The sequence below is a fragment of the Meriones unguiculatus genome, chromosome 3, assembly GCF_030254825.1.
Source record: "Meriones unguiculatus strain TT.TT164.6M chromosome 3, Bangor_MerUng_6.1, whole genome shotgun sequence".
In the NCBI taxonomy this organism is placed as follows: Eukaryota; Metazoa; Chordata; class Mammalia; order Rodentia; family Muridae; genus Meriones; species Meriones unguiculatus.
The window spans coordinates 130,421,704-130,565,882 of NC_083351.1; the positions used below are offsets into that span (position 1 = coordinate 130,421,704).

Genomic DNA, 144,179 nt, shown 5'->3' on the forward strand with positions numbered 1-144,179 from the left:
GTTTGAGGATTTAATCACAGCAGCAGAGAAACTCAGTAAGTAGTTTCAAATGGCAGTCAACTGCTGAAACAGTGGCACGAATTGAAATTCGAGGCTCTTTGCTCTGGATTGAAAGCCAGAGATGGCACCCAAGGGCAACATACTCCCTCCTGCTAAGCCTTCAACTAATGGAAAGAGTAGGCAAAGTGATTCCTAGTCCTAGGAAGCAAGTTCACACAAAAGTTGCTGCAACTGTGGTCCAAGCATTGTCAGGTCCTTCCTAATTTAGAAGCCACATTTGGCATGATCACACATGTAATGTTGGTTCTGGAAACAAGAAAGATTCAAAATTTAAAGTCATGGACTTTTGGTGTGTCATTTTAGTTTGGCACTGTTCCATCCATCTGTGTTAGGCAGAGTCCAAGTCCCAATGAGAGACTGAGACTTCATTGCATGGAGTTATGAGGATGAAGCTTCAGTTGCATTCTGAGACTACAAGATGCTGAGATACACAAGCTATGAGACATCTGACATGGAGAGCTGCATATAGGGAGTGGAAGTGAGTAAATGAAGAGATGTATGAGAACTTGCATAGACAGGGCCATCTAAGTGCTGTCGATATAAACATGTTTTTGTTTTGGATCCAAGTGTGGGATGTGGGACTGATTCAAATGGTACACAACAGCAGACTATTTGCCTTATTCCGGCTCTAAGAGGAGCTCTTTGCCACATGTAGATAGTTTGAATCTGAGGACTCTTGAGGGGGAATAAATGCCAGAGCCCAGAGAGTGCAGCACAGAGAAAGAACAAAGCTGTTCCTGCTTCCCCCTCACGTTTCTGGGTGCTCTTGTGAGGTAAGAAGATGGAGATCTCCTGAAACAAGAATGGGTTAGCTTCAGCAACCCACTTCAAGAAGCTGCTAAGAACTGTGCCCCCTCTCCCACTAAACCTTTCTTTTCTCCTAGCTGGTGTTGGGGTATTGGAAAGGATTGGGGTGAAGCAGGGAGAAAAAGATATAAGAAATGTAAATAAAAGAGCTTTTTAAAAGTGTGCCAACAATCTAATACCTCTGAAACTGAAGCCTCCTGTTTCTAAGACAAAGCTACAGGATTTGGTGTTTGCACTGCTGGTTGTCTTGCCTTGGCCCAATCTTTTCTCACTATGTACCTATTCCTCTATATTAGAATAGGAAGAGGTATTCTGTGCCATTATATGTTGGATAGATGTAACTTGTTTTTTGACTTTACAGTTTGTGGAAGTCCAGAGATGGGCCTGAGTGTCAAAAGAGACTGTGGACATTTGGACAGTGTATGGGCTGTTGTAGACTTTGAGGGTCATTGGAGTTAGACTAAATGCATTTTCATAATGGGATGACCATGAGATTATAGTAACCAGGGTCAGATTGTAGTTAGTTGAATCAAAAAGCTTCCAGATAAGATGATGTCTCAGAACACTCATCTCTTCTTGGTGGCTTTCTTTGGGGAGGGGGCTTATGAAAGCTTTTGTGAAAGAAGTCTTTCTAAATGAAACTCCTTATTGGGGATGGAATTTGACTGTCTATAGACTCAACCCATTTTCTGTTTTTTGTGTCTAGTGTGTTGTGGTTGGAACTGATCATTCAGTTTCTTTCTCCTGCTGTATTGCCTTCATCATTATAAACTCTATCCATAAATCTAAGAGAGACGATTAGCAATTGCTATTCAATGTGAAGCTGTTTTGCCAGTCTCATGTTTTTATATTTTTAGTTTTGTTTTTCATTTGAAGACAGAGTATCTCTGTGTAGACCTGGCTGCTCTCAAAGTAGGCATGTAAACCAAACAGCCTCAGACTTAGAGATCCACCTAACTCTGGCTCTCGATTCCTGGGATTAAATGTTGTCTTACATGCCTGGCTTTCTTTTCTGTTTTTATATTATTGACTGATGGTTCTATAATATTGTTTTTTTTGTACATGTCAGGTATATGCTGTTGTGCTGCCAACATCTTGAATTTTGAAATTTGGCAGAGAATATCATTCTGTTTCCTAGGATGGCACACATTCATGACATTAATGCTACCTGAGCCTCCTAAGTCGTTGGATTGCAGGTGTGAAACATTCTTCCTACCTGTTGTAATTGTTTTGAATATATATTGGATTGAGGATGAATATTTTTGCCTGTATGCATGAATATACACTTCATGTGTGCCTGGTCAGAAGATGGACTCAGAATTCCTGAGAAATTGTATGAATGGATAGGTTTGAGTCCCCATGTAAGTATTGGTAATTGAGGCCACTTATGTACAGGATTAGCAAGAGCTCTTCCGTGGAAAGCCGTCTCTCCTGCTCTATGTTGTTTATTTTGCTAATACTTTCATCTTCGCATTTGTAATGTTTAAACATACATTCTCTTTTAGTAAGATCTTATTAATATTATTGTTTAAACTGGGGCACCACGACTTCTGGAAGATGAATACAGAACTGGAGTGAATGTATAATTCTTTTTGGGAACTTAAGGAAAACCCCGAGTTCTTTCTATCTTTGTGGTTTGTTTGGTTGATTTTTGCAGGGGACACGGAGTTTTAATATGTACCTCTGCTGTCTATCATTGCATAGACCAGGCTGGTATTCAACCCAATGACATATATCTGCCTCTGGCTTCTATGTGCAATGGTATCAGCTAGTAAAAAGAGCATGCTCATTTGCTACACCCACTCCAGTATCTCCAGTGTAGCATATCAATAGATTGTGCTGCTGGGCGGGAGATTCGCTTTCGGAAATATGCTCCCTGGAGGTCAAGAGCAGGTCCCCCCGACCACCTAAGTTAAAAAGACGTATTCTAGGGTCTCTACGCTTTTTCAGTTACGGTCGTGGGCCTGGATTAATGAGGTTTTTTTTTTTTTATCTTTTTCTATGATTCTTGGAATAGCACAATTAACTATTCAAGGAAATATATTCTTGATAGATTACTAAAAGATTTAACAAGAATAGAATGGAAGAAAAGTAATTTTAAGAGAAGTAATAAATTAGATTTAGTATTAAAAGCATTATAAGAATAGTGAAAAAATAATGGGTTCCTTCTTGGGAAAAAATAGCATGAGAAGTACAGCTGGCTTGAGCTTGCCCCCCTTTAGCGTCTTGTTTCTAGGGAAGTTCGTAAATCTTTAGCAAGACATATGGGAGGATGGTTAACAAAGTGTATTTAGATTTTGTATAGAGAAAAATTTTGGCAGGCATCTGACTTAGCTCCTGACTTTCCTCTTCATTGGTTAGCAATAATGAAACTGCAGTTTGAGGTTTCTTTTCCTTTGTTTGCTTTGATCAAAAAGATCTCAGGCAAGATTTCTTGTGGGCCCTGCTTTATGGTTTTTTTTTGAGTTAAAATGTAAACTTTGTATTCTTGGTAAAAATCTAAGTGTTCTGGATAGTATGCCAACTTTAAGGTGTTTCCCTATGTAATTACTATAAAATTATTAGCCTGACTTCAGTAAAATCGCAGCAGAATCACTCTCCAGTGTGGTCTCTAACTGTCATTCGCCTGAAACTGTGCCTGCCTGATATCCAAACCTCTGATTCTCCCGCGGATGCAGGGAACCCAACTGGGCTGGTCCGTGGCACTCATTGTTTTGTAGTTAGTAGCTGTTCATTAAATTTCTTTGAGGTGTGTTCAGTATGATTGATATGTTGCTTGTCTCTTTCTCGTTAGGTTTGTAAATTAGCATTTCTCTCACAAGGCTAGATCTTAAACAAAGGGCAAAGAAATGACAAGAGTGAACCTCATTATTGTTTCCTTCTAAAATGAGTTGGTGATTATATTAGAACTGTGTCAGGAAATAAGTGGGGGAAGCATCAGTATTATGTGACCTTATTGTCAATGAAGTATTTATGTCCAATGTTGTACCTATCATGCTTTCTGTTTTGTACATGTTTGTGATAATTTAGGATGCAGTGACCTATGATGATGTGCATGTGAATTTCACTCCGGAAGAGTGGGTTTTGCTAGATCCTTCCCAGAAGACTCTCTACAAAGATGTGATGCTGGAGACCTACAGGAACCTCATTGCTATAGGCAAGACTGTGAATTTTCTTTCCTATTTTAAAGTAAGGGATAACTGTTATTTGTTATTGATACTCTTCTGTAATTTCAACTGAGGAGGAGGAAGAAGGAGGTGCATAAATCAGGCATGGTTTTAAGGTTCACTGAAGCTGGTAACTTAAGCTTTCCATAAATTGCAATAATATATCATACATTTTCTGGTACTATATTTTAGGGTATAATTGGAAAGACAACAATATTGAAGAAAATTGTCAAAGTTCTGGAAGACATGGAAGGTAATTTTCATGGGCAAGCTGATACAACAAATATGCCTCTGAAGAAATTTAGGGTATTCTGGAAGTTTTAAGGAAAAGCAACAGTGTAAATAAGCACGGGTAAGTGTATTGGTGATTATTGAGTTCTCACAAAACCATGCACCTCAGTGTCAGGTATCTGATTTGTGTTTGCAAAGCATTCCTTTAAGAAAGAAGACATGGAAACAGTGTCTTAACTGATATCACTGTTTGAATTACACTTTAGAACTGCCAATCCTTTTAGTCTTGCACCACTCAGATATTGCAAAAGGTGTACACATTGAATAGGTGACACGTATATGTCTGAAATCTTTTAATACGCTAATAGTTCTTAGTAAAGCTGGTGTTACTTGTGAAGACATTGGTAAGTTTAGTAAGAGGAGCAGTTTATGAGAAGTAAGAAGTTGTTTCAGAGAAACCTTAATCCCTATACCACATGATTATGAGGAACAAAAAGTCAAACTCTGTGTAAGCAGTGTGGAAACCTCTTATTTTTTTCCCTTTCATAGGTATATAATATGTCCCCATGGATACAAGCCATGTAGTTGTCCCCAGTCAGAGTAGCCTTGTTGATTGTGACAGAAGTTTACAATTAATTCATTTTCCAACTTTATTGTGACTACATCAATAAGCTCTCACTGCAGAAAATCTCTGCAAGGTCTAAGAATGTGGAAATTCTTTTGTTTTTCCTGGTTCACTTTGCAAATGTAGTATGATCCACACTAGAGAAAAATTTCTGAATGTAATCACGATCATAAAGTTCTGATTTCTTGTAGTTCTCTTTAACTATTTAAAAAAAACTCATAAAGAATGCTATAAATGTGAGCCATGTAATCAATGCTCTTACCATTACACGTATCTTCAAAAATGAAAAACAACTCATAATGAAGGGGAATACCATGAATGTAAACAAAGTGATAAAACCTTAAGATCTAATTCCTCTATACAATTAGACCAAATTGTAAAATTAATTCATGCAGACAAACAATTCATCAATGTAATGAATGTGTTAAAGCTTTCACATGTACCAATTATCTTCATAGGCATAAAAGAAGTCATACTGAAGAGAAACCGTGTGAATATACTCAATGTGGTAAAGCCTTTGCATATCGCAGTCATCCTAAAAGGCCTGAAAGAATTCATACTGAAGAGAAACCCTATGAGGGTATTCAATATGATGAAGTCTTTGCACATCACAGTCAACTCCTAATACATAAAAGATCACATACTAGAGAGAAACCCTATAAATGTAATGAATGTGGGAAAGCCTTTGCAAGTCACAGTTATCTCTTACTACATAAAAGAACACATACTGGAGAGAAACCTTACAAATGTAATCAATGTGGTAAAGCCTTTGCAGACTGCAGTAGTCTCCTAATACATAAAAGAACTTATACTGGAGAGAAACCGTATGAATGTAACTATTGTAGTAAAGCCTTTGCAGATCCCAGAGGTCTCCGAAAACATAAAAGAACTCATACTGGAGAGAAACCCTATGAATGTAATCAGTGTGGGAAAGCCTTTGCACATCTCAGTCATCTTCAAAGGCATGAAAAAAATCATTCTGGTCAGAAACCCTACATATACAATCAATGTGATAAAGCTTTTCTACATCATAGTCATTTTCAAAGGTATAAGAGAATTTATACTGGAAAGAAACCCTATGAATGTACCCAATGTAGAAAAGTCTTTGTAAGTCCCCATGATCTACGAATACATAAAAGAACACATACTGGAGAAAAACCTTTCAAATGTAATCAGTGTGATAAAGCCTTTACACAACTCAATAGTCTCCTGATACATAAAAGAAGACATACAGGAGAAAAACCCTATGAATGTAACCAATGTGGGAAAGCCTTCGCAGATCCCAGTGGTCTCCGTTCACATAATAGAACACATACTGGAGAGAAACCTTATGAATGTAATATATGTGGTAAAGCCTTTGCACGTCACAGTCATCTTCAAAGTCATGAAAGGATTCATACTGGAGAGAAACTGTGCAAGCATAATCAATGTGATAAAGACTTTTCACAACATAGTAGTCTCCCAAAATATAAAAAAACACATACTGGAGAAAAACCTTACGAATGTAATCAATGTGATAAATCCTTTAAACAACGCAGTAGTCTCCTAATACATAGAAGAATTCATACTGGAGAGAAACCCTGTAAATGTAACCAGTGTGGTAAAGCCTTTTCAGATCCCAGTGGTCTCCGATCGCATAAAAGAACACATACTGGAGAGAAACCTTACAAATGTAATCAATGTGCTAAAGTCTTTGCACAACACAGCAGTCTCTGAATACATAAAAGAACACACACTGGAGAGAAGAAACCCTACGAATGTAATCAGTGTGGGAAAGCCTTTTCATGGCACTGTGATCTCCACACACATAAAAGAACTCATACTGGAGAGAAACCCTATAAATGTGATCAATGTAGTAAAGCCTTTGCATGTCACAGTTGTCTCTTACTACATAAAAGAACACATACTGGAGAGAAACCCTGTGAATGTAAGCAGTGTGGGAAAGCCTATGCATGTGGCAGTAGTCTCCGAAATCATGAGAAAAAGCAATACTGCAGAGAAACCCTAAAAATGTAATCACTGGGGTAGATGTTTGCACTTTAAGTTATCTTTATACCAGAGTAAAACCTTCAGTGTATAATCAATCTGTTAAAGCCTTTGCACATTACAGATATTTTTGCTGCCTGACAGAATTGATACTAAAGGCAATAAAGACTATAAAGGATTTGGTAAGATCTTTAGCCAACCTACTTACATTAAGTTATACAAGATTATTTCTTCTGGAGAAAAACTCTGGCAAGTTTCAACAATTTATTCAAGTATAATGATGTCATGCTTTATTTGTGCATGCAAACTCATGGACAAAGCTCCATGAATGTAAGCAATAAGGTAACGTGTAGATTTTACAATTTCCTTCAATTAAATAAATAACTCTTTGGAGTATAAAACTGTATGGGTGTGTATTAGTTCTCTTTTTTGTTTACATGATAGAACAGAATCTAAGGTAATTTATAAAAAACATTTAATTTGGCTTATGCTTCCAGAAAGATATGGGATCACCATGAAAGTGTCATAGCAACAAGTGTCAGAAATGGCAGCTGAGAGAGGAAGTTCAGAGGTCACATCCACAGCTTGTAGCATTAAAGAGTGTGAGAACTGGAAATGGTATGCAGATATAAACTCAAAGACCACCCCCAGTGATATATTTCCTCCAGCCGGGCAGTGTGTCCTAAATCTTCCCAAATGATACCACCAACTAAGAAGAATTGATTTCTCTGACTTCAAGCCTATATGCTTCCTTTCTGTTACATGAACTCATTCATAATGAAGAAAACTCTGTAGTAAGCCTTTAGATACCTCAATACCTGGGTTACAGGAGTGAATATTTATACAGGATAAACATGAATAAAATTTTATTTGTTTTAATTATGTGATGTCAGTGTGTCTTTGTGTGGTATGTACATGTGCATACTGGTTCCAAAGAACATTAGATCCTTGGACCTTCTTAGAGCATGAATTACAGGAAGTTGTCAAAAATCTAGCCTTGGTCTTGTGAATGAACTTGTTTTAGCTGCTTGGCCATTTTTGTAAATACAATTGTCTTTTTGTATCATTTTGATGTCAGGAAATAGTAAAAAAAACACACACAAAAAAAACCCCAAAAAACTAAAGAGAAAAACCCTATCCATGTAAATGAGTTGATAAAGACTGTATACATCACAATTGTCTTCAGTTTCAAGAGAAAAGAATCTTGCTTCATCTCTTCTTCATCATAGCCTTGAAGGAAGTAAATCAGTTACCATGTTCACTCAAGTGTAATGGTGGAGACCACCTATTCTGGTTATGGTTTCTATTTTGAAGCATTTGGAGTAGGCGTTGAAATTTGTTGTGTGTGTGGCAAATCCATTTTTAGATGTTTATTAGGTTGTTGTTATATTGCGTCTGTGGCATCTTCTGTTTGGACTTTTACTTGGTGGTAGGCAGTTTTCTGTGCAGTGTATAGGGTGACCATTGTCTCAGTGGCCCACTGTTTACTTAGCTGTCAGGCTGTGTGTGATCACACTTTTCAAGTGTGAGCGCCTGTGAAAAAGTGGTGAGTTTTTGTTCCTGGTTTTGTTTTTCATATTTTCACAAATTCTTTTGAGATGTTGTTATCCCACCCGAAGTGGATGTCAGTCTTTAGTCAAGGCTATGTTTTAATTCTCAATTGCCATGTGTCAGCCTCCTGAATACAGTACCATGGGTAGAAGATATACCCCCAAATATGTCCTGTTTTGTCAGCACATTTTAACAATGTTGATGTTAAAATGATTACTGGAAGGGAATACAAAAAGCATTAAATACCTCATGTGTGTATCCAAAACATCATGTTCATCTATCTTGTAGGGCTGTAGTGAAATAATCAGCAACTGTGTATCTCATAGCACACATTGATGTGCTATGGATATGTATATATTATTTGATATTCCATGCTTTTTCATGTCCCCATTAGTTTCCATTTGGCAGTTTATCTCGAAGTACTGCCTTCTAAGGGAATTATCTAGAGATGTTAGATAATCTAACAGCAATAAGATTTATTTTAATAGTTTATCTATTGTGTGTGTGTTTAATGTAATTACGAGCTTTTAGCCTACTACAGATACATAGAGACTGAGACAGCTTTGTGAAGTCTACTTTTGGCCATCTTTTAATATTTATTTTATTTATTTATTTTTATTATTAGTTACATTTTATTAACTGTATCACAGCTGTATCCCACTCCCTCATTCCCTCCCAATCCCACTCTCCCTCCCTCATCTCCTCCCTGCCCCTTTCCAAGTCCATTGATAGGGAAGGACCTCCTGCCCTTTCATCTGACCCTGTTTTACCAGTTATCTTCAGGACTAGCTGCAAAGTCCTCCTCTGTGGCCTAGCAGGACTACTGCTCCCTTGGGGAGTAGGGAGTTCAAAGAGCCCGTCGTTGAGTTCATGTCAAAAATGGTCCCTGTTCCCCTTACTAGAGTAACCTACTTGGTTACTGAGCTACCACCGGCTATATCCGAGCAGAGGTTTCAGGTTATATCTATACATGGTCCTTGGTTGGAGTATTAGTCTCATGTAAGACCCCTGGGCCCAGATATATTTGGTCCTTGTGGAGCTCCTGTCCTCTCTAGGTCATATTAACTCCCCCTTCTTTCATATGACTCCCTGCAGTCTACTGAAGGTTTGGTTATGAGTCTCAGTATCTGCTTTGATACACTGCTAGGTAGAGTCTTTTAGAGGCCCTCTGTGGTAGGCTCCTGTCCTGTTCCTTGTTTTCTCCTACATCCAATGTCCATCCCACTATTTGTCTTTCTAAGTGAGGATTGATCACCTTAACCTGGGTCTTCTTTCTTGTTTATCTTTAGGTGTATAGATTTCATTATGTGTATATATATATATATATATGTATATATATATTATATTTATCATATCTTATAAGTCTAAATAAGTGAGTATATACCATGTGTGTCTTTCTACTTCTGGGATATCTCACTCAGAATGATCTTTTCTAGATCCCACCATTTGCCTGCAAATTTCATGATTTCCTCATTTTTATTTGCTGAGCAGTATTCCATCAAGTAAAAACACCACAATTTCTGTATTCATTCCTCCATAGAGGGACATTCGGGTTGTTTCCAGCTTCTGGCTGTTACAAATAAAGCTGCTACATACGTGGTTGAGCAAATATCCTTGCTGTGGATTTGAGCAAATTTTGGGTATATGCCTAGGAGTGGTATAGCTGGGTCTTGAGGAAGCACTATTCCTAATTGTCTGAGTAAATATTTATTTATTTATTATGCATACAATGTTCTGTCTGCATGTACACCTGTGTTCCAGAAGAGGGCACCAGATCTAGATGGTTGTGAACCACCATGTGGTTGCTGGGAATTGAACTCAGGACCTCTGGGAGAGCATCCAGTGCTCTTAATCTCTGAGCCATCTCTCCAGCACAGTTTTGGCCATCTTTATCTGGTGATTAGGTTTGGGTTGCCAGTCTTATACACCATAAACATTTCATACTGAGCCAACTCACTGGTGTTCAAATGAGGTTAGGAGAAACATTACATTAGCAAAAAAAAAAAAAAAAAAAAAAAAAAAAACCAAACCAAACCAAACCAAAACTGTCTTTTCAGATTGTAAACACGTTGTCTTTAAAGGATAGAGGAAAACAGGACAATTTGAATAATTCTATTTCTAAATTAAAATGAAGTACTGCTATCTCTTTTGTGTGTGGGGAGGGGATCTTTATTCTTAGGAGTAAAGACTTCATTATACTTTCCTCAGAACCACAAATGACTGCAAGAGAATGTTTAGCCCAGTGACCTGAGTTCAGTCTTGTGGAGATCCATATTATTCCTACAAATTTTTCTCTTTTTTTTCTATGCATGGGCTCTGGCAGATGCATGCTCACACACCAGCACATACATACATAAGGTTTTAAACCCAAATAAGGACCAGTAGGTCATTTGCAGCCAAACAACTACTTGAGTTTTATCTCTAGAACTAATATAGGGGAAGTAGAAAATAGACACCTGTAAGTTGTTCTCTCATTGCCACGTGAATACCATGGCACAGGTGTATACACATATGAACAATTCAAACAGTTCTTAAGTGGATGAAATTAACAAAGCAAAGAAAATAAGCCAATTATTAAGAACATATGAAATAGTTTGCCAGTTTAAAGTAATATAAAATTTTAATAAATATTACTATTCATCAAAACCATGGTGGTTTTTCTTTTTAAATCTTATTTTATCCTTTCTTTCTCTGATTCAAAGATAAGCCACTTTAAAAACATCTCACCTGGGCTTAGAGGTGAATTCCTGTAGTCCCAGCTCATTGGAGACAGTGGCAAGCCAGTCTCTCTGAGTTTGAGGCCAGCTTGGTCCACATAGTGAGTTCCTGGACAGACATGACTATGTAGAGATATCTGACTCAGAATAAAAATAGAGCATTTCTCAGATTATGGAAAATTTCCTAATATAATGTGACTGGACTCAGCAACAATGGGAGCCCACAAGGACACAGGACATGTGTGCCCCAGCTGTACTTTCTGCTACCTGTGAGGAGAGAAAAGAAACTTGACGGCACGAAAATATGTGTCTGAATGGGTTCGTATTCTGCCTCACTGATGCCTGCTTAACATTCAGTTAGGAGCCCTGAGTGGTGGTGACACTAGATTATATTGAGGTTGTCAGGGGAACCTGAGCCTCAAACCAGTCACTCTAAGACTAGGAAAATCAGGCATTTACAAAGAACCATGGAGTACAGATGAAGTATTAGGGAGGGAGTTTTGGATGTGAAAGGAGGGGCTGAGTAAGCCAGAGTGCAATGCTTGGAGTGTAGCTGAGGTCAAGCTGGCTGCTATTATATTCTTTGTATCCACTCAGCTGTGGTGGGTCAGCTACTCCATCATTTTCTTGGCAACTACATGTTGCCAAGAGATGTTGTCTACATGTTGTATCTACATGTTGTCAGAGATACAGCCTTGCAGGCCCCACTTTGTTGTCTGTAATGGTGGATATAATGCACCTTAGTCTCCACTCTCATCCCTGTAACTTGCCTGCTTGGTAGAAATAATACTATTCCAAAGAGATATGTCTCTCTGTTTGGCTTGTATCTAGTGAAACAGTCAACCCCGTGGAATTTGAATTTCCCCTGGAATCTCATTCTAGAAAAAGACCTATTCCTCCAGGTAAGAACTCTGCTGAATAAACCTTTAATCATTATCTGAATCCCTTGCAGGAGAGAAAGTTGCTGAAAATTGTGAAGTGTTTACAGATGGGAGAAAGTTCGTTATATGGCTTGGCTAGATTACTTAGCTGGGCATATCTCTTGCCTTCTATGTAAACATGTTAGGACTCCAAGGATGGGTTAGTTACCTTGTATGTTTGTCACTGTCCCAAGTTAGTCACACTGAATAAATATGTTAATATGTTTTAAATTTTTATTAATAATTTGCTACTGTCTTTTCTGTTTTTTTTTATTATTTTATTTTAAAGAATACTCTCACTATGAATCTATTGCTAACCTGGACTTACCTATGCTAGGACATCACAGAAATCTGCCTACTTTGCCTCCAGAGTACCCGTATCAAAGATGGACATGTCACAGGTAGATAACTCTTTTAATTAGCTTAATAAGGATGAGTGGCTGAACCTGACTGGTTAGGGTAGCCAGGACACAGGTTCTGGTCCTAACTCTTATTATCAGAAGATGGCTCCCATCAAATGAAGCCATTCTGCCTCAAAGTCCACTGTCTTCCAACTATGAGCAATATTGTTTATCACTGAGTTTGTTATAACTCATCCAAGGACTAGGGCAGAGGTCTGTCCCTACTCTACAGATGATGAAACCCAGGATCACAGAGAAGTCATTTCTGAATATACTTAGCATAACTGCTCATCTTACTCATCCTGTAATTCTAATGACTCACTAAATGAAGTGGAAACCACCTAAGCCAGGTATGGTGGCACAGGCCTGTAGTCATTGTGCTTAGAATATGGAGACAGGAGTTTAAGGACTCCAAAGTCATCCTGGGCGAGAATGGTCAATGTGGCATGATGGAAGGCCCAGGGACCCAAGGGAGACCGTGATTGCCTCAGGCCAATATCCATAGCCTTCTCTGTAGCTCCAGAATTTCAGGGCCATGACACAAGCAAATGTTTACCTCCCAAGTTTTCTATTGATAATATCTTCTGTCCACGACAGCCTAGGTAATTGCAGAGTCAGATTCCTGTTGCTCATTAAAAAGTGGGGCTCTCAGGTGGATGTTGTGGTGTATGTCTATAATCCCAGCACTCAGGGAGGCAGAGGCAGGGAAATCTCTGAGTTTGAGGCCAGCCAAGTGAGTAGAAGACAGCCAAGACTACACAGAGAAACCCTGTCTTGGAAAAAAGCAGTTAAGAGAACTAGGCTTTATTATAGACAACACAGGTCCCAGTCCAAAAGACCAACTGGTTGTTAACCAGTCCAGAGGAATCTCATGTCCCCTTCTTGTCTCTGCAGGCACTGTGGAGACACATGCAGGCAAAAAACACTCACATAAAATTTTTAAAAAAAATGCTTAAAAAAAAAGAATTCTCTACAGTGATGTCAGGACCTTGTGACACAGCATTCAGTGCTAGTTAAAATGAACTCCTTTCTGGTCCTGCATGGAAGCAGCTGTGGCCTTTCTCTGAACCAGCTTGCTCAGAAGGAAAAGCAGCCTTATTTTGAGGTAAGAATAGCTAAGCAGAGCTGTTCATGTAAGAGCAGTAACCACAGTGCCCCTGGGTGATGTTCCCTGATGATTTCTGTGTCTGTGTTCTCTGTCCTTGTTATATGTGAGAATTATGGCATTGACACATCTTTTAGATCATACATTATGATTGAAAAGGTAGATTTGCTCTGTTAATTTCTGTCTGCCTCAGTTGGCTAGACTTGCAGTCTCATGACCCTATTTAAATTGTTCAAGGTATAACCTGGGCCTGAACCTAAAAGAGACAATTGTGACAGCATATGTGAAATGAAAAGTCTGTCCTAGGCTGGCACTCTTTGAGCATTAGCCAGAGCTGGTTGAATGCTATCATTAAAGAGATTTTTCTTTATTAATCTTTGAAATGTGTGGAGTGATTTCTCCCTGAAAAGGCATATTAATTCTAGAATAGCTGTACTTCCAGCCTAGACAAATATTTCTGAGACAAGCTCTCCTGTGTTGACTCAAATGGCCTTGTTCTCATGCTGTTACTCTCCAGGGCAGCAAACTGTTGTCCTCTTGATTACGCTAACTGAAATATTAAATTAAAAGGCTATACCACCACTCAACATTAAAATTACCAATTTGAGTCATGTAGTCAATTATCCATTGCCTAACAGGAAAAAAGGGTTTTCAATGGGATTACAGCTTCTACCTTCAGAACAGAATGGAAGGACTAGCTTATTGTGTCATTCACAGGGAGAAATAAGGTAAGCAATCAGTTGCTGGAGTTGCCATTATAAAAAAGTAATGGTGAGTGCTTTTCTAATTTTCCAGCATGTATAACTCATGTCAAGTGAATAAATGCAGACCAGATTGGTGGGGGTGCAATTTAGCCTGATTTAATGAATATTGAATTCTCAACTGGGGACACACGTTTGCAGATATGTTCAATTCACTCTCACAGTTCCATCTGCTCAGGGTGTTGAGAAACAGGTCATTGGTTTTCGCTGTGTGTGTTAGGTTGCGGATCTCAGCAGCTATGATTGTACATAGGGGCAAGGTCGGACAGTATCTTATTAATGCCATTCCTTTTGCCAGGGAATGGCCTCTTTTGTAAAGTCAGTATACCTATGTAGGTTTTTTTTTTCAGTTATATTTACCTTTTTAAAGAATAAATAATTGATTTAACCTTTTAAATTTGATTTTCTTTAAATGTATCATTGCTCTCATCTCTTAATTGCTTTTTTATTTTCCAGTGTTTACCAGTCATTTTTCACAAATGCTTTTGCTTATTCATTTCTGTTTAGAGCAATGCCTCCTGTGGCACAGGCTGGCTCATGCTATGTAATTTCTTTGTAAACTCAATCCTGTCTCTGCTGCTATATTCTGGGAAGACAGGGTTACTACTTTTCCATGATGGGCCTTGACAGGTCAGTGAAAGGAAAAATAGACCAGGGAATGAGTATCCTTCAACCTCACTGGTTTGGAGGATTTACAAATGGAGATGGACCTGTTCAAGACTTGAGTTCTACAACCAACTTTGTAACTGGTAAAAGAGCATTGTCTACTTTTCTGCAGTTCCTGAGTTCAATTCCCAGGTAGTACATGTTGGCTCACAATCATCTATACTGGTGTCTGATGTCCTCTCCTGGCATACAGATGTACATGCAGTCAGAGGACTCCTATAATAAATAAATAAACCTTGAAAAAAATCTCGAGTGTGCATGGAATCTTATTTAAGAAGTGGGAAATAGTAATATCTGGAGAGGACAGGAACTCCACAAGGAGAGCAACAGAACCAGAAATTTGAACACAGGGGTCTTCCCAGAGACTCATACTCCAACCAAATACCATGCATGGAGATAACCTAGAACCCCTACACAGATGTAGCCCAAGGCAGTTTAGTACCCAAGTGGGTTACATAGTAATGGGAAGAGGGACTGCCTCTGGTATAATCTGATTGGCCTGCTCCTTGATCACCTCCCCCTGAGGGGGGAGCAGCCTTACCAGGCCACAGAAGATGACAATGCAGCCCCTCCTGATGAGATCTGATAGACTTAAATCAGAAGGAAGGAGAGGAGGACCTCCCCTATCAGTGGACTTGAGGAGGGGTATTCGTGAAGAAGGGGGTGGGACAGTGGGATCGGGAGGGGAGGAGGGAGGGCTTATAGGGGGGATACAAAGTGAATAAAGTGTAATTAATAAAAATAAAAAAAGTCTCGAAAAGAAAAACACTAACTGAATTACTATAGTTACAATCTAGTTCAAAAGAAATGGTGTGGCCGTACCTAACAGGACTGTTTTTTTTTTCCAAGTTTAAGATATTCATCCCAAGAGAAAAGGTGTAATACTTGCTTACTTTAATATACATCTTTAGTATCTAGAGCACGTGGAAATAAAACTTGGTTCAAGTTTCACAAATAATTTTTTTTTATATTATAATCACATCATTTCTACAATCTCTTTCCTGTTTCTAAGCCTTTCCATAAACTCCATTAAAAAAAAAATTCATGGCCTCTAATTGCCTTAATGTCAGTTACTGTTTGAAAGTCACCTATGTTTGGGCTGTAGAAATTCCCAGCTCTGAATCAAAGGGAGAGCTACACTAGACATTGAGTGTATGATGGAATGTACACACAAAAGACTCCTCTTTGCCTTCAGAGAGGAAGAAGTGCTCTGGGAGACTGGAATTATTTTTATAAAACTACAAATTTTCTAGACTAGGGCCCTGTCTGCACATAAAATGAAAGTGCAGAGCTGGGTAGGCATGTGCTGTGTGAGGCATTTGATCTCTGATCACCCATTAGGGGAGCTGCTCCTATCCTGAGGTCCAGCTGGGTAACTCTAGCTAATGATGGACTCTGGGAAGACACAGCAATCAGGAGCACGAGTAAGAGGTATCTTGTGGGTTCTTTCCATGATTCTCCTGTGATGCAGCTCTAGGGAGCTGTGAGGTAGACCACAAGCCATACCATGGTAAATGTGGGGTCCACTTTTCCCAGACCAGACAGAGCAGATTGGCTGAGCTATCAGATATGATTTTCTGGGACTGGGATGGACTGTGAGCCAGACTATGGTTGTGTTGGTCCATGTGGTGACCTGGGCAGAGGCCCTTAGCTTCTGAGCCTCCCTGAGTTTTGATTCCCTCTGGATTGGGAAGCTCTGCAGCCCTGGCCATGGGAAGCTGTGCTGCATACAATATCACTATCTAGTATACACATATATAGGCATTGCTTTTGGTATACAGTAAAAAGACTGTTTCAAAACATGAAGGTCTGGTATCTAGGAGTTCTGAACATTGCATTTCACATTCAGTTTTATTTTACAAATAGTTTAGAAACTGGTAGAAAGGAGGTGATGGGGGTCATCCTTCAGCAATATTTGATTATAATCCTTTTATTAACTTTTTACTACCACCAGCTACAGTGCCATAATTCAGGAAATTTCAATTCAGGGCACACAGATTCTTGAGATGTAGAGGTGTCTCAAGTGTGCATGGTGTTCTTCAGGCGGATAGGGCAGATTCCATATCTTGTGACATAATCCATGTAGCAAGAAACAGACATTAAGTTATTCAACATTGTTTTTTTGTGTAGGCATCAGCTGGGCTGGGTTTGCCTGAAACCACAGGGGGCATGAGGGCCTACAGAGCCAAAGTCCACCTTTCTGATAACCTCCATTTCTGGAGAGAGCTTTATGGGTTCTCTCTGGAAAAAAGATCAGTAGTAGTTGAAGGGTCAGAGATACAACAGATTATGGGTCAGTTTGAGTTGTTTTGTGGGGATTGTGAAATACGTTTATTTAGTTTCTGTGTACATAGAACCATAGACACATTATGCCTTGCAGAGTTTCCTTAGGTCCTTTGATGACAGCTTGACTATGCTTTTGTCCTTTTGCTTTTTGGCTTTTTTGCTCTATTTTGTTCTTTCACAAATTGGACACACTCTTGATTGTTGTAGTTTTGTGTCATATTGAGTCAATGTGTTTACTGTTTCTTTATAATTCTGTTGAGGATGCAGTTTGTTCACATGGTACACAGCTTTGTAATCAGTTTTCCTGTTAGAAATTGTTAAACATTTTATTTGGATCATTTTGAATTTATTGAACACAACCAACATCTTTTTTCTGTTTTTGAAAATACATCATTTTAGTATTGGTGTTTATAGTTAAATAGAAAGGTAAAGTTTGTATTCTACATAATATTACACTTTGCAATCTACAATAATTGTATGAAACTAAAGCTGATGTGAAGTAATATACAAAGCCATAGAAAGTGGACGGAGTACAGAGTTTAGTGACAAGAAATATATTGTTATGGGAACATGACAGCTTTTCCATGATTTAACTGAGAAAAAAAGTAAAATAAAATGCACTACAGTTTCAACAATGAACATGAATGTGACACAGGGTTGAGTATTACCATGCAAAATCAACTCTGATAGCAATAGGTTGGGATTTTATACAGATATCATTTAGATAAAATCATGTGGCGTTGTTATAGTTGATATATTCCTCTAGAACTATAAGCTACAATATACCTTTGATTCTTTACATCACATATTGTTAGTTACTATCAGGAAAAGCAACTCAACTTTCTCATGTTTCCCTGTAGATCAGAATTATATTTTTATATCACTAATTGTTGAACCTGTATGTCAGAAAACCTCTCATTTACTTATCACCCAAGCCAATGCCAGGTACCAGCTTATACCCAACAATTTAGATCTTTGGTTCCCATGGAACTCTCATAATAAACAGTTGTCAGTTTCTACATGAGTGCTAGGTTCTACAGCCAGTGCACTTAACAACTGAATTATCTGTCCAGCCCTACAAACCCAATTTCAATAAAGTACAATAAAATACCATACAGAAGAGATTCAGGATACGAGGACCAGCTCTGAGGAAAGCTGCAGGCATGAGTTGGCCTAAAAGAGAGGCTCTGTGTGCTTCAGATGATAGAGTTGGAATAGTGAGAATACCTAAATCCTTTGTAGGCTACACAATTTCATCAAAATCTCAAGTAGCTGAGCAAAGAGCTCCATGATTTGATGTTTTTTTTTTTTCCCTGCTGGATTTTGGTCTTGCTTTGATCTGTTCATTCTTTGCTATGTTCTGATTCTTTGTGGAATAGGATTGTTTACCCTCTGGCATTGATATGGTAGTGTAGTAGGATAAAAAGCCATTTTCTAAGAGCTGAAGAAATATGTGATAGTTAAATGAGAATGCTCATTTAATTCAAATGCTCATTTGAATACTTATTTTCTAGTTGATGCAACTGTTTGGAAAGGAATACAGGTGTGGCCTTTTTGAAAGGGTTGTGTCATATGGGTACACTAGGAGCCTTTAAAAGTCTAATGTGTTGTCCACCTGTCTGAGATTGAAAATGTGTTCTCAGCTATTCTTGCTGACATGTGTTTATGCTGCCGTTATGAACTCTAAAGCTTTGGAATTGTAAGCCCAATGTAATACTTTCAATTATAATTTGCCTTGGCCATGGTGTCTTTCGTGACAGCACTGAGAGGTAATGAAACAGAAGTGTGATGTAGAACATCAGAACACAGAAAAATCTCCCCTTCTAATTACAGAAACCAGAAAGGATTTTTGTTTTTTTAAATCTATCTCTATCAGTTAGCCTCAGTTCCATGCCTTTGAGGGTAGGAGTGATCCCAGATTTACAAGTCTAGGCTGCCATAAAGAAGCAATCCTGTCAAGAACATTCTCCTTTACTCCTAACCAGTCCAATATCAAGTGACTTCTCAGCCCCCTCTTCTATAGAAGACTATCATGTTAGGAATGGTGGTCCAAAGGCACAGGATTAAACACATTACTGCTACTTATTACAGATTCAACATGTATTGTACATTATAGTGTACTTATTGAATCACGGTCACTGGGGTTCTAAATGAGACTGTCTCAAACAAAGAAAATAATCAAAATTATATTTGTGACAGGCCAACTGACTCCATTTTTTTCTTCCTTTTACTGATTAATCATAATGTTAAAATTTGAATCCAAGTTAAAGCCAATTTTTTGACTTGTTCTTCCTCTATAATCTTGTGATTTCCCATCCTAAATCATTATAGTTGTTCATGGTATGTTCTGAGAACTGTTTGATAGTTAACCAAATTAATAACTAAAAAAACCAAAACAGTCTGCTCTTCTGCTATGTACCTTAGCCTTGAGCTAGACATATGAAAAAGCTGGCCTGTTTTTAATCTCTTCTACTTCAGAGGAAAATGCAAATTTGGCCCAGCTGTAAAATAAATTTTTACTTTACAACATTTCAGTGGTTGGTTCTGCTTTTTGACCAGAACAATATTGACTATTTTAAGTTTTTTTTTTTAAGGTAATTTGAGATAGATTATATTGTGGAAGTATTTATGTGGATCAGCGTGTCCTCAAATTCATTGATATGAATTTACCTCCAATTGAGAGACCAAAGGATTAAAAATCAGTGGCTATTATTTTAAAGTTTAAAAGCCTGAACTAAGGCCAGCGAAATGGAGATTATGTCTAGCACCTGGGAAAAGAAACTAGCTTGGCCACAAGGTTAAGCCTGACCTAGTCTTCTCTGGAAACTGGTTGCCTGCCAGGAACTGAGGATGGAAATCACCTGGATCCATAAAGATATCCCACCACAGGTGAAAGTTCCTGAAGAACTGAAAGATCCACAAGTGTTACAAGTGCAGTCGCTGGTGCTAAAGTATCTTTTCGGCCCACGGGGATCTCGAATCCCTCACATCGAGCAGGTGAGCCAGGCCATGTTCGAGCTGAAGACTCTGGAATCTTCTGAACTCAACGGAGATCTTAGTTTATGGCTCTCAGAACAACAAGCTTCGGGGTAAATATATTCTTCAGTCTGTGACTGAGAGGTGCTACCTGCGTCTGGAGAGAGGAATGCTCAACCTGGAGGAAGCCATGAAGAGCCTGGAACTAGGGTTCTTGGAGTGAAACCAGTTTCTGGTCACTATGACTCGTCCTGGACGGAGAGTAGGCTGTGTCCTGGTGGATTGCGTCTGGCCTGCTTTTTTACTTTGTTTTATGTCTTTTGTATTCTAGCATGATATCTCTGGACCACTCTGCTTTGTGGTGAGCTCTGATGTGAATGTCCCTTTCCAAGGTTGCTAAGTAAATAATAAAATTTAAGTAAATAAAAAAAAAAAAAAAGAAACTAGCTTAATGCAATCTTTCCCTCCCCACTAATCACACAGTTGCTAGGAAGCCAGTCCATATGCGCAGGCCAGAACTGTTCGTAGTCTTGGCGCCTAAAGTGTACCAAGCATTTAAAAAGTCAATTTCCCTTACCCAATCATGTAACGCCAAGCATGTAAGTTCCTGCTTGCAGTTTTGCCCCATAAAAACCTTGCTTCCCTAGACCATGGGGCCGTATTCCTCTCCTGTTTCCACAGGAAGTTTTTGTGTAGTGTTCGAATGTGTGTACAATTAAGAAAACCTCATGTATTTACAGAGGAGTCTATTCCTGGTCTTTTGGGATTCATGAACTGGGCATAACACAACCTGCTGGGATTAATAGTAAGTGCTTAACAATGTTCATTTTTGAAAATGATAGTTTGAACACTGGCGGCAAGCACTGGAAATGACTTTAAAAGGTATGGTATTGTCCCAATTCTCTAATGCTTCTTTTTATCTATGTTTATCTATCTTTTTATCTATTTAGCTTTCTTGTACTTTTTCAATCTCTTTTTTTTCAATCTTTCTTTCTTTCTTTCTTTCTTTCTTTCTTTCTCTCTCTCTCTCTCTCTCTCTCTCTCTCTCTCTGTGTGTGTGTGTGTGTGTGTTGAGAGAATGAGGCCTGAGTCCACCCCCCTCCCAAGAAAAAGTCATCAGGAAGTAGGCCATAGGTCACCAATTCCAGGAACAAGACCATAAAATCCCCTATCCAAGGAGATAACTACAAAAATGGGAAAGTATCTTATCTCAGGGTGGGGCAGACCACCAGGATGCAAGCCAGTCATGAATTGACCCTTGTAACTTCTATGACATCCACCAGTTTTGGTGGGTTTGAACCAGTTTAGAGATCCCCCAACCCCTAATAAAGCCCTAGCCTGTCATCAATGCACTCTTACCTTTGCTTTTCACCTGCACCAGTCACAGTAAAGATGACCCACCTGTCTCTGAAATTCCTCTAGTTTCCTATAAAAAGGCCAGTGTGCCTTTGTCTAGTGTCAGGTTGCCATTTTGTCAGGATGGTGGCCCCAGCATGCTGGTCTTCTGAAGAATAAATGCCTTTTTTTTTTTTTTTTTTTTTTTTTTTTTTTTTTTTGCTTGCATGCTACTTGAGTCAGGGGTAGGGTAGTTCTTCTTTCAGCATCTTGTGGACCCTAACAGTGTGTGTGAGTGTGTTGACTGTGTAACACGGGCATTCCTCAAACTCATAGTGACCTTCCTGCTTCTGAGATTAAAGAAATGCACTACCACACTTAGCCTGACCAATATGTTTTATTGTGCAAGTTCTCTCTCTCAAAAAGAGAATTTTAGTTGATTTTTTTTTTTGTGTGTATGAGTGCTATTTTTTTTTTCCTTGTAGGTGTCTTTTTGCCCTACTCATGCCTGTGGTTAGGGAGGCCAGGGTATGTTATCAGAATCCCTGAAGTGGACTTACAGATTGTAGTGAGCTGCTTTATGTACTGGGAATGAGCCTTGGATGCTCTGAAGAAAGCTCAGTGCTCTTAGCTACTGAGTGAATTTCTGTCCCAAGTTTTCTATTCTTGATAATGTTTCTTGTCCAAGGCCTTCTAGGTCAGTTAATTGTCAGACTTATGTTGTGTGTATCAGAGGGGGAAGTGAACCACACTAAGAGATGAGAATGAAAACCTCATGCAGATTTGCATTGTCAACCTGGATCAGACTTCTGGGAATCTAATACCAATCATATTGTTGCCAGCATGTTTAAACAAAGTACAACTTGAGAAAACATTTCCAGACAACAATCAGTCCAATTGAAGGAACTGAGAATGGCAGGAGTGGCTCCATTTTCTTTCTCAGACTCTTTCTTAAGTTGACTGACCTTGGAGGTACTTGACCACACCTTTGGGTTCCAAGAAGCCACATGGCCCTCCACCCTGCAGGTTGTTGAGGATACCACAGAATGTGTAAATAGATAACTATTATTAGGCCTCTACTCCACAGGTTGTCATAAATGCCACAGAATGGGTTAGTGGGTCCTCCACTTCACCCAGCAGGCTATTGTACACATATCTTGGATATCTGTCAGTTTGGCCAGGTGGCTTGGAACAATTAGCCTAAAGGTCATCTTAGTTGGCAAAACTTAGCCTTTTCTGTGAATTCAAGGCTTGGAATTCCTCACTTGCCATTTTTTCCCTTTAAAAACTCTGCCTCCCTGAGACTCGGGGCCTCACTTTCTAACCTGCTATGTCAGGGAAGATTGGTGGCCTGTGCTTAAGCTTGAATAAAGATCCTCATGTGATTTGCAACAGACTCTACTCCTAGTGGTCTTTTGTGGTCTTTTGAATCGGGCACAACACAATCAGTTCAATTGTAGGTGCACAATAAAGTTTAAGGTGTGACTACAAAGAAATACTTTTACAAACCATGAGAATTGGTTCTGTAGCTGAAATGCCTAAAAGTTAATGTGGTCTCTGTTCAATAATAGAGGTCAGCAGGCCATAAAGTACATGTGACATTTCCCCTAAGGATGGGAGGAAAGAGTCTGGGATAATCATTCTGGGGAATTTGGGTGAGATCTGCCTCACCCAGAAGTAGGAGAGGCCTGCCTCAGCAAATAGCAAAAAGGTCACCAGGTCAATAACAAAATATACTCCCAGCCTTTTGCATTAAATGCAGGTACTTTACCTCCTTCATTGAGACAATCCCTTATGAGTTTAACATTCCTTCTTTTCCTAGAGATCAATGGGTTTGGTTGTGCCTCCGAAAGCATCAATAGATAAGAATTTGAAAGAGTGAAAGTCCCTGCTTATTTTAAGGCAGATTCAGAGAGGTCTTGTGGTCTTTGCTTAATGATCCCAGACAATGTCACCTGGATGGCCTTGTGTTGCCCCAAGGGAAACAAAATGTTTCTGGGCCCCTATGACTTGGCTTGGAACCCCCCATCCCCCATGATAGTGACATGGTTCAGCCTGCCAATAGTGTAGGGGAGGAACTAGAGATTTCTTTAAAGCACTTGGACCTCTTGGTGGATGCTCTGTTTGGGCACTCCATTCCCCCCCCCTCTTCTTCCCTCCTCTCTCCTCTTTTCTCTCTGGGAGGGAATAGCATCATAGAAGAAGTTCCAGGTAAGAGATAGGGATTTTTTCCCCCCTGGCCTTGCAGGAAACACAGAGAATCAGCTGGCAGGACACAGGTGAAAAAAGATTTGAGGACAGAGAGCTAAGGAGCCCTCATGGGTTTGGAGGAGCTCAAGAGAAAGTTGAGTAAAAGGACATGCTGAGATACTAGGTCTCTGCCCCACATGTCTTTATTAGGAATAAACATTAGAGAAATGAAGAGAATTCTTACAGGAAGAGATGTAATACATTTTAATTCAAATGTATAAAAATAAAATTTAAATTAAAAAATAGCAGCTAGAGAGATGGCTTATCAGTTGTTACAGAGGACACAGGTTCCATACATACACAGAAACCATTTGTAGTTAACCAGCTCTGTAACTCCAATCCCAAGGGATCTATTGCCCTCTTCTGGCCTCTCCAAGTACTACACACACACAGTTCAGGCAAAACACATACGTAAAATAAAAATAAAGCTTAAAAGAAAAGAATTCTCTACAGTAATGTCACAGTTTTGAGAGAGACAGCAGTCAGGGCTAGTTAAAATGAACTCCTCTGGTCCTTTGTGAAAGCAGCTGTGGCCTTCCCCTGAACCAGCTTGCTCAGAAGGAAAAGCAGCTTTATTCTGATTTTAGAATAGTTCAGCAGAACTGTTTATGAAAGAACAGCAACCATGGTACTGTTAGATGATGTTCCTTGATATTTTCTGTATTTGTTCTCTCTGACCTTTGTGTGAGAATTTTGGCATTGATACATCTTTTGAATCTATCTTTTAGATCATGTTAGATGATACATTATGATCTAAAAGCTAGTTTTGCTATATAAAGCTCTATCTTCCTCAGTGCCTAGATTTTCAGTGTTCCTGTCACAATGTAAGTTTTTCAAAGTATACTCTAGGGCCTGAACCTACAAGAGACTTAAGGATGACAGCCTATGTGGAACACTGAATCTGTTCTAAGCTGGGCCCTCTTTGGGCACTCACTAGTTCTACATTCAGGCAGTTATTAAAGTGATTTGTTTAAATTAATCTTTTAATCTTTTAATTTGTTTCAGTTAATCTTTTAAATCAATCCTTCTCCCTGGAAAGGCATATTAATTCTAGGACAGAGGTACATCCAGCCTTTCAGAAAATTTTTTCTGAGAGAAGTTCTCCTGTGTTGACTCAGGCAGTCTTGATTCCATCCTGTAGTTCCCTAGGGCAATGACATTGCTGTCCTCTTGATTAAACCAACTAAATTCCTAAGGTAAAGGTCTGTGCCACCCCTGAGTTTTGAAATTACTTATTTGAGTAATGGAGTCAACTATTCATTGTAGTAAGGTGTAAAAGATTTACATGAAGAGCATAGTTTCTGCCTTCAGACCAGAAGAGGGGGAATAGTTTATTGTGTACCTGGCTGGCAGAAACAGGGTAGGCAATCAGCTGTTGCAGTCGCCAGTATGAAAAAGACCCCGATTACTGGAGAGGATGGTGATTTTGTACTTTTGCAACATGTATTAATTAATGTCATGTGAATGAAGACAGACCAAATTGTTGTGTGTATAAATTGGGGAGGTTAGCTTCAGCCAATAAATACTAAATATACAATTGGGACACTTTCTTATGGAGATATGTGCAATTCTCATTGACATAATTAAGTCAGCTCAGTAAGTTAAGACAATGGCTTTTGACTGTAACTTTGTGTCAGGTTACAGATCTCAGCAGCTGACATTGCATATTAAGGCAAGGTCAAACAGTATCTTATTAATGCCGTTTCCTCTTCCAGGGAATGGCTTGTTCTTTTTCAAAGTCAGCATAACTATGTGCTTTTATAATTACATTTATCTTTTTTAAAAGTCAATTATTAGCTTCATTTCTTTTTTTTAGCTTCATTTCTTTAACTTTAATTTTCTTTAAATGCATCACTGCTCTCATCTTTCTTTTTTTAATCATTTATTTTTTTTTCACAATTTATTCATTATCTCTATTGCAGCCCTCTCCCTCAACTCCACCCAATCCAACCCTCCCTCCTTCTTCCCTATTCTTACCTACCCCCAGTCCACTGAAAGGGGGAGTTCTCCACTATTGCCATCTGCCCATAGCTTGTTAAGTCTCATCAGGACTGCCTGGATTCTCTTCCTCAGTGGCCTGGAAAGGCTGCATCAACAGAGGGGAGTGATCAAAGAGCAGTCAACTGAGTTCATGATGGAGGCAGCCCCTGCTCTCTTCACTCAGAGATCCATAAGGAGACTGAGCTGCCAGTTGGCCACATCTGAGCAAGGGATCTAGGTCTTCTCCATGCATGGTCCTGTTGGTGCATCAGTCTGCAGGACCCTCTGGGCTGCTCTCACCTCTAATTTGTTTCTATTCTTCAATGTTTCCCAGGGATTAAGGATTTCTTTCCATTTTCACAAGTGCTGTTGATCATTTATTTGTCTTTAGAACAATGTCTCCAGAAGCCCAGGCTTGCCTCATGCTGTGTAATTGGGAATTGTTTTGAACACCCAAACTGCTACACAGTGCCAGGTAGACAGTCCTGTAACACCTTCCAGGCTGGGCCTTGATTGGTCAGGGAAAAGGAAAAAAGACCAGTGAATGAGTGCCCTCTAACCTCTCTGGCTTTTATTGGAGACTTACAACTGAGGTGGGACCTGTGTAAGAATTGAGTTCACTGGCCAACATTAAAGCAGGTGTCGTCACAGCACTAACGGGAGCAGTAAGAAGGAGGGTGAAAGCATTCTGCTTTGGCTATAGTTGAAGTTAGCAGTGAGTAATGAGGTCACCAATATTAGATGATTCATAATTGCCTGGACTGGCCATTTCTAAGGTCCACAGACCAGGCAAACAAGAATCTGAATAAAGAACTGAATTTATTGTGAAACCAAATCACTGGAGTTACATTAGTTCAACTAACTAAAACCCAAATAGTTGGGTCTTGTGTGGGATTTTTATTTTCTTTTTTTTTTTTTTTTTTTTGTTGTGTGTGTGTGTGTGATTTTTCTTAATTATAGGTTTTGAAGTGGGAAAACCCTTCTTTAAACTGGATCTTTTGAGGTGATAAGATTCATCTTTATGCCATAGCTTCTGGTGGCAGCCTACATATATAAAGGACATTGAAGATGGTAGTTCTTTCTCTTTTCCTGCTTGCCCTACTTTGGCTAGCAAGATCATACCCCCTCCTCCACTTTCCACCGCACCCCCTCTACTGCACCTCACTCGGGCATTAGAATCCTTCTTCAGAATTCTACTGTATAGTGAAGAGCAACTGAGAAGCTACATGGACTAAACCTATCTTGTAGTCTTCAACTTTGTATTGATAAATAGCCATTGTTTGACTAGTTGGACCACAGCCTTTGGACCATTCTAATACATCCACTTTCTACATTCATGCTACCAGTTCTGTTCATCTAGAGAACCTTTACTAATACAGCTGTTTGGTTTGTTTGTTTGTTTGCTTGCTTGCTTGCTTTTTCACCTTCCGACTGAGAAAGATGTGCTGGCTAACAACAGTGCTCCACAATGTTTGTCATCTCTTTCCTGCTTTTCTCTCAGGGCTATCTGGAGTCTCATAAGTACCAGGTGAAAAGTATCTCCAGTTTATCTGACCCCAGCATGAAGTCACAGAACAAAAATCTTACTTTGTTTCCTAAAATCTCTCTTTAATTGTTAATATTCGTGACACCCTTTACACCTGTGGCACAGATTGTTCACTCCGCTGCAAGCTGCTTAATAATCTGTGCAAGCTATCCTCCTTGGGTTCCAGGAGTTAGAAGGGAATTGTCTAAGGAGTGCTGTGATAGGAGTTGTGGGAAGCTCTGGAGTCGCTATAGGGGCGGGGTCACTGCCCACGAAGGGGAGGAGCAGGTGGCTGAGCATCGGGAGCTGGAGTAGTTTATCTTCCCAGGGGCAGAGTGCTGAAACAGAAAAGTCTGCTCTTAGCGGTCAGACACAGTGCTACGGAAATGTAAATCCCTGCTGAAACGGAAAAGGTTTGGCTCTGGACTAGAAGGCTGGGCCAGGAACAACTAAGCTGAGCCCCTTCGGCACACCCTACCCCTAAGGGAGGTGCTCATGTCACTCAAGGCTCACTGTCCAATCAGGACCTCCACGCGGCCAGTCCCGTCAGAAGTGGAGGAGGGTTCTTCCGGGTTCGCTGCTGCGGTTTCAGCCCCATTGCTCAGCAGGCTGGCGAGGTTGCTGTGGTGTGCTCTGAGCTCCGCCTCTGGGTGTTGTGAGGGGAGCTCACATGAGCTCCGAAGTCGCGATATGGTGAGTTTGTGATCATTGCCCCTAAGGGGGTGAAGCAGGCTTTTCAGAGCCAGTTACAGCCTGGAGCCCAGGCCCTGAAGTATAAATTAGAAAATGCAGAGTTCCTTCTGTAAAACTAGAATATGCTTGGGAGAGCTGGTAATGGTCTGGGGCCCGGGGCCACTGGGGTGGCTCAGATTTTGAGAACTCAGCTCTTCCTACCACATGGGGCTGTGGGTTATCAGTCCCAGGCCACTGTGGGCTTGGTCAGTGATGCCCTTGAAATACGCTGGGTTCCTCTTGTGCAGCGTTGTTTTGTTAGACTCCTCCTGAGTTTGTCCCATTGTAGGATAGTTTCTGCTGACTTCTTAGAAGTCTCCCTTGTTCTTTCATTTCTCCCCTGTAACTAGTGGACAAGCTGCTGTTCTTAAGAAGCCTACCTGGCATAAAACAGAGCTTGTTGTAACATCTCCCCAGCCCAGCCTTTACATTTCCAAACGTCTACTTTTCTTGTCTTTTTCGTCCTCTGGGACCTTCCACTTAGGACCCCGTCACTGAAGAATGGCCTGCTCTTTCAGGGCACTGGTGTACTTAAGAGTTAATTCTGGGAAAATCTTTGCTGTGTAAATGTCCCATCTGCCCAAGTGGCTAGGTTGCAGTCTTCAGTCAGTATTAAATTGTTCAACATATAACCTGGGGCATGAACATAAAAGAAACCTAAGGATGACAGCATGTATGGAATGCAAAATCTTCTTTAGGCTGGTTCTTACTTTAGCATTAACCTGAGCTGGATGCATGCTATTTGTACAGAGATTTTTCTTAATTAATCTTTTAATTGTGTGTGGAGTGATTTATCCCAGGGAAGGCACATTAATTCTAGAACAGCTGCAACTTCAGCCTTTTACAAAAATATTTCTGAGAGAAGCTATGCTGACTTAAATGGCCTCGATCCCAGTTTGTTGCTTCCCTGGGGAATGACCTTACTTTCTTTTTGATCAAACTCTCTAAATTTTAAGTTGAAGGCTGGCTGTACCACAATAGAATTTTAAAATTACCCAATTCTGTCAGGTAATGAAATGTCCTTTGCAGTAGCAGGAAAAAGATTTGCATGTGGAGCATGCCTTCTGCCCTCAGAGCAGAACAGGAGGAGCAGTTTACTGTGAACAGTTGAGGGTGAAACAGGGTAAGCAATAGCTAGATCACAGACTAACTTGTAAGACAGTCAGCTTGCAGGGTTCACCATTATGAAAAAGGATCTGATTGAGGCAACATGAGTGATTTTGTAATTTCCCAGCATGTATTCATGCATGTGAATGAAAACAGATCTTATTGGTGGATTTACAGTTTGGGGCAGTTAGCTAGAGCCAATGATTATTGAAGTTCCATTAGGGGTGAGTCCTGTGGAGATATGTGCAATTCTCTTTGACATAGTTAAGTCAGCTCATAAATTTTAGACACAGGCCATTGGCTGTAGCCTTTTGCTTCAGGTTACAGGTCTGAACAGCTGACATTATGCACAGGGCAAGGTCAAACAGTATCTGCTCTTTCAAAGTCAGCATAGTGATACATTTTTTCTTATTATATTTATCTTTTCAAAAGTCAATTCTTGATTTTACTTTTTAAATTTCTTTTTCTGTAATGTATCACCTCTTCAATGTCTTCTTTCTATTCTCCAATGTTTCCTGGTCATTAAGAATTACATTTCTTTTTCTCAAGTGCTTTGATTCTGTGTTTCTGTTTAGAGCAATATCTCCTTGTAGCTCAGGCTTGTCTTATCCTATGTAATTGAGAATTGCCCAATCGTGCCTCAGCTACCCAGTGCTGGGAAGGCAGTCCTGCAACTCTTCCAGGCTGGGCCCTGACTGGTAAGTGAGAAGGAAAAAAGACCAGTGAATGAGTGTCCTTTGGCCTTCCTGACTTTTGGGGGGAAATTACAAATAAAGAGGGACCTGTACAAATTTGAGTTCACTGACCAGCTTTGAAGCTGGTGTAGTCACAGCACATGGGAGGGGGAGGAGGGAAGGTAAGAACTTTTCTGATTTGAAAGTATTTGGCATTAGCAGCAAGTAGTCAGGTAATCAATTTTAGATATTGGCCACGTGGGGGCGGGGGCTCAAAGACCAGGGCAATCAAGAATCTGGTTAAGGAACTGAACTTATTTCTACAAACCAAATTTTTATAGTTACACTAATTTAACCAACACAGAAGATCTTGACAAACTGGTGTCGCTGTACCTAAAAGGTTGTTATTTTAACTCTGAAAATGTACAACCTGAGAGAAAAAGGAACGAGTAACACTTGGTGTGCTCTTGTACACGTGTTTAGTCCCTGGAGAATATTGGGCCCGAAAGCCTGTTTGAGCTTTTTAAAGTAATCTTTGAGATTAGAATAAAATCATTTCAATCTTCTCTTCATTACTTCTACTGTTACGTCTCAAACCCTGGAACAAAGGACAGAAATGCCTATTTAACAAATCAAAGCAGACCTGGCTGCCAGGTTCTCCCAGCATCCCTCAGTTCCTATCTGTTAGAGGGTATGCCTATACACCACCCTCTAGTCCAGGATTGGCTAGCCCTTCTCCCAGCTGCTCTTCCACCTGCAATCCAACCATTTTGGTTACTTGGTCTTTGTCATCTATCCTTTAGCCTTCTGTCCTATTGATCTGAAGTTTGGCTGCAGAACTTCCCAATATGAGGTTGGATGGCTGTTTTGTGTGTAGTGGAATGTGCACACAAAGGACCCTGTGACTTGGAAGATGAACAGGGGCTCTAGGATTCTACTAACATACAAATTAACCAGACTAGGGCTCTGTCTGATCCTAGGGTGGAAGGGCAAAGCTGGGAAGGCCTGTGCTGTTTGAGTCATTTGCTCTCTAATCCTCCAGCAGGAGAGCTGCTACTGTCCAGAGACCCAGCTGGCTGCTCAGAGCTAATGAGAGACTCTGGGAAGGCCTGGAGCTCACAAGCACCAGCAGGAGATAGCTTGCAGGTCCTTTCCAGGATTCTCCTCTGAATCAGCAGTAAGGAGGAGTGAGGAAGACCATAAGTCATACCATGATTAAGTGTGGGGTCCACAGACCCCAGACCAGGAAGAACAGGTTGGATAAGTTATCAGAGTCCAATCTGTTGGGATGAACTGTGAGCTGGACTGTTCTGTTGGTACATGTGGTTACATGGGCAGAAGTCCTGGGCCTCTGAGCCTCCCTGAGTGTGGATTCCTTGGGGAGAGGGAGGCTCTGTAGCTCTGGCCATAGTAAGCTGTGGTGCTCATAATACCACTATACGGTACACACACTTAGCATTGCTTTTGGTGTACAGTGGGAAGACAGTTCAGAAAAGTTAAGGTCTGGGGTCTAGAAGCCCTGAATGCTACATTCCACATTCAGTTTTGTGTGATAAAATGATCCTTCAGTAATACTTGATTAGAATCCTTTTAACTTTCTGCTACCACCAGTCACACTGGCGTGATTCAGGGAAATTCAGTGCCAGCATACAAAAGCATTGTCTAGGCTGCAGAGTTCTTTCATGTGTGCATGGCATTGTGCAGGTGAATAATGCTCTTCTACATCTTGTGATATAATCTATGTGGCAGGAAGTGGATATTCAATTATCCTTCAATATTGTTTCCTATGTGGACATCAGAGGGGTTCCCTTTGCCTGAGACCACAGTGGGCTTGAGGGGCTACAGAGCCATACCCCACCTTTCTGATCACCTCTGTTTCCAGAGAGAGCTCTAGAGCATGGGGGCCTCTCGGTTTGGAAGAGAGATCAGAAGTAGCTGGAGGGTCAGAAATGTAACAGCTTAGGGGTCCCATCGTGTTGTTTTTGTGGGAGTTGTGAAGTCTGTGTTTATTTAGTTTTTAAACACATACAATCAAAGGTAACACTGGTGAAGTTCACTTGTTTTGTTTTGTTTTGTTTTGTTTTCTGGCTGAGTTTCCTTAGGTCTTTTAATGAAAACATGAATATATTATGGGGCTTATGTTTTTGGCTTTTTCTCTGCATCTCCTGTACTTATACAAATATTGTACACATTCTTGATTTTTGTAGTTATGTGATACAGAAGTCACATCGTGCCAAGTACATACTGTTTCTTCATAATCTCATTGAGAACTCTGAGATTTATCACATGGCATGTAGCTTTGGAATCAGCTTTCCTGTTAGATATTGTAAAAAAAAAATTCTTTGGATTGTATTGAATTTATGCTGCAAATTGAACATAACCAACGTCTTCCTTTCTTTTTTTTTAATAATTTATTTAATTTTATTTTATGTGCATTAGTGTGAAGGTGTCAGATCCCTTGAATTGGAGTTACAGACAGTTGTGAGCTGCCATGTGGGTGCTGGGAATTGAATCTAGGTCCTTTGGAAGATCAAACAGTGCTCTTAACCACTGAGCCATCTCTCTAGCCCCCTTTCTTTTCTTTTTTTTTTTTTGAATCATCATTTAATGGTGTTGTTTACAGTTGTATAAAAGCATGAAAGGTATTCTACATAAGCATTTAGTAGACTTTCGTAAGCACATGAAACTGAAACTGTTATGAAATAATATCCAAAGTCATAGAAAGAGGACATCACTATAGAGTTAGTGACACAGAATACATTTTTATGACCACATAAAAACTCTCTCACTAAGTATGCTTTAGTTAAGAAAACCAAAAGTGTGAAAGTAAAACATACTCCAGAATTGACAGTAAATCTGAATGTGACATGGGTTGTGTATTAGCATGCTAAAAGAACTCTGAGAACAGTGGGATTTTTCATAGATATAAACTAAAATTAGCTGAAACTATGTTGTGTTGTTATAGTTGATGTAAAATTGCACATATTTAGGGTATGAATTCTAATGCATTTGGACATATTACCTGCACCCAACAACCCCGTTACCACAAACAACACAGTAGACCTTGTTCTCCACATGACCTCATTCTGTCCACGTATATGTGTGTCTATACTATACAGAGTTCTCATAAAGTGACAGGATTGCTGTGGATCCCAGCAATCTTCTCAGTATATTTCCCATGCACTTAACATTAGCTTTAGAATTATTAGAATCCTCACTGTAGTTATATTCACAGTGGCTTAAATTTAAAAATACCCTCAGTACTCATTTGTTTAGGACAAGCTGAGTGCCTCAGGAGGATATTGTGCTAAGTGAATGAAGATAATAGCAATAGTTAAAGGATCATACACTTATAAGGATTCCCACAGTCAGTGCTGTGTTGGTCATTGAACAGCATGTAATTACAGCTTGGGCAATGCCAACATGCTTTTATCTCCTATCTGATTTTAATCTTTAATGAACTCTCATTTGCAGATGGGTGGGAAAGCTTTAGCCATCTTGTCAAGCTACAGGTAACAATAGAAAATGAAGGGAAAAAAAACACACAGAATCTAGCTGAAACAATCACCTTCAAAGGGTTTTTCTAATGTTCTTTTAGTTGGTATGTGGAGAAGAAAAATTAAATATCAGTATTTTTGTAACGAGTTGTTAAGGAGATGATAAGCAAACATGCTATTATAGCATGCTGTAAAAATGCAGAAAGTCACTTTATTTGTAGAGCTTTTTTTCCAATGAGGCGTACTGCATGGAAAACTAATAATGGAGTTAAGAAACATATTGACTTGTTTTGTTTACATTTAAATAATGACAATAAATTATAGTTTAACAAAAAAGTAATAGTATTAGACAAGTGATGCATTTCTTTGTATTCTTCTGATCAAATAACCTGCCTTAGATGGTAGCACTTTAATTTTGCTTTGGAGACTATGTTTAAACCTTTAAAACTTTAATGTATCAATTTGTATTTGTTTAATTTATTATATAATTAATGTAACATTACTATCTAACATTACATATAATTTCTGTTATTTGAGTAGTTATTCAAACATTAGTTTTCTTAAAGAGAACAAAGAGTATTTTTTTGGAACTAAATGAGCAGGTACCTCCATAATTCCATAATCTTAACTAGTGAAAGACAACCCAAGAGAATGGCTCATGTTTGTTTCCTGCATGATAATATTTAACAGTGCTGGGAGCAAAACTTCTTTTCACAGAACTAGACAGGGCTCAAGAAAGCTTCTTACAAACTCGTTTGATGCTCACTCTCTAGGCATGCAGAATTAAATCTGTATCTGTGAAAATTATGATTTTTTTCTGTCGTAACTATTTCAATTCTCTTGTTCTTTATTGCTTCCCTTCTTTGCCTTTTCTTTTATGAAAAAAATATGAATTAATGTTTTTACTTGAAAACAGAATCTTCTCCCATACAATATATACTGATGACTGTTTCTCTTCCTCCATTTCTCCCAGCTTCCCCCCACCTCTCCTTTCCTCCTCTCTCCCAGATCCACTCCCTCTCCTCTGTTTTCTTTGCAGAAAAGAGCAGGTCTCCAAGAGAGGACAGCCAAACAGGACAAAACAAGATGAAAAACAAAACAAAACAAAAACAAGTCGAAATACCTCATATTGAGGCTGGACAATAACAGGGAAAGAGTCTCAAGGGCAGGTGAGAGTCAGAGCTATAACCACTCCCACTGCTAGGAATCCCACAAAAACACCAAGGTAACAGCCATAAGATAAAAGCAAAGGAACAGGTGTAGACCCATGTAGGCTCCATGCTTGTTATGTAAGTTGCTGTTAGGTTCCTGGCCATGCAGGTACTATAAAGCTTGTGTTCTCTCTCATATCCCTGGACTCAAGTTAAACCAAACATTGTTTGGCTACTCAAATAAGTTCGGTGCCACCATACACCTGCACATTTGCAGGAAGGATAGATTATAGCTGGCTTGGTGTCCAGGTTTCTCTTTCTGTAGCCTGTAAAGTATGTGTTTACACCGAAGAGAATAGAACAGAGGATTAAAGACTCCAAGCCTGCATCTGCTAGGCCTGTCTGTGAGCTTTGTGAGCTTTGTGGAAATTGTCCTCAGCAACCGGGCCCTGTTGTCAGCTTTCAAAGAATAAAATTCTGTCCTAGTATCCTCATGGGTTGTTTAGGGATATCTGTGTGACCTCTCTGGCCAACAACTCAATGTAATATAACTCAGTGAAGCCCTGCTTGGCTACAAAGGATGGCTAGTTCAGACTTCTTATCCTCTATTACTACGAGTCCCCACTAGGGTTACCCTAGTGGAGCCCAGAAAGTTATCCGTGCACAAGGTTTCTACCCTCAAATATGCCCTAATTCCAGCTGTTTCTCCCTTCACTGAAATCTTTTCTTCCATTCCTACCCCAACTGATTCCTCCCACTCCTGTCTACATTCACCCTAAGGGCACCTTCAGAATCTATTCTTTTTCCCCTTTCCAAGGAGATCCATGCTTCCTCCTTTACTTTCTCTTTATCTAACCTCTCTGGGTCTCTTGACTATAGCTTGACTGTCATTTACCTAATAGATAATATCAACTTATAAGTGAATTTCTTACTATATTTGTCATTCTGTGTCTGGGTTACCTCACTTAGGGCGATTTTTCTAGTTCCAACCATTCGCCTATAAGTTTTATGATGTCATTTTTAACAGCTGAGCAATACTTCATTGTGTAAAAATATCACATTTTTTTAAAATTCATTCTTCAGTTGAGGGTCATCTAGGTTGTTACCAGTTTCAGACTAGTATAAATAAAATCACTATGAACATAGATAAGCAAGTGTCCTTATGGAAGGATGGAGCACCTTTTGGATATTAGCCCAAGAGTAGTATTGCTGGGTCTTGATGTAGATGGAGTCCCAGTTTTCTGAGGAAATGCAATATTGATTTCCATAATGGTCCAATTAGTTTGCACTCCCATGTGCAATGGAGGAGCATTCCACTTGTTCCACATCCTTGCCAGCATAAGCTGACTTTTGTATTATTATTATTATTATTATTATTAATTATTAACTTTACATCATGGTCATAGCTCCCACTCTCCTCTCCTCCTTATCCCACACTCTCTCCCTGTTTTCCTTATCTTCCCACTCCTACTCTTCAGAGAAGGGGAGCCCCCTGACCTGCTCACCCAAGCATATCTAGTCATATCAGGACTGAGCACATATTCTTCCCTTGTGGCCTGCCTAGGTAGCCCTGCCAGGAGAAAGTGATCAAAAAGCAGGCAACAGAGTCCATGTCAGGGTTAGCCCCCTTTCTCCTTACTAGGGAACCCATATAAAGACTGAGCTGCCCATCAGTTACATCTGTGAGAGGGTCTAGATCCAGTGCATGCATGGTCCTTGGTCGAAGGCTCAGTCTTCACAGTACCCTGCCCCCTCCTCCCCACAGCTCCTGGTTAGTTGGCTGTGTTGGTCCTATTCCCTCTTAGTCTTTCTATCCTTCCACCACTCTTCCACAAAACTCCCTGTGTTCCACCCAATGTTTGGCTGTGAGTCTCTGCATCTGTTTCTGACAGCTATACTAGGCTCCCACCTGCAAGCATAGCAGAGTATTGTTAATAGTGTGAGGAGTTACCTGTCTCCCATAGGGTGAATTTAAGGTTGGGCCAGGGATTGTTTGAATGTTTCCTCTGCTTTGCTTTATTTTTGTCCCTGCACATTTTGTAGGCATGGTCAGTTTTAGGTTGAAGTTTTTGTATGTGGGTTGGTGTTCCCATCCTTCCACTTGGAGTCCTGTCTAGTTAGAGGGTGGCCACTTCAGTCTCCATTACCCCTCCTACTAGGAGTTTCAGCTAGAGTCACCACCATATCCTCTCAGGAGCCTAACATGCCATATCTCCAGATTGTCAAAGAGAACCCCCCCACCCAAAATTTCTCTTCTCTCTGCAAGCCCTCTGTCCTCCCTCCCCTACTTCTCCATGTCTAATATCAATCCTCACTTCTCTCCTCCTGCTCATTCTCTTATCCTGTTCCCTCTCTTTAACCACTTCTCTGTCTATTCTATTGCTACTTCTGAGTGAGATTTAAGCAGCCTCCCTTGGGTCATCCTTATTATTTATTTTCTTTGGGTCTGTGAATTGGATTTTCTGTAGTATATGGCTAAAATTCACTTACAAATGAGTACATACCATGTGTGTCTTTCTGGGTCTGGGTTTCCTTGCTCAGGATGATCTTTTCTAGTTTTATCCATTTGCCTGCAAATTGCATGATTTCTTTGTTTTTAATAACTTAGTAATATTCCATTGTGTAAATGTATCACAGGTTTTTTACCCGTTCTTCAGGCGAGGGACATCTAGGTTGTTTCCAGTTTCTGGCTGCTATGAATAAAGCTACTATGAACATAGTTGAGCACATGTCTTTGTATAGTAAAGCATCCTCTGGGTATATGTGCATGGGGAGGTATAGCTGGGTCTTGAGGTAGAACTATTCTCAGTTTCATGAGAAGGCACCAGATTGATTTTCAGATTGATTGTCAAAGTTTGCACTCACACCAACAATGTAGGAATGTTCCTGTTTCTCCACAGTTTCACCAGCATGTTCTGTCACTTGAGTTTTTGATCATAGCTATTTTGATGGGTGTAAGATGACATCTCAATAATTTTGATTTGCATTTCCCTAATGACTAAGGACATTAAGCATTTTTTTTCTGACATTAAGCATTTTTAAAGTGCTTCTCAGCCGTTAGATACTCCTCTCTTGAGTATTCTCTGTTTTCCTTCATACCCCCCTTTTTAATTGATCATTTGGTTTGTTGGTGTTTAGTTTCTTGAGTTCTTTATATATTGTAGATATTAGCCCTTTGTCAAATGTAGGATTGGTGGAGATCCTTTCCCACTCTGTAGGCTGCTGTTTGGTTCTATTGATAGTGTCCTTTGCCTTATAGAAACTGTTCACTTTCATGAGGTGCCATTTATTAATTGTTGATCATAGAGCCTGTGCTGTTGGTGTTCTGTTCAGAAAGTTGTCTCCTGTGCCAATGAAGTCAAGGCTATTCCCCATTTTTTCTTCTAACAGATTTAGTGTGCCTGGTTTTATGTTTTGGTCTTTGATCCACTTGTACTTGAGTTTAGTGAAGGGTGATAGATTTGGATCTATTTGCATTTTTGTACATGTAGACATCCAGTTAAAGCAGCACCATTTGTTGAGAATACTTTTTCTTTTCCATTGTATGGTTTTGGCTTCCTTGTCAAAAATCAAGTGTCTTAGGTTTCTAGGTTTATTTATAGATTTTCTTTCTCTTTTCTTTTTTTGATAATTATTTTTTTATAAATTACAATTTATTCATTTTGTATTCCAGCTGTAGCCCCCTCCCTCCACCTCTCACAATCTCACCCTTTCTCCTTCTTCTCCTCTCATTCCCCTCCCCAAGTCCACTGATAAGGGTGGTCCTCCTCCCCTTCCATCTGACCCTTGCCTATCAGGTCTCATCAGAACTGGCTGCATTGTCTACCTGTGTGGCCTGGTAAGGCTGCTCCCCACTCAGGGAGAGCTGATCAAAGAGCCAGCCACTGAGTTCATGTCAGAGACAGGCCCTGTTCCTCTTTCTAGGGAACCCACTTGGACATTCAGTTGCCGTGAGCTACATCTGTGAAGGGGTTCTAGGTTATCTCCATGCTTGGTCCTTGGTTGGAGTATCAGTCTCAAAAAAGACTCCATGCCCAGGTTTTTTGGTCCTGTAGTTCCTGTTGTGGAGCTCCTGTCCTCTCTAGGTCTTTCTATTGCCTCCTTCTTTCCTAAGATTCCCTGCACCCTGCCCAAAGTTTGGCAATGAGTTTCAGCATGTATTTTGATACTCTGCTGGGCAGTGTCTTTCAGAACATTCTGTGGTAGGCTCCTGTCCTGTTCCCTGTTTTCTCCCTCTTCCAATGTCCATCCCATTTGCCTTTCTGAGTGAAGATTGATTCATCTTACCCAGGGTCCTCCTCCTTGCTTAGTTTCTTTAGGTGTACAGATTTTAGAATGTTTATCCTATATTATATGCTTAATATCTACTAAAAAGTGAATATATATCATGGATGTTTTTCTGCTTCTGGGATACCTCACTAAGGATGATCTTTTCTAGTTCCCACCATTTGCCTGCAATTTTCATGATATCCTTGTTTTTAATTGCTGATTAGTATTTCATTGTGTAAATATACCACAATTTTTGCATCCATTCCTCCATTGAGGAACATGTGGGTTGTTTTCAGATTCTGGCTATTACGAATAAATCTGCTATGATCATGGTTGAGTAATTGTCCTTGTTGTACACTTAAGCATATTTTGGATATATGCCTAGGAGTGGTATAGGTGGATCTTGAGGAAGTGCTATTCCTAATTTTCTGAGAAAGTACCAGATTGATTTCCAAAGTAGTTGTACAAGTTTACATTCCCACCAGCAATGGAGGAGGGCTCCTTTTTCTCCACATCCTCCCCAGCATGTCTTATCACTTGAGTTTTTGGTCTTAGCCATTCTGATGAGTGTAAGGTGGAATCTCAGTGTTGTTGAATATTAATGTTTAATATTGATTTGTTGTGGTTTATTAATATTTACTATTGATTTTTCATTTAGTTATGTAGCAGTTATTTCTAAACCAGCTGTATACCCAAATCACCACAGAGACTAAGATTTATGTAATTAACCTAGAGCACAATTCTGGGCAATAATTACTCCATCCTAATCCTCCAAACCTGCATAGTTTTCTACCATTCAGATTTTACCCATTATACTTGCTTTTAGTCATATCTTACTTAGTTCTGGTTCATCTCTCCATGTTCCAAGTTCCTCCAGGCGACCTCTGCTCCTCCCTTCTGCTTCCTCTCTTTCCCCTCTGGACCAGGATGTCCCACCCTATCCTCTCCATTGCTCAGCATTGGTGCTGGTTGTTTAATTGACAATATAGAGAACAAATGGTAGCATGTTTACACAAACTTGAGACAGGTGATGCTTAGAATAAACATCATAATGCAGTGTCCAGATTGAAACCAGATAGTGGACTAGAGCAATCAGCATTTGAATGAACAAGGGTAAATTGTATACATTCCATCAGAATATTATACCAACATTTCCTCTTTTAAGTCCAGTAAAAGACTCCTTTTCTTCTAATACAATAATAATTATAAAATAGTTATGAAAACTATTAGGTAAGATTTTACATGTGCAATGTCCAGTCCATGTGCAACTTAGGAGAAAGTATTTGATTATCTATCCTATCTTGACAAGTTTAGAGTTCTATACCTAAATTACTTTTTATCCTTATTAGTATTACCTGTATGAAAGCATTTCCTTAAATTCTAAACATCTTAAGCTTAATTGTGGATCTATAGCTATTTGGTCTTCAAGCCAACCACAGACTTGAGAAGGAATAAAATTAGTTATTGGAAGAAATAGGAAATGCATGTCAGCAGCTTCCAAAAAGGGGGGGGGGGAGCAGAGACAGTTTACTGCCTGAACAGTCACCTATAACTCTCTGTAACATTGGAGCATCATCTTCAGTCTTCGGGCTTAGAATATTTGACAGACATATATGTGAAGCAGGAACTATTTAGGACTTGCTTACCCTGTCTTGGCAGAGTTCGGCAGTCGATTTGTCCTGCATTTAAGCTTGTCCATTTTTGGCAGAATTTGTCGTGAAGCAAGGTTATTTTCTTTACCCAAGTGGCTCATTTGCCACATTTTAAGCCATCTCCATAAGGAGGTTCTTCGATGCTCATTATCTTCTTTGAGGTAGGTGGGATGCTGCCAGGAGATGACCTGTCTCAATGTCAAAAAAAACTTTAAAATAATAAAGACATTTTTAATTGCCATATTTTGTAGGTCTCTGAAGTTTTTGAAGACTTACCTATCTTTATGTAATCTACCTGTCTACAAAAATCATATCTATCTGTTAAACCTAGGATGTATACTTTTGTGATAAATTTGACTAGTGTCTGACATAACTATTAATTGATTAACTAGCAATTAACTTGTACCTAATACCCTAACCAGTTTTTAATAGCAGTTTAAAAGTATTGGAAGTAACCTTGAATTTGTATCACTATACTAAAATTTACCAATGTATTAAAAATACACTTACTTTCGCATCAATATACAAAGTCTTATACCAGAGTTAAAAATGACCTTATTTGAGAATAACAAAACCTTAAGTTGATTCAATAATCTACCTTTTGCCTTATTATTCCTATAAGATATCCTTAAGGAAAATTGGACGTTGTTCTCATTGATTTCTTTTAGCTGACATTTTGTACATAAATCCTGTTAGGGAGCCCAAAGGAAATTGGGTAAAATGGTTAATTGAGCAAGATCAACATTTGTCGTCCAATCTTTGAATGTTGAGAAATTTCAAAGTTAATAGAAGTCCTGTTTGGAACAGTTTAAAATGCTGAACCAATTGAAATTAGTAGTTTTCTTCAAAGCTCTCTTGGGAGGAGGCTTTCATGACAAATAGCAACTGAAGTAGTTGAGGCAGAAACAAGCAGAATGCTGAAACATGGAATATGCTGAAACAAATGTGTCAGTGTCTAAGCATGCTGGAAAGATGAATTCTGTCAGGTTTGATGCAAAAGGACTGGTGTCCAGTCCTTTTGTTCTGCAAACATATAATTTTCCCAAGCATTATACAGTCCTAAAATTATAAATGTATAAGATGTGCAGGATGAAACCAACCTGTAAACCAATTTTATATATGCCATTTAAAAGAATGACCTAATAAAATTTGAGGATATAGTAGTCAAGGATTTATTGGCCATCTATTGTTGAAGTTCTGGGTAGAGACATTTTTATGTCTCAATTTCAGAGTTGCTCACATGTGAAGGGATCAGCACTTTATGTTACCTGTTTTGTTTGGTATTCTTGGTTTCTCTCTCCTTGTGTGTGGACAAGATCTTCAGGTGGGCTTCTGTCATATTTGTTTTTTATTAATTTTGATGGAACCCATCATTTTTCTTCTGTTTGTACATATGTAAAACCTCTTCCCCATCGTAACATATTTCCTATTCTCTTATTTGGAATCAGCATCTTTATATTCTTCTCTAATTCAGCAGTCCTTTCAAAATTTCATTATGTCTTTGCAGGTGTGCTACTTATCACATTTAAACATTTTAAAATTGATAAGTCCTTATTTAATCTGTTTTGGGGAGGTGTTTTATTTCTCTTTTCATAACTGTATTTTTTAAAAATCACTTTTGATATTTTCTTAATTGTTTGACCTGTAGGGTTATAACTTAAATCTGTAACAGGGTTCATGTCATAATGTCTAAAATTCCAGTATATATACATTCAAAGCACCATCAGCCCCAATTTGTAAGGACATCTCCAAAAAATTCACCATCTCTAACAAATGTATAACCTTAGATCATGCTCTCCAGAATTTAAGGGAAAAGGCTGTTAGAATTCTGAATATGAATCTATGGCATGGTGCATGGAGTTTGGTTCTCCAAACTCCATAAAATGGAGCACACCAGCTGTTGTATGACCTTGTTCCAAGACAACATTGAACGGGATCTGCATTTCTACTTTAGCATATAAACCTTCATCTAGTAATTGAATCTTAACAATACACCCATAACATTTAGTCTGACCATCTTAGCCTGTATCTGAAGACTTTCATTCCAGCATCTTAGTATGCTGCCACTTTGTTATATTTTAAAACCTCTGTGGAGTTTTCTCATCTGGAACCACCTCTTTTTGTGTTATTTTGAGTACCAGATTGGATTGCCCTAAGAGCTCTCTATTTTGATTCAAAGATTTCTCCAACCTCTGTTCTATGGCCTTTAATTTATCATCTGTTTTCTCTATCTTTTCTTTCTCCAACAAAGTCTTATCCTGATCTTTCCCAAAGAGGATATACAAAACCGAAATCTTCAGTTAAAAAAGTTAGTTTTATGCAAAGAGAAACAAACTCAAATGGTATTCAGAAGCCCTTTGTCATTGTGTCTTCCTCCATTTTCAACATAAAAAAATTATCGTTTTTAATCTCAAAATCTTTTCCTAAGGACTTTACTTTCTTAGACCCAGCTTCCCTTCTAGACCTTACTAGTTCAGATGTTTTAGGCTTCTCAGTCTGTCTTTGGCTCCTGCTTCCAGGGAGAGGTATTTTTTTCTGCCTCCCTCACTGGATCCTGACCCCTTCTCCCCTCTGGGAAGTTACTGGGTCCACGAATGTTTTCTCCTCATACCAGTAAGAACCCCTTTCAAAGGGATTTTTCTTTATGCCTTGTCTAGCAAACTCTGGCTTTGAGAAGCTTCCTTTTTAAAGAGCCCCCCCCCTTTAAACCTATATCAATTTTTGTTTTTCTATAGCCTACTGGAGGCCTGCTGTTCTGCAGGGGTCAGTCTAATCAGGAAACTGTGAGCTCTGAGTTTATGAAGTGACTTTGCTTTGATTTTAAGGAGCAGAACTAAAAAACTGCTCTAAGTTTTACTTTCTATGTAAGTTCTTGCTAGATTATTGTAAATTCTGCTCCATGTTGGTATGCCATTTGTTGTTGATTATTAATATTTAATATTGATTTATGTTTTAGTTAAACAGCAGTTACTTCTAAACCAGCTGTATACCCAAATCACCACACAGAGTCTAGGATATATTTAGTTAACCTAGAACACAATTCTGAGCAATAATTACTCCATCCTAAACCTCCAAGCTTGTATAGTTTCCTCCCATTCAGATTTCTTCCATTATACTTTCTTTTTGTCATATCTTAGGTCCAGTTCATCTCTCTTGGAGGTTCCAAGTCCTGTCCTCCAGATCTCTCCTCTTAGACTCCCTCCCACTTGCTTCTTTTTCCTCCCCTCTGGACCAGGATGTCCCACCCTAGTCTCTCCATTACTCAGTACTGGCTGGATGTTTAATTGACAATACAGAGAACAAATGGTGGCACATTTACACAAACTTGAGACAGGTGATGCTTGGAATAAGCATCACAGTGCAAAGTCCAGGTTGAAAAAAAATAGTGGAGTAGAGAAATCAGCATTTGAATGTATAAGGGTAAAGTGTATACATTCCACAAGAACATTATACCACCAAAAATATTTTCTGTACCTTGGAGCCTGGAATCTTCTTTTTTTGTCCATTCCTGTTATTCTTAGATTTCATCTTTTCATGGCATCCTTGATTTCTTGGATGTTTTGTGTTTGAGACTTTTCTGACTTTACTTTTTCTTTGAGAGAAGTATCAATTTCTGCAATTGTGTCTTCAGCACCTCAGATTCTCTCTTCCATATCTTGCATTCTGTTGTTGATGCTTACCTTTGTTGTTCCTAAGTTTTCTCTTAAGTTTTCCAGCTCCAGCGTTTTCTCTATTTGTGTTTTCCTTATTGATTCTAATTCTGTTTTTGTGTCTTACACCATTTCTTTCATCTGTTTGAATGTGGATTCCTGACTTTCTGTGATGGCTTCTATTTTTTTTTTTTTTTTCATTTCTTCTCTATATGCCACTACTTGTGCCTCTACTTGTACCTATATTTGTTTTGGTGTATTTGCCTGTATTTGTTTGAGGGCTTTGTTTGTTTCCTCTTTATGTGCCTCTAATAAGTGGATAAGCGTAAATTTAAGAACATTTTCCTGTGTTTCTGATAAATTAGCATATCCCTTGAGTTTTGGGGGTTGCTGGTGAAGCCATGATATCTTGATTTTTGTTGTATGTGTTCTTATGCCAACCTCTAGCCATCTGTTTATCCTTAACCTTTTCTTTTTGTTCCTGGAGTCTCTGGTGTCTGGAGTAGTCTTCAGGCAGATGAGAGAGGTCCATCGGTTTTTAGAGTAGGTGTTTGGCTTTCAGCTGTAGCTAAGGGAGGAAGGTTGCCAGTTCATGTGTGCAAGCACAGGCATGTTTGTAAAGGTGTGCCTGAAGGACAGGGTGCTAGAGCATGTAGATGCCTGGAAGGGTGGAGCTTAAGTGCAGGAGGGGCTGCTAGCACTGTTCACTAGCACAGGTGCCCTGAATACCTCAGTATCCTACAGGCCTCTTTTCCTGTCCTCCTGCTATTCAGATCTGTCTGGGCTCCAGGAATTGTTTACCTGGAATCCCCTGGTAGATCCACAGAACAGAGACTTCAGTATTGATATCACTGTTCCAAGGATCCCTATGTTGCCCACAGTGGTGGTGTGGGTGGGAGGGATCCAATGTCTAGCTGCTAGAATAGAGGGACCCTGGATCTGGAGCTCTGCACGCACTCACTTGAAGGTGTACTCACTTGTTTGCAGGCCCAATTGGAAAGCAGAGGGGTTCCCTCTGTTCTCTACTCTCAGATTTGGGCTCGCAGGAGCAAATGAAAGTAGAGGAAATTCATCAGCTCAGTAGTGTCTACTGTTTGTCTGCCAGCTGGGAGAGCCTGACTTGGGGTAGCCATCTCTGCTGTCTCAGTCACTAAATGTGGAGGCTCATGCTTGGGGCAACATTGCCGCCGAGCAGGGAGGCCTTTGCTCGGGCCAATGGCCACTGCAGGCTGCCTCAGCTGCCTGTGCTTGGGCTAGGGGAAGTGCAGGGGGATCGAATATTTGCCACTCTCAGTTCCCAGAGATGTCCACGGGTGACCTGGATCCAAACTGTCCCAGCTCATGGGTTGTTCGTTCTCACCCAGGAAGCCTCAATGTCGATGTTCTAGCTTCAGCTGCCCCTCTACTCACCGATTTTAGAGTTTTGGATACTGTGCCCCTCTGATACAGTGTGCGCTAGTTGCTGCCATCTTCTACTCCCTTTGGATTCTCTGAGTTGGAGTTTTCCTTCTAATATCTTCTATAGGGCTGGATTTGTGGATAGATATTGTTTAACTTTGTTTCTGTCAAGGAATATCTTGTGTCCTCCATCTATAGTAATTAAACAGTTTGTTGGGAACAGTAGTTGGGGCTGCTATCTGTGATCTTGTAGTGTTTTTGTAAGATATCTGCCCAGGCCCTTCTGGCTTTTAGAGTTCGGTTCAGAAATCAGATGTAATTCTGATTTGTCTGCCTTTATATGTGACTTGGCCTTTTTCCTTGCAGCTTTTAATATTCTTTCTTTGTTCTGTACATTTAGTGTTGATTATTATGTGATGGGAATACTTTCTTTTTTTGGTCCAATCTATTTAGTGTTCTGTAAGCTTCTTCTGTGTTTATAGGCATATCTCTCTATAGGTTAGGGAGGTTTTCTTATTTGTTGAAAATATTTTCTGGGCTTTCGAGCTGGGAGTCTTCTCCTTCTATTCCTATTATTCTTAGGTTTGGTCTTTTTATACTGTCCTAGATTTCTTGGATGTTTTACATCAGGAACTTTTTAGATATAACATTTTCTATGTTTGATGTATCGATTTCTTCAATCATATCAACTACACCTGAAAATCTGTTTTCATCTTTTGTATTCTGTTGGTGATGCTTGTGCCTGTAGTGCCTTTTCTCTTCCCTAAATTTTCTATCTCCAAGTTTGTCTCTTTATTGCTTTTGTTTTCATTTTCAGGTCTTGAAGTGTTTTATTCATTCTTTCACCTATTTGACTGTATTTTTTCTGTATTTCTTTGAGGAATTTATTTTCCTCTTTCAAGGCCTCTATCTTTGTCATACCATCCCTCAGATTTAAGATTTTTTTTTTTTTTTTGCTTCAGGTATGTTAGGTATTTAGGGCTTTCGGAAGTAGGATCCGTGGGTTGTGGATGTGTCATAATGCCCCAGATTTTGTTGCTTTTGTTCTTATGCTGACCTGTAGCCATCTGGTTCACCCTGGTGTTAAAGTCTGGTAGTGCCTGATGGCTGTAGGTCTCTAAGATTGTAGGTAGAGCTGGTGGTCCTGGATGTTAACAATCTTCTGGTTTTCCCGGGTGGTAGCAGGCATGAGGAGATACAGGGAGAACACATAGTCTCTGATGGGTACCAGTCTCAAGGATTGCAAGTAGAAATGGGGTCCAGGAAATGAGGCATGTTGGGAGCTGTTGCTTTCTGAGGTTTGTAAGTCTGTGGCTCCCTGATGGCTTCTGGTCTCTGGGATTGCAGGTGGATATGGGGCCCAGGAAATGGTGTGCTTCCTAAAGGTGGAGCTGGGAAGATGGAGCTGTGGGGGGCCCTTCCCTTTGCAGCTGGGCTCTAGTAGGCTAGGATTCAGGGGAGGGTTCTTACCCTGATGGTTGCCTGTTTCCTGGATTACAGAGAGAGATGGATGGAACTCAGCAAATGGAGCTTGCCTGGGAGATGGAGAGTGGAGCATGCTGGTGGGGGGTTGGGGGGAAGTGAGGAATGATGTTGTATGGATGGCCCAGGGCAGACTGTGCCTTTGTTGTCAGGCTGCACTCTTCCCTGATGGCTACAGTCTTTGGGACTGCAGGTGGGGATTCTGCCCCAGAAGATGTAATGTGCCTGGGGATTAGAGTGTGGAGCACACTTTGGGGATGGAACTCAGAGGTCCCACGGTAGACCTTGCCTCTGCAGCTTTGCTCTAGCAGGCCAGGAGTTTAGGGGAGGTGGTCTCACCTATTATTTCCTTGTGGTTGCCTGGACTACAGATGGAAACTGGACTCAGGAAATGGAGCATGCCTGCGAGATGGAGATAAAGCATATTGTTTTTCCCTGATGGTTGCCTGTCTCTGGGACTGCAGATGGAGATGGAGCCCAGGAAATGAAGCATGCCCAGGAGATCTTGCATTATTGATCATAGCCATTTTGATATTCTTTAAAAGCTAGAATCTCAAAGTAGTTTTGATTTGTATTTCCATTATGGCAGAAGATGTTGAACTTTTCTTTAAGGGTCTTTCAGCCATATTGGATTTTTTGTTGTTGCTGAACAATTTCTGTTTGGTTCTGTACCCCATTTTTAAATTGAATTTAATGTTTTCTGAACATCTACTTTCTAGGTATATAGTATGTATATTCGACCTCTATCAGTTATGGAGTTGATAAAAGTCTTTTCGTATTCCTTAGGCTGTCTCTTTTTCTAATTGACTGTGTTTTTTGCTTTACAGAGGGATTTCAGTTTCATGAGGTCCCATTTATTAACTGTTAGTGTCTGCATTATTAGCATTTTGTTCAGAAGGTTGTCTTCTGTGCCAGTGCTTTCAGGGCTGTTTCCCACTTTCTCTTCTGTCAGTTTCAGTGTCTGGTTTTAATTTGAGGATTTTAATGTAGTTGGACTTGAGTTTTGTGCAGTCTGATGAGTATGGATCTATTTGGATTCTTTTATAGGCAGGGATACAGTTTAACCAGCACCATTTGTTGAAGCTTTTGTCTTTTTTCCATTGTGTCCTTCTGGATTCCTTATTAAAAATCAGGTGTGCCTGTGTAGTTGGAATGTCTGAGTCTTCAATTAGATTCCATTTATCAGTATGTCTGTTTTATGCCAAAACCAAGCAGTTCTTTTGTTATTCAGTTTTAGGTATCGTAGGTTTTTTTTATTCCATATTGAGCTGGGAGTTGTCCTTTCAAAATCTGTAAACTTGTCTTTTTGGAATATTGATGGGAATTGTGTGTGCTTTTTGTAGGATGGCCATTTTTACCATGTTAATCCTACTGATCCATGAATATGAGAGATCTTTCCTTCTTCTGATATATTCTTCAATTACTTTCTTTAAAGACTTCTAGTTTTAATCATACAAGCCGCTCACTTCCTCTTTTAGAATTACTCTAACATTTTATATTATTTGAGGCTACTGGTAAGGGTGTTGTTTCCAGGATTTCTTTCTCAATCTGTCATTTTTATATAGCCGATATATAAGAGAGCTACTGATTTTGTTTTAGTTAATCCTGTATCCAGCCACTTTCTTGAAAGTGTTTATCAAAACACTTTATCAAAAAGTATATGTAGGAGTTTGTTAGTAGAATTTTGGTGGTCACTCATATATATTCTTATATATCTGCCATTTAGGATACTTTGACTTCTTTTCTATATTATATCCCCTTGATCTCCTTCAGTTGTTTTATTGCTCTAGCTAGAACTTGAAGTACTATATTGGCTATGAGTCTCAGTTTCTTTGATATCCTGATGGGTGGAGACTTTCAGTGGAGAGAGTGGACAGCCTTGTCTTGTTCCTGATTGTAGTGGAATTTCTTTGAGTTTTTCTGCATTTAATTTGTTGTTTGGTTTAGAACTGCTGTTAATTTCCTTTATTATGTTTAGATATCTTGTATCTCTAACCTCTCCAAGATTTTTATTGTGATCTTGGATTTTGATGAAGGCATATTTAGTGTCTAATGAGATGATGCTGTGGCTTTCTGTCTATTTATATGGTGGAGTACATTTACTTATTTTAGTATGTTGAACCATCCATGCATCTCTGGGATGAAGCCTGTTTGATCCTTGAGGGTAATCTTTTTGATGTTTTCTTTCTCAGTTTGCAATAATATTATTGGGTAGTTTGGCATCTATGTTCATGAAAGAAATTGGTCTTTGTTAAGCTTTGGGATTCAGAGTAACTGTTGCTTCCTAAAATGAATTGGGTAATGTTCCTTCTGTTTTTGTTTTGTGGAATACTTGGAGTAGTATTGGTGTTAAGTCTTCTTTGAAAGCCTGGTTGAATTCTGCACTAAAACCATCCAGCCAGGCCTTTTTTTTTTTTTTTTTTTTTTTTTTTTTTTTGTCTCAGAACTTGTAATAATTTCTTCTATTTCACGAGGGGTTATAATTGTATTTAAATTGTCTATATTATCTTGATTTATCATTGGTAAGTGGTACATATTAAGAAAACTATATGTTTGTGTTTCACACAGGAAAACATTCTCAAATACACATAAAAATGGGGATAGACTTGTTTACTTTTTTGTGATTAGAGATTTTTTTGTGATTAGAGATTTTTTAAATTTATTTTTTTACTAATTACAGGTTATTCACTTTTTATCCCAGCTGTAGCACCCTCCCTCCTCCCCTCCCAATCCCACCTTTCCTCATCTCTTTCCATGCACCTCCCCAAGTCCACTGATAGGGGAGGTCCTCCTTCCCTTCTACCTGACCCTAGCCTATCAGGTCTCACCAGGACTGTCTGCATTATCTTCTTCTGTGGCCAGGTAAGGCTGCTCCCCACTCAAGGTGAGGTGATCAAAGAACCAGCCACTGAGTTCATGTCAGAGACAGTCCATGTTCCTAGTACTAGAGAACCCACATGGAGATTGAGCTGCCATGGGCTACAGTTCTAGGTTATCCCCAGGCATGGTCCTTGGTTGGAGTCTCAGTCTCAGAAAAGACCCCTGGGCCCAGATTTCTTAATTCTTTTCCTTCCTTTGTGGAGTTCCCCTCCAGGTTTTTCTATTTCTCCCTTCTTTCATAAGATTCCCTGCACTCTACCCAAAATTTGGCTATGAGTCTCAGCAACTGCTTTGATACCCTGCTGGGTAGAGTCTTTCAGAGGCCCTCTGTGTTAGGCTCCTGTTCTGTTCCCAGTTTTCTCCCTCTTCTGATGTCTTTCCTATTTGCCTTTCTGAGTAAGGATTGATTAATTTTACCCGGGGTCTTCCTTCTTGATTAGTTTCTTTAGGTGTACAGATTTTAGGATGTTTATCCTATATTATGTGTCTAATATTCACTTAAAAGTGAATATATGCCATGTGTGTGTTTCTACTTCTGGGATAACTCACTCAGGATGATCTTTTCTAGTTCCCAGGTAGACTTGTTTTCAAAAGTGCTTATGACTTTTAAAATAATTAGAGCAAAACAAGGTATAGTATATGACTCACTCATACACTTTTAAAAAAATCTGTTATCTTGCATTTGGTTTTTAAAAGTTTGTGTTTCCTTAATTTCATCCAGACTTATATCCAGTCATCAATTATATGAAACAAAATAACACCTAAGTGATTCTAACAGATATCTTTTTCTTTATCATAAGAGAGTGAAATACTTTTAGTAGTCAAAATAATTTTCTCCAGTGTTGAAACATTGAAATGTTTAATCTCTCCAATTTTGCTGTTGTATCTTCATTTTCATTAAATTCTAGAAAGTCTTTACTTTCTTTTCTTCTTTCCTCCCTGACCCAGTGGTCATTGAGTAGAGAGTTGTTCTGTTTTCATGAGCATAGTGTTTCCATTGTTTCTGTTGTTGAAGTCTTGCTTTAATCTTTGGTGATCAGATAAGATATACCGGTTATTTCATTTTTCTTCTATTGGTCGGGGCTTGCTTTACGACTATATATGGTCAGTTTTCAAGAACAATCCATGGGGTGCTTAAAGGGATTTTCTTTTGTTTTAGTGTGAAAAGTTTTATAGATATTTGTTTGGTCCATTTGATTCATGACATCTGTTAGTTTCATTATTTCTCTGTTTAGTTTCTGTCTTGATGACCAGTTCATTCATCAGAGTGGGGTTTTGAAGTTTCCTACGTGTGTGTGTGTGTGTGTGTGTGTGTGTGGTTTGTTATGCAATTTATGCTCTGGCAATGTTTTTTGTTTTGTTTTGTTTTTAAACAAATGTTGGTGCCCTTGTATTTGGTGCATAGATGATCAGTACTGAAATATCCTCTTGGTGGATTTTTCCTTCCACATCTCTCTTGATTAATTTTGGTTGGAAATCTCTTTTATTAGATATTGGAATGGCTACTCCAGCTTGCTTCTTTGGATCACTTGCTTTAAAGACATTTTTCCAGATATTTATTTTGAGGTTATGTTTTTGTTTTTGTGGCTGAGGTGTGTTTCTTGTATGCAGCTAAGTAATGTGTCCTGTTTTCATATCTATTCTGTTAGCCTATGTCCTTTCTTTGTAATTAAATTTTAATTTTTATATTAATTACAATTTATTCACTTTGTATTCCAGCTGTAGCCCCTTCCTTCTCTCCTCCCTCATCTCCTACTATGCTCCTCTCCAAGTCCATGGATAGGGGAGGTCCTAGTCCCCTTCCATCTGACCCTACTTATCCAGTCTCATCCAAACTGGCTGTATTTTCCTCCTCTCTGGCTTTGCAAGGCTGTTCCCCCATCTAGGGGAGGTAGTCAAAGAGCTAGCCACTGAGTTCATGTCAGAGACAGTTCCTATTCCATTAGTAGGGATCCTACTTGGGTACTGAACTGCCATGGGCTACATCTGAGAAGGGGTTCTAGGCTGTATCCATGAATTGTCCTTGGTTGGAGTTTTAATCTCAGAAAAGACCCCTGTGCTCAGATTTTTTGATTCTCTTACTATGCTTGTGGAGCTCCTATCCTCTCCAGGTCTTACTATCTCCCCTTTCTTTCCTAAGATTTCCTGCACTCTGCCCAAAGTTTGTTTAGGAGTCTTATAATCTGCTTTTATACAATACTTGGTAGAGTCTTTCAGAGGCCCTCCATGATAGGCTTCTGCCCTATTTCCTGTTTTTCTTCTTCTGTGTTCATCTCATTTGCCTTTCTGAGTGATGATTGAACATTTTACCCAGTGTCCTTCTAGCTCACCTTCTTTAGTTTTTTTGTAGGTTTTCCTATATTATATGCCTAATATCCACTTAGAAGTGAGTACATACTGTGTGTCTTTCTGTTTCTGGGATACCTCACTCAGGGTGATCTTTTATAGTTCCCAACATTTGCTGGAAATTTCATGATTTCCTTGTTTGTAATTGCTAAGTAGTATTCCATTGTGTAAATGTACCACAGTTTCTGTATCCATTCTTCTGTTGAGGGACATCTTTGCTGTTTCCAGATTCTGGCTATTATGAATAAAGCTGCTGTGAACATGGTTGAGCAAATGTCCTTGAGCATATTTTGGATATATGCCTAGGAGTGGTATAGGTGGATCTTGAGGAAGCGCTATTCCTAATTATCTGAGAAAGTGCCAGATTGATTTCCAAAGTGGTTGTACAAGTTTACATTCCCACCAGCAATGGAGGATGGTTCCCCTTTCTCCACATCGTCTTCAGCATGTATTGTCCCTTGAGTTTTTTTATCTTAGCCATTCTGATGGGTGTAAGGTGAAATATCACCTTAGTTTTGATTTGCATTTCCTTGATGACTAAGGACACTGAGCATTTCTTTAACTGTTTCTCTGCCATTCTATATTTCTCTACAGAAATATAGCTCTGAACCTCATTTTTAAATTGGATTAATTGATTTGTTGCTTTTTAACTTCTTGAGTTCTTTATATATTCTGGATATTAGCCCTCTGTCAGATATAGGGTTGGTGAAGATTCTTTCCCAGTCTGTAGGCTGTCGTTTTTTTCTGACGACAGTGTCCTTTGCTTTACAGAAGCTTTTCAGTTTCATGAGATCCCATTTATTGATTGTTGCTCTTAGAGCCTGTGCTGTTGGTGTTCTGTTCAGGAAGTTGTCTCCTGTGCCAATGAGTTCTAGGCTCTTCCCCACTTTTTCTTCTAACAGGTTTAGTGTGTCTGTTTTTATGTTGAGGTCTTTGATCTACTTGGACTGTAGTTTTGTGCTGGATGACAAATATGGATCTATTTGTACTTTTCTACATGTAGATATCCAGTTAGACCAGCACCATCTGTTGAAGATGCTATCTTTTTTCCATTGTATGGTTTTGGCATCTTTGTCAAAAATCAGGTGTCCATAACTGTATGTGTTCATTTATGGGTCTTCTCTTCGATTCCAATGGTCCACTATTTTGTTTCTATGCCAGTACCATGTGGTTTTTATTACTGTTGCTCTGTAGTACAGCTTGAGATCAGGGATGGTAGTAGCTCCAGATGATCGGTTGTTGTACAAGTTCATTTTGGCAATTCTGGGTCTTTTGTTTTTCCATATGAAGTTGAGAATTTTTCTTTCAAGTTCTGTAAAGAATTGTGTTGGTATTTTGATGGTAGATTGCTTTTGGTAAGATGGCCATTTTTACTATGTTAATCCTGCCAAGCCATGAGCATGGGAGATCTTTCCATCTTCTGATATCTTCTTTAATTTCTTTCTTCAGAGACTTGAAGTTTTTATCAAACAGGTCTTTCACTTGCTTGGTTAGAGTCACATGAAGATACTTTATGTTACTAGTGGCTATTGTGAAGGATGTTGTTTCCCTTATTTGTTTCTTGGCCCTTTTGTCTTTGGTATACAGGAGGGCTTCTGATTTTTTTTTTTTGAGTTAATTTTTGTAGCCAGCCATTTTGCTGAAGGTGTTCAGCTGTAGGCGTTCATTGGATACATTTTTGAAGTCACACATGTAGACTATCATATCATCTGCAAATAGTGATACTTTGACTTCTTCCTTTCCAATTTGTAGCTCCTTAATCTCCTTTAGTTGTCTTATTGCTTCAGCTAAGAGTTCAAGTACTATGTTCAAGACATATGGAGAGATGGGCAGCCTTGCCTTGTCTCTGATTTCAGTGAGATTGATTTAAGTTTCTCTCCATTTATATTTGATGTTAGCTATAGGCTTGCTGTATATTGTCTTTACTGTGTTTAAGTATGTGCCTTGTATACCTGATCTCTGTAAGACTTTAAACATGAATGGGTGTTGGATTTTGTCAAATGCTGTTTTGGCATCTAAGGAGATGATCATGTGGTTTTTCTCCTTCAGTTTGTTTATGTGGTGGATTACAGTAATGGATTTCTATATATTGAAACACCTCTGCACGCCTGGGATGAAGCCTACTTGATCATGGTGGATGATATCTTTTATGTGTTCTTGGATTCGGTTTGCCAATATTTTATTGAGTATTTTTGCATCAGTGTTCATAATAGAGATAAGTCTGAACTTTTCTTTTTTTGGCTGGGTCTTTGTGTGGTTTAGGTAACATGGTGACTGTGGCTTCATACACTGAGTTTGGTAGTGTTTCTTCTGTTTCTATTTTGTGCAATAGTTTGAAGAGAATTGGAGTTAGCTCTTCTCTGAAGGTCTGGTAGAATTCTGCACTGAAACCATCTGGCCCTGGGCTTTTTTTGGATGGGACACTTTTGATGACGACCTGTATTTCCTTGTGGCATATAGGACTATTCAATCTTTTTACCTGATTTTGACTTAATTTTGGTAAATGGATTCTGTCAAGAAAATTGTCCGTTTCCTTTAGATTTTCAAATTTTCTGGCATATAGGCTTTTATAGTACGATCTACTGATTGTTTGGATTTTCTCAGTGTCTGTTGTTATGTCCCCCTTGCATTTTTGATTTTGCTGATTTAGATAGTGCCTCTCTGCCTTTTAGTTAGTTTGGCTAAGGGTTTATCTACCTTGATGATTTTCTCAAAGAACCAGCTCTTGGTTTCATTGGTTCTTTGAATTGTTTTGTTTGTTTCTAATTTATTGATTTATGATGACTTCTATTTTTTATTTTGGTTATTTCCAGCCGTCTACTCCTCTTGGGTATAAATGCTTTCCTTCCTTCTTTCTTTCTTTCTTTCTTTCTTTCTTTCTTTCTTTCTTTCTGGACCTTCAGGTGGGTCATTAAGTTGCTTGTATGAGATGTTTCAAATTTCTTCTTAAAAGCACTTAGTGCTATGAATTTTCCTCTTAGCACTGCTTTCATTGTGTTCTATAAGTTTATGTAAGTTATGCCTTCATTTTCATTGAATTCTAGGAAGTCTTTAATTTCTTTCTTTCTTCCCTATCGCAGCTGTCATTGAGTAGGGAATTGTTCAGTTTCCATGTGTGTGTAGGCTTTTTGCTATTTATTTTGTTGTTGAGGTCCAACTTTATTCCATGGTGGTCAGATAGAATGCAAGGGATTATTTCAATCTTCTTGTATCTGCTGAGCCTTGCTTTTTACCAACTATATGGTCTATTTTGCCAAAGGGTCCACGAGGTGCTGAGAAGAATGTATAGTCTTTTGAATTTGGGTGAAAAGTTCTGTAGACATCTATTAGGTCCATTTGATTTAGGACCTCTGTAAGTGCCATCATTTCCCTCTTTAGCTTCAATCTAGATGATCTGTGCCTTGGTGAGAGTAGGGTGTTGAAGTCTCCTACTATTAAGGTGCTGGGACCCATGTGGGATTTAGGCTTTAATAACATTTCATTTAAAAATGTAGGCATTCTTGTATTTGGGTCATAGATGTTCAGAATTGTGATGTCCTTTTGGTGGATTTTTCCTCTGATGAGAAAGAAGTGCCACTCCTCATCATTTTTTATTAATTTTGGTTAAAAGTCTATTTTATTAGATATTAGGATACCTACCCCAACTTGGTTTCTGGGTCCATTTGCTTGAAAAACATTTTTCCAGCCCTTTACTCTGAGGTAGTATTTATCTTTGTCTCAGAGATGTGTTTCTTGGATGCAGCAGAATGTTGGACTTTCTGTAACCATTCTGTTAGTCTGTGTCTTTTTATTGGAGAGTTGAGTCCATGGATGTTGATAGATAATTAATGACCAATGAATGTTAGTTCCTTTTATTGTGGAGTTGGTGGTGTTACTGTGATTCATTGCTTGTTTTCTTTTAATCTTTGTTGTGAAAGTTATCTATATCCTATGTTTTTTTTTGGGTGTAGTTGTTTTCGTTGGATTGGAGATTTCCTGTTCTGTACGCTTCTTATATGTTTATGGGCATCTTTCTTTAAGTTGGGAAAATTTTCTTCTGTGATTTTCTTAAAAATATTTTCTGGACCTTGGAGCCTGGAATCTTCATTTTTATGTATTGCTATTATTCTTAAATTCCGTGTTTTCGTGGCATCTTTTCATGGAGTCCTTGATTTCTTAGATGTTTTGTGTTTGGGACTTTTCTGATTTTACTTTTTCTTTGAGAGAAGTATCAATTTCAGCAAGTGTATCTTCAGCACCTGAGATTCTTTCTTCCATCTCTTGTATTTTATTGGTGATGCATACCTTTGTGGTTCTTGATATTTTTTTCTAAGTTCTCCAGCTCCAGGGTTTTCTCTGTATTTTCTTTATTGATTCTAATTCTGTTTTCATGCCTTGCACTATTTCCTTCATCTGTTTGAATGTGGAGTCTTGTCTTCCAATGATGGCTTTTATTTTTTGTTTGTTTCCTCACTATATGCCACTAATTGCACCTCTACTTGTGCAGCTGTATTTGTCTGTATTTCTTTGAGACCTTTTTTCATTTCCTCCCTATTTGCCTTCACTTCTGTTGCTATTTCTATGAGAGCTTTGTTTGTTTCCTCTTTATTTGCCTCCACTTGTGTGGCTATTTCTCTGTGAGATTTGTTCATTTCCTCTTTATCTGCCCCTAATAACTGGATAAGCATAGCTTTAAAGTAATTTTCTAGTGTTTCCAAAAAATTAAAATATCCATTAATTTTGGGGTTTGCTGGTAGAACCATGATTTCCTAATTTTTGTTGGGTGTTATCTTATGCTGACCTCTGACCATCTGCTCATCCATAACCTTCACTGTTTGTTCCTGGAGTCTGTACTTCAGACTGGGTCCGTCTTTCTCTGATGTCTGGAGTATTCTTCAGGAAGATGAGACAGGTCCAGTGGTTTGAGAGTATGGGTTGGTGTTTCAGCTGTACCTAAGGGAAGAAACGCTGTTGGCACAAAATCGCAATTGCTGGGGAGCAAGTGTGTGTGTATACGTATGTCTTTAAGGATATAATGCTAGAGAGTGTAGATACGTGAAATGGGGTGGGGAGCAGGCACAAGGGGGTTGCGAATGGTAGCATTGTTAGCAGGCATAATTTGTGGGCACAATGTGCCTACACCGATTCCCTGAATACCTCAGTGGTCCACAGTCCTGTCACACTGTTGTTCTGGTATTCAGATCTGTCTTGGTTCTAGGAGTTGATTGCCTGGACTTCACTGGTAGACCCACAGAGCAGGGCCTTCAATGTTGATAATGCTGTCCCAAAAATTCCTATGTTGCTGCAGAACTTGGGGCCAGGTATTACGGTCCACTGGGAGTCTAGCCACCACGGCAGAACTAGGAGGCCGCTGGCTCAGATGCCTTCTGGAAGGCCCTGGGGAGCTGCGGGCCTGATTGGGCTGGAGGAGCTACCAGCACTACGCTCTGTGCTAGTAGCTATGGGCACTGTGGGCTGGACTCTGCACTCTGTGCCTGATGCTGTGGGCTGCCTCTGCAGCCTCCACCTCCGCCTCCACCAAGGAGGGAGAAGGAGGCCTGTCCTGTGGAAATGCTGGGCGATTGAGTATTCTCTGTCTCAAATCTCAAGCAGGGAGTTCTGTGCTTGGAGTAGCTAGCACTGTGCTCTGTGCTAGGAGCTGTGTGCAATGCTGGCCTCCTCCACCGCCTTTGACTTCGCTGCCTCCGCTGCTGTCTACAGTGCCTCTGCCGCTGCCTCCGCCCATTAACGGGGAAGCACCTGGGAATTGAGTCCCCAAGAGAAGTCCATGGAGAAGTCCTGGATAGTCCTATTGGTCTCAGTTCAGGGTTTGTCTCCTTTCTCCCTGGAAGCCCCAATGTCATTGTTTTGGGTTCAGCTGCCCCTCCACTCACCAATTTTGGAGTTTCAGATCCTCTGCTCCTCAGATAAGGTGTGAGGTTTTTGCTGCCATCTTGGATTCCAGTAATTGCCTATGTTCTTTTATTGAGCAATTGAGTCCATTGATGTTGAGAGATATTAATAACCAATGATTGTTAATTCCTGATATTTTGATGTTGGTTGGTGATTTTCCCTCCATCCTTCTCTGTGTGTGTTTGTGTATGTGTGTGTGTGTGTGTGTGTTTGTCTCTATGAATCCCTTGGTTTTGTTACAATGGAGTTCTTTATTTCCTTTGTTTTCTTGGATGTAGTTACTCTCCTTGGGTTGGAGTTTTTTGTTTTTGTTTTTTCTAGTGTCTTCTGTAGGGCTGGACTTGTGCATATTGTTTAAATTTTGTTTTGTCATGGAATATCTTGTTTTCTCTAACTATGCTAATTGAATGTTTTATGGGGTATAGTAGTCTGGGTTGAAATCTGTGGTCTATTAAGGTCTGCAAGACATCTGCTCAGGCCCTACTGGCTTTGGGAGTCTGTGTTGAAAAGTCAGATGTGATTCTGATAAGATTGCCTTTGCATGTTACTTTTTCCCTAGCAGCTTTTAATATTTTTCTTTGTTCTGTATATTTAGTATTGATTATTATGTGGTTGGAGGATTTTCTTTTCTGGTCTAATGTATGTGGTGTTCTGTAAGCCTTTGGGAAATTTCTATTATTTTATTGAAAATATTTTCTGGGCCTTGGAGCGGGGAATTTTCTTTTTCTTCTATTCTTGTTATTCTATCTTTTCATAGTGTTCTTGATTTCTTGGATGTTTTCTGTCAGGAATTTTTTAGATTTAACATTTTCTTTGACAGATGTATCGATTTCAGTTGTTTCTTCTATGCCAGAGTTTTCTTCTTCCATCTTGTATTCTGTTGGTGATGCTTACCTGTGTAGATCTTGTTTTCTTAAAGTTGCCCATCTCCAGGATTTTCTCAGTTTATGTTTCCTTTATTATTTGTATTTTCAGGTCTTGAACCATTTTATTCATTTTCTTAATATGTTTGTATTTTCCTGTATTTTTAAAGTGATTTATTCATTTCCTTTTTAAAGGCCTCTGTCTAATTGTAATTTTCTGTATTTCTTTAAAGATATCTTGTTTTCTCTTTAAAGGCCTGTATCATCTTCATAAAAATAGATTTAAAATTTAAAATTTTCTCTTTTTTTTCTTTTTTCTTTTTCTTTTTTGTTATGTTAGGGTATCCAGGGCTGCTTGCAGTGGGATAACTGGGTTCTGGTGTTGCCGTATTGCTCTGGCTTTTCTTGTTGTGTTCATCTACTAGCCTTTAGCAATCTGGTTGTCTCTGGCATTGGCTGGTTGTTCCTGATGCCTGCTAGATTTCTCCAGGGTATGGGAAGAGCCCTGGGCAGGAGGCTGGATGTTCCTGTACCAGGCTTCCTTGAGTTAATGTATATGGTTGTGGACTGGTGGCTGGATCTCACAGAATAGCTGTGGCTCTCCTAAGGTGGCCATGTCCCAGCTGGACCCACAGGCAAGAAATTGGAATGGGTGTGTCTTACCAGTATGATCCTGATGATGAACAGGTCTCCTCAGAAACCCAGGAGTCCTCCTCATGCCAGGGGATCTCCTGGAGTCAGCAGCCTTGCCACTAGCTTAGTCAATCAGTAGTCACTGAGCTTCAGCTGCCAAGACACCATGTGCACTGGACCAGTCTCATTTAGGAGTGAAATCATGTATCCTCCTGAGGTCTTCCAGATCTCCTCAGTAAAAAGTGTAGAGCCTAGGATTGGAGGCTGGGACCATTTCCCAGGATCCTGGAAGGTGTGTTACCAGAGGCTGGAAACTTGCATCCTTGAACCCAGGAGCTTTCTTAGGGACAGTGGCCAGATGCCGGAACCACTCATTCCTGGTACCTGTGGGCTGTCCTCTCACCTGTAAAACACAGACACTGGGCAGTCCACAACATGGCTTCTTGCTCGCTTCCTCGCTCCATAGTCACTATAGTCCTGCTATTCAAAAACCTCTTGTGCTGGGGGGAGTAATCTTGGGTATCTGGTTTTGGTTTTTAAATTTTTTTCTCACATATTATAGTCTCTCTTCTAATTAGGTTAAGTTGTCAACAGTCCTGAGGGAGCCTCAACTGAGAGTGTGTCCTCATCAGAATGGTTATTTGCTTGATCTGTGAGAGATTGTGTTGATTGATGATATGGGAGGGCTCTTTCACTGAGGGTGGCAATATCTATCCCTAAGAAGGTGGGCCTAGGCTGGATAAGAGAGCTATCTGAGCATGAGACAGTGACCAAGCAAAAGAGCAAACCAGGAAACAGTGTTTGCCCATGGATTTTGCATTTATTTTCTAGCTTGAATTTTTATTCTAAGCTCCCAAAATGACAGAATGTGATCTGACAGAACCAGCCAGATAAACCTATTCATTACTTAAGACGCTTTTGGTTTGAGGATTTAATCACAGGAGCAGAGAAGTTAATTACAACAGCAACAAGAAAATAGTATATAGTAAGTGACTGTTCTGCAGGAGATAACCTGGGAATGTTATCTTTTGGAGGAATGTTGAAAATATCAGGACTTTAGATGGCAAAAAGTATAGAAAGCTGTATACAACTTAATCTGCTGTTATAGTAAGACCTGGAAGATTAGATTGTTAAGAGTAATGCAGAAAGAAGAAATCCTGGTCACAAGATTTCAATGGACAATAGAATCCATGAAATGTTACGCTAGAGGTCATTTGTATGATATTTTGGCCCAAAATATCTGGCATTCTACCCATGCCCTGAGACATTAGGTAAGGCAGAATTAAAAAAATAATGGGCATAAACATAATAAAGCCTATGTCAGCAAGTCAACAACCAACAGCCAATATCAAATTAAATGGAGAGAAACTCAAAGCAATTCCACTAAAATCAGGGACAAGACAAGCCTGCCCACTCACTCCACATCTCTTCAATATATTACTTGATATTCGAGCAGTAAGACAACTAAAGGAGATCTGGGGGATACAAATTGGAAAGGAAGAAGTTGAAGTTTCCCTCTTCAGAGATGATATTATAGAATATATAAGTAACCCCCAAAGTTCAACCAGAAAACTCCTACAGCTGATAAACACCTTCAGCAAAGTGGCTGTATACAAATTAAATACAAAAAGTCAGTAGCTTTCCTTTATACAAATGATAAGTGGCTGAGAAAGAAATTAGGGAAACAACACCTTTCACGATAACCACAAATGATATAAACTATCTTGGTGTAACTCTAACCAAGCAAGTGAAAGACCTTTATGACAAGAGCTTCAAGTATCTGAAAGAAGAAACTAAAAACAGTAGAAGATGGAAAGATTCCCATGCTCATGGATCAGTAGGATTAACATCTTTCCAAAACAATCTATAGGTACAATGCAATTCCCATCAAAATACCAACACAATTTTTTACAGACCTTGAAAGAACAATTCTCACCTTTAAATGGAAAAACAAAAAACCCATATTAGCTAAAACAATCCTATATGATAAAAGATTTTCTGTAGGTATCTACATTCCTGACTTCAAGCTATAAGACAGAGCAAGTAAACACTACATGATACTGGCATGAAAACAGACTGGTTGATCAATGGAATTGAATAGAAGACCCAGAAATCCACATACCTGTGGATACTTGATTTTTGACAAAGAGGCCAGAAACATACAATGGAAAAAAGAAAGCATCTTCAACAAATGGTGCTGGTCTAACTGGATGTCTACATGTAGAAATGCAAATGGATTCATATTTATCACTCTGTATAAAACTCAAGTCCAAGTGGATCAAAGACCTCAACATAAAACTATAAGCACTAAATCTATTAGAAGAAAAAATGAGAACCAGCCTTGAACTCATTAGCACAGGAGATAACTTCCTAAACAAAACACCAACAAGTGAGGCTCTAAGATCAACAGTTAATAAATGGAACCTCATGAAACTGAAAAAATTCTATAAGGCAATTCTTCTGTTAACAGAAGAAAATGGCAGCCAACTGATTGGCAAATGATCTCCGCTAACCCTACATCTGATAAAGTCCCCAAAATATGTAAATATCTCAAGTAATTAAATAACGTACCAAATAAACCAATTAAAAATGAGGTACAGAGCTAACAGAATTTTTAGTAGAGGAATCTCTAATGGCAGAAAAGCACTTAATGAGACTCTCAGCATCATTAGCCTTCAGGGAAAGGAAATGCAAGTCAAAACAACTTCAAGATTCCATCTTACATCTGTCAGAATGTGTAATATCAAAAACTCAAGTGACAGCACATGCTGGCAAGTATGTGGAGAAAAAAGAACCTTCCTCCGTTGCTGGTGGGAGTGCAAAATTGTACAACCACTATGGAAATCAATCTAGCCCTTTCTCAAAAAATTGGAAATAGTACTACCTCAAGTCCCAGCTATCCCTCTTCTGGGTATAAAAGACCCCAGAAGATGCTCCTCCATACAACAAAGACATTTGCTCAACTATGCTCATAGCAGCTTTATTAATAATAGCAAGAAACAGGAAACAACCCATATTTCCCTCACCTGCAGATGGATAAAGAAACTGTGGTTCATTAACAGAATGGAATTCTACTCAGCTATTAAAAACTAGGAAATTGTGAAATTTGCAGGCAAATGTACAGAACTAGAAAGGATCATCCTGGGTGAGGGAACCCAGACTCAGAAAGACACACATTATGTACTCACTTATAAGCAGATATTAGGTATATATTACATGGTAATCATAGTACAATTCAGAGCTCCAAAGAAGCTAAGTAAAAAAGGAGGGCCCAAGGGAGGCCCTCTTTGAATTTCACTCAGGTGGGGAAATTGACAGTGGAAGGAGAAAGGGAACTGGATAGGAGAGTGTATGGGGAGGGAAGGGAGTGGAGGGGGATCAGACGTGGAGAGAGTTCAGAGGGTAGGTTAGAGGGCTTGGAGAGAAAAGGGAATCCAAAGGTGGGGGTATCACTGAGACAAGCTAGAGACCTGTGACAGGGTAGGTTATAGGGAGGATATGGGGGTGTCTCTAGCTGAGCTTCTTAACAGCAGAGTATACAGAGGCTTAGGCCATCTTCTAGCCAGGCTGGAATTATGGTAATGGGAGGGGAACATCAATCTACCTACAAAACCTTCAGCCAAAAATTTACCCTGCCTACAAGATGTGCAGAGATAAAGATAGAGACTTTCAGAATGTCCTTCCAGTGTCTGGCCCAATTTGAGAACCACCATGCCATGAGAGAGAGCCATCCCTCAATACCATTAACAATACTCTGTTAGTGTTTACGGACATATGCAAATATTTTCATCTGTCCATTGGTAACTGTTTAAGCATACATTCCTTTTTAGTAAGATCTTATTAATGAAATACATTAAACTGGGAACCTCTGGTTCTTGGAAGATGAATACAGAACTGGAGTGGATGTATACTTTATTTTAGGAATTTTAGTAAAGACCTCTTAGTTCTTTTTTTTTAAAGATTTATTTATTATTTATACAACATACAGACTACATATGTTCCTACACGCCAGAAGAAGGTGCCATATCAGACTATAATGGTTGTGAGCCACCATGTGGTTGCTGGGAATTGAACTCAGGACCTTTGGAGGAACAGCCAGTGTTCTTAATCTCTGAGCCATCTCTCCAGCCCACCTCTTAGTTCTTACTGTATTTTTTGTTTGGTTTATTTTTGAAGTGGTAACAGGGTCTTAATGTGTACCTCTGGATGCTTTAGCACTCATTCCATAAAACAAGCTGGCATCCACCTCAATGAGATATTTCTGCCTGTCTCTAAGTACAGGGGTTAAAGGCATGAGCCAATAGACTAGCTTGTCCATTGCGTTTTGTAGTTAGTAAACTGTTACTACAATCTCTCTGATGTATGTGCGGTACTATTGCTAGTACTGTTTGCTTGTCTCTTTGTCTTTATGTTTGTTAATTATTTAAGAGTACAGATTCTGGCTATTATGAATAAAGCTGCTGTGAACATGGTTGAGCAAATGTCCTTGATGTATACTTGAGCATATTTTGGATATATGCCTAGGAGTGGTATAGCTGGATTTATTACTAATTGTCTGATAAAGCACCGGATTGATTTCCAAAGTGGTTGGACAAGTTTACATTCCCAACAGTGGAGTAGGGTACCTCTTTCTCCACATCCTCTCCAGCATGTGTTGTCACTTGAGTTTTGGATCTTAACCATTCTGATGGGTATAAGGTCAAACTCAGGGTAGTTTTGATTTCCATCTCTCTGATGACTCAGGACATTGAGCATTTCTTTAACTGTTTCTCTGCCATTCTATATTTCTCTACAGAGAATTCTCGGTTTAGTTCTTTACCACATTTTTTAATCGGATTACTTGATTTGTTGCTTTTTAACTTCTTAAGTTCTTTATATATTCTGGGTATTAGCCCTCCGTCAGATATAGGGTTGGTGAAGAATCTTTCCCAGTCTGTAGGCTGTCGTTTTGTTCTGAGGATAGTGTCTTTGGCTTTACAGAAGCTTTTCAGTTTCATGAGGTCCCATTTATTGATTGTTGCTATAGAGCCTGTGCTGTTGGTGTTCTGTTCAGGAAGTTGTCTCCTATGCCAAGTTCAAGACTCTTCCCCACTTTTCTTTCTAACTGATTTAATGTATGTGTTTTTATGTTGAGGTCTTTGATCGACTTGGACTTTAGTTTTGTGCAGAGTGATAAGTATGGATCTATTTGTATTTTTCTACATGTAGACATCCAGGAAAAAACCCAAATGCCCCTCAGCTGAGGAATGGATACAGAAAATGTGGTGGTACATTTACACAATGGAATACTGCTCAGCAATTAAAAACAAGGAAATCATGAAATTTGCAGATAAATGGTGGGGTCTAGAATGATCATCCTGGTGAGGTATCCCAGAAGCAGAAAGACACATAAGGTATATACTCACTTATAAGTGGATTCTAGACCTAAAAGATAGGATATACATTCTAAAATCTGTACACCTAAAGAAGCTAAGCAAGAAGGAGGACCCTGGGTAAAATTATCAGTCCTCACTCAGAAAGACAAATGGGATGGACATTGGAAGAAGGAGAAAACAGTAAACAGGACAGGAGCCTAACACAGAGGGCCTCTGAAAGACTCTACCCAGCAGTTTATCAAAGCAGATGCTGAGACTCCTAACCAAACTTTGGGAGGAGTGCAGGGAATCCTATGAAAGAAAGGGGAGATAGTGGGATCTGGAGAGGACAGCAGCTCTACAAGACGAGCAACAGAACCAAAAAATCTGTGTCCAGGGGTCTTTTGTGAGACTGATACTCCAATCAAGGACCATTTATGGGCATAATCTAGAACCCTTACTCAGATGTAGCCCATGGCACCTCAGTCTCCAAGTGGGTTCCCCAGTCAGGGGAACAGGAACTGTCTCTGACATGAACTCTGTGGCTGGCTCTTTGATCACCTCCCCCTAAGGGTAGAGCAGCCTTGCCAGGCCACAGAGGAGGACAGTGCAGTCAGTCCAGATGAGACCTGATAAGCTAGTGTCAGATGGAAGGGGAGGAGGTCCTTCCATATTAGTGGACTTGGAGAGGGTCATGGGAAGAGATGAGGGAGGGTGGGTTTGGGAATGAATGAGGGGGCTACAGCTGGGATATAAAATGAATAAACTATAATTGATATAAAAATTAAAATTTAATTAAAAAGGACAGAAATTACTGAGGTGAACCTCATTACTAAGTTTCCTTCTAAAATGACTTGTTAATTATGGTTGAATCTCTGTGTGGGGGTAGCACCAGGATCATATGAATATATTGTCAATAAAGTTTCAAGTCCAATGTTGTCCTTATCATTCATTCTATTTTACACATGTTTGTGATAATTTAGGATGGAGTGACCTATGATGATGTGCATGTGAACTTCACCCAGGAAGAGTGGGCTTTGCTGGATCCTTCCCAGAAGAATCTCTACAAAGATGTGATGCTGGAGACCTACAGGAATCTCACTGCTATAGGTAAGACTGTGATTTTTCCTTAACCTTTCAAAATTAAGGGGTAACGTTATTTGTTATTGATGCTCTTCTCTAATTTCAGTGTAAAAAGAGGAAAATGAGGTGAATTAATTTGGCATGGTTTTAAGGTTCACTGAAGACAGTAACTTAAGTTTTGCATAATTTCCAGTAACATATATACTTTTGTGGTACTGTATTTTAGGCTATAATTGGGAAGACCACAATATTGAAGAACACTGTCAAAGTTCTAGAAGACATCCAAGGTAATTTTGTGTGCAAGCTGATAAAAATATGACTCTGAAGAATTTTTAAGGAACAGCAACAGTGTAAACAAGCACATCTTTAAGTGTATTGATGATTATTAAATTCTCATAACTCCATGTATCTCAATGTCAGGTTTTTATTTTTAATTTATATTTATGATTTATATTTGCAAGGCATTAATTTAAGAAAGAAGACATGGAGGCAATGTGTTAACAGATATTACCATTTGAACCATAGCCCCATTAAAGTTACGCTGTAGAACTGCCAATTCCTGCAAAACTATACTACACAGATATTGGAAAAGGTGTACATACATACTGAATAGGTGCTAAGTATATGTCAGAAACGTTCTAATAAGTATATAGTCCATAGTAAAGCTGGTGTTACTCATATATTTGTAGTGATGTTGCTAAGTTTAGTGAAAGAGGTAGTTAATGAGAGGTAAGAAGGTTGTGGAGAAATCGTAATCCCTATATTGCATATCTATGAGGAACAAAAAGTCAAAATCTGTGAATTTTTGTGAATTTTCTGTAAATGCAGTATGGAAATTCTTTATTTGTTATTCTTCCTTTCATATATATTATATCACAATAAGTAACAAGCCATGTATGAATGAGGGATATTGAAAGAAACAATTAAAAGATATGTAGTAGTCCACAGTTTCAGCAGTCTTTTGAATGTGATGTAAGTTAATTGGTTTTCCAACTTTATTGGGAATACATCAATAAGGTCACACTGGAGTAGGAATGTGCAAATTCTTTTTTTCCTGGTTCACTTAGGAAATGTAGTATGACCCACAATAGAGGAAAACCTGTATATACAATCAATGTGGTAAAGCTCTGAGGGCTTTCAGTTCTCTTCAAGTATATGAAACCCCTCATACAGGAAAAGGATGCTATAAGTGTGAGCCATGTAATTAATGCTCTTACCCTATCAGGTATCTTCAAAGATGAAAACCAACCCATAATGAAGGGGAATGCCATGAATGTAAACAACGTGATAAAACTTAAGATCGGATTGCTCTTTACAATTAGACCAAATTGTAAAATTAATTCATACAGATAAAAAGATTCATCAGTATAATAAATGTGGTAAAGCTTTCCCATGTGCCAATTATCTTCACAGGCATGAAAGACGTCATACTGAAAAGAAGGCCTCTGCATATACTCAACATGGTAGAGCCTTTGCATATCACATTCATCCTCAAAGGCATGAAACAATTCATACTGAAGAGAAACTATATGAGGATACTCAATATGGTGAAGCATTTGTACATCACAGTGATCTCCAAATACATAAAAGGACACATACTGGACAGAAATCCCATAAATGTAATCAATGTGGTAAAGCCTTTGCATGTCATGGTCATCTTCAAAGGCATGAAAGGATTCATACTGGAGAGAAACCTTACAAATGTAATCAATGTGATAAAGCCTTTGCATGTCAGAGTTATCTCCTAATTCATAAAAGAACACATACTGGAGAGAAACCCTATAAATGTAATCAGTGTGGTAAAGCCTTTGCATGTCAGAGTGCTGTTCAAAGGCATGAAAGAATTCATACTGGAGAGAAACCTTATGAATGTAATCAATGTACAAAAGCTTTTTCATGTCACAGCAATCTTCAAAAGCATAAAAGAATTCATAGTGGAGAGAAACCCTACAAATGTAATCAATGTGGTAAAGCCTTTGCACGTCACAGTTATCTCCTAATTCATAAAAGAACACATACTGGAGAGAAACCCTATGAATGTAACCAATGTCAGAAAGCCTTTGCATGTAACAGTGATCTCCTAATACATAAAAGAACACATACTGGAGAGAAACCCTATAAATGCAACCAATGTGGTAAAGCCTTTGCGTATCACTGTAGTATCCGAATACATAAAAGAACACATACGTGAGAAACCCTATGAATGTAACCAATGTGGGAAAGCCTTTGTATGTGACAGTGATCTCCTAATACATAAAAGAATACATACTGGGGTGAAACCCTATGAATGCAAACCATGTGGTAAAGCCTTTGTATATCCCAATAGTCTCTGATTACATAAAAGAACACATACTAGAGAGAAACCATATAAATGTAATCAGTGTGGTAAAGGCTTTTCAAGTCAGAGTTATCTCCTAATTCATAAAAGAACACATACTAGAGAGAAAAACCTATAAATGTAATAAGTGTGTGCAAGCCTTTTCCTGTTACAGTCAATTTCAAAGGCATAAAAGAATTCATAGCAGAGAGAAACATTACAAATGCAATTAATGTGGTAAAACCTTTGCATGTCACAGTTGTCTCCTAATACATAGAAGAATGCATTCTGGAGAGAAACAAGGATACAAGCCATGTATGCGTAAGAGGTATTGAAAGATGCAATGTTCCTCTCTTTCTGCCAGAACAATTAAAAGATATGTAGTAGTCCCCAGGTAGAGTAGACTTATTGAATGTAATACAACATTTTTGGAAATATATCAACAAGACCACACTGTAGAAAATTCATATGAGTACTTAGAATGTGGAAATTATGCTGTCTGTACTGATTCACTTTACTAATGTAGCATAACCCACATAATAAGAAAATTTATGAATGCAATCAATATGGTGAAGTTCTGAGTTCTTCTAGTTATCTTCAAATATGTGAAAAAAAACCTCATATAGGAAAAGGATACTGTAAATGTGAACCATAATAAATGCTCTTACCATCACAGGCATCTTCTGAGAAGAAAAACAACCCATGATGAAGGGGAACACCGTGAATGTAAACAGTGCATAAACTATAGGATCTGATTCATCTTTACAATTAGACCAAATTGTAAAATGAATTCATACAGATTAAAAATTCATCAGTGTAATAAATGTGGCAAAGCTTTTACATGTGCCAGTTATATTCACAGGCATGAAAGACATTGTACTGAAAAGGTATGCTCTGAATATACTCAATGTAGTAAAGCCTTTACATACTACACTCATCCTAAAAGGCATGAAAAAATGTATACTGGAGAGGAACTTTATAAAATGTATTCAATGTGATAAAGCCTTTTACTACATAGTACTGTCCTAATACTTAAAAGAACACATACTGGAGGGAAACCTTATGTATGGAACAATGTGGTAAAGCCTTTGTATATCATCATAGTTTCCAGCAACATTAAACACACACACATACACACAAAAGGAGAGAAACTTACAAATGCAATCAATCTGGTAGAGTTTTTTCACAGCACATTCCTCTCTAAATGCATAAAACAACTTATATTGGAGAGAAGTCATATGAATGTAATTTTTGTGGTAAAGCCTTTTCAAGTCACAATCATCTTCCAGTACATAAAAGACTTTCATACTGGAGGGAAACTTTAGAAATGCAATTAATGTGATAAAGCCTTTCATATTACAATAGTCTTTAAATGCACGAAGGAATTCATACTGTGGAGACACCATACATATATAAATCCATTTTGATAAAATGTACTATGTAAAGTAAAGCCATACTGTCTGGCTTTAAGTAAAATATATAGTAAAGCCTTTGTTTCTAGCTTTGAGTGAAAAAGCCAGAAAAGCCTTTGCTAAGTTTGGATTTATCAGTAGAGCCTGAGAAATTGTCTTGAGGTTGTTTGAGCCTTGAAGAAATGTCTTTCTGGAGAATTGGCACTTGGTGCTACATGGAAGCTTGTAGCTGTACTGAACTTGGTCCTATGATGCTCCTGGCAAGCATGGAGTTCTTACTTTTGGGTTGACTGCTCTCACGGGCAGCAAAGAAAAGATAACTTTGGTAGTTGGAACTTTTCTAGCCCCAGTTAATCTTGAATATGTTTGAATAAAGTAACTGGAGATGTTTGGGTGTCTGTCATTTACAAGAAGACTGAACCCTAATGTAACTTTGGATAATGAAAGCTTAGCATTTTGGTGAGCTTATCTCTCTACTGTGGCACCTATGAACAACATAAAACAATAATAAAGCCTTTTCGAATACATAAAGGAACACATAGTGGAGAGAAACTATAAATATGATCACTGTGATAAAGCCTTTGCTTATCACAGTCATCTTCAAAGGCACAAAAGAATTCATACTGTGAAGAAAGCCTATAATGGTACTAAATATGGTGAAGCCTGTGGAAGTCACAGTAGTATCCAATCACATAAAAGAACTCATACTAGAAAGAAACCTTATGAATATAATCAAAGTTGTAAAACCTTTGCATATCATGGTTATCTTTGAATACATAAAACAAAACAAACAAACAAACAAACAAAAAAACTCATACTGGAGAGAAACCTTATAAACATAATGTGATGCAGCTTTTTCACAACATAGTCTCTAAATGCATAACAGAAGACATACTGAGTTCCAGGTTGGCAAGTAAAGTCAGTAGCCCACAGCTAGAAGCAATGGAGCCCAAACTCTTCTTGACTGAGCCTCAATGTCATCTACTTTGCCCAGACTCCCTGGGCTCAGCCATAGCTGCTACGCTTCTGCTCTTCTTATGCCCCTGGCGTGAGGACCTTGGACTTCTCAGTGTTCTGTCAGCAGAGCCATGGAAATGAAGGCACCATCCATGTCTTAGGATCTCTGCTCCCTATGGCTACGTCACAGCCAGTGAACTGGCTTGAAAAAATAGGCCTTTAGATCAGCAATGCTCTAGTCTTTTCCCAGGAAGAAGGAAAAAATGGCCAGAGTAGAGGAAGAGCTAGTAGTCAATAGTTTATGTCCTTCGGTTTATCTTTTTTTTTTTTTTCCAAGACAGGGTTTTTCTGGAATCTCAAAGATAGAATCAGTTAAATACTTTTCTTTTTTTTAAGTTAATTGATACACGGGCACCACTGTTTCTGAGATTTCAGAGACACATACAAACACACCATAGAAAAAAATATTGCAATGTATGTTTTGAACTATATGTTTTCTGTAGGGTCTGGAGAATGTTCCTAATAAATACTTTTCAATTAGTACCCACTGCTGCATACAGATGACAACATTTTCTACTCTCACATCTCCCTGGGAGTGACAATGTTTGTTTCTTGTAGAAATAATCAAATGAATCTCCACTGTGACACAGGACATGTCTTATTTAATACAATGATGCATTTTGCTTTGTCCCAGAAGAACAATACAATGGTGGACCAAGAATTGTAATATGTAATATACTGTATACAAGAGTCTATCATTTGCGATTTTGTGGAAGGCTGGAAACTGCTTCATGAAGAGACAAACCTGGACAGCTTGCAACCACCTTCATTAAGAATAGTTTAGCTGGTCAGATGAAAGGGGAGGAGGTCCTTCCCAATCAGTGGACTTGGAAAGGGGCAGGGAGGAGATGAGGGAGCGAGGGTGGGATTGTGAGGGAATAAGGGAACGGGATACAGCTGGGATAGAGAGTTAATAAAATGTAACTAATAATAAAAAAATTAAATTATAAAAACAGTTTAACCATAGTTTCTTTGAAATGCACTCACTAGATCCACAAGTCAAGCCATTCTATGAACCCCATGTTAAAAAAGAGATGAAGGGCAATTACCCCAAATAGTAGGCCTTCAGCTAGAGAGTAGTTAATACAAACCTTAGATGCAGTAGACTGAGACTCTGAGGACCCAAAATTCAGTGTGAAATGCACCTAGGTGCCCCAGAGGCATATTTGAAACAGAATGGCCAGTTTGTATAGCAATATGCCTGACTACACAGAAGCACTGAAGGCTGATAGAGTTCTAGAAGCAAGATGCTGAAGTAAAAAGAAAGTTTCTAAGCAGCACATGGTGGTGCATGCCTTTAATCTTAGCACACAGGGATAGAGAAGCAGGTATATCTTTGTGAGTTTAGAGACAGCCTGGTTTATAAATTGAGTCCAGGATAGCCATGGCACACAAGGAACCCTGTCTGGAAAAAACAAACAAATGGTACCCAGAAGGTACCATTGTGTCATTGTGTCTTCCTCCATTTTCAATATAGAAAGTTATCTTTTTAAATCTCAAAACTTTTCCCTAAGGACTTTACTTTCTTAGACCTAGCTTCCCTTCTAGACCTTACCAGTTCAGATTCTTGAGGCTTCTCTGTCTGTCTCTGGCTCCTGCTTCAGGGAGACATTTTTTTCTTCCTCCTTCACTGGATCCTGACACCTTCCTCACTCTGGGAAGTTATTGGGTCCACAAATGTTTGCTCCTCATACTGGTAAGAACCCTTTCTGAAAGGAATTTTGCTTTCTGCCTTTGCTAGCAAAGTCTGGCTTTGAGAAAGAGCGACTTTCTTTTTAACCTAAAAAAACTCCCTCTCGGGATTTGTATATATCAATTTTTGTTTTGCTGCAGCCTGCTGTGGGCCTTGCTGTTCTTCAGGGTGTCTGTACAATCAGAGTGGTACAATTAGGGAAAGGGGTAGACAGTGATAATGAACCATTCATTCTTTTTAGAAATATTTACTGGTAGTACCCCGTCAGGCCTACATTAGGGACACAGGCTACAGAACAAAGAGAAAGGACATGGATTCTGGTCTGGAAATCACAGTCAAGGAGAAGAGATGCTCAGTGGAAAAGTTCCTCATTTATTAAGTGACCCACCTTCTTATCTCGGTTTCTAGATTCTTACAGTGCAAACTCCACGGTGCCTTTGGCTTTAACTCCCATTAGCATTTCTTCTGCTCCCTTCTGACCTCAGCTGCACCTGTACCACCTCCCTCTCCCTGCCAACATGACAAGGATGATGGATGGATCCTCTGAGTCTGACTGTTGTAGTCTAAGTGTTGGCAGGATGGTTGGTATTTTCTGATTTCTGATAGATCCCATTGTTTATAGCTTTCCATCATGGTTCTTACTAGAAATCCTTTGTGTGTGTGTACATGTGTTTCCAGAGTATGTTTTATGCATGGTTTAATACAGTTAGACCATAAACATGATGTGAGAAACTTTCTGAGAAGGGCTCAATGACATGCAAAGGGAAAGGACTGTGAATTGTAGTCTGTCCTTTCAAATCTAACTACAGGAATGACAGAAGAGGAATTTTCACTGTTTTGGTTAAATCTAAACTTTCTTTTCCTCTTCTGTATGCAGTTTCTAGTTTCATGTCCCACATGCAGGCCACTGCAACTGCCCTCCTGGAGATACTGAGAAGTGGCATAGTCATTTAGGCAGTTCCCACACAACTGAATTTATAGTGTTTTGAAATCATTTCTCTTACATTATATATACACACAGCACAAAAAAACCCAAGGTTTTAACTTACTAAAAAAATCATCATTGCCCCCCATTTGTACAGAGATGACTACAATGAGCAATGAAAGGAGTAATCAAAATGGTATAAAAGTATGCACAGCAGCAGAGAGAATTTTCATGATTTGCTTTATTCTGCAGTGACATAAGCTACCACCCATATCATGTCCATCCAGAATATAACTGTTGTGCTTTTGTGCAATAGACAAGATGCTTTTTATCAATTCTTAGAAGTCTGCAGGACACGCCATTCATGCTGTCAACTCCCCCAGATCCTTTCAACAAATAATCCCTACAGGGACAAATGTCAACATATTAATTTATTAAATTAAAAACAAAAGCAGCATTTGGGCAAGGCACTTCCCTTCATTTTCTATCAGCACTCCAATTCTTGCTGAGTTTATAGCAACCCAGAGATCATGGAATACTACAGACATGTATTATGGTGACCAAATTGGGATAGTATCTCCCTGCAGTCACACTAACTAGACATGCTGATCCTAACTTCCAACTCTGTCCAGTTCTGGAAACTCTACAAAAATCCAAGTGCTTAGTAACAGAGCTCAGATGGGGTTCACATGAATAAGAAAATAAACCAGAGATATAAAAAATTTAGATTACCTTTTCCGCCAACTCCCCCCTACCCGGAGCACCGCTCCGGCTGCACCGCGCTCGTTCTGTGCTGTCAGCCTTGTGCCACCGTCCCCAGCCGCCACCATGATCATCTACCGGGACCTCGTCAGCCATGATGAGCTTTTCTCCAATATCTACAAGATCGGGAGATCGCGGACGGGCTGTGCCTGGAGGTGGAGGGCAAGATGGTCAGTAGGACAAAGGGTAACATCGATGACTTGCTTATTGGTGGAAATGCATCTGCCGAAGGCCTGGAGGGCGAAGGTACCGAAAGTACAGTAGTCACCGGTGTTGCTATTGTCATGTACCATCACTTAGAAGAAACCAGCTTCACAAAAGAAGCCTACAAAAAGTACATCAAAGATTACATGAAATCACTCAAAAGCAAACTTGAAGAACAGAAACTAGAAAGAGTAAAGGCTTTTATGGCTGGGGCTGCAGAGCAAATTAAGCACATCCTTGCTAACTTCAATAACCAGTTTTTTATTGGTGAAAACATGAATCTAGATGGTTTGGTTGCTCTCCTGGGCTACCGTGAAGATGGTGTGACTCTACTCATGATTTTCTTTAAGGATGGCTCAGAGATGGAAAAATGTTAACAAATTGGACCTATCACCTGTCACCGTAACTGGCTGCTGCTTACCATCCATTCAACACCAGGACTTAAGACAAAAGGGATTGATGTCATCTTGAGCTTTTATTTTGACCATGGTTTATTTGGAGTGGAGGCATTGTTTTTGTAAGAAAAAACATGTCATGTGGGTTGTCTAAAAATAAAATGCATTTAAATTAAAAAAAAATAAAATTCCTTGAAAAGACACTAGAGCTTAACCCAGTTTAATTCCAACCACATCAAACTGGTTTGTGGGTGTGTATGTATGTGTGTATGTATGTTTGGGGCAGGCTAAGAAAACATTTCACCTCTGGGCTACATCCCCTAAATATAAAACATAATTTGGCATTTGGGGGTAGTATTTCATGCACTCCAGGCTGGCCTCAAACTCATTATGTAGCTGAGGCTAACCTTTAATTTTTGATCTTCCTCCCTCTATCTGTTGAGTGCTAGAAGATGTATGCCACCATGACAGGCCAAATATAATTCTTAAAGTTATGAAATACACAAAAAGTTTTACCTTCAAAAAAGCATAGCTTCCATACAATCTGCCTGTGCTGTGTTGGTTTGGTTTGCTTTTTTTAAATGATTACAAGGTCCAGTGAGATGCCTCACTGGGTAAAGGCAGCAATTTTGGCTCTGGAACACATAAAGGTGGAAGGACAACCAACTCCACAGACCTGTCCGCTGACCTCCACACATACTTGCTTCCCCAGTAATGATAGTTACACTATTTTTAATTAAAAAGAAAACTGTTTCAAATGATGTCCAGGACCCTAGAAGACACATATCACAATTACTGAAGAACTGGTGGGTCTGATAGGGGCTCATTCTAGGTGTATAACCTCAAGAAAAGTTCTTAACCTCTTGGGGTGTGTTTCCTTCTCTGAAATGAAAATTACAAGCACTTGGCAGGAAGCCGGGAATGTCTCAAGACTCATTACCACACAAGGCTCTCCCATACCACTGGATCCATGTGTACCTGGCTAAGACTTCCGTCAGTCATATGCCTATTTCACCTTCTTTCTGTTAGAGAAACTAATTTAGCTGGGATTGTGGACATTGAACTGGAGTTACAGCAAAGAGAAGTGTTTTGAACAATGAGAAGGCAAACAGGTCTAGATATTTTTAAAGTTTATCTGCTTATGTTGCAACGTATCTTGATCTTAGCCAATTGCCATAAATGTGCAGTAGAAGTGCACATGGGTCTGCACAACCTTCAGATGCTGTTCTCCCCATGACTGTCTGTGGGCAAACATTGCATGTGTGTGAAAATCTCATTTCTTACCTGACTTTTAGACACAGGACCTTCTCGTGTCTTTAGTCCTGGATGAGGGCATTTTGGGAGAGGATAATCAGCCACTGTGCTTTATCTTGTTACCACCTGTATCAGAAGAAAATAGGATGTAGACAGCCTTAGGAGTATCCTTTTCACCTTCTGAACACCATTCACTCTGAGCCATCCTCAGCCTCTGCACCCAACTCTAAGTATTTATGTGCAAGAAATGGTGATCCCATACTCAGAAGTGAGCTGGGTCTTTTGAGTGCTTGAGAACATCTCAAGGGGAAGCTGTGATTTCACAGGTGCTCACAATCCTGGAAGGATCCCAGACTTCTGGTCCCCAACTGTTGGACCAGAATCTGCATTTTAGCAAGATCCTCAGAGACTCATGGAAATATTCAAGTTTAGCACTTTTTGTAACTAAGCGTAGGGTTGGCAAGATGGCTCAAAAGATAAAGGTGCTTGTTGCCAATGTTGGCAACCTGAGTTTGATCCCTAGAACCCACATGGTAGGAGAGGAATGAACTGCCCCAAGTTGTACACACACACACACACACACACACACACCTTGCTCACTTTCATTGCTCACTTTTGTCCTATTTTTTTGTGTGTGTATGTGTCTAGAAACAACTTTGTGAGGCACTGAGAAGTAGCAGGGGTCCCAAGGAGTCAATAGTAACTCCATAGGGAGGGCATCAAGTCCCCACATGCCAGCTCCCAGACACACTGACATCCAGAAGCCCTGGGCTATAGGAGGGGCCTTAGGGAATCATAGGGGCAGTGGCAGTCCTGCAGGACAGGAGCCAGCAGCATACTGTGAGGGATGCGCCAACCAGGGAGGTGCAGAGAGGATTTGATTTCTGTCTTTTATTAACTTGGAAATCTGAGGTGCTCATCTGTTTTCTCTCCTTCCTTCCTTTCAAACTTCCTCCCTTCCTATCTTTCTTTCTTTGGACTTTTCCCACTAGAAGCTGGAAGACATCCTATACCTATCAACTACATACAAGTAACTGATTATGCAGGGTCCACAATCTACTTAATTGTTTTGATGTTTCTCACCTAACCAAATAATGAGACATTTCATACTATTTATTCACTTTTGCATGAATTAGAAATAGGAACTTGAATGGCAACAGTCTCCAACATGAGAGTCTCTAGATGGGTCATGGTTGCTGAGGTCTTATGACAGACAGGCTGGGACAAGTACAGTTTTTGTAAAAAAGTAGTTACATGTCCTGCTTTTTTGTGACTCAGCTGTGGCTACTTCAAAGCCACATGCTTTTCCTTAAAGTCAGTTCCCAAATCTGAGACATATCCTGAATTCAAAACACTCTCTCAGCCCAATATAGATGACATTTGGATTGTCTACACATTAAGGCAGAAATGAAAGTTACTGAGGATACAAGGTGTCCCCAAAATGTTCAGAGTTCCTGGTATTAGATGCTATTCCTAAGGCCATAGTTTGCTTGCATTGAAATCTGCTGGACTAACATCAAACACTTCAGTCATGTGAGGAGGGGCAGAGGGGCCAATCAGAGGTAGAGAAAATGCTGCTGTCCTGAGAGAGGGACACAGGGAACAACTGGCTCAAAGATGGTGAGAAAATGCAGTTTGTTGGCACCCCTCCCAGCCAGGTACCATGGGATGCTGAGTGGCTGGCTTGACCTTTGCAATGAGAAGAAGTCAGATTGGGTTATTAGTCAGCAGAGGGGATCAATATTGATTCAGTGCTTCCTGAAGCTCAAAGGTCCTAAGGCTCAGGTGTCACAGAGTCCAGTTGTAACAAGGGTCACCTTCTCTGAGCCAGGAGACTTACTTTACAGAGAATAGAAAACCCACTGCTGGTGGCCAGCATCAGCTTCCACCCATGAGTCCTGAGGTCAGAGCTTCTCAAGGGAACACCTGCCCTAGGATCAACTGGCTCTTCTGAACCCTTCAAGCCTAAGGATTGTGCACTGTACTCATTATTCCAGAGTTCACATGAATCTACACACTTCCTGGGAAAAGGCAACACATGTGAAACAAAGCACCAAGTCTGTTTTGGATTAAATTCAACTTAACGTGTTGATTTAACTAGCAATGGTTAAGTTGCTATTCAAGCTGTGAGATTTAGAGTTCTAGCTCCTAGGTCTCGTTGAATTTCATCATATAATGACTACTAAAGTGGCAATGGAGCTATATGTGAAAATCAGCAATGGAAGGAACAGCATTCTCCACTGGTGCCAGTGGTAGTGACTATGGCAAGTTCCTGTGACTCTTTCTAGAAACAAGTTTCCAGGTCTGTGTGGACCTTCACACAATGGACCTGGTCTCTTGTTTCCTTTACTGATACTGTCTGAGAGCTTCTACCACATTTGCTTTACTTCAGCCTTATTAAAGGCTGCATAGAATTCTACCCAAGATGCCTCAGGATAGTCCTGTGTTGTTCCTATTCACAGACTCCTTAGAATCTGGGGCATTGTTTTTTTCCAAAAATGCTGAGGTGAACAGTCTCCCTACTTTCATTTTTATTGAATTCCTAACAGTGGACATATTGAGCCAAGAATGTACATTAAAACTTTATGAATATCATGTAACTACCCTTCAAAAAATTCAGCCAATTTCTACACTCATGGAAAGTAAGTCAGAACACCAGTTTTGGTTAACTGACTGCTTTGCTCTGAGTTATATTGTATTTTTGTTTGGTGGGATGAGTTTTAAAAGGATTGGCTAGAATATTTGACAAAATAAAGCGATATTATTGCCATGTTTTATAAATGTAAATCTCACTTCGTTTTCCATTTGGCCTTAATTGTTATAATGCTCAACATCAGCAGTCAACTTGAGATTAACAATCCAGGACTGAAACCCAGGATGGGCCTCTGGGCAAGTGGGGGAACTGTCTTGATGAGGAAGTGAAAAGACCTGTTCGCTTTGGGTAGCACCATTCTCTAGGCTAGAATCCTAGCCTGCATAAAAAGAAGGGCGTGAGCTGAGCATAAGTACTCATTACTCTCTTCTCCCTAAGTGTGGATGCAGCATAACCAGCTGCCTCAACTTCCTGATGCTGCTAGCTCCCAGCTATAGCAAACTGTGAGGCAAACCCCTTTCCTCTTGATTTGCTTTTCATCAAGAGTATTTTAACATAGTAATGGGAAAAGAAAGTAGATACTATAGAACTCTCTCTTTCTACCTCCTTTCCGTCCTTTCTTCCTTCCTTTCATTCTGGAATAGAGTCTCATGTAGTCTAAGCTGGCATAAAGAATCCTATGCAGCCAAATAGCACCTTGATTGTCTGACCCCCTGAGTGTGGAATCATAGGCATGTGCCATCATGATCAGTTTATGTGGTGCTGGGATAAAGGCAAGCTCCACCAATTGAACTAATTCCTTAGACAAATACAAAACTGTTTTTAATTGAGTTTATTGTTTATTATTATTATTTTGAGACAGGGTCTTACCATGAAGCCTTGGTTGGCCTGGAACCATGCTACGTAAACCATGCTGCCCTGGAGCTTAGACATATCCTCTGCCTGTGCCTTGTTAGTGCTGAGACTGAAGGCGTGCACCTCTCTCTCTCTCTCTCTCTCTCTCTCTCTCTCTCTCCTTCTTCCTGTGTCTCTGTCTCTGTCTCACTCTGTCTGTCTGTCTCTCCTTTCCTCTCTCTCAGATCTCTTAAAGCTCAGCCTGGCCTTGATCTGGCTATGTAAGGAATATAAGGATGACCTTATATTCCTGATCTTCTTACCTTCTCCCATGTGTTGTTACAGGCTGATGCTACCACACCACACTAGTACTTCTTTTAAGTCAGGATCTCACTGTGTAGCTCATGCTGGCCTTAAACCCAGGAGCCACCTGTTTCCAAAACAAGTGCTGAGATGACACACATGTTCCACTACACCACGCTTGTGGCTAAAATTCTTTTTATGTAAACATGTTCATCATTTTTCTCTTTATAGCATAAGGATTTTGTCTGACTGTAAATTATTTTCTCATATCAAGAGAATAAACAAATATTTATGTATGTTTTCTATTGCAATATGACTTTTAAAATATTCAAAATCTCAGCTGAAATTGATTCTAGTGAAAGTATAATAATGCAGTAGATAAATTCCAAATTGTTAACTGGTTGTTGCAGTAATATTTGTTGTCAATCACCTTCATTCCACATATGCTATTTGGCTGCATAGAAAGTGTAAGGCCACCTTAGATTATGAGAGACCCTGACTCAAAAATAAATATGGTACTGTAGAAGCTTCCTTTCTTTTTCTATTACTGTGTTAAAATACTCTTGACCAAAGCTACTCACAGGAAAAAGGCATATTTGGCCTTATAGTTCAAGGTGGCCATATGCCATGGAAGGAGGTATTAACATTAGGAGGTTGAGGCAATTGGTCATGTTGCATGCACAGTCAGGAACAAGAAATGTGAAAAGTCTTTTTAGTTTATAATATTGTAGGGGAAGCTCTAGATGATCCTTTTATGCCCTGTGGGCAGTATTTATTTATCTAATAAATGCTGACTGGTATGAAAATCTGGTAACTAGTATGTTGGTATAATATTCTTGTGGAATGTATACAATTTACCCTTGTTCATTCAAATGCTGATTTCTCTACCCTACTATCTGGTTTCAATCTGAACACTGCACTGTGATGCTTATTCCAAGCATCACCTGTCTCAAGTTTGTGTAAACGTGCCACCATTTGTTCTCTGTATTGTCAATTTAACATCCAGCCAATGCTGAGCAATGGAGAGAATAAGGTGGAGCATACTGCTCTGCAGAGGAGGAGAGAGAAGTGAGTGGGAGGAGTATGAGAGGAGAGATCAGAAGGATAGGACGTGGAACCAGCAAGATAGATGAACTAGACCTAAGACATGAGAAAAAGAAAGTATAATAGGGGAAATCTGAATGGGAGGAAACTATGCAGGCTTGGAGGTTTAAGATGGAGTAATTATTACCCAGCATTGTGCTCTAGGTTAACTAAATACATACTAGACTCCGTGTGGTAATTTGAGTATACAGCTGGTTTAGAAATAACTGCTATTTAACTAAAACATAAATCAATATTAAATATTAACAATCAACAACAAATGGCATACCAAAGTGTGGCAGAATTTATAGTAATCTAGCAAGAACTTACATAGAAAGTAAAACTATAGAGTGATTTTTTAGTTCTGCTCCTTAAAATCAAAGCAAAGTCATTTCATAAACTCGGAGCTCACAGATTCCTGATTAGATAAAACCCCTGCAGAGAGGGGAGAGGGGCAAGATGGCAGCACCGGGAGGACTCTCATTCTGACCAGCAGCAGCAGGATCAGCACAGTGACCAGTAATCAGAACTCGCGGCCATAAAACACAGTCATTGTGTTTCCCAGGTGAGAGGATACCCCACAGTGGGGGATTCAATCAGCTTTTAACTCACCCGGCTAAACCGCGGAAGAGCTCCTGGTTCCACCAGACGCTTGGCTGCTGGCTGCCAGCCCCAGCCCCAGCCCAGAGCCACAAGCCAGTGTCTCTGGTCACTGTCCCAGACTGAACCATGTGCACCACACTATCAGAGACTGTAATTTTCAGTCGAGAGATAACCCCAGGGTACAGGAAACGATTGGGACCGGCCTTAGGTCACCCAGACATCCTGTGGAAAAGACTCGGGTTCCACGGGCACCCCAGGAGCTAACCCGGAGCCAGAGCCGGGGCCCCAAGCTCCGGCACCACAGAGCTCTGCCTGCCTGCACACCTGATTCGCTGCCTGAGATAGAACTGTGGGCACCAGGGCACCAGCGAATGAGTTTCACTGTCCGTCTGGTGCAAACACACAGGGAGGGAAATGGCTGGCCTGATCTCAGAGCACTCAGCCGACACCCCCAGCCTGAAAAGGTCCCCGGAAAATTACCCAGCTTAGGGAGACACCCAGGCTCCCAAAGGCTGCAAAGGCAGACACAGGCAGTTTCTGCACATCAGACAGCTGGCAGAGACTGAGCCCCCATCACTCAGCTGTGCTCCAGGCACAGGCAGTTTCTGCGGCCAGCCAGCTGGCGGACACTGAGCAGTGTACACCAGGGCAAAAAAAAAAAAAAAAAAAAAAAAAAAGACACTGGGAGTCTGTGTCTCCAGAGAATCCACAGGGAAGGAAGGAAACTGTTCTCACTTAAATCACCCAATCCTTCCTAGAAAAAGTGTAGCAGACTAGTGGGGCCGAGGCGCCATAACTCAGCTGTGCTCCAAACACAGGCACAAACAGTTGCTGTGCGCCTGATGTCCAACTGGTCACAGCAGCTGATCATTAAATTTACAACAAGAAACCCAGAAACAGGGCAGCTGCCCTCAGGACTTCCCTGGGTGAGAGGAGAACCCTCTCGACTAACAAAGACCACAGTTACCACTCAGGTCTATATCCCTGAGGTGAGCAACTCCTGAAAAAACACCAGCCATCCAGGGACTATACCCAAAAAGCTGAGAAGACATCCTTCAGGAAAAACCAGCTTTCTGCAAAGGGGATTCTCTCCACCACAGGATCCCCAGGTACCACCAGAAAATAACCCCAAACACCTAAGATAGCACAATGGGTAGAGGCCAGCGTAAAAGCTCAAGCAACAAAAGACAGAGCAATATGGCGTCTCCAGAACCCAGTTACCCAGGGGCAAGTAGCCCTGGACACCCCAGCATAACTTAAATCCAAGAAGATGACCTAACAACTATGCTCATGAAGATGATAACAGTGGAAGCAAATAAGATACGTAAAAACATAGAGGAAGATAAACTCAAACAGAATATTGCCATACATAAAGAAATAGAGGAAGCTGCAGCCAAACAATTTATGGTCTTTAGAAAGGAAATGCTTAAAGCACTGAATGAAATAAAAGAAACAGGGTTGAAGGAACTAAAAGTAAAACAGGAAAGTACAATCAGACAGGTGAAGGAAGTAAACAAAACAACTCAAGACCTGAAGATAGAATTGGAAAAATTAAAGAAAACACAAATGGAAGAAATAATGGAAAGGAAGAATCTAGGGAAGAAAACAGGAACTACAGAGGTAAGCATAACCAACAGACTACAAGAGATGGAAGAAAGAATCTCAGGTGTAGAAGATACAATGGAAGAAATCGATGTATCTGTCAAAGAAAATATTAAATCCGAAAAATTCCTGACACAGACCGTCCAAGAAATGCAAGACAATATGAAAAGACAAAACCTAAGAATAATAGGTATAGAGGAAAAAGAAGACTCCCTTCTCCAAGGCCCAGAAAATATTTTCAACAAAATCATTGAAGAAAATTTCCCCAAGCTAAAGGAGAGGCCAATTAGAATACATGAGGCCTACAGAACACCCAACAAATTTGACCAGAAAAGAAAATCCTCCCACCACATAATAATCAAAACAGTAAGTATACAGAACAAAGAAAAAATACTAAAAGCTGCAAGGGAAAAAGGCCAAGTAACATATAATGGCAAACCCATTAGAATCACACCTGACTTTTCAACAAAGACTATGAAAGCCAGGAGGGCCTGGACAGATATCATGCAGACCCTAAGAGAACACAGATGTCAGCCCAGGCTACTATACCCCGCAAAACTCTCAGTCCTCATAGATGGAGAAAACAAGATATTCAATGACAAAAACAAATTTCAACAATACCTACAAACAAATCCAGAATTACAGAAGACACTAGAAGGGAAAATACAACCGAGGAAAACTAGCTACATTCAAGAAAACACAGGAAATAAATAACCTCACTACAGTAAAACAAAAAGCAACCAAGCACACAACCTGATGACCACAGCCAACATCTAAATCAAGGGATCTAACAGCCACTGGTCATTAATCTCTCTCAACATCAATGGACTCAACTCTCCAATAAAAAGACACAGATTAACAGAATGGATACGTAAACTAAACCCAGCAATCTGTTGCATACAAGAAACACACCTAAGTCACAAAGATAGACATTACCTGACAGTAAAGGGTTGGAAGACGACTTTCCAAGCAAAGGGACCCAAGAAGCAAGCAGTAGTAGCCATTCTAATATCTGCTAAAATAGACTTTCAACCAAAATTAATAAAAAGAGATGGGGAAGGACACTTCATACTCATCAAGGGAAAATTCCACCAGGAAGACATCACAATCCTGATCACCTATGCCCCAAATACAAGGGCACCCACATTTGAGAAAGAAACATCGATAAAATTTAAAGCACATATAGATCCCCACACATTAATAGTGGGAGACTTCAATACCCCACTCTCAACAAAGGACAGGTCAACAAATCAGAAATTAAACAAAGAAACAATGTCTCTGACAGAGGTCATGAATCAAATGGACCTAACAGACATTTACAGAACTTTACACCCAAACACAAAAGAATTTACCTTCTTCTCAGCACCTCATGGAACCTTCTCCAAAATAGACCAAATAGTGGGTCTTAAAGCAAGCCTGAACAGATACAAGAAGATTGAAATAATCCCTTGTATCCTGTCTGATCACCATGGAATAAAGCTGGACCTCAACAATAACAGAAATAGCAAAAAGCCTACACACACATGGAAACTGAACAACTTGTTACTAAATGACAGCTGGGTCAGGGAAGAAATAAAGAAAGAAATTAAAGTCTTTCTAGAAATTAATGAAAATGAAGACACAACATACCTAAACTTGTGGGACACAATGAAAGCAGTGCTAAGAGGAAAGTTCATAGCACTAAGTACCTTCAAGAAGAAATTTGAGACAGCTCATTCAAGCACCTTAATGGCTCACTTAAAATCCCTAGAAAAACAACAAGCAGACACACCAAGAAGGAGCAGACGGCTGGAAATAATCAAACTCAGGGCTGAAATCAATCAATTGGAAACAAATAAAACAATTCAAAGAATCAATGAAACCAAGAGCTGGTTCTTTGAGAAAATCAACAAGATCGACAAACCCTTAGCCAAGCTAATTAAAAGGCAGAGAGACACCACCCAAATCAACAAAATCAGAAATGAAAAGGGGGATATAACTACAGACACTGAGGAAATCCAAACAATCATTAGGACTTACTTCAAAAGTCTATATGCCACAAAATTTGAAAATCTAAATGAAATGGACAATTTTCTTGATCGATTTGACTTACCAAAGCTGAATCAGGACCAGGTAAATTAATTAAATAGTCCTATATCCCCCAAAGAAATAGGAGCGGTGATCAAAAGTCTCCCATACAAAAAAAGCCCAGGACCTGGTGGCTTCAGCGCAGAATTCTACCAGACCTTCAAAGAAGAGCTAACACCATTTTTCTTCAAACTATTCCACAAAATAGAAACAGAAGGAACTTTACCAAACTCATTCTATGAAGCCACAGTCACCTTGGTACCTAAACCTCACAAAGACTCAACAAAGAAAGAGAATTTCAGGCCAATCTCCCTTATGAACATTGATGCAAAAATACTTAATAAAATACTTGCAAACCGAATCCAAGAACACATCAAAGATATTATCCACTATGACTAAGTAGGCTTCATCCCAGGTATGCAGGGGGGGTTCAATATACGGGAATCCATCAATGTGATCCACCATATTAACAAACTGAAAGAAAAAAAAAAACCACATGATAATCTCCCTAGATGCTGAAAAAGCATTTGACAAAATCCAACATCCATTCATGTTTAAAGTATTGGAGAGATCAGGGATACATGGCACGTATTTAAACATAGTAAAGGCGATATACAGCAAGCCTATAGCCAACATCAAACTGAACAGAGAGAAACTTAAAGCAATCCCACTGAAATCAGGGACAAGACAAGGCTGTCCACTCTCTCCATATCTCTTCAACATAGTGCTGGAAGTCTTTGCTAGAGCAATAAGACAGTTGAAGGAGATCAAGGGGATACAAATTGGAAAGGAAGAAGTCAAATTATCACTATTTGCAGATGATATGATAGTATACGTGAGTGACCCCAAAAACTCTACCAGGGAACTCCTACAGCTGATAAACACCTTCAGCAAAGTGGCCGGATACAAAATTAACTCCAAAAAAATCAGTAGCCCTCTTGTATACAAAAGACAAAAGGGCTGAGAAAGAAATTAGGGAAACAACACCCTTCACAATAGCCACAAATGACATAAGGTACCTCAGAGTAACCCTAACCAAGGAAGTCAAAGACTTCTATGAAAAAAATTTCAAATCTCTGAAGAAAGAATTAGAAGAAGATATGAGAAGATGGAAAGATCTCCCATGCTCATGTCTTGGCAGGATTAACATAGTAAAAATGGCCATCTTACCAAAAGCAATCTACAGATTCAATGCAATGCCCATCAAATTACCAACACAATTCTTTACAGACCTGGAAAGAAAAATTCTCAACTTCATCTGGAATAACAAGAAACCCAGAATTGCTAAAACAATCCTCTACAATAAAAGATCTTCTGGAGGTATCTCCATCCCTGATCTTAAGTTGTACTATAGAGCAACAGTTTTAAAAACTGCATGATACTGGCATAGAAACAGAATGGTGGATCAATGGAACCGAACAGAGGACCCAGAAATAAACCCACACACTTATGGACACCTGATCTTTGACAAAGATGCCAAAACCATTCAATGGAAAAAAGATAGCATCTTTAACAAATGGTGCTGGTCCAACTGAAGGTCTACATGTCGAAAAATGAAAATAGATCCATACTTATCACCCTGCACAAAACTGAAGTCCAAGTGGATCAAAGACTTCAACATAAAACCAGACACATTAAATCGGCTTGAAAAAAAAGTGGGGAATACCCTAGAACTCATTGGTACAGGGCAAAACTTCCTGAACAGAACAACAACAGCACAGGCTCTAAGAGCAACAATCAATAAATGGGACCTCATGAAACTGAAAAGCTTCTGCAAAGCAGAGGACACCGTCATCAAAACAAAGCGACCGCTCACAGATTAGGCAAGGATCTCCACCAACCCTTTATCTGACAGAGGACTCATATCCAGTATACATAAAGAACTAAAGAAGTTGAAAAGCAGCAAACCAAGTAATCCACTTAAAAAATGGGGAACAGAGCTAAACAGAGAATTCTCTGTAGAGGAATATCGAATGGCAGAGAAGCACTTAAAGAAATGCTCAACTTCAGTAGCCATTAGGGAAATGCAAATCAAAACAACCCTGAGATTTCACCTTACACCCATGAGAATGGCCAAGATCAAAAACTCAAATGACAACACATGCTGGAGAGGTTGTGGAGAAAGGGGAACCCTTCTCCACTGCTGGTGGGAATGTAAACTTGTACAACCACTCTGGAGCATTCTCAGACAACTAGGAATAGCACTTCCTCAAGATCCAGCCATACCACTCCTGGGCATATATCCAAAAGAGGCTCAAGTACACAAAAAGGACATTTCCTCAACCATGTTTGTAGCAGCTTTATTTGTAATAGCCAGAAGCTGGAAACAACCCAGATGCTCCTCAACTGAAGAATGGATGCAGAAATTGTGGTACATCTACACAATGGAATATTACTCAGCAATGAAAAATAAGGAAATCATGAAATTTGCAGGTAAATGGTGGGATCTAGAAAGGATCATCCTGAGTGAGTTGTCCCAGAAGCAAAAAGACACACATGGTATATACTCACTCATTTAGACATACAACATAGGACAAACCCACTAAAACCTGTGCATCTCAGGAAACTAAGCAAGAGAGAGGACCCTAACTAAAATGTCCAATCCCCATCCGGAAAGGCAAAGAGGATGGACATCAGAAGAAGAAGAAAACAGGAAACAACCTAGGAACCTACCACAGAGGGCCTCTGAAAGCCTCTGCCCTACAGACTATCAAAGCAGATGCTGAGCCTGATGGGCAACTGTTGGGCAGAGTGAATGGAATTTTATGTAAGAACTGGGAAATAGTAAGAGCTGAAGAGGACAGGGTCTCCACAAGGAGAGCAACAGAACAAGAAAATTTGAACACAGGGAACCTCCCAGAGACTCATACTCCAACCAAGGACTATTCATAGAGTTAACCCAGAACCCCTGCACAGATGTAGCCCAGGGCAGTTCAGAGTCCAATTGGGTTACATAGTAATGTGAAGAGGGACTGCCTCTGACATAATCCTGATTGGCCTGCTCTTTGATCACCTCCTCCTGGGGGGGAGCAGCCTTACCAGGTCATAGTAGAGGGCAATGCAGCCACTTTTGATGTGAACTGATAGACTAAGATCAGAAAGGAGAGGAGAACCTCCCCTATCAGTGGACTTGGGGAGTGGCATGCAAGCAGAGGGAGGAGGGAGGGGCTTATGGGCGGATGCAGAATGAATAAAGTGTAATTGATAAAAAAAATGAGAGAAAAAAAGACACTGAAAAAAAACAAAACCCTGCAGAGCAGCAAGGCCTCCAGCAGGCTGAATAAAAACAAAAGTTGATACATAGAAACCCTAGACAGGCAGTTTCTTTAGGTAGAAAAAGAAAGCACATGAACTCAGTGGCAGGCTTTTTGATTACCTCACTCTGAGGGAGGGGCAGCCTGACCAGGCCACAGAGGAAGACTATGAAAGACAGTATTGATGAGACCTGATAGGCTAGGATCAGATGAAAGGAGAGAAGGTCCTCCTCTATCAGTGGACTGGGGAAGGGGCATGGGAGGAGATGAGAGAGGGAGAGAAGGTGGGATTGAGAGGGAATGAGGGTGGGCTACAGCTGGGATACAAAGTGAATAAACTGTAATAAATAAAAAAATTATATTAAAAAGATGAAAAAAGAAATTAGCCAAAATAAAGCACATAGAGAAGAGACTTAAAAACAAACAAACAAAAAAAAAGTAACTTCTCAAAGCCAGTCTTTGCTAGTCAAGGTAGAAAGCAAAATTCCTTTGAGAAGGGGTTCTTGCCAGTCTGAGGAGTAAACATTTGTGGACCCAGTAATTTTCCAGAGTGAGGAAAGGGTCAGGATCTAGTGAGGGAGGCAGAAAAAAATACCTTTCCCTGGAAGCAGGAGCCAGAGACAGAGAAGCCTCAAGAATCTGAACTGGTAAGGTCTAGAAGAAAAGCTGGTAGGCTGTTTAAACTGCTTTCTCAGGACAAAAGCTAACATAAAGGAAAAAAGGCCAGTTTAATAGGTCCAAACTAAGTGCTTTTCCAAGTCAGACAAGCACTCAACCAATTGGGGGAAGAGTAGGGATCTGGTAAAATAATTCTAAGTTACAGGTGAAAGGCAAAACCATGTCTGTTTTCTATGAGTGAATAAACAGGAGTGTTGTGAGAGACAGCACAGCACAGCACAGCACAGCACAAAAGAACACATACTGGGAACATAACTTATGACCAGGCAAATTGTTAAAAAAATCACACTTTTAGGCTATATACAAATTTTAAGTAAATAAAGTGGACAGGATGGGAGAGACAATAAAAAAGGCTTCTTGGAACTTGGCTGATAATCTCTTCTATGTTTTAAAGACAGAAATAAAGGAAAATTATAAATTATGACTATGGTTACATTCATAGTCTTCAATGTAAGTTTAATCATTGGATTAGCCTTTTATGTTTTTTCAAAGGTAAAGGCTTTAGAAAAGATATTGGAACAACACAAAGAATAAGTAGAACAATGTAAAGAAAAAAATGAAGGTTGGAAACAGGCCATAAAACAAGACATTCAAGAGATTATTGAACAAAACAAACAATAGAGAGATAGGTGTGAAATATGCATACAGACCTTAAGAGAAAAGTTTAGAATTCCAAGTAAAGAAAATACTCAGGCAGAGGTGAAAGAAAAAAATAAAGAAAACCAACCAAAGGTGGTTAGAAAATAAACGTTAGCTTATCCAGTCAGTATACAACAGACCAGCAGATGATAATCGTCCGCAGAATTATCATGAAGCTGAAGTGTTAGATCTGAGGAAATTTATGGAAAGTGTCACTAATTTTGGAATGCATTCACTATTTGTAAAACAAATGCCGACTTCCTGGTCAAGCAGAAGTAGAGTAATCCCAAAAGACTGGGAGGATATGGCAAAGGCAATATTAGAACCTGAGCCATATTTACAATGACTTTCATGGTAGAGAGAAGAGGTTGGAGAGATATCACATAAAAATAGAAGTTGAGGTGTTGGTGTTTCTAAGGAAAAGCTGCTTAGTGATGGCCAATATGCTAACACAGAGATACAAACTGTATATAATGAAGAAACCTTAGCATTATGTTGCTTAGCAGCCTTAAATGCCTGGTACAAGGCTGAGGAATCAGGAAAAAGGCTTGAGCCATTCTCTCATATCATACAAGGTCCAAGTGAAACATTCACTAACTTTTTACAAATATTGACCTCAGCTGTGGATAAAAGTATATCAGATCCACTAGCTAGAAAGGCACCAATAGAATCTTTAACTTTTGAAAATGCTAATACTGAGTACAAAGAGGCAATAAGGCCATCAAGAGCAAAATCTTCACCAATAGATGAATGGATTAGAAATATGATTGACATAAGACCTCACTCACCCAGCATGACCTTGATACGAGAAACTACCAGTAAAGACCTTGGGAAATGTTTTACTTGTGATGGGCAATGTTGCTACAGAGGGAGTTACAAGGAAAACCAAAATAATTTAAAAAAGGAGCCTGTGCTTCCTAGAATATGCAGAAGATGTGGCAAGGGTCAACATTGGCTTAGTGAATGTAGAACAGTCACAGATAAATGGAGTAATCCTTTATCAAAAAATGCCACAGGGAGCCTCTTATGGGCCCCAATACAAGACAGAGATACTCTTCCACAAGAAAATTAAACAGCACTGCTCTGGGAATAAACATTAAAAAATTAGACAGTGAGACCAGAACATGTTCTATAGATTAAAAAAAAAAAAAAAAAAAAACAAAAAAACAGGAAGGGAACAAAAAACAAATATATCGGCAAACTTCTATAAATGATCAAAGGCCAAAGTTAAAGATAATTTTAAATTATATTGAAATTGAAGGCATGGTGGATACTGGGGCTGATGTCACACTTATCACTCCTAAGTACTGGCCCCCAGATTGGCCACTTCAAGAGGTGGATATCCAATTATAAGGAGTTGGAACTTTATCTAAAGTAATACAAAGTGTCAGATGGCTTAAATGTACAGGACCAGAAGGTCAAATAGGAAAATTAAGGCCATATGTGACTGAGATAGCCATAAATTTATGGGGAAGAGATCTGTTACAAGAATGGAAAATCCAAACTGCATGGTACTGGCATAGAAACAGAATGGTGGATCAATGGAACAGAACAGAGGACCCAGAAATAAACCCACACACTTATGGACACCTGATCTTTGACAAAGACGCCAAAACCATACAATGGAAAAAAGATAGCATCTTCAACAAATGGTGCTGGTCTAACTGGATGTCTACATGTAGAAAAATGAAAATAGATCCATACTTGTCACCCTGCACAAAACTGAAGTCCAAGTGGATCAAAGACCTCAACATAAAACCAGACACATTAAATCGGCTTGAAAAAAAAGTGGGAAATACCCTAGAACTCATTGGTACAGGGGAAAACTTCCTGAACAGAACACCAACAGCACAGGCTCTAAGAGCAACAGTCAATAAATGGGACCTCATGAAACTGAAAAGCTTCTGTAAAGCAAAGGACACCGTCATCAAAACAAAGCGACCACCTACAGATTGGGAAAGAATCTTCACCAACCCTTTATCTGACAGAGGACTCATATCCAGTATATATAAAGAACTAAAGAAGCTGAAAAGCAGCAAACCAAGTAATCCACTTAAAAAATGGGGAACAGAGCTAAACAGAGAATTCTCTGTAGAGGAATATCGAATGGCAGAGAAGCACTTAAAGAAATGCTCAACCTCACTAGCCATTAGGGAAATGCAAATCAAAACAACCCTGAGATTTCACCTTACACCCATGAGAACAGCCAAGATCAAAAACTCAAGTGACAACACATGCTGGAGAGGTTGTGGAGAAAGGGGAACCCTTCTCCACTGCTGGTGGGAATGTAAACTTGTACAACCACTCTGGAAATCAATCTGGCACTTTCTCAGACAACTAGGAATAGCGCTTCCTCAAGATCCAGCCATACCACTACTGGGCATATATCCAAAAGAGGCTCAAATACAGAAAAAGGAAATTTGCTCAACCATGTTTGTAGCAGCTTTATTTGTAATAGCCAGAAGCTGGAAACAACCCAGATGCCCCTCAACTGAAGAATGGATGCAGAAATTGTGGTACATCTACACAATGGAATATTACTCAGCAATGAAAAATAAGGAAATCATGAAATTCGCAGGTAAATGGTGGGATCTGAAAAGGATCATCCTGAGTGAGTTGTCCCAGAAGCAAAAAGACACACATGGTATATACTCACTCATATAGACATACAACATAGGACAAACCCACTAAAACCTGTGCATCTCAGGAAACTAAGCAAGAGAGAGGACCCTAACTAAAATGTCCAATCCCCATCCGGAAAGGCAAAGAGGATGGACATCAGAAGAAGAAGAAAACAGGAAACAACCTAGGAACCTACCACAGAGGGCCTCTGAAAGCCTCTGCCCTTCAGACTATCAAAGCAGATGCTGAGCCTGATGGGCAACTGTTGGGCAGAGTGAATGGAATTTTAGGTAAGAACTGGGAAATAGTAAGAGCTGGAGAGGACAGGGTCTCCACAAGGAGAGCAACAGAACAAGAAAATTTGAACACAGGGAACTTCCCAGAGACTCATACTCCAACCAAGGACTATTCATGGAGATAACCCAGAACCCCTGCACAGATGTAGCCCAGGGCAGTTCAGAGTCCAATTGGGTTACATAGTAGTGTGAAGAGGGACTGCCTCTGACATAATCTGATTGGCCTGCTCTTTGATCACCTCCCTCTGGGGGGGGAGCAGCCTTACCAGGCCATAGTAGAGGACAATGCAGCCACTTTTGATGTGAACTGACAGACTAAGATCAGAAAGGAGAGGAGAACCTCCCCTATTAGTGGACTTGGGGAGTGGCATGCAAGCAGGGGGAGGAGGGAGGGTGGGATTGGGAGGGGAGGAGGGAGGGGCTTATGGGGGGATGCAGAATGAATAAAGTGTAATTGATGAAAAATTAAAAAAAAAAAGAATGGAAAATCCAGACTAACATCCCCCTAATTTCAGAGTCAAGCCAAATGACAGGTAATATTCCTGATAAAGAAGTTAAAATTACTAAAAGTGCCACCAAAAACAGTTATGGACTGTCCAGGCTATCCATAAACCAAAACAACAACGGTCCTCTTTTCAACTTCATGTTGGGAAGCCACTGCTAATAAAACCCCTACAGCCTTACCACTAACGTGGTTGGCTGACCAACATATTTGGATTGAACAATGGTCCAGAAGTAAAGAAAAATTACTGGCACTAGAACAGCTAGTCCTAGAACAGCTGGAGTCTCAACTTAGAGAGGAGACCAAAGCCCTTGGAATTCTCCTGTATTTGTCATGGAAAAGTAACCTGGCAAATGGAGGATGTTAACAGATCTCAGAGCAATTAACAAAATTATTCAGTCAATGGGATTGTTACAATCCAGAATCCCACTGCTTTCCTTGTTACCTAAGGAATGCCCTTTAATAGTGATTGATTTAAAGGATTGGCTTTTCACAATTCCTTTACATGAAAATGATAGGAAAGGTTTGCTTTCTCAGTACCTACTTTGAATAAAAGTTATCCAATAAAGAGATATCACTAGAGGGTCTTACCACAGGGGATGTTAAACAGTCCTACTGTGTGCCAATATTTTATACAATAGCCAATGGAGACAATTCATTAGCAATTTCCTCAATCTATAATTTACCACTATATGGATGATATCTTATTGGCTGATTTAGATACAAAAACATTAGAAAAAATTTTTGATGAAATAAATAGAACTTTGGCTTGTTTACAGATTGTTCCTGAAAAAATACAAAGAAGAGATTCTATTAATTACCTCAGTTACAAAATAGGTCTACAGAAAATTCGACCACCAAATGTACAAATTAGAAGAAACCAATTAAGAACTCCTTAATGATTTTCAAAAATTGCTGGAATATATTAATTGGCTATGGCCTACCATTGGTTTAGGTACTCAAGAGCTAAGTAACTTATTTCAAACCTTACAGGCTGATAAGGACTTAAATAGCTCAGGAATGTTATCAACTGATGTTTAAAAGAAATTGGCTCTGGTAGAAAGGAAATTACAAGATGCATATATAAACCGTATTGATCCAAAGAGGGCCTGTATTTTGGTTATCTTGCCTTCCACTCATTCTCCCATAGGAATTCTTATGCAGAGGGAGGATTCTGTCTTAGAATGGATATTTTTGGCACACAAACAAAATAAAAAAAGTAAAAACCTATATAGAAAAGGTTTCTGAATTGATCCTAAAAGGAAAAATGAGACTCCATCAATTAGCTGGAACAGATCCAGCTGAAATTGTGGTGCCTTACCAATGCTGAGATTGCATCATTATGGGAAGACATATTGCTGTGAATTTTTGAGAGAAATCAACAACAGATACTTAAAAAGCAAGTGACTTCAGTTTATAAAAAGAACCAATTGGATTCTCCCTCATATAATAAAAGGAACTCCAATTTATGGAGCTCCCACATTTTATACAGATGCCAATAAATCAAAAAGGGCAGGTCATAAGTCAGAAAATGTAACTAAAGTGGTGGAGACTCCTTGTGATTCAGTTCAAAAGTCAGAATTATATACAATTCTCTTGATGTTATCAGATTTTCAAGAATCTCTTAATATAACCACTGACTCTTAATATGCAGAAAAAGTTGTTCTGCATATAGTAACTGCTGATCTAATTCAGGATAATTCGGACTTAACTTCACTGTTTCTTCAATTACAATAAGTAATCAGAACTAGAAATAATCCATTGTATATAACACATATCAGAGTTCATATGGGTCTACCAGGCCCTTTAGCACAAGGCAGTGACAAAGTTGAGCAACATGCTTAACAGAGAGGGTATCAGGACCCCAAGAGATAGATTATACAATGCTTTATTGACCTTAAATTTCTTAAATGTTAATTAATACAAAGTATGTTAGAGGCCTCAGAACTTCATTAAAAACACCATGTTAAAAGCAAAAGTTTAAAAAGAGAGTTTTCTATTTCTTTGGCAACAAGCCAAAGAAATTGTGAGAAAACGTCCCTCTTGTTCTTTAAATAACCAGACTCCACTCCCTGCAGGAAGTAACCGTAAAGGTAACCAAAGAAATGGAATTTGATAAATGGACGTGTTTTATTTTATGGATTTTGGTAAACTGGAATATGTGCATAATATAGACACATATTCAGGGTTTCAATGGGCAACAGCTTTAATTTCTGAAAAGGCTGATTCAGTTATTATGCATTTATTAGAAGTGATGGCAGTTATGGGTGTACCTAAACAAATTAAGACTGATAATGCTACAGTGTATGTCTCTAATAAAATGGAACATTTTCTTTTACATATTATAAGATAAATATGTCACAGGTGTATTCTACAATCCTACTGGTCAAGCAGTCATTGAAAGATCCAATAATACTTTAAGAGACCTGCTTAACAAATAGAGAGGGGTATCAAGGGCCCCAGGAGATAGATTACATGCTTTATTGACCTAAAATTTCTTAAATGTTAATGAACAACAAACAATGGCTTCAGAGAGACACTGGATTGTAGAAAAAAACTGCCTAATTATTTCAGCCTACTATTTCAAAGATTCCCTAACTTCATAGTGCAGAGCAGGGGATCTGTTATGTTGAGGAAGAGGTTTTGTGTATATTCATACAGGAGAAGAGAAATTATGGGTTTCATCAAAACTAATAAAAATCAGATATGACCACCTGAGGAACACCACCTAAAGGTCTTGGCTGCCAGAGCCCGCCAGTAGAGTTGAACAATTCTTGAGGGGGGAGTGAGGATTGAAAGAAAAATTAATAACCCAACACATTACACATGGGATATGTTTTGAGAGGGCAGCCAGTAGAAATGACACACACCAGTTTTTTTTCCAATAGTCACTTTTCCAGAGCAAAGCACCTTGATACAATGAAGGAATTCATGCAGAAGTCAAACTTGTTTACCTCAACCACCTGTCTGTGTGATCGTCATACAAACAGGAGGAAATGAACTTGGCAAAAACATCCTGCCTATCCTCGTCTCCAGGTGAAGGCCAAGATGAAAAAATGTTTTTGACAAATAAGCAGCTTTCCACAGGTCTCTCTTTTTATTTTATATTTTTAAAATTGACCATAACTTAAGAGCTAGGGAGCAGAATATTGTGCCTGTCTTAGGTTGTCTCTATTGAAAGATATATTCTTACCTGTCATTGGCACGTGAATTCCTTCATTCATGCCTTGTTTTAGGTTGAATATTCTTCAGAGAGATCTTACTCGCCCTTTACTACCAACCTCGGCTAGGGTAGACACTAGAGTTTAATCGTTTGCAGATCAGCTTTAACATTAATAAGCTATGTCCTATAATACTCCATAAAAGATGACCTCTCATCAGAATACCAACCCTAAGAAACATTCACAAGAACCATAATAAAAAAAACAACCACAACCTGTTGTCCATTTGAAAGATTAGAAATACAGTTAGTTTACACTGATGACAAGAAATATTAAAGTTTGAATCTTGTGTAGCATTTCCAAACAACAAAGCATGACAAGCTTCTAGATATATATAGGTCTGCTGAAAACCAGAATCTGAACAAAGTCCCATAGTAAGTCCTCTTTTTCATTCTTGAAAGTTGCCCTGATTACCAGACCAATGAAGTCCAGTCACATTGTATGTAAACAGTTTCTCTCGGGAGCAGAATGAAACAAAGGTGGGTCAGGAGCCTAAGCCCAATACAGCTCTCCATTCGCCATCAGGACAGTATTCACCATGGTCATCAGCAGGAGCATCCTCCTTCTGGGGAACATCTGCAAATCTCACCAGCCTTTCTGGGATCCACCTGGCTCCTTCTGCGTCCTGTGGAAAACACAAACATGCCCTTTTCCCCATATTAATACAGGGTCAGGGCTCTATCATATTCCAGTAATCAGATCTTTCCATTTTACTTGGGTATAATTATCTTTGGTATTAGGATGCCACAATTGATCAGCCACAGAATGGCCTTTTATATTCACATTCAAAAAATTTAAAATAAAGAGAGCATGATTAAGATAATTCTGTGGTGTTTGGGGATATAACTCACTCTTTCTTGTTTTTTGCATTTGTCTCTTAAGAGATCCATGGGCAGGCTCCACAATTCCTTGACCTTGAGGATTATATTGAATACCTGTTTTATGACTTATATTCATTTGTGCACAAAAACGCTGAAAAGTTTGACTAATATATTCAGTACTATTATCAGTTTTCATGATCAGTTTTCATGGAATACCAATTGTAGCAAAACATTTTAAGCAATTACTTATAAGGTATTTGGTGGTTTCTCTTGCTAAGGGAGTTGGCATTATAAATCCTGAAAAAGTATCAATTGTTACATGAACATATTTTACTTTTCCAAATTCTGGGATATTAGTTATGTCCATTTGCCACAATTAGAGGATTGATTGGCAATCAATCCTCTAGGATTGATACCATATTGAGATACATTAAAATGTTCAGGACAAGAAGAATTTAATCTGACAATTTGTCTTGCAGTTTCTCTGGTAATATTAAATTGCTTTATTAAGCTCTGACTATTTGATGATTAAGGCATAAGATTGTTGAGTCAATTCATGTTGATTTAATCCAACCAAGAATGTGGTTTGATCTATTAAATCATTTCCTAAAATTAGAGGTCCAGGAAGTCCTGAATGAGCTCTAATATGCCCTATAGCCTTGTTAGGCTGCACATGACTCTGGATACTTTGTTATATCTAACTAGATCTTGTATTTGCTTATTAGCTATATCAACATGTTATAGTCTCTAGGAATTTCAAAGCTTTAGCAGTGTAATGGCTATTAGTGTACAAGTTGAAAGAGGTAGAAGCCATATTTTTAAAGACTGCAGTTACAGCTTGTAATTCTACAGATTGAGCTGAGGCTGGTAATGTTTGCAAAACAAAAGTTTGTCCCTGCAGTCCATTTCCATTTGAAGATTCATCTGTGAATACTGTTGGAACTTGAGGTAATGGTTCTTATTTAATTATTTTAGGAAATACAAAAGCATGCTCATTGACAAATTGAAGTAATTTATATTTTGGATAATGATTGTCAATACATCCTAAATAATGAGCAAAAGCTATGGCCCAACAATATAACAAGTCTATTTGTTGTTTGGTAAAAGGAACTCCAATTAAGGAGGGCTCTCTACCAAAATTTTTGTGAGATTCTATGTGAGCCATTTGAACTAAACTAGCCACTGCTTCATGATATGGTGTTAAAACTCACACTGGCGACACAGGGAAGTGCAACCATAATAATGGTCCCTCTTGCCACAATACAGCAGTTGTTGTATGAACAATAACCAGAATATATGCACCCCATTCTTTTGAATAATAAACATAATAATAATCTATTATGTTCAACATAATAATCTATTATAATCTATTATGTTGAACATGTTGTTTTTCAATAGCTAATTCTATCTTTTGCAAAGCATCATGAGCTTCTTTGGTAAATCCTCTTTTTGACAAAAGATCAGCCTCTCCTTTTAAAATGTCATAAAGTGGTTTCAGCTTTCCTGTAGTTAACTTCCACTGGGGTCTGAGCCAATTAATATCACCTAACAACTTCTGAAAATCATTTAAAGTTTTTAGGTTGTCTTTCTTTAATTGAATTTTCTGAGGCATAATAGTCTGAGGGTATAATTCATGTGCCAAATACAAATAAGGTGGCTCTGTCTGTCCCTTATCTGGTGCAACTACTAAACCTTGATCTTTGAAACTTGTTGTAAGGGTGCACAAGCACATAATAAAATCCCTTCATTCTTATGAGCCAATAAGATGTCATCCATATATGCTTTTCTAGTTTTAAAAATAGCTTGAGCCACAAATTTTTTGATATAAGGTTGGACTATTTGCCATATGTTGAGGTAATAGAAGCCAACAATACTTCTTCATAGGTTCTTTAAAATTTTACTGATGGCATGCTACAAGCAAATCTTTTACAGTATAATCTTAAACATATCTCTAGGTATAGCAGAAGGGGTCTGTAGTCCAGGTTGCAAGGCTCCCATCAACTCCATGGTCTCATTTACTTTTCTGAGATCTTGTAAAAGTCTCCATTTTTCTGATTTCTTTTTTATAACAAAATAGAGGAGTTTGATGGAGCAATATGGCCACTATCAAGCCATTCCTGTACTAACTGCTTGGTGGCTTTAATTTTCTCAAGGGAAAGAGGCCACTGATTCACCCACATAAGAATATCTGCTTTCCACGTTATTGGATCTGAATGGGGTACAGGTTGTTCAGTGACATCTCCTAAAAATAATCCAACCCTTTTAAAACATTTCTTGGGGTAGGCATTAATGGCTGAGCTATGCAGTGCCCAAATTTTCCTAATCCTGAATTTGCTAAATATCCTTGATTAAGTATCTGATTGGTAAGAACATTATTAGGACTGTAAAGATACACTACCATGTTATTCATCACATCTCTATCCCACAGATTAATAGGAAGGTCAGGAACAATATATGGTTTAAAGGTTCCCTCATGTCCTTCCTCATCCTTCCAAGTCAATTCATCGCTACTTTGTTTACGACATTGGCTTTGTCCTATACCTTGTAATTGTGTAATAGAGAATGTTTAGGCCAATGTACAGGCCACTGATCAGCAGTTAAGACAGAAACGTCAGCTCTTGTATCCAATAACTCTGTAAATTTTCTTCCATTAAGTTGTAACACTAATTCACGTCCATTGATAGTTTGTAGCCAGTAAGCATCAGAGGATCCAAAACCTGTATCTCCTCTCCTCCTTACTTTCATTTTCTGTCTGAACTTGGGGAAGCAGTATTAATTGGGCTAATCTTTGACTATGTTTTATTACAGAAATTCCATTTCGAGAGTGTGTTATATATTTTTATTTCCCCTCCATAATCTACATCAATCACCCCAGGAGCTCCTAAAATTCCCTGCACAGTTGTACTACTTCTTCCTAGCAATAATCCTGTCCCCCTAGGTAATGGACCATAGCTCCTATAGGTAGGGCCTGCATCCCCATTTCAGGAGTTAATACTGCGTAGGTGGAGGAAATGAGGTCCAGTCCTGTGCTACCTGTGGTACCTTTAAAAAGGTACTGAATGGATTTCCTTGCTGAGGGATGACATTCGGTAGCACCGCATAACATTGTTGTGGGGCCTGTGACTGGCCCCTTTTCCAGTTTCCCTCCATTAAAGGATCTCCTGCAGCATATCTTTTAGACTTACATTCATTAACCCAATGTTTTCCTCTTTCATATCTTCGGCATAGATCAAGTTCATTTTGACTCCCTTCTTTCTTACCATTATTAGGACAATTTTTCTTTGATGTTCCATTTGCCTACAATTATAACAACTTCCAGATACTCCATTCTTTGGGCCTTTCTGTTGCTGAAATAATACTTCTTTAATAGTCTTCTCTCATAAAGTAGCAGCCATAGCCATTCCTGGAGTGTAAGATAGCCCCATGTCAGAACATAACCTAATATAGTCAGAAATATTTCCTTTCTTCCTAAGGGGTCTCAAAGCTGCTTGGCAGGCACTGTTAGCATTTTCATAGGCCAATTGTTTTACTAATAATAATCCAGAATCTGTATCTCTTACAAGTCTGCTTGCTGCTTTCATTAATCTTATTACAAAATATTGAAATGACTCATCAGGTCCCTGACAGATTTTACACAATTCCTCCACCTGTCTACCTGTTTGTAGAAGTTTATTCCAGGCCGTTTGGGCAGCAGAATTTCCTTGAGCATAAAAGGCCACATAAAAATCCAATTGTTCTGTTTCCCTATAGATTCCTTCTCCAGCAAGCATGTCATAAGTTATAGGAACTATTTGAGCTTGATTGAGTTCAGTTGTAACTTGACAATGCTCTGCAAATTCTGACTTCCATAATAAATTATTTCCTTCCAATAAACATGCCTTGCTAATTGCTTCCAGTCATCTGGCAGAGTGCCTCAGTACACAAGGACTCTAACAGAGCTTGAGTAAAAGGTACTGTAGGAGCACACTGTGCACATGCAATTTTCAATTCTTTTAATTGTTTAAAAGATATAGGAGCATGGACTCTCACCATATTACCCTGTCCATCAGGTTGCTCTAGAATGGGAAAACCATAAAATTCAGTTACATCTTCTCCTTTCTGCCTAGCTTGTTGTAAGGAAGCTTGTAAAGGGGATATAGTTGCCTGCACAATGGACAAAGAAAAAAGTCCCCTGTCTTTTGAGCTACAGCAACTGTAGTGATCCTAGGAGGAGCGTCTGAGCCTGTAATCAATGAGGGAGTCAGAGTGGGGGATTGAGCCTCATTTTCCCTAGTAGTTAATTCTCCAATTTTTCTGTTTATTTCCTCCAAGCCCAATTCCAACTTTTTTATTTATTTTTGCCAAGGGTTAAGTTTTTTAACACTCATAGCCTGACTCAGAGGGTATCTGTCAGAATAATACTTAGCTGCTTTTTTTCTCCAACTCTGCAACCTCATCAGGATCTAAGTCATCCTCAAAGTTTTCTTCTAACAAGAAATTATTATCATTAGGAGGGACATATAACTCTATTGGAGGAGCCAATGGTTTAACCTCATTTTGTCTCAAAGCCTCCTGTCTTTCTTTCCTCTTTCTCTCTAACCCTGAAAGTTTCACTTTCTCAGTCCTGTGCTGTATATACAGACTATTTCTAATTAAATTGCATACAAAAACAAAACAAAACAAAACAAAACAAAACAAAACAAAAACATGAGGCTACTGCCTTGTCCCATTTTTACTCTTGAATTTTACTCACCGCTCCCTTTTTTCTTTACTTTATGATCCAAGCTTGCCAACACTTGCAGTATCCTTCACTGCTTCCCCATATCTCAAGTCTCTGTTCAGGTGTTAAACAGCCAGAGCCCACTGGCAGAGTCAAACAGTTCTTGAGTGAGTAGTGAAGAGTGAATGAAAAATTAATAAAACAACACACTACACATGGGATCTGTTTGAGAGGGCAGCCAGTAGAACTGTCTCACACCAATTTATTCCAATAATCCCTTTTTATAGACCAAAGCACCTTGATACAATGAAGGGGTTCATGCTGAAGTCAAGCTTGTTTACCTCAACCACCTGTCTGTGTGATCCTCACACAAACAGGAGGAAATGAACTTGTCAAAAACAATCCTGCCTATCTTTGTCTCTAGGTAAAGGCTGGGGTGAAAACATTTTTTTCACTGAGAGCTCAATAACTAAGCAGAATGACAAATAAGCAGCTATCTACACCCAGTCTCTGGTGTTTTGGGGTTCACTGTTTTGTCTGGGAATATGAGTAGCTCACAGGTGTATGGCCCTGGACTGGGAACTAACTGCCTGTGAGGAACCCCAGGAACTCTTCCATGGTTTAGCTGGGTGACCTGAGATCATACCCAATTGCTTCCGACATTGTGGGATTTCCTCTCACCCGGGGAACACAGTTGCTGGTGTTTGGGGGCACATAGTTCTGTCTGTTGGTCACTGTGCAACCACTGCTTCCCTGCTGATCAAACACAGTGTGCTTTTGGCACCACCATCTTTGATCCTCCTCCCTAAAATACTTTTGAATTATAAAAGTTATTTGTATGAAAATGGCCATCATTCCAGAAACACTTTACATATTCAATACAGTCCCAACAAAACTTCAGGATTCTTTACCACAGGCATATAAATACAAAATTCAAACATTTTAAATGGATGCACAAAGGACCAAGATAGCCAAAAATATTTTGAACCAAAAGAATACTGTGGGTGGTATCATGCTACCTGATTTCAAATTATAGTACAGAGACATAGTAATAAATACATGAAATAATCAATGGAGATGAATGGAAAAGCCATGTATAAATACACAAGCTACACCAACCTAATTTTTTACAAAGGTGCCGAGTATGTATAATATTATATTACTAATATATTAACTATAACATATACAAATAGGAGTGTATATATAGGTAGAGATAAATGCTATATATATAGATATAGATTAGAAAGCACAGCAACCTCAACAAATGATGATGGAAACCCTTTACTGACTTTCCTGGTAGACAATGGATAGACACTTATACTACATGCTGAACAAAACTCAGCTCCAAATGGATCAATGATCTCAGCCTAAGGCCTCATGAATGGAAATATCCAGAGAAAAGTGGGGTATACACTTCAACCTAGCAGCAAAAGGAAGGTCTTTCTGGTAGGATTATATAGCACAGAAACTACAACCAACTACTTACTAACAGGACTTCATTAAATGACAGTTTTCATGCAACAAGGGAAAGTGTTAGTTGAGTGAAGAGGCAGCCCATGCAGTGGAAGGAAATACTTGCTGGCTTTACATCCAACAGAGGATTAGAGTCTTGAATATGCACAGAACTAAAAAATAATAAACAAGAAAACAAATCAATTAGAAAGATGGGCTTTAGAACTGGACAGAACATTCTCAAAAAATAAATAAAATGGATAATAAACATTTTAGAAAGTTTTAAAAATTCTTAGCTGCTGGGGAAATGCAGATTAAAATTATAGAAATATTCATCTCATGTTAGTATGATTAAGAATAGACATGGCAACAAGTGATGTGGATTTGGGGAAGGCAATCCTCACACACTATTGCTGGTATAGTCACAACTCCAGTGTGTTCATACCTGGCTCCTCCACATTTTTACAAACTTCCAAATCAGCCTGATTAATCTTTACTCATGATGGAAAAAAAACCTAAATATCCACAGGAAGAAGAAACTAGGAGCCCAGACACCCAGAAGGAATTAAAAGAGCAATGCCACCCCTGACAACACTCATTCTTACAAGCATTTAGAGCTGTGGTTCTCAATTTGTGCATTGCAACAAGTTTTGGGGACCAAAAGACCCTTTCCCAGGGGTCATATATCAGGTATCTTGCATACCAGATATTTATATTATGATTCATAGCGACAGAAAAATTACAGTTAACTAGTAACAACAAAAATAATTTTATGGTTGAGAGTCACTACAACATGAGGAAATGTTTTAAAGGGTTGCAGCATTAAGAAGCATAAGAACAACTGATTTAGAAGATAACCCAGGATAAGATTTAGAAAAATATTTCCTCTGAACACAGTGCAGATACAGTGACTTAAATGGACCAGGCACAGCCAGTGGAGAAATATGAAAGTGCCAGCAAATGTAGAAATCCAGACACTAGCAAATGAAGATCTAAAAATGAATAGCTCTCTGCCTTTGGTTTTATAAATAAAATGATTTTGGATCAAGCCAAATTTTTCTATAATTTTTTCACTCTAGTCTGTGGCTAGTTTATACACAGGGCATCTTAAAAGAGATGCACCAGGAAAAATATGACCTTCACAGAGATATTTGTTGTCCTTGGTGTATGTACATTGCCTTACACTAAACATGAAATGAGAGAGGCATTGATTGGGTGATAGGACACCATCATTGCACTAATATGGAAAGTCTTGCCAGTAAATGGATCAATAAAAGACAAAATATCAGGCTTGAAGACAAAGGAGAAGATGTATACCACCAGTGAAAAACAATGATAAAAACAAAACAAAACCAAAAATGTACAGGTGCTGGATGCACACATTTTTAATTCCAGCTCTTGAGAGGCAGAGGCAGGTGAAACTCTATGAGTTCAACAGCAGCCTGATCTATAGAGGGAGTTGCAGGACAGCCAAAACCTATGCAGAGAAAAACTGTCTTAAGTTTTTAAAAAATCCCTCAAACAAACAAATATAACACCTTATAAAAGAAAAAAAATAGGTAGGAATATGAGGAATAAGTAGAACTTGGGGAGATGTTGAAAAGAAAACAATTGTGAATCATATGCATAAAAGAGAAGAATTCTAGGTGAATGGCATGGTGAAGGATAATGAAAACCTTTACTAGGTTATGGGCTGGAAGAATTATTTCTGCCTAACAAGCTACGATGACTAATCTTGGTTGTCAACTGACCATACATGAGAAAGAGCCACATGTGAGAAATTGTTTCTATCAGATTGGTTCATGGACATGTATTTGGGACAATTTCTTGGCTGCTCATTGATGTAAAGGTGTCCAGCCCAGTGGGGGTGATGCCATCCCTATACAGTTGGGCCTGGGATATATAAGAATGGTGGCTGGACATGAGCCTGGGATCAAATCAGTATTTGGCTCTTGGACATGACATCTACTTCAAACTGTGCCTCTTTGGGTTTGATGTCATGGCACCCTTCAATGATGAACTGTAAACTGTGAAGTAAACCCTTCACTCTCCCAATTTTTCTTCATCATGCTTCCTAGCATAGTGATAGAAGCCAAGGCACAACTGAAATTGGTATTATGAAAATGGACCTTTTCTGATAGACTTGACTATGTTGTTCTAGAGGAGATTATAGCAGCATTTGGAAGCTTGGGATATACAAGTAGTTAAGAGTTCATAGCTTAATGTGTCATTCAGTGTATTCTATAAATTATGGGGAAGTACAGATGTAAGAAAGGTTGTTGTTCATTGTTGTAATTCTCCTATCTTTGTGTGTGAAGCAATGAATGAAGAAATGATGGAGGAGTGTGAATATTGTGTCTAGGAAGAAATATGTATTGCTCTTATATAAGGCTGGGCATTTTGATTCCTCAAGTTTAAGGAACATAATATAAAAAATATCTTTTTTAATTTAGAGACCATTGTGTGACTAGGAATAATGTAGTACATGAGATAGAAGTTCCTACCAGGCAGCTCTGGAAAGAAGTAGGTGTCAGAAGTAAGCTCCAGGCAGGTCACTAGGCAGCACAGATATTAGCCTAGCCCAGAATATATCTATGATATGTTAATGAACTAAGACCAGGGGTGGGGTACTGGTGTGCTAGTGAACCATCCCCAAGCTGTGAGTTCTGATAGTTCAAAGCTAGTGCCCTATTAAATAGAAAAATATTGGAACTTTGGGAATGGTCTATAGGGAGCATCATCATGCTCTGAGACATGCTTATTCTAGTCTCTGTGTTAATACCCATCTTCATGAGGACTTCAGACTTTGCGCATGACCTCAGTGACTATTAAACATTCAGTGATGTAGATGGGCCAAAAACATATCAATGATATGCTAATGAAATAAGACCAGGGTGGTACTGGTGTGCTAGTAAACCAACCCTAAGCTGTGAATTCTGATAGTTCAAAGCTAGTGCCCCAAATAGCAAAAATATTGGAACTTTGAGAATGTTTTTTTTTCATTTTAACCCCCTTAACATGATTTTGCCTCTCTCTGTCTCTCTCTCTCTCTGTCTCTCTCTCTGTCTCTCTCTCTCTGTCTCTCTCTCTCTGTCTCTCTCTCTCGACCTTTACTATGCTGAGGTATGTTTTCTTCATTCCCAGTCTCTTTAGGATTTTTATTATGGTGCCCTCACCTGATGGCACTGTGTGTTGCCTGCCCAGCACTAAACTGCTCTATCCCAGTCTTTAGAGACACATCCACTAGCGTGCTTAGACCTGTAACATGTGACACATAACTCCCCTGTGATGGCTAAGGAAACTCAGTATGGTAGCAGTCAACCCTTATGTGCTGTTGACCTTTGCCTGGAATGCTTGTGAGATCCTAGTGGCCTGCAAGTGATAGGAGAACAGAAAAATGATGTTCCTGCTGTGAGGAATAGCAGCATGCTCTTTGCTGTTGTAAACATATAGTAAACTTATTGTTTGGGAACTGGAATGAAGTGGTCTTATATTACTGTATAATGGGAAAGAGAAACAAATGAGGGGAGTAAGATAATTTTCTTGACCAGATGTGGATCCCATAGATAATTGTATTGTACAACTTTGTCATCCGCCTCTATAAGCACTTGCTTTAGCCCCACTAGGCATTGTATGCTGTTTGGCTCAAAGGCTACTGCCCCTCTGTTAGCAGTGGGAATTAATTCATTTAATCTATAGTTGAACTGAGTCTAAGTCTTTGGTCTTTCCAAATGGATTCAAACAACCCAACTTTATGAAGGAAAGTTGTTTGTTCCCAAAGTCCTTTTCTGGCGTTATGCATGTGATTGCTGACTAAATCCATTTCTATGATTTATTTCATTTATTTTGAGATGTGATGGTCCATCTCAGTATCATTAAGATAAAACCAGCATGATCATGGTGAGTGATCTTTTTGATGCGCTCTTGAATTACTACTTTATTGGCAATTTTAACATCTATGTTCATCAGTGTGATTTGTCACTCATTTTACTTATCTGATTTTGATGCCAGTGTGATGCTGTCCTTGAAGGAAAAGATCAGAAGCCCTTCTTCCTTTTCTGTTATACAGAATAAATTTTTAAGTTGGTTTTAGTTGTTCTTCAATTGGTACAAATCTGCAATGACTCTATCTGTACCTGGATTGATTTTATTTGGGAGAACTCCACTGCATCCGTGTCACTGAATGTTATAGGTCTGTTTAAATCATTTGCCTCATTGTAATTTAAGCTTCATATATCATATACACATAGAAATACATCCATTTCTCAGAATTTCCTTTTAGGTAGAATTATGGTTTATAGGATGTGTTATTATGATTACGTGGGTTTCACAGGTATCTGCTGTCTTCCTTTCATCTCCAATAAATTTGAGTTTTCTGTCTCTTATGATTAGACTAAGATTATGCCACTCTTGGTTATCTTCTTTGGTTTGTTTCTTTTCAAAGATTTCACTTTTCACTTATTCTTTTGTTTTTCTTCATTTCTATTTCATTGATTTACGTCCTGAATTCAATCACTTCTGTCTACTGTTTGGGGCTTTGTTGTTGTTTTTATAAAACCTTGAAAACTTGTAATGTATCTTTCTAAGTTCTTCTTGGTTTTGGAGTTTCTGTTGGACACTCAGTTGTTGATTTGTTAGGCTTGCCTTTGTATGTGACTCAGTTCTCCACTGCAGCCTTCACCTTGCTTTCTTTTTTCTATATATTCAATGTTTTGGCCATAGTATTACATGGAGAGTTTGTTATCATGTCTGTTTGGTGTCACAGATGTCTTTGATATCTAGATAGGCAAATGTCCCCAATTTTGATAGTTTTTCTTCTATGATTTTACTGAAAGTATTTTCTATGCCTTTGTCATGTATGTTTTTCTCCTTCTGTGGCCCTAATTCATAGATTTATCCATTTTCTCTTCTTGCAGTTTGAAATATTTTCTTTTCTGTTGACAAATCCAGTATCTTCAAGCTCTGAAACATGGTATTTTTTTTTTTATTAGCAAGCCTTTGCATTGAGCTGATTATTTGATGTATTGAATTGTTCATTTCTACTTCTGTTTCAGTTTAGTTTTTCTTTGGATTTTTTTTTTATCATTTTATTGAATTCTATCATATTTTGACCTTACTTTCTTTAGCTGTTTTTTTTAATGTTCTCTAAGAATTCATTCAGAAGTTTACTTCTGTCCTATTTAAGTACATTCAAGAGTCCATGTTCTCTTTAAATTCATTTTTTTGTTGTTATTTTAAATGTTATTTATTTGTATGCTTCTGTATGATGCATCTGTGCTTGTGTGTTAGTATGTGTGTGTTTCTGGTGCATGCGTGGTCATATGGAGGTCACATGATTTTCCCACTGAGCCATTTCATTGGGTTTTCTTTAAATGCTTTGAACATATTTATACATGTTCTTTTGGATTATTTGTCTCAATGGTTTTATTAATGGCCATTACTAGAAATTGGTAAGAGTGGAGGAGATAAACTTGCTTGCTTCTTTTTATTCCATGTGATCTGCACTGGGCCCTGCACACTGGAATTATTCTGAGGTTGTGTCCTTCTGGTACACATGAATGACAGGACTAATGATTGATGTTTTCTTATCATTGCTATTCTTCACGTGGCTACATGATGTTTGGAGTTTGGTCATGAGGATGATCAGTATTCATGAGTAGAATCACTGAAGTGATCCTCAGTTTCCAAAGTGAGTGCAGCCTCTAGTCTCTAGAAAGGGGATGGGACCACAGTTTTTGTTGCTGCTGATCTGAGTAGACCTAATTGTTCATCTGGGCTGTGTGTGTGTAGACAGGGCAAGGCTCCTGAGTCTTCGTATTGTGGGGCTGTGATGTAACATAGAATCAGAGCCTATATGGATCCCAGCACAAACCTGGAGATGTACAAGTGGGTAGAGTCATGGGTCATAGTTTTCTGATCTTGCATTGAATCATCTGGAGATGATCTTGTTCAAGATGTATAAACAACCACAGATATTTTGAGATTCTGTGTGCAATGTCTATGTCAGGGAATCTTTGTTATTCATAGCATTTTATATCTCTTCTTTCTATATTGCAGTTTTTCCAGTCTTTTCACTCCCTTGCAATGTTTTCTGAGCCCAAGAGGTTGTGGCATAGTTAAGGGGTGAGCACTCAACTATATATTTTTTCTAAACATGAGCAACTGCTGGAGTATGTTCTCTGCTACTTGCAAGTGGTGGCTTCCAGGGGAAGAGATTCTTTTCTTTGGAATGTGGCTACTGTTAGGTTGTCTATGCTCCAATAGATGGCTCCACATCCTCATGCACGAGAGCAGCAGTAAGTGTATATATATATATATTTCACACACACATGAGGGTAAAAGGGGGAAATGGTTAGAGTCTGGGAAAGAATTGGAGGGGAGAGTTCAGTGTGGATATGGTTAAGACATATTATGTAAATGTGAAACTGTCAAAGGATAAAAAAATATTCCTAGAGAAGATTTCAAGGACCAAAGTAAAAACAAAAATCAGACAATGCTGTTTCAGATATTAAAGGCCACGTATAATTAATTTCTTAATTCTGCCTCTTACATATTAAGAAAGACATTAAGAAAAATTAATTCATTTTATAGTTAGTATTAACAACTTTATGGGAACATTCTCACTTTGTCTTTAGTGTCTGGAGTAAGAATACAAAGAATAGTACTATAAGAAGTCTTACCTGGATTGCTGTCCTGTAAATTTTGCAATGATTCTATTCATACTAAAAAAGTATTGTCTTCCTGACATGTTAAATAGGGAGCAGTATGTACAATGATATTACTATTGACATAAATCTATTGAATGCATTTAATTCTTGGGTATTTAACAACATCCCTCAATCATTAAAGAAAAAACATAGCTCAAAAATGTGTTGAATGCATCATTAGTCAACACCCTGAGGGCAGCTAACCTTGGCCATACAGGTGAACAACGAATTATAGCTGAGGGACAGTTTGATGTCCAGCTGGCCACCTTCAAGAACCTTCTCCAGACAAGGAAGCCTTCCAGACCCTTCCCTTTGCCCACCTGTCATCTGGACCCTTCTGCAAGTCTTGCTTCTTTTGCAGGAGCACTGACATGGTTCTGGGACAGTTCAGCTAGTCCTCACAGATAAGACCATTGCTAAAGATGATACATATTATGAGGTGTACAAACTCATGTTGTTTAGAGTTCACTCTCCTGGGGTAAAGAGATTAATTATAATGGGTATTGCCAGGTTCATGCAGGTTGTTGTTGGTGCTAACATTAGATACTGTTTCCATAGATTTTGCGTTTTATCTGACAGTGTTGCCACTATGATTATTTCTAGATTGATTTATATAAGCAATAACTGTACTGAATATGACAGTTTAGCTGTCTGATGCAATGATAGTTTAATGAATTAAGAGACATATTAACATGGGAATATAGGCACCAATATATTCATGGTATGGGCTGACAGCTTATTTAGCTGACCCAGCTAACAGAACATGTCATAATACGTAGCACAAATTTTTTTGTGTTTATTATTAATTTAATTTTATGACTTTTTAATTTATTCATTTTACATTCAGGTTATAGCCCCCTCCCTCATCTCATCCAGGTGGTACCTTCTCTCCCTGTTTCTCCCCTGTCCCCCTCCTTTAGGCCTCAGAAAGGGGGAGCCATTCTACTGTACCAACTGACCCCAGCCTATCAAGTCTCATCAGAACTGGCTGCATCCTTTTCCTCTCTGTCCTGACAAGACCGCCTCACCAGGGGAAGTGATTCAGGAGGAGGCAACAAAGTCCATGTTAGAGACAGCCTCTGCTCCCCTTAATAGGAGACCCACACAGAGACTGAGCTGCCTATTGGCTACATCTGAGCAGGGGGCCTAGGTCCTCTCCATGCATGTTCCTTGGTTGGTGCATCAGTCCCTGCAGGCCCTCTGGGCCCAGATTAGTTGGCACTGTTGGTCTCCTTGTTGAGCTCTTGTCCCCCCAAATCCTCCTTTCTCTCCACTCTTCCATAATACTCTCTGTGCTCTGCCCAAAGTTTGGATGTGAGTCTCAGCATCTGTTTCCATCCCCTGGTGGATGGAGTCTTTCAGAGGACATCTATTGTAGGCTCCCATCTTTAACCACTTCCAGTGTCTATTCTATTTGCTCTTCTGAATGAAAATTAAGCATCCTTGTTAAGGTGCTCCTTGTTACTTAGCTTCTTTAGGAGTGTGACTGTAGCATGGTTATCCTGTATTATATGGCTAATATCCACTTGTAAGTGAGTATATACCTTACTTGTTTTTCTGAGTTTGGGTTACCTCACTCAGGATGATCTTTTCCAGATCCATCAACTTGCCTGCCAATTTCATGTTGTCCTTGTTTTTAATAGCTGAATAGTATTCATTCCATTGTGGAAATGTACCAAAATTTCTTTATCCTCTTTATCCATTGAGGAACATCTGGGTTTTCAGTTTCTGGCTATCAAGAATAAAGCTTCCATGAGCATAATTAAGCAAGTGTCCTTGTATGGTAGAACATCATTTGGGTATACACTGAAGAATAATATATCTGGGTTTTGAGGTAGGGCTGTTCCCAATTATCTAAGAAAGTGTCAGATTATTTTCCAAAGTTGTATAAAGTTTGTACTCCCACCAGATATGGAGGAGTGTTTCCCTTTCTCCACAACCACTCCAGCATGCACTGTCACTTGAGTTTTTTTTTTTTTTGCCATTCTAATAGGTATAAGATGGAATCAAAGAGTCACTTTGATTTGCATTTACCTGATGACTAATGACATTGAGCATGTCTTTAAGTGCTTCTTAGCCATTCAATATTCCTCTGTTGAGAATTCTCTGCTTTGCACTGTACCCCATTTTTAAATTGGGTTATTCAGTTTGTTAGTGTTTGTTTCTTGAGTTCTTTATATATTTTGGATATTATAATTCTGTCAGATATAGGATTGGTAAAGATCTTTTCCTAGTCTGTAGGTTGTTGTTTTGTTTTATTGACTGCGTCCTTTCCTTTACAAAATCTTTTAAGATTCATGAGATGCCATTTATTAATTGTTGTCTTAGAGTTTAGGCTATTAATCTTCTGTTTAGGAAGTTGTCTCCTGAGCCAATGAGTTCAAATTCTTCCCCATCTTTTTTCTAATAGATTTAGTGTGTCTAGTTTTATGTTAGGGACTTTGATCCACTTGGACTTTAGTTTCTTTTTTTTTTTTTTAGGGAGATAAATATGGATCTATTTACATTTTTCTACATACAAACACCCAGTTAGATCAGCATCATTTATTGAAGATGCTATCTTCTTTCCATTTTATAGGTTTATTTGAATCATACATTCACATTGCAGTTATCATCACAGGAAGTCAGGACAGGAACTCAAATAGGGCAATACCTGGAGGCAGCCTCCAATGCAGAGGCATGGGAGAGGTGCTGCTTACTAAATCACTCTTCGTTACTTGCTCAACCTGTGTTTTTTTATTTGAATTTTTATATTAATTACAATTTATTCACTTTGTATAGTAGCTGTAGCCCCCTCTCTCATTCCCTCCCAATCCTACCCTCTCTCCCTCATCTCCTCTCATGGCCCTCTCCAACTCCACTGATAGGGGAGCTCCTCCTCCCTCTCTATCTGATGCTAGCCTATCAGGACTCAGCAGGATCACTGCTTTGTCTTCCTCTGTGGCCTGGTAAGGCTGATATCCCCTCAGGGGAAGGTGATCAAAGAGCGAGCCACTGAGTTCATGTCAGATACAGTTGCTGTTCACTTTACTAGGGTACCCACTTGGGTATTGTGCTGCCATGGGCTACATCCGAGCAGGGTTCTAGGTTATCTCCATGGTCCTTGGTTGGAGTATCAGTCTCATAAAAGACCCCTGAGCCCAGATTTTTTGGTTCTGTTGCTCTCCTTGTGGAGCTCCTGTCCCCTGCAGATCATTCTGTCTCCCCCTTCATTCATAAGTTACCTTGCACTCTGCCCAAAGTTTGGTTATGAGCCTCATTCTCTACTTTGTTACATTGCTGGGTAGAGTCTCTCAGAGGCTATCTGTGGTAAGCTTCTGTACTGTTTCCTGTTTTCTCCCTCTTCCAATGTCTTTCCCATTTGCCTAGCTGAGTTTAGATTGATCATCTTAAGCAGAATTCTCCTTCTTGTTTAGCTTCTTTAGGTGTAAAGATTTTAGTATGTCTATTCTATATGTCTAATATCCATAAGTGAGATATACCATGAGTGTCTTTCTGCTTCTGGCATGCCTCACTCAGGATGATCTTCTCTAGATCCCACCATTTGCCTTCAAATTCCATGACTTCCTTGTTTTTAATTGCTGTGTAATATTCCAATGTGTAAATGTACCACAATTTATGTATCCATTCCTCTGTTGAGGGACATCTGGGTTATTTCCAGGTTCTGGCTATTATTAATAAAGTTGTTATGAACATAGATGAGTAAATGTTCTTGCTGTATACTGGAGCATATTTTGGATAATATGCCTAGGAGTGGTATAGCTGGGTCTTGAGGTATTACTATTCCTAATTGTCTGAGAAAGTGCCAGATTTCCAAAGTGGTTGTAAGAGTTTACATGCCCACCAGAATAGAATTGGAAAGAACAGCAAAAAATTCAAAATATCCCCAAGAAACTACTCTCATACATATGAAATACTCTCAGTATTTCGATGTCAATGAATTTGTCCACAATGACATATCTGGTGGGAGTGCAAACTTGTATAACAACTTTGGAAAATAGTCTGATGCTTTCTTAGAAAATAACCGTAAGTTTCAATATACAATATATTAAACATTAGTTAAACAAAACAACCTTAAATTTCTATCAATACACAACAAATTAAACAAAAATTACCTTAAATTTCTATCAATATACAACAATCCACACCAATTTAAAATATTTGAGACTAATATATTCTATCATTCCCATTTCCCCCATCAATAGATAAGAGAGGAAGATAAGAGAAAAAGAAAAATAGAGGGGACAAAGAAAGAGATACCTGATTTTAACCTTTAGTTTGTTTCCTCCATGACCATAACCAATAACAACTTATAACCAAACACCCTAGATGGCAACAACCATCCATAACACACCAACTAACCAAAACCACACATTCATTACTTTTTCTCTCTTGGGGCAGAGTAATCTTTTAGGTACCCTGTGAAAATTGGGATATTGGCCAAGTACCAGGAAACCTAGCTGTATCATTTTCTGGCCACTCTCTGTGAGATTGATCATTTGGGCTAGTACTTGTGAAGTTGATATGTATGAAAATTCTTGATAAAAAAGTAAGGCAATCTGTGAAGCTGAATCACCAGAGCTATTTGCTTTATGAAGATATTCATGTCTCTGCTGACAGGAGGTCTTCATTAGTTAGATGTAATCTTTATTAGTTTTGTTGGTAACCATATTTTGTCATTCCCTGTAGATACACAAGCATAACCATGTCCCCATCTTAAAACTATTGCAAATTTCCATTTTAATGTCATCACATCCTTAGAGTATATTGGTTAACCTAGTTCCTCAGGTTTTTCTGTAACCCAGTATCTTTCAGCTGCTGTTTTTCCTTTTTTCACTAACATTAAGAATATTTGTTGTGTCCATTTAGTAAAACACATTGTTGCCATTTACAGAAATTTTAATAACTTTAGTGCCCTTAGGGCTTTTAACGTGGCATTACTATAGCCAAAGTTTTCTGAATTTTCACAAAAAAATGAATTTGGATAAACAGATCTTAAGGATTATTTATTTTTTGGAGTTTTTATAGGCCCTTATTTAATGAAAGAGTTAGATCATATAATAATTTAAAATCATGTAATATCAATTATTTATAAGTGGATACTTTTCAAGTGATATAAAAACTTGAGTTAGAAACTTCCATCATAGTGTTAATTTGGTCATTATATCTTGACTACATCTCTCTTGAGTGTAAATTTATTGTACGTGGTGCTACGCACTTTAGGAAATTTATAAATGTTAACAAGAAATTCCATGAAAAACATTAGTTACTTTTATGTTCACTGGTGTTATTTTTACTGAAAAGAGAATCAGTTTCATAATCTGCTTAATGCTAATACAAGTAAAACCCAAGAAACAAGAACATAGACACAATTTGAACACTAGAATTAAATTTTGTGGTTAGATCATCCTGATTTTATTAACTCTAATTCAATTATAAAGAAATATGTTTCCACCATTTCTTATTTGAAAATCAGCTAACAGGAAGAAATATTGAAGTAAAATGATAAAAAGGATTGTCCTAGAGGTGGTGATTTTTTTTTTTTTTAATTTTAGCTGTTTTCATTCTCAATCAGAAATAAAGTCAGCTTTATAAATTTGAAACACAAGGGTGTCTATCAGATGTAGAGGCTATTTTGTCCAACTCCTATATTGAGTTCAGGTCACTCCAATGAAGCTCCTGCTGTCTCCTGGATTTCTGCTTTTTGATGAAGACTGAGTAGAGCTAATTGCTAGCCAGTATCTCATGAGACCCTGTTGGGTAAGTTATGCTTTGTCTGACATTCAAGTGCCAGAAAATGAAGGAGCTTGCTTCTTGTTTTCTGAGTGATGTTTCAGGAACAACAATAATAACAACAAATCAATGAAGATGCTTGTATCATTTTTAAACAAAAATGAACTGGTATTCTAGTTTAAATAAAATGTGTTTATACAAAAAAAGAATACTTGTGTTGATGTCTTTGATCCACTTGGACTTTAGTTTTGTACACGGTGATAAGTACGGATCTATTTGCATTTTTCTACATGTAGACATCCAGTTAGACCAGCACCATTTGTTGAAGATGCTGTCTTTTTTCTATTGTATGGCTTTGGCATCTTTGTAAAAAATCAAGTGTCCATAAAGTGTGTGTGTTCATTTCTGGGTCTTCTATTTGGTTCCATTGATCCAACATTCTGTGCTGCTCTTTGATCACCTCATCCTCATGGGGGAGCAGCCTTACCAGGCCACAGAGGAAGACAATGTAGCCACTCCTGATGAGACCTGGTAGACTAGGATCAGAAGGAAAGAGAGGCATGTGTGGAAAAGGGGGAGGGAAGGTAGAATTGGGAAGGGAGGAGAGTGGGTTTTATAGGGGGATACAAAGTGAATAAAGTGTAATTAATAAAAATTAAAATAAAAAAAAGAAAATTTAGAGTTAACAAAACATTATTTACACTGCCCCTGGGGGTCTTTATTCTTCCTTTTTGTTTAATAAGCATCTCTTTTAAGGTGCAGTTAGTTCCTTCTACAATGGCTTGTTCTGTAGGATTGTGTGGCATACCGGTAATGTGTTTTATATTATAACATGTGAAGAATTGCTTCATCTTACTGGACACATATGCAGAAGCATTATCAGTCTTGATTTGTGCAGGCATCCCCATAATTAGTATTATTTCCAATAAGTGTGTGATTAAACAATCAGCTTTCTCAGAGCTTATAGCACTTTCCCATTGAAACCCTGAGTATGTACATACCTTTGCTTTCCAAATACTGCAAAATGAAACAGCCATTTGACAGATTTTATTTCTTTTTAAAATTTATTTTATTTTTAATTTTTATTATTAGATAATATTTTATTAACTGTATCCCACTCCCTCATTCCCTCCCAATCCCATCCTCCCTCCCTCATCTTCTCCCTGACCCTTTCCAAGTCCACTGATAAGGGTCCTCCTCCCCTTTCATCTGACCCTGTTTTATCACATATCTTCAGGACTGGCTGCAAAGTCCTCCTCTGTGGCCTAGCAGTGCTGCTCTTCCCTTGGTGGGTGAGGAGGTCAAAAAGCCTGCCATTGGGTTCCTGTCAGAAATAGTTCCTGTTCTACTTACTAGGGAAAGCCAATTGGTTACTGAGCTACCACGGGCTACTTCCGAGCAGAGGTTCTAGGTTATATCCATACATGGTTGGGAAAACAGTCTCATAAAAGACCCCTGTGCCCAGATATACTTGGTACTTGTGGAGCTTCTATCCTCTCCACGTCATACTAACTCCCCCTTCTTTGATATGATTCCCTGCACTCTGCCGAAGGTTTGGTTATAAGTCTTAGTATCTGCTTTGATACACTGCTAGGTAGAGTCTTTCAGAGACCCTCTGCAGTAGGCTCCTACATCCAATGCACATCCCATTTGTCTTTCTAAGTGAGGCTTGATCATCTTAACCTGGGTAGTCTTTCTTGTTTATCTTCTTTAGGTGTTATAGTTTCCATTATGTTTATCATATCTTACAGGTCTATATTAGTGACTATATACCATGTGTGTCTTTCTCCTTCTGGGATATCTCACTCAGAATGATCTTTTCTAGATCCCACCATTTGCCTGCAAATTTCATCATTTCTTCTCTTTTGATTGCTGAGTAGTATTCCATCATGTAAAAACACCACAATTTCTGCATCCATTCCTCCATTGATAGACATTTGGGTTGTTTCCAGGTTCTGGCTATTACAAATAAAGCTGCTACAAACATGGTTGAGTAATGTACTTGTTGTGTACTTGAGCAAGTTTTGGATATATGCCTCGGAGTGATATAGCTGGGTCTTTAAGAAGAACTATTCCCCTTGTGGGACACAATGAAAGCAGTGCTAAGAAGAAAGTTCATAGCACTAAGTGCCTTCAAGAAGAAATTTGAGACAGCGCATTCAAGCAAAATAATGGCTCACTTAAAAACCCTAGAAAAAGAAGAAGCAGACACACCAAGAAGGAGCAGATGGCTGAAAATAATCAAACTCAGGGCTGAAATCAATCAATTAGAAACAAATAAAACAATTCAAAGAATCAATGAAACCAAGAGCTGGTTCTTTGAGAAAATCAACAAGATAGACAAACCCTTAGCCAAGCTAACTAAAAGGCAGCGAGACACCAACCAAATCAACAAAATCAGAAATGAAAAGGGGGACATAACTACAGACACTGAGGAAATCCAAGCAATCATTAGGACTTACTTCAAAAGTCTATACGGAACAAAATTTGAAAATTTGAATGAAATGGACAATTTTCTTGATCGATTCCACTTACCAAAGCTAAATCAGGACCAGGTAAATAAATTAAATAGTCCTATATCCCCCAAGGAAATAGGAGCAGTCATCGAAAGTCTCCCATCCGAAAAAAGCCCAGGACCTGATGGTTTCAGCGCAGAATTCTACCAGACATTCAAAGAAGAGCTAACTCCAGTTCTCTTCAAAGTATTCCACAAAAGCGAAACAGAAGCAACATTACCAAACTCATTCTATGAAGCCACAGTCACCTTGGTACCTAAACCTCACAAAGACCCAACCAAAAAAGAGAACTTCAGGCCAATCTCCCTTATGAACATTGTTGCAAAAATACTCAACAAAATACTCGCAAACCGAATACAAGAACACATCAAAGATATCATCCACCATGACCAAGTAGGCTTCATCCCAGGTATGCAGGGGTGGTTCAATATACGGAAATCCATCAATGTGATCCACCATATTAACAAATTGAAAGAAAAAAACCACATGATAATCTCCCTAGATGCAGAAAAAGCCTTTGACAAAATCCAACATCCATTCATATTTAAAGTATTGGAGAGATCAGGGATACAAGGCACATATCTAAACATAGTAAAGGCAATATACAGCAAACCTATAGCCAACATCAAACTGAACGGAGAGAAACTTAAAGCAATCCCACTGAAATCAGGGATAAGACAAGGCTGCCCACTCTCTCCATATCTCTTCAACATAGTTCTGGAAGTCTTTGCTAGAGCAATAAGACAGTTGAAGGAGATCAAGGGGATACAAATTGGAAAGGAAGAAGTCAAATTATCACTATTTGCAGATGATATGATAGTATACGTGAGTGACCCCAAAAACTCTACCAGGGAACTCCTACAGCTGATAAACACCTTCAGCAAAGTGGCCGGATACAAAATTAACCCAAAAAAATCAGTAGCCCTCCTGTATACAAAAGACAACAGGGCTGAGAAAGAAATTAGGGAAACAACACCCTTCACAATAGCCACAAATGACATAAGGTACCTCGGAGTAACCCTAACCAAGGAAGTCAAAGACTTGCATGAAAAAAATTTCAAATCTCTGAAGAAAGAACTAGAAGAAGATATGAGAAGATGGAAAGATCTCCCATGCTCATGGCTTGGCAGGATTAACATAGTAAAAATGGCCATCTTACCAAAAGCAATCTACAGATTCAATGCAATGCCCATCAAATTAACAACACAATTCTTTACAGACCTGGAAAGAAAAATTCTCAACTTCATATGGAATAACAAGAAACCCAGAATTGCTAAAACAATCCTCTACAATAAAAGATCTTCTGGAGGTATCTCCATCCCTGATCTTAAGTTGTACTATAGAGCAACAGTTTTAAAAACTGTATGATACTGGCATAGAAACAGAATGGTGGATCAATGGAACTGAACAGAGGACCCAGAAATAAACCCACACACTTATGGACACCTGATATTTGACAAAGATGCCAAAACCATACAATGGAAAAAAGATAGCATCTTCAACAAATGGTGCTGGTCCAACTGGAGGTCTACATGTAGAAAAATGAAAATAGATCCATACTTATCACCCTGCACAAAACTGAAGTCCAAGTGGATCAAAGACCTCAACATAAAACCAGACACATTAAATCGGCTTGAAAAAAAAGTGGGGAATACCCTAGGTCTCATTGGTACAGGGGAAAACTTCCTGAACAGAACAACAACAGCACAGGCTCTAAGAGCAACAATCAATAAATGGGACCTCATGAAACTGAAAAGCTTCTGTAAAGCAAAGGACACCGTCATCAAAACAAAGTGACCACCTACAGATTGGGAAAGAATCTTCACCAACCCTTTATCTGACAGAGGACTCATATCCAGTATATATAAAGAACTAAAGAAGCTGAAAAGCAGCAAACCAAGTAACCCACTTAAAAAATGGGGAACAGAGCTAAACAGAGAATTCTCTGTAGAGGAATACTGAATGGCAGAGAAGCACTTAAAGAAATGCTCAACCTCACTAGCCATTAGAGAAATGCAAATCAAAACAACCCTGAGATTTCACCTTACACCCATGAGAATGGCCAAGATCAAAACTCAAGTGACAACACATGCTGGAGAGGTTGTGGAGAAAGGGGAACCCTCCTCCACTGCTGGTAGGAATGTAAACTTGTACAACCACTCTGGAAATCAATCTGGCGTTTTCTCAGACAACTAGAAATAGTGCTTCCCCAAGATCCAGCCATACCACTCCTAGGCATATATCCAAACGAGGCTCAAGCACACAAAACGGAAATTTGCTCAACCATGTTTGTAGCAGCTTTATTTGTAATAGCCAGAAGCTGGAAACAACCCAGATGCCCCTCAACTGAAGAATGGATGCAGAAAACGTGGTACATCTACACAATGAAATATTACTCAGCAATGAAAAATAAGGAAATCATGAAATTTGCAGGTAAATGGTGGGATCTGGAAAGGATCATCCTGAGTGAGTTGTCCCAGAAGCAAAAAGACACACATGGTATATACTCACTCATATAGACATACAACATAGGACAAACCCACTAAAACCTGTGCATCTAAAGAAACTAAGCAAGAGAGAGGACCCTAACTAAAATGTCCAATCCCCATCCGGAAAGGCAAAGAGGATGGACATCAGAAGAAGAAGAAAACAGGAAACAACCTAGGAACCTACCACAGAGGGCCTCTGAAAGCCTCTGCCCTACAGACTATAAAAGCAGATGCTAAGCCTGATGGGCAACTGTTGGGCAGAGTGAATGGAATTTTAGGTAAGAACTGGGAAATAGTAAGAGCTGGAGAGGACAGGGTCTCCACAAGGAGAGCAACAGAACAAGAAAATTTGAACACAGGGAACTTCCCAGAGACTCATACTCCAACCAAGGACTATTCATGGAGATAACCCAGAACCCCTGCACAGATGTAGCCCAGGGCAGTTCAGCGTCCAATTGGGTTACATAGTAATGTGAAGAGGGACTGCCTGTGACATGAACTGATTGGCCTGCTCTTTAGTCACCTCCTCCTGAGGGGGAGCAGCCTTACCAGGCCATAGTAGAGGACAATGCAGCCACTTTGGATGTGAACTGATGGACTAAGATCAGAAAGGAGAGGAGAACCTCTCCTATCAGTGGAATTGGGGAGTGGCATGCATGCAGAGGGAGGAGGGAGGGTGGGATTGGGAGAGGAGGAGGGAGGGGCTTATGGGGCAATGCAGAATGAATAAAGTGTAATTGATGAAAAATTAAAAAAAAGGGAAATAAATAATTTAAGAACCTTAAATGACTTTCAAAAGTGGAGGAAAACATGGAGTTAGTCAATTTACATGGAGCACATCTCGTCCCTGGGGGCAATGGTCTCCTGAACCTACTCAGACCTCGGACACCACCACTGCTAGTTCTAGAACTGATGCAGGATGTTCCAACGAGGGGGTTAAGGCTTCTCATATTTCCTATAAGCCCACACCTGTTTGTTTATATCCCCCATTTTTATTCATTATTAGCCAGATAGAGCCAAGTAATTGTGGTAATGATACTTGCTTTTTCGCCCAATGCTGGAATGCTAGTAAATTTACTAGCTGGTTACTCGCATGCCTCGCTGGGTGCCTGTGCCCATTGATGCCCCTCATGCTATGACTCTCTTCAGACAGAAAAGGGATCTTGGAATTACAGCCGCCATTGTTACCACCATCTCATTGGCGGCTGTTGGAGCTACCGCCGCAGCATTAGCCAGGAGTCATACTGTGCAGACTGCTCAGACCCTGAATAATCTTTTAGCCAATGTAGCTCATGCCTTAGATGTACAAAAAGGAATTAATGTTCAACTAAAAGGAGGCTTGATGGTGTTCAATCAGAGGATTGACCTCATGCAGGAGCAAATTGATACCCTATGGCAAATTGCTCAACTTGGCTGTCAATGAAAGTATGCTGGACTTTGAGTGACTAGCATACAATATGAGAATTTTTCCCATGCTGCAAATCTGTCTAAACAATTGTCTAGCTATATTTTAGGTAATTGGACTGGAGAATTAGATACTACAATTGAGCAGCTGAGAGTGGCCATTGTCATGGTAAATTCTACCAGAGTGGATGCAGGACTAGCCACAGGATTATCATCATGGTTTGCTGCAGCCATGAATCATCTGAAGTAATGGGCTGGCATGGGAGCATTAGCAGGCCTTCTGGTGTTGGTCTCCTTGGTTTGCCTGTGGTATATATGCAAGATTAGAGTCTCACAACAGCGTAATGCAGCCATGACCATTCAGGCCTTTACAGCCATTGAAGCAGGACAGTCTCCCCAAGCATGGTTGGCTACCATAAAAAGCTAAAATGTTATGCTCAGGATGCGAGGCTAAGCACTGCACTCAGGGTCAGCCGCTTTGGACCCAGAGAAGAGCATTTCTGATTGCATGCTTGTTGATGCCCCAGGTCCCATCTCTGAGAGAAAGGTATCGGACGGGTCTGATGCTCTTTGGGTGGATGACACCTAAATGAACATCAATACAAAGTCCCAATTTATTTCTAATAACAGAGATCAGACCTCTACTCTTGCCTGATGCGTCTAAAACAAAAAGGGGGAACTGTAGAGAGCTGCGGAATGCTGTGCCTTAAAGATGGAGCTGGTTTCTGCCTTCCACCTTCCCGATGGTGAGTGCTCTCTGTCACAAACAACTCCACATTTGGCTAAGGCTGAGGATCTGGCTTGCTTCCCTGTATGTGGACCTATCTGCATTGCCCACGAGGCACGCTGGCATTGGCTACCCAGAGGCTATTTAAGCTGTGGGCTGGCGTCCCCCAGGGTCAGATGATTGTTCAAGGTTCCTGAATAAACTGCATTGAAAAAAAAAGAAGCACTATTCCTAATTGTCTGAGAAAGTGCCAGATTGATTTCCAAAGTGGTTGTACCAGTTTACATTCCCATCAGCAGTGGAGTAGGGTTCCCTTTCTCCACAACCTCTCCAGCATGTGTTGTCATTTGAGTTTTTAATTTTAGCCATTTTGATGGGTGTAAGGTGAAATCTCAGGATTGTTTTGATTTGCATCTCTCTGATGGCTAAGGACATTGAACATCTCTTTAAGTATTTCTTCGCCATTCTATATTCTTCTACAGAGAATTCTCTGTTTAGCTCTGTGCCCCATTTTTTAATTGGATTGCTTGATTTGCTGCTTTTTAACTTCTTTAGTTATTTTTGTATTCTGGATATCAGCACTCTGTCAGATATAGGATTGGTGAAGATCCTTTCCCAATCTGTAGGTTGTCGTTTTGTCCTGACGACAGTGTCTTTTGCTTTACAGAAGATTTTCATTTCCATGAGGTCCATTTCATTTATTGATTGTTGCTCTTTGAGCCTATGCTGTTGGTGTTCTGTTGAGGAAGCTGTCTCCTGTGCCAATGAGTTCTAGGCATTTCCCAACTTTTTCTTCTAACAGGTTTAGTGTGTCTGGTTTTATGTTGAGGTCTTTGATCCACTTGGATTTTAGTTTTGTGCAGGGTGATAAATATGGATCTATTTTTATTTATATCCTGCATGTAGACATCCAGTTGAACCAGCACCATTTGTTGAAAATGCTGTCTTTTTTCCATTGAATGGTTTTGCCTTCTTTGTCAAAATCAAGTATTCATAGGTGTGTGTGTTAATTTCTGGGTCTTCTATTTGATTTCACTGACCCTCCTTTCTGTTTCTATGCCAATACCATGCAGTTTTTATTACTATTGCTCTGTAGTACAGCTTGAGGTCAGGGATGGAGATACCTCCAGCTGATCTGTTGTTGTACAGGATCATTTTGGAGAGTCTGGGTTTTTGTTTCTACATATGAAGGTGAGAATCTTTTTTTCAAGGTCTGTAAAGAATTGTGTTGGTATTTTGATGGAAATTGCATTGAATCTTTAGGTTGCTTTTGGCAGAATAGCCATTTTCACTATGTTAATCCTACCAATCCATGGGCATGGGAGATCTTTCCATTTTCTCATATCTTCTTCAATTTCTTTCTTCAGAGACTTGAAGTTTTTCTCAAACATGTCTTTCACTTGCTTGGTTAGAGTCACATGAAGGTACTTTATGTTATTAGTGGCTATTGTGAAGGGTGTTTTTTCCCTAATTTCTTTCTCAGCCCTTTTTTTGTATACAGGAAGTCTTCTGATTTTTTTGAGTTGATTTCGTATCCAGCCACTTTGCTGAAGGTGTTTATCAGCTGAAGGAGTTCTCTGGTAGAATTTTTGGGGTCACTCATGTATACTATGATATCATCTGCGAATAGTGAAACTTTGACCTCTTCCTTTCTGATTTGTATCCCCTTAATCTCCTTTAGTTGTCTTATTGCTTTAGCTAGGACTTCTAGTACTATGTTGAACAGATATGGAAAGAGTGGGCAGTCTTGCCTTGTCCCTCATTTCAGTGGGATTGATTCAAGTTTCTCTCCATTGAGTTTGATGTTTGCTATAGGCTTGCTGCATATTGCTTTTACTATGTTTAGGTATGTGCCTTGTATCCATGATCTCTCCAAGACTTTAAATATGAATGGGTGTTGGACTTTATCAAATGCTTTTTTGACATCTAAGGCAATGATTATGTGGTTTTTCTCCTTCAGTTTGTTTATGTGGTGGATTACATTGATGGATTTCCATATGTTGAACCACTCTTGAATGCCTTGGATGAAGTTTACTTGGTCATGGTGGATGATATTTTTGATGTGTTCTTGGATACTATTTGCCAGTACTTTATTGAGTATTTTTGGATCAATGTTCATAAGTGAGATAGGTCTGAAGTTCTCTTTTTTTGTTGTGTCTTTGTGTGGTTTATGTATCAAAGTAATGGTGGCTTCATAGAATGAGTTTGGTAATGTTCCTTCTATTTCTATTTTGTAGATTAGTTTGAAGAGAATTGCAGTTAGCCCTTCTTTGAAGGTCGGGTAGAATTCTTTTGGCCCTGGGCTTTTTTTGGAAGGGAGACTGTTAATGACTGCTTCCATTTCCTTGGGGGACATAGGTCTATTCAATCTTTCTACCTGATCTTGACTTAATGGAATGGATTGTAGATGGAATCTATCAAGAAAATTGTCCATTTCTTTTAGATTTTCAAATCTTGTGGCATACAGACTTTTGTAGTACAATCTAAATTTTTTTAATGTTAGTGAAAAAGGAACAACAGCAGCTGAGACACACTGAGTTATATAAAGAAATTGTAGAACTAAGACAATCCATTTGTTATAAAGATGTCTTGACATTATAATGGAAACGTGGCATAGTTTTGAGATGGGGACATGGTTACCAATAAACTCATTTTTATGCATATAAGATTTTACTTTCAATCAAATTGTTATTATTAATCACAGTTTATTCACTTTGTATCCCACCTGTAGCCCCCTCTCTCATCTCCTCCTGATCCCATCTCCCTCTCTCTTCTCCTCTTATCCCCCTCCCCTAGCCCACTGACAGAGGAGGTTCTTCTCCCCTAATATCTGACCCTAGCCTATTAGGTCTCATTAGGACTTTCTGGATCCTCTTTTTATGTGGCCTAGTAAGGCCACCCTGGGAAGATGATCAAAGAACAGGCAACAGAGTATATGCCAGGGATTGCCCCTACTCTCCTTACTAAGGAACCCCAATGGAGACTCAGCTGCCCATGGAGAGGACCTAGACCCCCTGCTCAGATGTAACCAACAAAACTTATAAAGATTAGATTTGACCAGGAATGACCTCCTAATACCCGAACCTTGAATGTCTTTGCATGGTAAATGAATCTTGTTGACTACCGAGTTCTCATAATGCAAAAATGTACCTATAGTATTACCTTACGGGGGTCTTTTCTGAGACTGATAACTCAGACAAGGAACATTCATGGAGATAACCTAGAACCCTGCACAGATGTAGCCCATGGCAGTTCAGTATCCAAGTGGGTTCCATAATAATGGGATCAGGGACTGTCTCTAACATGAACTGATTGACCTGCTCTTTGATCACATCCCCCTCAGGGGGTGCAGCCTTATTAGGCCACAGAAGAAGACAATGTAGCCACTCCTGATGAGATCTGATAGATTGGGATCAGAAGAAAGGGGAGGAAGACCCCTCCTGTACCAGTGGACTGGGAGAGGGATGTGGGTGGGGCAGAGGTAGGGAGGGTAGGTTTGGGAGGGGAGGTGGGAGGGAGCTACAGATGGGATACAAAATAAATAAACTGTAAAAAAAGTTTTTTTCTTTTCAGGGCAAAAGGCCAAATAACAGTGAAGATAAAGCAAGTAGCCCTAGTGATTTCACAGACTGCCTCAGTTACTGTTTCCATAAGAATTTACACCCAGGTCAACTTCAAAAGGGCTAGCCCAAATGATTGCTACCACAGAGACTAGACAGGAAAGATACAACTAACTTACCCAGCACTTGATCAATATCTTAATTTTTTGACCATACCCAAAAAGATGTTTTCCACCAGAAAACAAAAATAATTTTAAGAACACTATACCCGTATTTCCAAAAGTTAGGTTAGATGTCACTGGTCATTTGCTGGGTTATGGATTGGTCAGGGTAAGGGAAAAAGCAAAGTAAAGGTTAAAATCAGGAATCTATTTCCTTTTCCCCTTTCTTTTTCTTTTTCTCTTATCTCTCTCTTAGATAGTATTAAAGGAAAGGAGAAAAAAGGGAAAATTAAAAAAGGGGGATATAGGACTACAAGATAAAAGGTAGATTATTGAATCTATGAGTGTCAAATATTGTGTATTGGTTTGTATTATTTATATTGGTCAAATTTTAAGATTGTTTCATTCAATATTTGCTTAATATATTGTACATAAGCAGTTCATTTGAAAATGTGGTTTGCAAGCTGTTCAGGATGATTGGAAATGCAAATTGATAACTAGAAACCTATAATCTTACTTGTTGTTTTGTTAGATACTAGTTTAGCTAATTACAGAAATAAGATGTATTACTCTCTCGTATATGTTTTTCAAGGTTAAGAAGATAGTACATAGTTAGACACAAGCAACATTGCCCCATAGATACATGATACGTAGATGATAGATATGATTATGCACTATATAATGGTAGATAGGTTGTCTTCAGAGATCTACAGAATATGGCATTTGAAGATATTTTAATAGTAAAAGGCTTTTCTGACAGAGAGACATCTGCTCCTGGCAGCACCCCTAATCTACCTCAAAGAGGATAATGGGCATCAAAGAAAAAAAATGTGTCAAGATAGCCACTAGGGGGGAAAACTGGCCTTCAACTGCTGGTAGCAGGCTGAACAAACTGTAAACAAGCATGATACTGGAAAAATTGACAGTCCAATTTAGCAAATCCTAAGTTGTCGGTACTTCAAAATTTCTGTTTCACAGAAAAGCCTGTCAGGTATTCTAGGCTGAAGATTGCATGCCCCAATGACAGAAACCTCTGTTGACTATCCAGGCAGTCAAACTGTCTCTGTCATTTCTTTAGCTTTGGAAGCTTTTTGCTCTATGCTTCCTATATGGCTAGGTAATATCATTTCCTTCTAGGGTCTTTGATGAGGTTGAAGGCTAGATGGTAAAAGTCTAACTACAATTAAGCTTAAGACAGTGGTTTATGTTAAACAGATGTTTTAAAGGCTAGATAGATGTTTTTAGGTTGATAGATATAAAATATATGACAGTGATTTAGGTACAGAACTTAAGACTCACCAGGATAGAACAGATAGTGGAATACTTTTTCTACAATTGCCAAATACAAATGGACTGGACATTGTGAATTATTCTTACCTGATAATTTCATAATTATTATTGTATATAGTTTATTAATGTTAGAGAAAAAGCCAATTTCTTTTAAACAGAAAGGGGGAAATGTTGCAGACATTTGGGTTTATGATTTGTAACATGTTTTTTTTTTTTACATTTTTATTAATTACACTTTATTCACTTTGTATCCCCCCATAAACCCCTCCCTTCTCCCCTCCCAGTCCCATGCTCCCTCCCCGTTCTCCACACATGCACCTCCACAAGTCCACTTATAGGGGAAGTCTTCCTTTCCCTAGTCTATCAGGTCTCATAAGGAGTGGCTACATTGTCTTCCTCTGTGGCCTGGTAAGGCTGCTCCCCCCTCAGGGGGAGGTGATTAAAGAAGGCCAATCAGTTCCTGTCAGATATAGTCACTGTTCCCATTACTATGGAACCCACTTGGACACTGAACTGTCATGGGTTACATCTGTACAGGGGTTCTAGGTTATCTCCATCAATGGTCCTTGGATGAAAACATGTTTTTGTTACAGTTCCAAGTTGGGGATTTTAGTTTGTCCACACCTATTAAGTATCTTATGTGGAGCATGGTCTTTGCCAGCTGGCATTAATTGAATTCCAAGTACTTTGAGGGGTATAAATATGTTATTCCAGAGAATGAAGGGGTGGCTGTTTGGAGGAGGACTGCTTGCTGCTGGCTTATCCTGCTACTGTATTTGCTGTTTGCTGATTTGCTGGTTACCTGGACTTCTGGATTTCTTGATCACTGATATTGGTATTGCCCCCAAAAGAATCCAAGACTCTACCAAGCAGCAAAGAGAATTCTGCCTCCTGTCCCAACTAACCTTCTTTCTCTCCTACCCAGTATTGGGGGATTGGAAAAGATCTAGAAGTGTTTAAGAATCATAAATAAAGTATGTTTGTTAAAAAGTCTAAGCCTACAGCTGTGGATGCATTTCTAGACTAATCCTTTTTATTTTTTATTTATTAAAATTTATTCGCTTTATATTCCAGCTGTATCTCCCTCTCTCACCGCCCCCCAGCCCCACCCTTTCTCCCTCCTCTTATCACATGCCCCTTCCCCAGACCAATGATAGGGGATGTCCTCCTCCCTTTCCATCTGATCCTAGCCTATCAGGTGTCATAAGGAGTGGCTGCATTGTCTTCCTCTGTGGCCTGATAAGGCTAACCTCTCTCCCCAGGGAGAGGTGAACAAAGAACCAGCCACTGAGTTCATGTCAGAGACAGCAACTGTTCCCCTTACTAGGGAACCCACTTGGAAACTGAGCTGCCATGGGCTACATCTACAGGGGTTCTAGGTTATCTCCATGAATGGTTCTTGGTTGGAGTATCAGTCTCAAAGAGGAGAGAATAGAACACAGGTGACAAGAAATAACAATGGGAGGATACACTATGGGTAAAATATTAAGTGGAGACAAGAGTTATTAATGCTAAAAGAAATATGAAATTTAACATCCTTTGGTTTCAAGAACATTACTGAGAAAACAGCATATATTTAATGCCTTTTAGAAATCAGCACAGTGTAACTGAAATTTAAATAATTACTTAATAATGGCTACTTATTTTTTTTTAACCAGTGAGCTGTTTTTGCTCTTTTTCTGGCTTCTGTGTTTAGTCTTCCAAGATAGATTCTGTTGAGAAGCCCACTAAGCTAACTATACTGGATATTTAGATAAACAGCTATTTGCTATTATGATGAATAATTCTTAAAAATTAGTTTGGGAAATATTTTTATTTAACAAAATAAAATTTCTGTGTATCCTGGGTGATCGTATTTTTCTTCACAAAATGATGTGTTGCTGGGGCTTCATGTTCTCACTGAGCAGTAGAAATCAAGAAGTAGGAAATAGTAAGAGCTGGAGAGGACAGGAACTCCACAAGGAGAGCAACAGAACAAGAAAATTTGAACACAGGGAACTTCCCAGAGACTCATACTCCAACCAAGGACTATTCATGGAGATAACCTAAAACCCTGACAATGCAGCCACTTCTGATGAGAACTGATAGACTAAGATCAGAAAGAAGGAGAGGAGGACCTCCCCTATCAGTGGACTTGGGGAGGGGCATGCATGCAGAAAGGGGGAGAAGGGTGGGACCAGGAGGGGAGGAGGGAGGGGCGTATGGGGGGGATACAAAATGAATAAAGTGTAATTAATAAAAGTTAAAAAAATAAAAAATTTGTCATTTGTAAAGGACTGAATACATAAAATCTTACTGAAGTAAAAAGGAGAATAACTTTGCAGGTGTCAATGCAAACGTTCCCTACTCAATGCAAGTAACAATCCATGGGGTTCAGGAGGGAACCTTAGGAGGGTCCTAAGATGTGAACTCTCCCACCTGGCAGGACTTGACACAACAGAGGTGATAACTGGTCCAGGAACCCTTGCCAGCCTCAAGAAATCCTGGAACAGTCAGCAGTAAGTTAGTACCACTGTCCAAGATCACTAACTATTATCTGCAGATCCAACAGGCTGGAGATTTCTTTTCCATAGCTTGTTCTCTATAGCCTCCAAGTGACCAAGCCACATGGCCTAAGGACTAACTCAAATTATGCATAGGATATTAAACATGTACCAGTGGAATTAAATAAGCAACTTGAATACAAGATCATAAATCAGCAAAAAGTTCTTTGGTCCAATGCTGATATTAGTTTTGTGAGGTTATGTGAAGTATACATCTGTCAGAGAAAATTGATATTTCAAAATAAGCTAATGGAGCAGATGCCCAGCATCTACTCAGTCCATCTAGAAGCATTTGCAGTGGACTAAGAAAGGGACCCACTCCTTGTACTCCTGGCTTGCTGATCCATATCTACCAGAAGGTGGGCAGTGAGGCCACAATGGAGCCACCGATCCAGACTAAAAATTTGCGATCATTGCGAGCAATGCTCTTGACTTCTATTGTGCTGGGTGCTAGGGCTGTGAGTTCCTTCAGCATCCTGTCACTCATGCCTGAACACATGGTGATACCACCAGACAATGCAATGTTGCCATACAAGCTTTTGCGGATGTCCATATCATACTTCAAGATGGAACTGAAGTTGGTATTGTGAATGCCCAAAGACTCGATGCCCAGGAAATATGGCTGGAAGAGTGCCTCTGGCCACCAAAATCGCTCACTGCCTATAGTGAGGATGTGGCCATCAGGCGGTCTGTGCCTTTTCTCCAAAACAGAGGAGTATGTAGCAGACGCCATTTCTTGATCAAAATCTAATGCAACATAGCACAGTTTTTCTTTCATGTCATGTACAATCTCCCGCTCAGCAGTGGTGGTAATGCCATAGCCCCCGCTCAGTCAGGATCATCATGAGGTAATCCGTAAGTTCCCTGCCAGCCAGGTCCAGACTCAAGATGGCATGGGGACGGGAGTAGCCTTCACACATGGGCACTGTATGTGTGACCCCATCACCAGAGTCCAAGCCAATTACTGTTATGTGCCCCAAGGCATACAGAGCCAGCGCCACCTGAATGGCCACATTCGTGGCTGGAGTGTTGAAGGTTTCAAACATTATTTGCACCATCTTCTCTCTGTTAGCTTTGGGGTTCATGGGGCGCTCTGTAAGAAGCACTGGGTTTTCCTTGGGAGCCACACGCAGCTCGTTGTAGAGGTGTGATGCCAGATCTCCTCCATGTCATCCCAGGTGGTAATAATACCTTGCTCAATAGAGTACTTCAGAGCCAGGAGACCCCTCTTGCTTTGGGCATCCTTGTCCACGTAGGAGTCCTTCTGGCCCATTGCAGATATGACACTTTGACATTGAGGTCTCCCAATGATCGAAGAGAACACAGGCTTGGGGGCATTATCCCCAGCAAAGCCTGCTTTGCACATTCCAGAGCCATTGTCAATGACTAGTGCTACCATTTCTTCTCCAATTTCTTCCCTGATTGCCACTGGGATAGGAGAGAGAAAGCAACAGGAGATATTCAGTTTAGACCAGTGGCAGACAGTGGGCATGAAATAAAGACCAAAGAACAATGAAGTGCAATCTACAACTGAAATATTTACTTCTTATAAAAATACTTTGGATTTGTATTTCAATGTACCATTTGGTCACATCCTACACCCAGAATGTTCCATCCATACCAACATACAAAAGGTTAATGGGTGCTCCTTTCCCTTTGGTTAGCTTAGTGCTTACTGATCCTAACTCTATTTTTATCCATTGAGCAGAAACTTATTTTGATCTTCCATCATAAGTTTTTCTCATGTGCTAGTGGGCAATCGTAAATCATCTTGATAGGAGCAAGATCTATTTTACTAAATATGTATGTTTCCTGTAAGGTTTTGATACCATGTTTCAAGTAGCAAAATAACAGTTGTCAGCTGGTGGTTTTCTATAGGAAATTCTATGTCGAAAACACAATGTCATGAACACTCTAGAGCACAAAATGGAGGGGCATGCATGGCAGTATAGGAAGAGATGGAAAAGAATATCAAATGGAATCGCTCTCACTTTGTGACACTAGGATTGTTAGGACATCACTAGGTACTTAAGAAATAGAAGATGGTAGCACAGGTTGAGAACAGCCTCAGCATTCAGTGTTGGGAAGGACTCAGGTTATACAAGTCTAATATGTAGTTTGTACATGCCTGGACCTCCATGTTTACAGAGCAATCTGTGTTTACAATAGCTAGGCAAGGGCCAGAATTGGACTCTCCTCATCTCTTGAAGAAACAAGTCACGTGTGAATGACCTACAAAAACTCTTTTATAGCATTTGTGTTCCACTGTCAGTTTTCTATTGCACATTTTCCTGTGGTGACAGAGCTCATTTGGCTACTTTCTAATGCTTCATGTAACAAATCATATAACAGCCTAATACTATTGACAGGAATGTGTAGATCATTGTCACATCGTGTGCCTATGATGTTGGGATCCTGGGAAAAATCCTTAAACAGAACACCTCCAACAATAAGAAAATTTAATAAAAATAGAAGCATTAAAAAGAAATGAGAGCAGGGAATCTTATGAAAGAAATGGGAAACAGTAAGATCTGGAGAGGACAGGAACTCCACAAGGAGAGCAACAGAACCAAAAAATCTGAGCACAGGGGTCTTTCCTGAGACTGATACTCCAACCAAGTACCATACATGGAGATAACCTAGAACCCCTGCACAGATGTAGCCCATGGCAGTTCAGTCTCCAAGTGGGTTCCATAGTAATGGGAACAGGGACTATCTCTGACAGGAACTTATTGGCCTGCTCTTTGATCACCTCCCGCTGAGGGGGGAACAGCCTTATCAGGCCACAGAGGAAGACAATGCAGCCACTCTTGATGAGACCTAATAGACTAGGATCAGAAGGAAGGAAAAGAAGACCTCCCCTATCAGTGGACTTGGGGAGGGGCATGCGTGGAGAAGGGGAAAGATGGAAGGGATTTGGAGGGGATGAGGGAGGGAACCATGGGAGGAAGACAAAATGAATAACATGTAATTAATAAAAAATTAAAAAAAAAGAAATGAGAGCATATATAAGTTGTACCGATCCATGACTTTGCATGAGCAGCTACCAGGAACTATGCTAGAGGATGGTAATAGGTAGGTCTCTAAAATATGGTAACTGTGAAAGATAAGAACAAAAAGAAATCATGTATTAATTTTATATGGTAGCATTTATAGCTACAGACTTGAATCCATGACTGATCAAGGGCTCTGAACTAACTGATACAGTGAAACACATACAGTAACAAACCAGCAGTAAGCTGAATGTCCTCACTTATAAAAATGGCATCCACAGATATTTGAGTCTCACTCTTGAATCACTTAACATAAAAATAGCTAAACTCCAAAAAATCTTTTCCAATATATTTAGGTTTATCTGTAATATTACCTAAGATTAATGTAGATTACACTTGAGAATTGAGAAGGGAGGAGTGATTGGTGCAGTTTACCCCAATTTCAGTCCTTCCTCCTGTTTCCAAAAGTCTCTACCATTTATTATTTGAGTCGAATAAAAATACCTTGTCTTCTTGCAAGAGTCTGCAAAATGAACTCATAACTTACCAAGTTCATTCTTTTCTTCTTCCTATACAATAGAGTAACCATCCTTTTCAAATAACCATTGCACACGTATCTTGACTTCATCCATTTCACCTTCAAGTTAAGCATTATTCTGTTACCTTTTATATAAACTGATCAGAAACAATTTAAGAATAATTTCAAGACTCATATTGAACTAGTACTTTAGAATGATACTGTATTATAATTTTGTAGTTCTTCAGATATGCTTGATTTCCTCAGCCTGAAACTGTACAGAAATTAAAACAAAATCTGTTTTCCATAGGTCCATTACCTCTTATACTACTGTGCTTTGGAAATGCCATAGAGTTCTTTGATGATAGTTTTTATTCTTTGATTGTAGGAGACTGGTAGAAGGAATATTACCTGATGCAATGCTGCAGACCCTATTCAAAAATGTGAATCCCAGACTGTTAAAATGGAAATATTGTTCTAACATGCTTTCTAACAGGTGAATTATGGAATACCAAACTGATAGAGCACCTCCACGTTCACATGATAATTGTCCCTAAGAGACTGATCACTTTTTGATTTTTATTTTCATATACACTACCCTATATATCACCTCTAATGATCAGCATTCATTCCATCCTGCAGCATGCACACAAACAGAGCAATAGAAAGTTTTGGCGCTCCACTCTCACAGTCTTAAACAGGTCCCAAGCTAAAATCTCACGATGACCCTTTTCATCTTTCTCATTCCTTCAATGTCTTTTTATCTCCACATCATCGCCCCCCACACACCAAGTACACCAAAATGGTGGCCTCCCTTTGGTGCTTGTGTACACTCATTTTCTCAGTTCCTCTTCTCCCTGTTGACTCTTTCAATATCACATTTAAGAGTCTCATAATACAGCTCATTTTTTGAGTATTTCAGATTTCATGCTGCTCCAAAAGTGTAACATGAGGATCTTACTTTTATATTGATCTCCTGTCTGTTTGCCACATAGGTATTTGATAATCTTTGTGTGCAACACCATATCTTACACTAAGGTCCCATACAGGTAATACCTGATGACAAAGTATACTACTTACTAGGCTGCCTAGCAGCTACCTCAAGGGTGTATAGAACTGCTTTCTGGTACGTGGCCAGGATACTGTCTGCTGAAACCTCTTGGGCCATCTGAGTGCCAGGAACTCCCTGTCAAAGATAATAGATACACATTTCAGTCTGTATATAGCTGCTTTGTAGGAACACAACTGACCTTGCACTTTTCAGAAAACACCATATGACATTTTAGCAGCATATGTGGAAGTGCATATTGGAGACCATACCTTTCCAGAAAGGTCTCACAAGAACATGGACTTCAATTCAACAACTTTCTCATCTTCTTGCCATGCAAAAGAGGCACAAACAAACACACACACATACAAAACAAACAAACAAACACACACAAAAACTGAGTTCTAGCATACACCAAGAACCCATCAGTGGATGGTCAATCTGTGTCATGATACTCATAGCAATCATTTTCTCACACTCATGCATGGAACAATGTTTTACACAAAAGGGTTTGTATATTTAGATGGTTTTACACTCTAAATGACAGGCAAACTTTAAAGCTGTCATTGCTTTAAAAGAACACACTGGAAGTAGAGTAGGAAAATTGCTTTCATACTTGTATGAAATGATATGATCCCTATAGGGTATAAGATGTTTAAGAATATTCACATCATATTCACAGAAGGGGAGATCCTCAAACCCAGAACACTCAAGAGAATTATCTTCATTCCACTTGCTGTTTTACCTAGCAATACTGGGATTTCATCATTCATGTCCAAATGTTTCTCCTGTGATATTTCATGTACAGGATTTTCCTGTACTTCAACACCTGTGTTCTCATCCATTATTTGGAAAACTATGAAAAATATTGAAAACATAACATGGTATAACAGTCCATCAAAGTAATTTCACAGTGGCTTCTTCTGAAAGAATTAATATCCAACTGAGAATGGAGGAGTATCACCTCGTTCAGCTGTCTATTGAAATGTAAGAAAAGAAGTGTCAATGTTGAAAAGGCACGCTTTCTGCGGTTGTGTTCTCCAATACTCTAAAGTCAAGAGATTCAAGTGTGGGGATGATTTCTCTAGGAATGCCTGTGATTTCATTGATGCCTTCAGGATGTACAGTGAAACACTAGGGTGAGTGTTACACATTCCTCCCATGAAATATACCTTGCCACAATTAAACATTTGGCAAAACACTGATCAGTTGAATAATCTCATTCTCATGTTTCATATATTTGTTTTGGGCAGCCTGTTGTGGTTTGTTTTGTTTTCTATAATTTTTTTAAACCTTACTCTTTTTCATTAAAATTCCATTTCTTCTGGCTCTAGTTCAGAATTGTGAACTATAAAGTTTTCTAAATGAGAAAAGTGGACAAAATCTGTTTTGAGTGATTCAAAATTTTAAAATCTTCCTTTGCACTTTAAGTTCAACCCCAATTTCAACCTAGCAATTTACTGGTGTCTATACTGTTCTTCTCAAGAGAAGTGAACTACAGGCTTTCCTGGCCATACTTCTTTAAGTATTCATCATTTGCTATTCCCACCAGTGAGCTTGTATGTTCCTGATAGGTCCTGCCTTTGTGTTTTTGCATGTTAATGAAACCATGGTCTAGGTTACTTTCCAAACCACTCTTTGTTTACTCACATACAAAGTATTAGGTTAGGCCGTAATGATAAGGGATCACAAAGAGTACCTCAGTAATACCTGATGAAAAAAATATACAACTCACCGAGCCACCTGGCTGCTTCCTCAAGGTACATATGATAGCTTCCTTGTGCGTCTCCTGTACATGATTTACTGAGGCCTCCAGGGCAAGCTGTGTGCCAGGACCTACTGTCAAAGGAACATTGCCACATATTTCTGTCTGTATACAGCTGCTATCTAGAATACAACTGACCTTGCACTTTTCAGAAAATACTACATGAAATTTTAGCAGTGTATATGGAAGTGTATATTGAAGACCACACTTTTCCATGGAAAGGTCTCACCAGAACATGGACTTCAATTCAACAACTTTCTCCTCCTCCTCACCATGCACAAGAAGCACACACACACACACAGACACACAAAGACTGAGTTTCAGTATACAACAAGAACCCATCAGTGGATGGTCAATCTGTGTCATGATACTCATAGCAATCATTCTCTCACACTCATGCATGGAACAATGTTTTACACAAAAGGGTTTGTATATTTAGATGGTTTTACACTCTGTAACAGGCAGATTGCAAGAGCAGGTAAGTATGCAACACACCAAGAAAATAAGGTTTTCTAGATACAACAGGACCAACACACAGATGAACTCAGGGTGTAGGCCAGATGGCGTACCACAGAGTGTAAGTAGACACAAGCCAACATCCTTAACCCAGAAACTAGAACCAATTGGTAACACTCCTAAGGAAAAATTGGTTTTCATTGGGCATAAAAACCACACTTAATAGCAGCCCCAGTTCACAGCAATACACATCCCACACAAAAGCAATTCATTGGTATTATCAGAGGATTCTTTCATTTCATATTAATTTGTCTGGTCATTTTTTAAAGATTTATTTATTTATTATTTATACAGCACTCTGCCTGCATCTATCCCTGTATACCAGAAAAGGACATCAGATCTCATTATAGATGGTTGTGAGCCACCATGTGGTTGCTGGGAATTGAACTCAGGACTTCTGAGCCATCTCTTCAGATGTCTGGTCATTTTTGAAAACTTACAGCTCTTTTGCTTACATATTATGGTCTCTAAGCTTGTTTTTATAGGTTATTTGTGTGTGGCAATGAATGTATCTCAGCCTCCCAGATATGTTTCTTGTGCTTTTTCTTTGGGTCTCCCTTTCTCTTCTTTCTTCTCTCTCTCTCTCCTTTCCTTCTCTCCCAACTCCACTCATGGCCTCTCTACTCCCTCTCAAATTGATTACTTCTACTTTAGAAGATAAATATATATGTATATATGTATAATTTATTGAATCTGTTTCATTTTGCTCCTATTGTACATGAGTCAATGGCTGAATATTTGGGACTGGATAATCTATCAGAATGTGGCTCTAGAGAAAAAAAATCTTTGGGATCATTGGAAAGGACTGCAAGAGTCAGGGAATTGGATAGCCATAGGAAACAGTGTTTTGAGACACAACAGGGCAAATGAACATATGAACTCACAGCCAACATGATAACACTCACAAGACCCATGCACACTCAAGCCAGTCAAAATCTCAGTTAGAGACAGGAAGTTAGTATGAAGTCCTACCTCTAGCTGAAGGGCTATTGATAATAGACAGCTGTGGGAGAAGAGTCGGTTTTACTTAAGTGCGTGGCCTCTATTAGGCTGACCAAGCACTATGAATATTTGGGCTGTGCAAGCTAGACTTACTTGTTGCACTAAAAATCTGAAATAATAATGCATAGATATTTAGATGAATACTAACCAAGTGATTTCTAAATGTTAGTCAGGGAATGCTTGAGCTTCTGAACACAGAAAATTGGCCCTATATATAAACTTGTTAAACCACTTGTTAGTTTTCCAATACTTTGGAATTTAATTTAGATAATCTTCACTTTCATAGAGTCTTTAATGTTGCTACCAAATTCCAGGAGACAGGCAGCTATTTCTGGGATGTCACTGTATACAACATGATATAAAGCTGTTTCCCCATTGATGTCTTTCAGGTTGGGATTTGCCTTGTGTTGAAGGAGTACCAAGATGATATCTTCCTTCATATTTTGTACAGCCTGTGGATATAGTAATGAGAGAAAAGAAAAAGGGAAGGAAGGAAAGGAAAAAGGAAGGGAAGGGAAGGAAATGGAAGGCAAGGGAAGGAAAAGGAAGGTGACTCAGGAAAGGCTATGCTAGAAGGTGGAGGAGGTGTAAGACCAGGGGTGGATGAAAGCAGGAGGAAGCAGAGGTTACGAGTTCAGGCTACAGAGACATGAAGGACTGAGTTGGACCCAGGCCAGAGAAACACATTCCCAGAATGTCTATCTCATTTTTACACCTCAGCTATTATGTATCAGAAAATTTCATTTGTCTACTTTAAAGTATAAATTAAACTCAAGAAAACTATCTGTAAAATTTTCTTATATTTATTTTACTGATTTATTTTTTTCTTTCATTTGTATTTTTCCTGATTAAAATGTCAGAGGTTCTAACTCCATCTGGATAGATTTATTCATTTAAATTATGTCCCAGAGCTACACATGGGTGCTCAAACCTGTTATCTCAGCACTCAGGTCTGAGGCAGGTGGATCACTGTGTATTCCAGGCCAGTCTTGGCTACACAGTGAGTTCTGGGACAGTTTGGACTGCAGCAGGGTTAGATATTGTTTCCAAAGTATGTTGTTTTGGTTGTTGTTGATGCTGATGATCATAAAATAAATGTCTGTTTTCTAGCTGTTAAATTGTTTATTTATAAATTATTTTATGTCTTCTGGAATTTCATTGTTTCTTTTTATCTTCCACAGAGTCATGGGTGATTACAAATTAGACAAATATGTAGTTGTTGTTGATGGTTTCTACATCTCTTGATGGTTAGACATAAGGGCAGGGGCCAGGGGCAGGGTGAGGCAGGCCTCCCTGGTCTTCACACTGCCTCCTTTTGTAATTTAAGCACAGCCCTGCTTGATAGGCTCTGTCCCTTTGCCTCACCTCATCTATCTCTGCATTCTGGGCTGAGCATCAGGGCTCTCCACACAGGATGCACAGACTAAAAACTTCACAGTGGTAGAATCAGAGTCCCTGGATGAGCCTGACTTGGAGTTTCCACCCAGCTGTCACCTCCTAGCTGAGTAAGCATTACTCCGTCTTTTGGCCCAAGCCTAAGTCACCCTGTATACACAACATGGCCAGAAACAGCCTCTGTTACAGAGAGCAGTGGGACCTGACAGATGTGATGTAGTACTTTGGTGTTGCTGTGATCAAAATGCCTGACTGAATCTAGTGGTTTTCTGTCCAAAGAAGCATCTCTCCCAAAAGCCATCTCTGTAGCCTCCTCCAACCCTTAAGTGTAGTCACCTACAGCAGAACAAACCTTTAAAACATGATCTGTGAGGACAAGAATCAAGCCTTATCGGGATGTTAGCTAATAATGTTAGTTGTAGAAAGGGCTTGTTACCCTTTTGTTTGTTTGGCTTTTTTGTTTGTTTGCTTGTTTTTTTTTTTTTTTGTTTGTTTGTTGTTTTTTGAGACAGGGTTTCTATTTGTAGCCTTGGCTGTCCTGGACTTGCTTTGTAGGCCAGGATGGCTTCGAACTCACAGAGATCCACTTGTTTATGCCTCCCTGAGTACTGGGATTACAGGCATGCACCATCAAGCCTGGCTTGTGATAACTTTTGAAAGGCATCTACACACTTAAAAAAAATACACACAGATTTTTTAAAACAGTATCCACATAATACATTGCAGTTGAAGCACAATTCTTAATTTACACTAGAGCCAACGTACATGTAAAGGTATTTCACTGGACGTCTGTGAGAACTTGATTTCCTCAAGTCCTGTCATGTGCTTTCTCTAAGGATAAGCTAGTCTAAGCAAAACTTCAGAAACAGAGAATTTTTCCTTAGAGTACACAAACATGCACAAAAATCGAAAGTGATTTTCTTCATTATTGCAGCTAAGAAATATTTGCCATTTTACTCATAAAATGACTAATCAGAACTGCAGAGGTGAATTAACAGAGACACGTACTCTGTATGTCTTACAGGAGAGGGCAATGATGTGGTTGCATGTCTGCGGCAGGCCTGGGTGGTGTTCTTCTCCACTGGGAGATCTGAGCATTGTTGTTCTCCAGGCGGGAAAGGATGAAGGGTGGTATCCCGAGTGAGTGTGGAAATAGGACCATGCCAGGAGACCTCTGCTCCAGCAGGGAGCCAAACTGAGCCAGGCAGCAACAGAGGCCCTAATGGACATCTGGAAGAGCATCGCCTTGCTCCTGCAGATGCAATCTGGGGTGGGTGAAGCAGCAAAATATCACAGCAGCCAGGCCTGCTGCAGCAGGGACTCTGTTGGCTCTGCAGTGACTGCCTGGCTGGAAGCCTAACCTGGGGGTCCACTGATGAATTCCTCGGGGAGAAGTGGAGCCCTTCTCACTCCAGTGTTACAGCTCAGAATAAACAGCCAGTCTAAGTAGATGATGCTTGCTGCTGCTTTGTTTCAAACGCAACTGGGACTTACAAACCTTGGGCAGCGGGGAGGGGTTTTGAGGATCAAAGCATCTCATTGGCTGAGGCTTAGGACGCTGGCAGTGCTCAGCTTGCCTGGGGAAAGAGAACTGGTGAAAAGCTCACATGACTAGACACCCTGTACCCACCTGGGTGTTGTGGCCCCGATCCTGAGGCCAGCACAGAAACAGGAGAGAGCTTTGTCCCTTCTTACCTTCCATTCTTAGGATGAGATTTTAAATCTCAAATTTGGGATTTTCGGGGTTTGAACACACCCCATCTCAGCAGTTCTGTGCCAATGACTCTGGAGGCACGGTCTGCAAGCCCCTGGAATGAGATTTTCCAGAGATTGCTCAAAAACTTTCAAGGAAGCTCACCAAACTCAGAGATCAAGGCTACGGCTTTCCTATGCTCCTGCTGGTGGCATGTAGGTGTCACTGTGGCCTTTGCTGAGGACTGAGGTTACAGAGTGGTTGAACTCCATGGCAACTGTCTATCTGGTACAGGGCACAATGAACCAACTTTTAGACTTTATTTGATATGTTTATATGTATGTATGTGTTTGTATGCACATGTGTATGTGTGTACATGTGTGCATGAGTGTGAGTTGTGTGTGTGTGTGTGTGTGTGTGTAAGTGCAGGCATCTGTATGTGCGTGGGGCCAGAGACAGCACTGAATCTCTGAGAGCTGGAGTTAGTTCTAGGCATTGGTGGAATACTTGTTTACGAGAGTGTTAGCATCCTGACTCTGGTCCTCATGACCCTACAGTGAATGTTTTTAAACACTGAGCCATTTCTCTGGCCCTGAAAAAAAAATCAATTTTTAAGCAAGAAAGAAGTGTTCTGTGTGTAAGGGGAAATAGTCAGGACACTGGACTATGGCTAATTCCTGCTATCTAGAGACAAAACAAAGAACACTACCAGAGCTGATCTCTTGAGTTGAACTAGGGCATATAAACTCACACTGCACTTGGTGCTTATTTCAGCAGGTGTTCTCATGCTTCATTCTTGTCAAGCTTTTCTTTACTTATTTCTTTTTATGGTGCTGGGATGAAACTTAGAGCCTGGGTCATGCAAAGCATGCACTTATCCACCAAACTACACTCTCAGCCTCACATCTTTGTCATTTATAACACATTTTTTTTGGGGGGGATGGGGTGGTATTCGTTACTTTTCCACTGCTGTGATAAAATAACCTGACCAAAGCAACTTAAGGGAGAAAGGATTTACTTTGTCTTATATTCCAAGAGGATGCATTCTATCATTATGGGGAAAGCATGGTGGTGGGAGCCCAAGGTCAGCTGGTCCTGTAACATGGACAGTCAGGAAGCAGAGAGAGGGCCAGGATAGGAAGCCCCAGGGTTCAGTTCCTCTAGCAAGGCTATACTCCCTAAAGGTTCTATGACCTTCCCAAATGAGGTTTCTGGCTGGGGGCCACATGTTCAAACAAATGAGCTTATGGGGACAGTTCACAGAGAAACCACCACCAAAGGACCGCTTGGCAGAATATTGAATTTCAAAGGATTCAGGATTAAAATTCTAGCCAGGGTGCAAAGAAAGTAGTCTATAATTTATAAGATGTAAATTTGAACACAGAACCTTTGCAGGCTCATAAAAATTGGTTCTGATTAGATTCAACTTTGCCTTTTTTGCTTTAAATGTTTAAAATTAAATCAAGCAGAGCTGAGCTATTCATTTATTAACCAAGCATCAAGACTCTAATGTTGGTTAGTTGTTGGCAACTGGTGACAACCTTGAGTCATTTGGGAGAGGGAATCCCAGTCAAGAGGAAATGTCCTTATCAGATGAGCCTGTCAGCAAGCCTTTGGAGCAATTGTTATATTGATGATTGATGTGGGAGGGCACAGCCCACTGTGAGCAGTGCTACACTTGGACAGGTGGTCCTGGGTTGTATAAGAAATCAGGCTCAGTGGGCCAGAAGTGCAAGCCATATTTGGATGCAAATCTAGTTCACTGCCAGGTTGTACTACATGAGACTCCTGTGTCCCTACCACACAGACAGACAGACAGACATACACACACACACAGAGTTTTGAAGACAGACTCTTGGTATAGATTCCAGATGTGTATCACTTATTGTCATAGATGGGTCAATTTGCCCCCATGTGGCTCAGTTTCTCCATCTGTCAATAAGAGGATAGTTATGCCTACACTGAGAAGGAAACTGACAAATCTGTTAACCCTGGGATCTACAATCCTGTTTATAGAATTTTAGATGCTTGTAAATTTAAATGTGAAAAATTAATTACAACCAGCACCATCAGATTTATATTTTTGGTATTGTTAAATCTTTCTCTAGATCTTATGATTTAATGTGTTAAAAAGAAGCCTTTTTTTTTTTAAAGAAGCCTTTTAAATGTTTTACCACATATCAACTATACAAGATAATTGGTTTTATTATGATATTTGCATACAGGTGCATGTTTTAGATCATATTCACCCCTTATTTTCACCCCTTTCAGTCCTCTCTTTCTTAAATAGTGCTCTTTTCCTTTCATATCACTTTTGAAAATACAGGTTTCATGTTTGAGAAAAAACATGTTAGATTTGTTTTTCTTTTTGTGACTTATCTTACCTAATATCACCATCTGCATTTTCCTACAAACAATGCAACTTCATTTTATGGATTCATATCTATCTATCTATCTATCTATCTATCTATCTATCTATCTATGAAACACCTTTAAATAGAACTCCTGTTTGGCTCATATGTTAAGAAACTGAACATGAGAGGTTGTTGGCCATAAACTTGCAAACCTCTTGTCCATGTCTTCTGAATGCTGGTATAACAAGCATGCACCATCATTCCACACCCAGACAGCAGAATACTGAAGAGGAAATTGTTCAGCCCAATAGAAAATAGAAAACACTGAATCAGAATTAGAATAAACACTACCTATGAAAAACAGAAAGATAACAAGGATGGACCTCACTTCTAGACATGTTGTCACATGCATGAATGAATACAAACAGCAATCTTATGTGTATCACTGGAACCAAACATATTTCTTTTTTTAATTTTAATTTAATTTAATTTTAATTACACTTTAT

At 39.3% G+C, this 144,179-nt stretch overlaps 1 protein-coding gene and 5 pseudogenes across 1 annotated transcript; 5 read left to right on the plus strand and 1 right to left on the minus strand.

Moving 5' to 3' along the window:
• LOC110562319 (zinc finger protein 431-like) overlaps positions 1-7,281 on the plus strand; it is a 22,893-nt pseudogene extending 15,612 nt beyond the window's left edge.
• A 12,852-nt stretch (positions 7,282-20,133) lies between these two features.
• On the plus strand, positions 20,134-20,482 carry LOC110562318 (developmental pluripotency-associated protein 5A-like; annotated as a pseudogene).
• Positions 20,483-27,798: 7,316 nt separating this feature from the next.
• On the plus strand, positions 27,799-66,303 carry LOC110562321 (zinc finger protein 120-like). The gene is made up of 3 exons (XM_060380543.1): positions 27,799-28,042; positions 65,913-66,039; positions 66,239-66,303. The coding sequence occupies exons 1-3, from the start codon at positions 27,845-27,847 to the stop codon at positions 66,301-66,303; spliced, it is 390 nt and encodes a 129-aa protein (XP_060236526.1). The 5' UTR covers positions 27,799-27,844.
• Positions 66,304-67,511: 1,208 nt separating this feature from the next.
• LOC132652868 (zinc finger protein 844-like) lies at positions 67,512-73,405 on the plus strand (annotated as a pseudogene).
• Positions 68,206-74,920, plus strand: LOC132653137 (translationally-controlled tumor protein-like; annotated as a pseudogene).
• A 55,752-nt stretch (positions 74,921-130,672) lies between these two features.
• Positions 130,673-135,793, minus strand: LOC110562322 (actin-1-like; annotated as a pseudogene).
• Between the last annotated feature and the right edge of the window lie 8,386 nt (positions 135,794-144,179).

Excerpts from the sequence above, each read along its gene's own strand:
- LOC110562321 (XM_060380543.1), top strand. The coding sequence starts at position 27,845 with ATGTCACTCAAGGCTCACTGTCCAATCAGGACCTCCACGCGGCCAGTC. Across the intron at positions 28,043-65,912 it reads AGCTCCGAAGTCGCGATATG|GATGGAGTGACCTATGATGA; the intron begins GTGAGTTTGTGA and ends GTGATAATTTAG. Across the intron at positions 66,040-66,238 it reads CAGGAATCTCACTGCTATAG|GCTATAATTGGGAAGACCAC; the intron begins GTAAGACTGTGA and ends ACTGTATTTTAG.